The sequence below is a fragment of the Dermacentor andersoni genome, chromosome 8, assembly GCF_023375885.2.
Source record: "Dermacentor andersoni chromosome 8, qqDerAnde1_hic_scaffold, whole genome shotgun sequence".
Lineage (NCBI taxonomy): Eukaryota > Metazoa > Arthropoda > Arachnida > Ixodida > Ixodidae > Dermacentor > Dermacentor andersoni.
The window spans coordinates 84,548,654-84,692,832 of NC_092821.1; the positions used below are offsets into that span (position 1 = coordinate 84,548,654).

A 144,179-nucleotide genomic window follows, 5' to 3' on the forward strand; every position below is an offset into this window, starting at 1 on the left:
ATTATTCCACTGCAACAGCAGTTACGCACTAGAAATCTGGTTTCCCTTGTCCGTCCGTCCCGTGCTTCCACCCATGCCGTTACGCGGACGAGGACCGTTTTCGTTATCGGCGACACGCAAAGTTGATTTTTGCCTTCGTCATGCTACCTCGTTATCCCTAGCTTTGAGACTGCCACAGGGTGACGACCGCCTCACTGGGTCATTGAATTGATTCCGTGTCAGTAAATCAATGTCACCGACCGTGCTAACCATTAAGCTATCAATCAACTTATTTGTCTTGCATGCTATTTTATTAAGGCACATGTGACTTTTCTGAATACGTAAAAAGATAAACAAGCTAATAAGTCACTTCCAGTTGCACGGTGACGAAGACCCATACGTAAAGCACCACTCAGTATTTATTCATTCTTGAAAGAAAAGAGTCCACCAACGCTGTTCGTTAGTTGCTGGATGAATCAGCGCGTTTATTTTTGGTTTCTATGACAGCAAAGATGGCCGCTTGTTTGACCTTTTTGAGGTTACCGATTATTCATATTTGATGAAATAGAGAGAGCAGGTACATGTATGGACACTACACCAATAAACAAAGATAACGTGTGTTTTATTAGCACGCTAACCAAATGTTCTTGACAAAAATATTTCAGAACGCAATTCTTTCTCAACGATAATGAACCTATTTAAACGACTTAAAACAACCTGTACAAAAAAAATTATTGAGAAGGCATTGAATTATTATTGGTCAATGTTGAGTTTTTCATTGAGGAATTGTGGAAATTTTGTTGGAGAATTGTTGGGCTAACTGTTGAGTGGTCTTGAATATTGGCCACTGAAATTTAATTGAAACACCAATGGGTACCTCAATGTTGAATAACGTTAAGTTACCATTGAAAGTCCTTTGTGCTTAAACGGCCCGTTGTGTTCGTTTTGTTAAATGGTTGTTGAGTTACCATTGATTCTGCGTTGAACTAACGTTGTGTTAGTTCTGTTGACCTGTTGTTGAGGTATTATTGCCACAGCATTGAAAAGCACATTATGGCACAGTTGAGATAGCATTGAGGTTTCAGAAGTCACCATTGAAATATGATTGGCGTTTTGTTGGGCTAGTGGATTTTTATTCATATATTGAAATTTCTTTGCTGTTCACACTTGCATCAAAGGTGAGACATCAAATCAAAGGAGAGACTGGTCCAACTTGAAGTACCTTTATTTACACTAAAGATGCGTGCACGTGAAACATTATTATAGTACATAAGACACCACTACATCGAACCTGGAGACATAGGCTCGTACCTACATCACTCTAGCAGTGTAAATACATCTGAAAAGACCTATACATATGAATTGAATCGAAACGATCATTGTGGTCTTTACTTCGACTTAAGTTTATGACTAGAAGGCAAAGCGACTCAAAAGGCGGGGCTTCAGCATACCCTTGTAACAACCAACTTTGAACACATGAACACTTGAAGCTGATTGCGTGTGGATACACACAAGACATCTGAATACGTTATATTAACATGTTTCGCACACTAACCCATCACAGGAATGTTACGGCTGACTGTGAGAAGGCAAAATAAGACTTGAAACAAATGACTTCACGTAAATATATACAAGCTTTATCACACGTCTTTCACCGCGATTAAAATTTAATGAAGTACCAAAGTAGACTTTTCTGAGCTTTTTGTCTTCGAGATGTATATATTTCCAGGTTGCCCAATTATTTTATAAAATAACATCACTCAACTTAGCTATTAATTGATGAGACATCATTCAGAAAGTTGTCGAGCATGGTGAACACCTGAATCATGTTTCTGACTAGCCAGGTTTGCAAGAACAGTACACCATTTGTATATGTTAAATTGAGGTACAGAGGAGTTTGTTGGTAGTATTTCCTCAATTTAGTGAGCTCATTTTCAGTTAATCTTTCTGGACTCGCACAAAGCTAATTAGAGCACTTTTTGGGGCCTTTTTCACCATACCCAGCAACTAAGTGGTACCTCAGTCAATAAAGAGATAAGGCAAGGCTTATACCTTGAACAATAAGAGAAAAAATAATTATTTAGCACAGAAAATTGGTAGTAACGCACGGCTAACACAATTCCAAAGAGCCAAATAGATGGTCACGTGCACTTGCAGTATCAAGTACCCCAGAAATAGTCATAAAGGATGGGAAAAGGTTTCAATGACTGGACAGCCAGAGTGGTGAGACAGTGAAAAAGGGAAATAAATGCGTATACGAAAAACCAATGACCTCAATTACGGAGGTAAAATATTATTAAAATGCTACCAGAATTTTATTGCATAAAATACATGAAAGTTGCATAAAATTGGGACAAAGCAGTAAGAAAGACGGAGGGAGATAGAGCACCCTGCATATTTAAGCTCAAGACAATTGTTTCTCCAATATATACAAAAAGAACCCATGCACTGACGGCATAAAAGAAGGTTCCTGCGCCTGGAGAATGCAGCACAGTACAAAGCAGCGTCATGAGAACCGAAAACTAGAACTTAGTATGTTTAAAAAGTACGAATACTTGCATACCTACAGGCATGTGACATGTCATGCCTTGAATGGATGAAATTCATAAATCTTGCACAAATGAAGTTACCATCACTCTTATTGGCTTCCTCAGGGGACTCCTTGAAGTTGAACTAGAAAAATGTACATCAGTGTTAAAAACAGAGAAGACCCTATAGCGTTCTCCCTGAAATAAACAGCGCAAATATTTCATGTATAAATTCTATGGACACTTCGCCAATTCGGTGTACATTTATATTTGACAACCACACAAACGGAAACGAGAAGGATGAATTAAGGTAGGAACACACACGAACGCTGACTCAACTAGAAGTTTATTCGTGAAGACAAAGATTTTAAACAAATTGGCCAGCTTCACAAAGAAAAAGCCATGGATGTGCAGCAGAAACAGCCCGGCACAACAAAAAAGGACCGAAAGACATGTCCTGTAGAACAAACATATGCGTCAAAAAAAAAAAAAAACACATGAAAACTGAAAGGTTTGTCCTGTAAGTGATATTAACGAGAAATAATGCAGCAACTCTTTCCCACTTAGAGTCACAGAAATCTTGCTAATGAGTTTTTCTTCGTGATCAATAAATAATTCTTCCATAAGTCCTCTTGTGTTCTGGTCTTTGTGATGAAACAACCGTTCTTTCTGCTCTATACCTCAACACCAGAGGAGTTCCAGCAGCAATATTTATTGATCACAAACGAAACAAATCCATAAGCAAGTTATCTGTTGCCCTTAGTGGGAAAGACTTGCAGTTCTCAAATGTATTCCTCGTTGGGTAGTATCACTCATCGAACAAATATTTCACTTTTTCGAAAGATTTGTCCGATAGTTCTCGCTTTTCACGCACGTTTATTCTACATGACATGGCTTTTTCATATGTTTTTCTTGTCGCTCGTGGCTGTTTCTGCCACGCATGTACGGCTCTTTACCTTTGTCAAGTTGACCAGCGTCTGTCTTTATACCTCTGTCTACAAATACCTCTGTCTTCAAAAATAAACTTCGTTGAACTTGCGCTCGTGTGTGCTCCTACCTATTTCGTCGTCCGTCTCTGTTCGCGCTGCTGTTTCCAGTACGCACGTATCACTTGGTTAGGCTGGTAAACATTCTCGCAAGCAAAAGGAAATACATCCCCTCAAAAGGTAGCCCATCGTTTACTACTACAAGCCAGAGCAAATCAAAAGCCTTCACAGCGTCCATGCGCGGCAGCTAGTACACCACAGAGAAGCAGAAAAAATAGTTAAAAATCCCACTTGATGGAGAGTGGCAACAGAGACGCGAGCTTGCTAGTGAATCAGCCACATATCAACGGGTGTCTCTTGCATGACGCCAAGCTGCTCTTGACGTAGAACACTTTAGCATCTGGGCATTTGCTGCATGCGTAACCTGCGAGAAGGAAATGCGGGCAGAAAATGAGATTGCTCGGATTCAGAATCTGCCACACACTGCACATAACTACGCACAAAATAGAAGTACACACTATACTGGCAAGTAAAAATTTGCGACTCTTTACGAGTGCTGTCTAGAAAAGGAAGAAATATGTTGCTACGGTAAATGTTAGCTAAGACACGCACAGCGATGTTTCACAGCGGGGAGAAATATTCCCGGCTCTCTCGCAGAACCAAAGACCACGCGACGGCGCAAAGCCGATACCAAGCAGATATCGAATCTTTGGGTAGAAGTCCAGCAGCAGGAATGACCTAAAGATACGCCGAGAGCGATGCGAGCGTGAGCGTGCCTGTACGAGTGAGAACATGCACCGTTTCTTTGACGCTAGCCGCTCCGGCGTGTCTCCGATCATTCCACGCGATTTGTGTGCGGAACGTCGCTACACGCCCTTGCGCGTTTTGCGCGGTAGCGTCTGCGCAGTGAGCTAGCTTTATGCACGCGTCATTCTTCACCGCGAAAACGGTGCTCGAGGCGACAACGCGCCGAGTGGCGCTCCTTTCGCTTCTGCAAGCAAAGCACATTCGGATCGGCCCAGCTCAAAGACGCAGCAGAGAACGGTGGCATGTTTCGGTTATCGCCAATTGAAATTGTACAGTACGCCTTCAACAGAAACGCGCCGCGCTAGATGAAGATGCTTACTGCGGTAGTTTTGGCGGTGATAGGCGATAAGGCGACCCCGTCGGCGGCTGTGTTCTTTGCCGAAGTCGTCACCACACCTCTGTTCATTTGCGCTGTGTATCCGTGTACAGTCACCGCGCGGAAGCTGTGACTAATCGGTTGGCCGTTCTCCGCATATCCCAAAGAGGCGAAATATATTTTGCGGTGCGCCGCATCATTAGGCGCAACCTAAATCGAGGCGCGCTTAACCGCTACGGCACAAAAGGTGATCACACTAACCGTATGGTATACGATGAGCCACTACGGATTAAAAAAATAATTATGATTTCTTACGTGCGAAACCAACGATCTGATTATGAGGCAGGTTGTAGTTGGGGACTCCGTATTAATTTTGACTTCCTGGAAATTTTTACGTGCATACAGTGCACAATGCCCGAGCGTTTTTGCATTCCGCTTCTTTGGCATGCGGCCGCCACAGGGATCGTATCCACGACCTCAAGCCCCAAATTGCCGCGGCGGCCGCCATAGTTACGAAATGCGTATCGCGCGCTTTCGCTCCGGGGCATACGGTTTGCTTGAAGAAAGTGAACGGTGTGCTTAACGTCTCACGCTTGTCAATGTCAAAATAGGAAAAAAAGCTACGTGCCCAAGTAAACGAGATTACTTACGTATCTGCAGAACTTCGGCTGCGACTGTTTCGGGGTGCCTTCTCTCCAACAGGCATCATGACCTCTGCCGCGCAACTCAGCAAAACAGCCAGGCTCGCACATCAGTCGCAGACTAGTAGCTGAGTCAGCCAACGACTTCAACGGATAAACGTCCCACTTATCTTCGTTAAAGCATTTCACTAAAATGTGCGTCATGATGACCGAAAAGAAAAAAATACTTACATCAAAAAGCACGAGGCGTGAACCACCACGCAACGGCAACCAATTAACGGAGTCCGAAAGCCGTTCACAGCTTCACTATCGTATTCAGATATAAAAATCTTTCAAACACAAAATAACGGCACTTAAAAACAGCTAATTAATTAGCAATAATTTTTCATCAACTAACCTTCATAAATTTTTAAGAACAACCTAAGCGTAAACAATAAATACTACGACCAAAAAATGCGACTACGAAACTAGCGGTAACGATGCGTACTGTTGAAAATCTGTGCTCAAAACGAAGCTACAACGGTTGCAACCGCGTGCGCACACACACACACCCGAACGCTACCTTGACGTTGGTAGCGCCACCTAGAAGTAAAAATTACTACTAATTTTATCATCTTTACAAAAGTAGCGCTAGTGAATAGTTTATTGCACCTTTGCAGATGACGAGGTGACAAGTAAGGTACGATAAGAGTCCGCTACCTGTATTTCTTTCATTTCCCTTTGGTGTTCTTCTATTTAACCGAACATACGGGACCTGTCCTGCGGACGACACTTCGGCGAGGCTCAAATAAATCGCATGCTTGTTGCAAGGCGAGAGTCGGGAGCAGCCGCAGATACAGCGATTAGCTGCGATACTCTTGCGGCTGTTTCTGAATCAGAAGCTCTTTGAAGTCAATGTTTATAGCGGCTGCGCGCTGCGATCTCAAAGCGTGTTCGTTGTTTGATCTCTAGTACCACATTTACTTTCTGGACGGAGAGTGCGTCGCAGGAAATTCGAAGATATCTCGCGTGTCTGTTTGCAGCATGTGCGCCGCTTGGATCCTACGGTTCCCACAGCGCGTCGGATGCTCGAAGGTACTAGCGTCGTCGCGTGTCTTTATCGCCGGCCGCGCTGCCGCCGTGTCTACTTTTGGGGAACTCCACATGCGCGTAGTCGCCGTGTTTGCGAGTGAACTTCGCATTCTTCTGCTCCCCGAAACGTGCTCATTTTGGATCGTACCAATTGCTATGTCATCTAGTGTATGTTAAAACGATGATGGCATTTGTGCACAGGCGAAGAAATAAATCGTTATGAATTCGGGCGGTCATGCAGCTAGTCTAACGCTGCAGTTTTTACAGAGAGAAAGCGGCTACGAAAGTTGGGAAGTCCCGGAGATAGGCGCTTGAAAGCGCCAGCTTTAGTGACAGCACGAGGAAGTGGTACGCTGCGCACGCCCCAAGCCTTTCAGAACTTACTGGCTTTCGAACGAGAGGAGCATGCGCGCGTTCATGGCCTAATGGTTAGAGCACCGGGCTTGACGGCCGACGTTCAATGCCACCCCATCGATCACACATTAGTTTCTTTTTATGAAAACGAGGCCAAAGAAGAACCTACCTGCCGCAAAGTGACAGCAATGAGGTTGGAACGCTTCGCATTTAATTTTTGGTATGTCTTCATATGCGAGTCCTAATTATTGATACTGGACTCAACTGCTGCACAACAAAAAAAAAACTACAAAAAGCAACACAAATTACCCAATAAATTGTTTATTGAGAACAGTCAACGGTAATATTGTTGTGCAAGTGTTGAGCGAACTCAATTGCTTTTGAAAATTTGTTGAAGTCCGTTGTTTCAACAATTCCCCAATAATATATCAATGGTTAATCAACAGTCATTTTTGTACGGGAACTATTTCTCCCGTTCCAGAGCTCAATACAAACGAGACTGAATAAGGTATCGTTTCTGCACCTTGGTTCAAATCGCACACGTCAGGCCAAGAAACGGCATGGCGCTAGAAAGAAAAGGAGAATTTATTAGGAGCGGTCGATTTATGAGCTCAATCTCGACATTTATTACTAATACATTAGAAACATACATGTTCCTTTTTCTACAATATAAGCAATAGGTAGTGATATTTATTTATTTTGTACGTGCCAGACAGCCTGGCGCACCTCCTACTGCAATGCAAGAAAACCCGAGAAACCATCAGAGCGGCACAACTATTAGCAGCAGACGCGGATCCAAACCTCCTCGCTGAAACGTGGGAGGCTGCGAGCTCCAAGCCGGACCTGGTCGATTAGCGCGAACGCGTCGCCCGGGCCCGGAGGGCGATCCAAACCAGAGTGTTCTTGGAATAAGAGACCCTCCCACCTCGACTGACAAGTCACTGCTTCAAATAAAGGTTTCATTCTCTCTCTCTCTCTATACAATACCGCGGACAAAGGGCCACAACATAAATGACTTGGTACTCTTAGAACATGATATCAAATAAGTAGAATGGCAGCGTATTAACGAGAATGTTTGTAAACAAAAAAAAAATAGAAGAATGCAAAGAGCTAACGGTGTTAGAGACAGCGGGCTATTATGGCACTAAATATATTTCTAGCTCACCATTGCGTACTAAGATGAAGTGCGTCGCACAAATCGCTGAACAAACTGGTTTTGGCCGTATATTTGCAGTTGCTCGCACGTATACTTCCAGAAGACAATTTGTCAGAATATACATTTCAGTTAGTGGATATTTTGCGGTCTTCCACAATGCAACAGCGTGGGGGAGAGGGAGAGAGAGAAGGGAGGAAGTAAAGGCAGGGAGGTTAACAAGGCTGTCCAATTTGCTATAGCACTTATAACCTATAACTATAACGGCTATAAGCTCACCCTCGTAGAACAAGTCAATCTGCAGGCCCGGGCGACAGACAGACGTCGCATTTTGCTTCTGTTTCTTCTCTTTTAACCTTTGTTTTTGCAATAGCAATTACACGAACGGTCGACGTGTCAAAATGCCATCGACATTCCCGCCGCCACCATTTTAGTAAGTTCCTTCTTGACAGCGCATGGGGAGCCCGCGTGCGCATGCTTAGCGGGCCTCCATAGACCCACAGTTCGGTGTCGTCTCGTGTTTTAAGGAGGTAGGACACTTGCTACGCCTTTAGCAGTGTTTCTCATCACGTCAGTGTTATGATCGCGGCCGGGGTCCGGGGTGATTGCGTTCCTTCTGCACAATAACCGAGATAGTGGAATCCCTCCCAGTATCTTCTTGCGAAGCACTCCATTGTGTCCACAGGCCTGTTGGCCTACCCGTTTTTGGTAATCGCAAGGATGTGTTGGCTGGCAGCCAGGCAGGCAGGTTGCTGTCTCACCTTGTTTTGTGCCTTTTCAATATGCGTGTCTGATGACGGGATTCGAACGTGGGTCCTCCAGCACACAGCGCTTTTATTCGCCTCGCTCGATAGGGTGGGCTGTATGTACTTCTTCATGCGAATAACATTCTTTGCCTATTTCAACCGTTTTCAGCCTGGTAGCCTGCCTGCGTGCCTATCTATCTATCTATCTATCTATCTATCTATCTATCTATCTATCTATCTATCTATCTATCTATCTATCTATCTATCTATCTATCTATCTATCTATCTATCTATCTATCTATCTATCTATCTGTCTGTCTATCTATCTATCTATCTATCTATCTATCTGTCTGTCTGTCTGTCTGTCTGTCTGTCTGTCTGTCTGTCTGTCTGTCTGTCTGTCTGTCTGTCTGTCTGTCAGTCTATCTATCTATCTATCTATCTATCTATCTATCTATCTATCTATCTATCTATCTATCTATCTATCTATCTTAATATGCTGTCCCGGTGGCCCAAGTTGTGCACTTGCTTGAGTCACTAAGCATACGCCTAGTGGCCCGACGGTCATGATGCTGTTGTATTCGTTCCATTGTCATCATTCCAGCTGCGTGATCTTACTCTCGTCATGGAGTCGCCGTCACGCCTTCTACCCTGGACCAGTGACCCAAGTTTTCTAATAACTTGGGCCACTAGTTGTGGGCTCGTGGCCGTGGTGCCGTCGGAGTCATTGCCATCGTCATGGTTCAGCTTCGACATCTGATTCTTGTCATGCTGTTTTCGTCAGACCACTGTTGCCATACAGTCGTCCTGCATTCCTTGTCCCACCGTTGGCGTGACGCCGTCAGGGTCTTACAATCGTCTTCACTCCTGCTTCGTGATCTGACTCTCGTCATGCTGTGGTTGTCACGCCATCTATGCCGACCCAGTGAACCGAGCTTTCTCATACCTTGGCCAATAGGCATGAGGTTGGGACGGTCGCTGCACTATAAGCATTACAGCTTTCTCATGCGACTCTCCTGATGTCGTCGTCGTCATGTTGCCGTAGTCATACAATCATTTTGCATTCGGTATCGCACTGCTTTGTGATGCTGCTGTGGTCATTCCATTGTTGTCACTTTAGCTTCTTTATTCGCCTCTCGTCATGCCGTCGGCACACAGGCTTGTGAAACAGTCGTTAACGCACCACTGTAACCACACATTCGTTTTCATGTCTTCGTGCTCATGCCGTTGTCACGCAACGCCTTCATTGTGTCATCATACACTAGTCGCCATACATTCGTTTTCATGCCATGGTCGTGATGCCGTCGCGGACATTGCATTTTCATCATTGCAACTTTGATATCATTGTCCTCATGCCATCACCGTGAGCGATCGTCCACACAAAGTCGTCGTCAAACTGGTGAAATCATGCAATGGCTGTCAAGCTGTCGTTTCACCGTCGTTATCACTTCAGTAACATCATCCCGTAGTCATCAAGTCGTCGTCATAGCACATCGCCGATCCATCGACGTCATTCCTTGTTTGTAATTCTGTTGTAATTCTAATAATATATGGTACGTGGGTGCTGAAAACAAACGAATGATGACAGCTACGGCAGTGCACCGTTTGGTGGGGAATAGAAAACCTTTTTGTGAGCGACGGCAGTGGTGCCTCGTGGGGCGTGCGTGGCCCGTGGTGCGTGCAGTGCGCGAGATTCGGCGTTAGAAGGCAGAGCTTCCTCGCTGGGCGTCCGGTCAATTGGAGCAATCGCCGCCCGCCCCACTACGCCTGCACACAAACCGACGCTCTCAGCAGCTGAGAGACCACCTCGGCTTGTTCTCCCTCTGAACAGTTAGTCCAGGAGGGCTAGCCTTCATTAGCTTTGCTGAGTGAGGGTTCGGGAGAGGGGAGTCAGCAATACCTCGTCGGCCGTGTACTTGACAAGGTGGGCTGCTGCTGTGTACTTCCGAGTACAACCCCGCACTCAGAACTTATCACCTAGAGGCTCCGATTCGTAAACAGTGGCGCAAAGGCACCTGAGCTCTACGCGGCCAGAGGATAACGCCTGCAGTACGACACTGCTTTCAGACACCAATTCTGCGACGTCTCCGACACCGCGACGTCTTCTTCTACGTAAAGTGTAGGCTACATGCTTCCCTTTGACTAATTCGCGTATATTCACGTGGCCTCTGGAATGTACTTTGGAATCCGTCGCGTATGTGTACATTTTCTATGTGCTAAGTATTAAGTGTGTCTAATTGAAACCTAACGTGTGTTTGTACTTCTGCGTGCTGCTCAACCAGTCAATTGTGATTACGCCGCGATTTCTCTGTCATTGTCGTCATTGCTTCATCGTGAGACAGACGCTATCATGCATATGTTTTCCTAGCCTCGTCATCATGCCGCCGTGGTCATGCCGTTGTCGTCATTACATCTTCTTCCTCCGGTTGCCGTCACATCATTGTAGTCCTGCCATCCTTGCCATACAGCCATAGTCATTTCATTGTCCTCACATCGTCTTCGTCCTACTGTTTTCGTTTCACAATCGCATAATTTCAAAATCGACATATTATTTCGTCATGCTGCCGTCGTCATTATAACGTCTTCGTCACTCTATCGATATCATTCCTTCTTCGTCATTCGATCGTCACTGCATCGGCGTCATAGTGTAGTCATGCCACCTGGGCGACCTTGGCAAGCGCTGCCATAGCAAAGTAAGAGGACATCGGAATATGTGCCATATAGTCGAAGCAACCATTACCACTTCTGATGTTAAATAAGCGTGACTTCAGGAAGAGGATCTGTCGCTATACTTTTCGAATGCCATTTGCGTTGCCATAGATAGTAATCGTGAAAGGAGTTCTCCCATAATTTTTTTTTTCAGTTCACAGAGGGATGCATTTACTGCTCTCGCGTTACCACCAAACACAAATATCGCGTGCATCACGTGTTTACCACGTGATTATCAAAGCAACACGTTGGTTTTCAAAGTGACAGCGACGGCGTGCTATTCTTCCCTTACCTCTCTAGTAGGAGCTAGCACCGCCTTTGAGGACGCCGGCTTTCGACAGTTCATGACCTGAAGAAACTACTGCTTTGAGAGGCAATGTGATAGTACACCGCCTTCGGGATTGGTGTACGCACTTACTAAACATGTTGTAACTTTCTGCGCTTGAATACGTTAAATAGTTTATCTTTTCATCACCATCGTTCTACCTTCCTCACTGTCGTCATTATCTTGTTAATATCATCCCTTACGCAATTGCTGGCTCACATAAACATGTTGGTCAATATCGTAGAGCTTTGAATGTCCTCAAATGATGATGGAGATGCATCTACGGGAAAATGAGCTCCGTAACACTCATTCTCACTGCGCGACGGACTTGCATAATTATTAGTGCTTAAGCATGCAAACAATAGAAAATAAATGTTTGCGCAATAATGTTCACATTAAATCCTAACAAACGCTTTGTTGCGATGGCACATTTACAGCTATCTCCTCCGGAAACAGTTCAGGCAACTTAATGGGCGCATTTCTGCTATTGCAGAGAGCATTTATTTATTAAATGTCTGAAGAATTCAAAAAGCATTCTGTACGCACCAATGTCTAGATGGCTGTAACTGTGAAATTACTCAGCCGCCGCGGTTGCTTAGTGGCTATGGTGTTGGGCTGCTAAGCACGAGGTCGCGGGGTCGAACCCCTGCCTCGGCAGCCGCATTTCATTGAGGGAGGAAGGCGAAAAGACCCGTGTACTGAGACCTACGTGCATGGTAAAGAGCCCCAGGTGGTCCAAATTCCCGGTGTCCACCACCATGAATGCCTCATAATCAGATCCTGGTATTGGCACGTAAAACCCCGTAGTTTAATTTTATTGTGAAATTACTTATTATGAATGCCATGTGTTTTTCTTTCTTTTTGCATTGTTTGGAATATCTTTTGTTTAACCTTAGCTTAGATACTGTTTGTCTAATCTTTCTCGTCGCATGTGAAACGCGGCCGTGGACAACGTTAAGCCTTATTAGGATTTCCCATGGTCCACAAAATCACTGGTGTCCAAATAAAGTGAATTGATTTGAACAAGCGCACTACCATCATTAATCCAGTACAATATCAGCGGCCATGCCCAAAATCATTTCTTTGTGTTACAATTGTTTCAATACAAATCTATATAACATCAAAGATTCTTCCCGGTTTAGTGAAAGCACCATTTTAGAAGTATAATGTACGCAAAAACTGCCTGGTGAAGAGAGTAATACATTTATATAGTGTTGGGTGACACACATAATAACGGACAACTTAAAGGAAAGGCTATTCGTTAGAAATGTGTCTATCATTCGGTGAACACAGCACTGATGGCAGCCCACTCCTTATAGGCTGCGCATAAAAAAGTTGGACTTACCAAAGACTATGAAGGCATTCTCTACGGAGTGATCATTTGTAAGATTTATGGAATTTTCAAAAATCGGCTATTGCAGACACCATAAGTCTAACCGTTAAGACAAATTGTTTTTAGAGGAGGACATCAACAGTACGATATATCTAAACGCGCGTTCAGCCAATTGTCAAGATCGCACTCACTAGGTTCCTAATTATTTCCTTTGCGGCACATATAGCAATTTACAAATTGTAGGCAATGAGATTGCCGGGCGTATTCGTTTGGAATGGTTTTCCAGAATACTACCAGCTTGAAGAGGAATGCCTTCAAACTCGCTGTAAAAAATGCACTCTGCTTTTTTAAGAAAATTCTGCGTTATGTATTGTAGCGAAAAAGTAACTGGAACGCCCGTGCTTTTCGTCTCACACTTTGGAAAATAATGTCTCGAAACTGGTGTATTATCGGTAATTCATTTCGTCGATGCATCTTGCAAACTCACGGGCTACAATTTGCCAATTTCAATCTGCCGTAAAGTAAGAAATTAGGAATTATTTAGTCGATTGATGCAAATTAGTTGAATACGTGTTTCGATTTTGCCTGCTAGTAACGTCTGCCTCTTCGAATAATCCAGATGAAGAAGACGAGTTACGCCATCTGCTACAGGCGATTTTTAAAGATTACGTAAAACTTTCAAAAAGTGGTCGCCCTTTATAGAGAGCCCTAGAGACACAGCGGGAAAATGGAAACGTAAACCGCAGCTGTAGCTCGATCCTTTGGAAGCGCGCAAAATAAACTCTGGACGGTTAGTCCTTATAAAAAGGTTCAGTAAAATATTAAATGAAAATTCTCGGAACATTCAAATCCCGCAAACGAGTTCGAGCCCATTTTCCTTCACCACGCCGAAACAACGAAATATAATGAAATTAACGGCCTGTTCGTGGTCTCTAATTCACAACTGCACGGACTTCTCCATAAGACTAGCATGAAATTATTTCTGCTTCACCTGGCTTTCTTCTTCTTCGTGGCAAGCTCACCAAATATCAGCGAAAGTAACATTGACGGAAGGTACTACAAGCAACAGCCGCGCAAGTATATTATCTAATTACCTAATTGCAAGAAGACCCTCTACCTAATTTATTTTAACTATTTTGACATTGGCTCGGACCTAGCCGTGAGTATCAGGAATGAACGCCATCCGATCTCGTTTTTACTCCGTGCTGTTACGTACGGGGACATCCCTTACTGAACGTTTTTCGGCGAGTGAAATCCTTACAAATGCCTCAGACCACTCGCAAAGCGCATGCATAACGGACACAAAATGTCTCTTTTGCTTGCATAACATCGAAGACAGAATTAGCTGTTTAATAGAGTGCTGTGCACTCTGCAGCATACTTAACAGAGATGATAAAAGTTGTCGCAGTGTCATAGACTGTAAATTTAATCACTCTAATTCACTAGGGGCAGCCGCAGTGGGAGTCACCCGGACTGCGCTACATGTGAATGTGCCAACGGAGAACGCAGATGCGCAAATCCCTATGACAAATGCGAATGTATTCACGGATTTCTCTACTACAAAGACACCGATGGGTGCCCCCGACGTGCCAGCGAATGCAACACGCCTGACTGGTGAGTGTTTTCGGCGCAGCAGAATTCAATGAATTATTTCACTCTGCTAGAGCTGGCTTCATTCTTCTTTGTTCAGCAACCATACCGAGAAATGTTATGCTGCAGCACCACACATAGTGACCTTATCATTTTACATGGAGTGAAGTTCACTATAGAGTTCTGGTTTCCAAGCCCGAGTTTAATGAAACATTTCCCCCCACAGGCTGCCCACTTGTGTCCTGAAATTCCTGCTCATCTTACTGTCCCCAAGTTTGGTCTGGGCGATGGCAAGCTGTAATAACCACACCCAATGGCATACGTGCGCCTATCGTACATAACGAACTAAATACTGTTCTAGAGAAATTTAATCTGCTCTAACTATATGAGCAAGAAATTCGCACGAAACGCGCAGTTTTGTCAACCTCAGCGATTGCTTACTAAAATTCATGTCATTAGCACATCAGCTCGTTACTTCTCGATTGCGATATATAGAGTTGCATATCATTTTGTGTGATCAGAGGAACAATTACCACAACGTGTTGCAAATACACTCTTTGGATCAGACAATGTTTATACCTGGCTTCAAGCACACCAATAATGTGTATGCAGTTTCGTAATGTTTTATTTATCACGAACATTTCCTATTAACACCACTTGACGTGAATAATGACCTCAGCAGTAAACTTCATCAGTTGTTTATGTGAGTTGCATGTCATATTTGTTGCGTCCATCATGAACGTACGGATTTGGATGGGAGTCTACAACTGGCGATAAAATTTTGAACACTTGGTCCACACAGACACTTCCTTGAGGAGCTAATCTTGTACACAGATTACTCTACAAGTACAAAGGGGGGCCTTAGAAACAAGCTGGGATATCACTACTTCTTTCTCTAGCATTGTTCGCAGTCGCTATGTTGTAAAAGGGTGCATCAAAATGCGATGTAACTGTCCTGTCAGTTTTCTGTCTCGTTGTTTCTTCACGTCATTTTGCTTGTTTTGATATCAGAACTGCAGTGGTTTGTTAATTTAGTAAATATCAATACTAAATCTTACATAAGCGCTAAGCAGAACAGTATGCCACATGACAATATGTTTCTGGCGTACTGTGTAGACAGGAATACAAGAACGTTTTACATAAACGCAGACGAACCCATGTAGTTATCGCCTCTAGCTATTTGAGCGGAGGCCATGGCAATGAAATGCGTGTAATTTGTAGTAAAAAAGTCAAATCCGGAAAACTGGAAAACTGTGGAAGTGGTCCTAGGGATCTGGCCAGGACGACTACAAAGAAAAAAAAATTTGTGCCCAGTTCAAAGCAACGATATTTTAATAGTGGGCGTTTGTGGGCGTTTGCAAACTTCTCGAGGAGTATTTATCAAGGTATCGAACCGAACCAGGGCCGAAAACCGTATCCGAACCAGAATTCTAGCCGTCACTGAAACCAAGCGTGAACTGATAATTTTGGAGCGTGCAGGAACCCAAATCCAACCTGAACCGAAAAAAATAATCACACCGGTTCGGCTCAACACGTTCAAACAAAGGAAATGCAAAAGGCTATTATATGCATACTCGATTGTTTAAAGAAATTCGTTTTCAGTCGAAAACATTATTACAGCTCACAAGTTGCGTTATGAGCGATAATCAAGATAGATGATAGGTATGTGCGCATAGCTGTACGGCCACCTCGGCAGAGACGCTTGCAAATCTTACTTAAGCCATGACAGTTGTGCTCTGCAGCCACAGCTTCGTTTCAGTGACGAGGCAGAACTAACGCTTCTGTTGAAACTAACGCTTTGGTCATTAGGCCAGCTCGCTACTTATATATAGATGACCAGTGAAACACACACGCCAGGTCACACAGAGACTGAAGAAAATGGTGCCTTCGAGAATGGAAAATATGAAACCTCATTATTACACCAGCTCGGCCTCTTTTAAGAATAAGGCTGCGGACGCTAGCGGATGCTGTCATCTCAGTATGCGGTGACAACAGCTGTAAACAACACAGGAAATTTGCTTTCTTTGCGTTTCATGGCTCAAAGCACGTTTGGGGTCTCCAAAAATACAACGCTGTTCCATTTCTAAACCTAAATCCCAGCACACGATGTACGTGAGACAGAAATTTTTGTCAGCCCAAGACACTCGGCCACTCGCGATTCTGCAAAGAAGATTGCCGCGTCGTTTAGCAACTGCTTTGTTTATCGTTCCGAAGCATCAATGTCCTCACCTGCTTTTATTTATAAAAAACTGCCACAAATGTAACTTGATGACTTATTTCTTTGCTGCGGACATGAACTGTCGAGTTGTACATTATGTAATACAGTTCAAATCAACCCAGAGTCACATGTTACAGTTTACTCACCACCAGTCCACTTTTAAATACCAGAAGCACCAAAACTTTTACTCACTGTGGTGCAGTCAAGGCGTGGAAATAAAGTCCACGCTAGGCAGAGAGCTATGTTCACTAATTAGGTCTGCCTTTTATCAGTCAATGAAAATGTATTCTTATCTCTGCACTCTATTTGTAAACTGCAAGTTTTAAAAAAGCAAAACGTCGTTTCTCATTTTTATCAAAACGACCTGGCTGCTTTCCGATATTTCGTTTTCAGAAAAGTCACTGATGAACGCGCGGCAATGGCGACAACACGATGGCTTTATTTAAGCGGTGCGCATCATACTTCGACGGGTGTACAAAAAAAAAGGATCCAGCGCGCAACCACGCAGCCAATGCCCGCATTGACGGCATCTCAATGCCAGCATTTAGGCTGCACCCTCGTATTCTATTCGAGTAAAAAAGTTTTCTTTCTGAAGATCCCTATAAATTTATACTGTTTTCGCCGAAGCCAGTAATGATGACAACAAAAGGAAACGCCAAAAAGAACGACGACGAGTTCAGACAGTGCATACAGCACAATATTGCAGCGACACTGCCTAAGATAACGGCCTGTATTACTTCATTGTATGTATGTATGTATGTATGTATGTATGTATGTATGTATGTATGTATGTATGTATGTATGTATGCATGTATGTATGTATGTATGTATGTATGTATGTATGTATGTATGCATGCATGCATGCATGTATGTATGTATGTATGTATGTATGTATGTATGTATGTATGTATGTATGTATGAAGTTTACTGACATGCCCGTAAAGAAAAAATATCGACATTTTTGGCTCGCATGTGCCAAGAACCCCATTTCTTCCACCTCAAGACAAAGCCTACGAGTGCGCCATGAGCACAAGTCGATAGCACTATGCCGCAAGTCACCAAAAAAGCTTTATTGCACCAAACCGGTTCGAGTGCCGGTTCGCCATTGTGAACCGGTTCACAAACGGTCCTGACATTTTATTTCTGTGAACCGTAATAGAACCGGAACCAAATCGGACAGCACCAACTTGGGCACGAACCAAACGGTTGCCTTGTTTCGGCCGGACACCCTGTCTTTTGTTACAGTGTACGCCTACCTGTGATGATGTCTTTGAACTGGCCGGTGTTTCTAAACAAACGATCCTCCTCTTTTTGCGAACCGGCCGTGGGTGCGTTTTGTGATAATCAAAATTGTCACAAGTTAGTGTAATGTGCTACGGCGCTATGCCAATCAGGTACCATGACATTTTATTTGTTATTCGCAGGCACAAGCACTTTGCAAACAACAGCGGATGCCTTCTCTGCGAGTGCAGCCAATCCAGTTGCGCTGTTGGTACAAAGTGCCACTGCAGAGATGGTGTCGTGTACCCCGAAGACGACCCTGTCAATTGCGTAGGGTCGCGACAGGACTGTTTTAGAAGGCCACGAAAGAAGCACAATTTTTGGTATGACTTTCCACTTCTCTACCTTCATGCCTCTAATCATGCGGGACCAGATTCATTAATCTACCTCAAAATGAAAGTATTAACTATGTTCCTTAAATTTCGGAATTCGTGCGCATGCTGGCGTTTCTTACTGTACAGTTCACTTTTGCATGTTGTAAATACATGCTTCATGTATTCTGAGAATATAATCAACCCTTTTTGACATTCCCGCAGCTCCGCTTTTATTTCTATTTGATTCAATACGCGAGCCGAATCCCTCGTACCGTTCATAACCTGCCTATTATTTCACGCACTGAGAATCCGATAGGAACTCACAATGCAAGTTCATTCAGGGAACATACAACGTACACTGCTTCTTTTTGTTTTCAGTCAAGTACAATGTCAAGTATAGAAAGCTTATGCTAAAACTGTTTTTCGAAGGCCCAGGTTTTATCTTTCTCTCGTTATAACCATAAAAAGTGTTTCTTTATACAAGCCCTCTGTACGTGAAATATATTGATGTGCATATTCTAATAATATTAGTTGTTTTGGTAGCGTCTACATCACTTTTCCAAATATACGGTCTATACGCTCATACCTAAACGGTGCCCGCCGTGGCAATACTCAAAGCTCCACAGCATTACATGCACACGATAAGGCAATCGGCCCTGGCTGTGACGACCCCCTAAACCAAGTTAAGCCACCTTGAAAACCTCTCTGGTCCGCTTCAAGAGTTGACTCGGCACACCCCAAAAATTAGGGTCACCCGTACCCAAAAAATTCTATTTGCCCTATTCGAAAATTGAGATGACCCACGTTGAAAAGCGACCTGGTCCACTCGCGAAATTGATTTGACCAAACCCGCAAAATTGGCATTGCCCAATTCGAAAATTGAGTTCACCCACGTCCCAAACGACTTGACCAACTCCCAAAATTGATGCAATTCAGCCCTGAAATTTAGGTGACCCACCCCCAAAATTTTGGTTGCCCACCCTCAAAATTTTCTTTTCCAAATTAGAGCAGATGCCCAAGTGAAAACTAGCGCACGGAGGAGCCATACTGCTTTCGCATTCACTGCACGTAAGAAAACTTAAGTGCCTCTGTAACCATTATGAAGAAGCCACCCCAAGAAATAAGTTGCGCCAACTCCTGTGAGGTGGCTCGCACGAACGGCACCTGCTCTACGCATGTCTCAATTAAGGCTACTAGAACAATTGCTCAGCGTACCAACGCAGATTTCTGCCATCGCGAAGTGCCTCTAAGGCCGACCGGCGTATGCAAATAGCCAAACACGATCGAATTTCGCGGCCAATTCTAGAGCTTCTTGTGCAAGCTATCCGCTCCACATGTATCACAACGCGAAACGAACGTGCGCCCGGCATTGCAAACAATGGTGCATTCTCTGCAGCGGGCGCACCTGCTCTCATGCGTTGTTCTTTCACGCTTACCGTTCTAGAGCACACCGTGTTTGTTAGATAGCGCGAGGGAAACGATGTATGGCCGCTCTTCAGATGCGCGCACGACACGGTCGTCAGAGCTCCGCTCCCGCAGCGCTTTGTTTCCATACAGGGCGCCATGTCGTAGCCATCATCGCCACACGCCACATCTTGCGTGGCAGTACGCTTTTCTTACTAGATAACGTTCTAGCGTTAAACTTTGCCAGGTTCATAGTCCAATGGCGGCCTGTCCTGAGCCAGGGATTCTTAGCACCCTCTGCAGCGTCGCAGGTCTGACCGCCGCCGTGGTCAGTTGCTTCGCAGCTGCTGGGGACTGAGGGCCGGGGTTTGATTGTTGCGTTCATATAGGAGGTTGTGGCCAAGTACTGCACCAGGGTGGCCAATCCTGCTCTGGTGAGGGAGTGTGTTGCCGGTTCTGGTCACCGGGATCAGGCCACACTCCAGACCTGTTTATGCAATTTTATCAACACGCGGATTTTTTTTTTAATCCGGTGGAAAATTGCGCGGCACCGGGATTCGAACCACGGACCTCTTGCACGCGAGGCGGGTGTTCTACCTCTACGCCACCGCTGCACCCATAGGATGCAGCGGTGCGGTGCACCCATAGGTGCAGTGACCATAGGATGGTAAGAACTCGAATTAGCCTAGACCTGAGGAGGCAACGGAAGAAACTGGTGCATAAGATGCCGATCAATGAGTTAGCGGTAAGAGGGAAAATAGAGGAATTCCAGATCAAGCTACAGAACAGGTATTGGGCTTTAACTCAGGAAGAGGACCTTAGTGTTGAAGCAATGAACGACAATCTTGTGGGCATCATTAAGGAGTGTGCAATAGAAGTGGGTGGTAACTCCGTTAGACAGAATACCAGTAAGCTATCGCAGGAGACGAAAGATCTGATCAAGAAACGCCAATGTATGAAAGCCTCTAACCCTACAGCTAGAATAGAACTGGCAGAACTTTCGAAGTTAATCAACAAGCGCAAGACAGCTGACATAAGGAAGTATAATATGGATAGAATTGAACATGCTCTCAGGAACGGAGGAAGCCTAAAAGCAGTGAAGAAGAAATTAGGAATTGGCAAGAATCAGATGTATGCGTTAAGAGACAAAGCCGGCAATATCATTACTAATATGGATGAGATAGTTCAAGTGGCTGAGGAGTTCTATAGAGATTTACACAGTACCAGTGGCACCCAGGACGATAATGGAAAAGAGAATAGTCTAGAGGAATTCGAAATCCCACAGGTAACGCCGGAAGAAGTAAAGAAAGCCTTGGGAGCTATGCAAAGGGGGAAGGCAGCTGGGGAGGATCAGGTAACAGCAGATTTGTTGAAGGATGGTGGGCAGATGGTTCTAGAGAAACTGGCCACCCTGTATACGCAATGCCTCAGGACTTCGAGTGTACCGGAATCTTGGAAAAACGCGAACATAATCCTAATCCATAAGAAAGGGGACGCCAAAGACTTGAAAAATTATAGACCGATCAGTTTATTGTTCGTTGCCTACAAAGTATTTACTAAGGTAATTGCAAATAGAATCAGGAATACCTTAGACTTCCGTCAACCAAAGGACCAGGCAGGATTCCGTAAAGGCTACTCAACAATAGACCATATTCACACTATCAATCAGGTGATAGAAAAATGTGCGGAATATAACCAACCTTTATATATAGCTTTCATTGATTACGAGAAAGCGTTTGATTCAGTCGAAACCTCAGCAGTCATGGAGGCATTGCGGAATCAGGGTGTAGACGAGCCGTATGTAAAAATACTGAAAGATATCTATAGCGGCTCCACAGCCACCATAGTCCTCCATAAAGAAAGCAACAAAATCCCAATAAAGAAAGGCGTCCGATGCTATTCACAGCGTGTTTACAGGATGTATTCAGAGACCTGGATTGGGAAGAATTGGGGATAAGAGTTAATGGAGAATACCTTAGTAACTTGCGATTCGCTGATGATATTGCCTTGCTTAGTAACTCAGGGGACCAACTGCAATGCATGCTCACTGACCTGGAGAGGCAAAGCCGAAGGGTGGGTCTAAAAATTAATCTGCAGAAAACTAAAGTAATGTTTAACAGTCTCGGAAGGGAACAACAGTTTACAATAGGTAGTGAGGCACTGGAAGGGGTAAGGGAATACATCGACTTAGGACAGGTGGTGACTGCGGATCCGGATCATGAGACGGAAATATTCAGAAGAATAAGAATGGACTGGGGTGCGTTTGGCAGGCATTCTCAGATCATGAACAGCAGGTTGCCATTATCCCTCAAGAGAAAAGTTTATAACAGCTGTGTCTTACCAGTACTCACGTACGGGGCAGAAACCTGGAGGCTTACGAAAAGAGTTCTACTCAAATTGAGGACGACGCAACGAGCTATGGAAAGAAGAATGATAGGTGTAACGTTAAGGGATAAGAAAAGAGCAAATTGGGTGAGGGAACAAACGCGAGTTAATGATATCTTAATTGAAACCAAGAAAAAAAAATGGGCATGGGCACGACACGTAATGAGGAGGGAAGATAACCGATGGTGATTAAGAGTTACGGAATGGATTCCAAGGGAAGGAAAGCGTAGCAGAGGGCTGCAGAAAGTAAGGTGGGCGGATGAGATTAAGAAGTTTGCAGGGGCAACATGGCCGCAATTAGTACATGACCGGGGTTGTTGGAGAAGTATGGGCGTAACCAGGCTGATGATGACGATGATGATGACGCTTCTCTTCTCACGCTTTCGCCATACCATCCTCCTCCACTTTGCGCCCGACGCTGCAGCTGCATCCTTTTCCTTGGTTTTCCTCCTCGCGCTCTCTTCTCTACCGCCGTCTGTTATCTCCCGCTGCGCTTAGTATTCTCCTTCATCACTCGCTGTGACCGTTCGCCCAGTTACAAGGTACTACGCCAACGCTCGCCGGAGGAACGGGCGCCTAGCAGCTGTGCTCTAGGGGCCGGAGGAGGAAATAAAGACACAAGGCCGGAATGTTAACCAGAAATGCGTCTGGTTGGCTACCCTACTCAGGGGGATGGGAAAGAGGAAGTAAAACATGCGCTCTAAAAATAATTGATGTCATAATGATAGCAATAATTATGGTATTGATAAGACCGCATTAACAAATATGCTTCGGTCAAGATATTTTATTTCCGATAGCACTGATATAGACACTCCATGTGCATTCTCGCGTCATTGTCATGATGTGCTGTATAAATCCAAGTGCGATAACACCGTCGCCGCCCGCCGTATGCTGTATACGGGAGTTAAAGCGGACGATCTGCGGACGATGTGCCCGCGCCGCCCGGAGTAGAACGCCCTCCAACTCCTCCTTACCCACGGCCGACGTTGTCTCCGTCGCAGATTGCTTTCAATATACAGCGGCGCAGGCAGGCGCGCACGGACCAAAGTAGAACGGGCCCCCTTCCCTACCCTCCCCCCGTAGCCTTGTAGGCGACGGAAGACGGCATGCTTCCTTCCTGGTTTTCTCCCTTTCGTACACGAGATTTAGCAGTGATTGCCGGCTCGAGCTCACACGCCTTCACTCGCACATCTAGCATACGAGGCGCGGCGACAATTTTATCGCCCTTGGAATATATATTGTTAAGGAGCAGTGAGGCATAGTGTGATTATGAACAAAGATGATGATTTGGCGATGTGGGCATCCGGCTGTTTCGGGTAGCCATTTTTGTAGCGTGAGCTAAACTGGCCATGTTGAGCAGTGCTGCGCATGCGCGAGGAGCAGTGACGTCACACGGCGCACAGCTAGCGCCGGTCTGCGCATTCCGGAGGAGTGACGTCATAGCCGCGGCAAACGCACTGGCGCCGGCGCGTACCTAGCTGTGCATCTCTGTTGCGCAGTTGCCAAGTCTGACGCTGCGCCAGGGCCACTTGATAGCGCCTCTCATTTTCGCAGAGGTATCATTGGGAGTATACATATAGCGAGGCGTTTGCCAGTGTGGTATAGCCATGGAGAAGGAGCTAAATTGCTGCTCAGCGGCGCAAAAGAGCGGAGAAGCTTAACTCATCGGATCCCGATGTAGTTGCCTGCCAATTAGCGGTTGAGCGTAGGAAAACAGAACAGAAGAAGGCTAAACGTGCTGCGGAGACACCGGAGCAAAGGGAGGAACGTTTAGCAAAGCGGCGTCGCCAGGAGGCTGAGCGGCATGCCCGACCATAAACGTTAGCTCACGCTACGTATATCCTGGCATAGCCAAGCTAAGCCACTGCTAATTTTTTTGCATCCCGCGTTACTGCAATGTGTAAATACCTGTAAATACACCTTTGTTTGTCCATTTTTGCCCCATGGCAATATCGAACCTCACGGCGACGCCGATGCCGACTGCAGAAATGCGCTTAGACGGTTCATATAATTGCTATCGCAATGAAACACCCTATACATCGTGTGTTTCAGCGAACACTGTTTAAACTTTTTAAATGGTTACTCGTAGTATACTGCACCAATCTAATTCATGAGCTGGTCTTCTCAAAGAGGTGGATATGACTTGCGGAATACAATGAATTGCATAATCGAATAATTAGCAAACATTCGCTAATTACGTTTTCCCTAGTTCCCTTATCGCCCATATTTAAATTTACAAATTCTAACCGGAGAGTTCGGAAGGCGGATCCTTCTGGAATGAAATCCCAGGATGACACCAGTTTCGAGATACTAATTCCCGAACTTTGCGGAGCAATGCAGTGGCGTTCCAATTACTTTGTTAACAAAACGTCGTTTTATGCATTCAAGCGCAAAAGCAACTTACGGAAACCTGCTCTGGACCACGGTCAGTTGTACTTCGCTCCTTGAAGTTACAGGACATTTGTCAAGTCAGCTGCGGGACAACACTTCGCGATGTGGTGAAGGCAGTTTAAAATATAGAAGTGGGGCCTCCACCAGGCGCGATGAAATGCTTACGCATTTCTGCTCCGTTCACCACTAAATCTGCAATGAGTTTTTTTTTTCTGCACGTAAGAAATTTCCTGTCTAAGTGTTATTACTCGGCAACCAGTGCACCTTCAAGTTAAATTAAGGTTTACTGTGGTCTATGATCAAGCATCTGGGTCTTATGGCTTTAAATTCTTTAAGCATCAATAACTTTTCTTGGAGGCTTCGGATCCAAGGGCCGCTGTAAGCACGTATCTTTACTGGTATAGACCGCTCTACTCGAGCTCTTCAAGCACTCCGGCTGTCTCGAAGTTCATGGCAAAACCATCAAGCTGGTACGACCAGCCCACCACATCCCAATGTAAAAGAATTGTGTTCACAAATCGATTGCAATTGGCAGAGCACGCAAATTTCTACCATTCTTGCCTCGTGGCAGCTAGCCCTTTGAAACGCTGTGTCAAAATGAACCCTCTTCCGGATTTGCCCATATTCGCCAGTCCTTTCCTTGTAGCAGCTAGTGCCACGAAAACTCTACACGACAATGCGCCGCACTCAGTATCGGCTCAGATATTATTGGAATAGGTCGTAACTGTTTCTTTGGTGGAGTAAAACAAAAACCGTCGTCATGCCATCGTCATGTCACCGTCGTCTTGCTTCTGTCATAACGCACAAGCTCGCGTCAAACACACATCATCACTTGATTTACATAAACACGTAGGTATCTGTTAACTCTTAGAAGAACCCCAAACGATGATGGATAGAAATGTAGTTGTAACATGCTTCGCATAACCTTGGTTCCTGCAGGGCAGGGGATATGCACAACATTAATCGTTCATGGCTTTCTTTTAATGGCGGCAAAAGGAATCATGAATGAAACGTCCCGCCACAAAGAAGTAAAATTATGTTTTCGAACGTGTTCTACAACGTAATGTTGGCACAGCGGCTACAAGTATCACCATTTACAATTTATTAATTAGTTATTACCCACCAATTCGTCGGTGACGGCAGACATAATGCTCTACGCTTTTTCAGTTTGTGAAAAAAGGTACACACAGAAAAATAAAAGGACTTGAGCACTAAGCTCACCTTTCAACGAACGATGAAGCACATCTGCTCAAGAATTTGTGATGCCCCCTTCTCTCTTAAATACGGGTAAGCGGACGCGGAAAGGCGCAAGCTGATAAGAGAACTACTAAACGCTCTTCATATTTGGAAGCCTGGGGCTGCTAATTACACGCATTAGCACTCCATTGGTATGTGCCTCGAGGGAAAGGAATTTTCGCACTTGAAGCAGGGTTACATATGTTTTCTTTAGGTTCACTATTTCCTTTTAAGTTATTGCAATACTTCAAGAAATAAAGCTCGGTAAGCGTACCTAAAAGTAGTCGACGGACATGGGACCTAGACTGAAGATTGATTATTATGTACACTGTACCAACAAACTTGATCGTTTTACTATTCAAACTAATAAGAATCTTAGAACGGCAGAAAGCTGAGCTAGTTGGTAAGGATTCATTATGCAAAAAAGAGGTGAGGCGTGTCGACAGGACAGAAGACGCTGGATCGGTGGATCACCTTCTAATCTTTGCCTACATTGCCAAGATTGTAACTGCACGCCAGAGTTAGATGAATGCGCGATATTGTACAGGCATAAGAATGAAGATACGCGTCTAATGGTAAAGGCATGGCATATCTATAATGCTGGAAGTGCGTGCGTGAGTCAGCCTTCGATTACTTTACATAAAGAAGAGATTAAGTGCCTTAACAGTTATCTCTCACGTAGACCGGCACACGTACGCGACTGAAACGTGGTGATACCATTCCTCAGCTTGCGCAGGTGAGTTTTGTGTCTTCTTTCTTTTTTCGCTTCAGTGCTCCCTTCAATTGATAGTCGGCGTTCGCGATGTGCACTTCTCTACTCTTGTGTCCTGTCTGCACGCCTCACCTCTTTTTTGCATAATAATAAAAATCACACACTTTCGGCTGCTAAGCACGAGGTCGCAGGATTGAACCACGGCCACGACGGCCGCATTTCGGTGGGGGCAAAATGCAAAAACACCAATGTGCTTAGATTTAGAGAGAGGGAGGGAGAGAGAGAGAGATGCAAATGAGAGAAAGGCAGGAAGGTTAACCATAGTTAAAACCCTTAGGAACATGTTCAATGACCAACTCGCCCAGCTTGCCGTCTTAATTAAAACCTCCGGTTTGATCCCCTGCACTAGGGGTATGTATAGGGGAAGTTAAGACAGAAACAAGAGCGGTGACAAAAATAAAAGCGTGAAAAAAAAAACGAAGAGGGACGGAATGGGATCATTATAGTATATTTAGTAGGCCACTGCCACGTAGAAAAGTCAACTAAGCGCTGACTGACTTTCGGGGCGACGACAGTTCATGTCGGCATTCCAACACTGACTGTTCTGAAAGTGAGCTGTCGTCATGGTGTGCCAATACGGTCGCTAGTGATAGCCGGTGCGCACTGTATCCAGGACCGTGGCAAAGTACATGTTCTATACCATACAATGTCCATAACGACTCGGAAGGCTAAAGTTCATGTGTAAGCGACACGAAGCCACAGTCGGCAAAGTACTGCTGTCTCGAGTCTAGAGTCCAGATGGGGGTCGAAGTCAAAGGGACGGGTACAGTCGGTGTAGACGTGGGTGCTTCAAGCTTGGTATGTTCCATAAAGTTCTGATGGCTTCGTTTGCAAGCACATGAATTTTCATTGCGGCGTGTGTTCTTGAGAATGAAATAGAGTCTTGCAAGCATGCTCATTGCACATTATGCCACACTTGCTTGGAATCCACTGTAACGTGATGTCGTGTCCTTGCTCGACGAGGTGGGGAAGCAGCAGTCTGATTTTTAGAACTAGTCGTTCGTGGGTCCGCGGCGTAAGGCAGCAACCAAACAATGAAGACCAGCCTTGGAGTCACTGAACACGCTCGATTTCTTGGGTAGTTAATCAGAAATTACACGAAGTGCACAACGAATAGCAGTGAGCTCCGCGGCAGTCGATGTAGCCCGATGATATAGTCGAATCTTTATGGTGGAGGATCTTGCAGGAAAGATCACCGATCCTGCAGACCCGTACTCTCCCGTGCTCTCAGTCCCGTACTACAGACCCGTACTATGCAGTCCGTACTCTCTCGGGGGAACGCACGAATAGGTATTAGAGACACCTGGGAGACCCTGCTGTGCAGCTCGGACACTGAGCTCCAGCGCCAGCTAGTCCAACTGGCTGAAGAGCCTGCTGGGATCCAAGACCTCCCAGCCTGCATCTGACGCGGCGGCCCTCGCCGCCTGACCTGCGTGTCGGGAGGTGGGTAGATCACCTTATCCGTTGGAAAATAAAGTTTATTCTATCTTCAGCTCTTCCATGACTATATGGGTCTTGGCTGCGAAATCGTGTGCAATTGTAATTGTTTCAGCTGTTGACGAGCACCGCGGCCATCTAAGGCACAGTCTATGCGCCTGGACCTGGATGCTTTCGTGTGTACGGATATTAGTTCTGCAGGCGTTGGTCAGTACAGGCAAGCTGTATCGCAAATACCCAAGAAAGAGCTCAGTGCATATTTGCATCATTGCTTGTACTGGCGTACCCCACGCTTTTCCTCCAACTTGAACACGTTAGAAATATCCGTCCGGCGCTTCTTTAGGTAGGCCACATGAGGACTCCAGCAGAGGTCACGATCAATGATTATGCCTAAGAATGGGTGCGTCCTGACATAAGCTTTTCCTTTGACCGTTAAAAGAGACATCGTATGATTTCATTGGCTTTTGGCTAAACGCGACCAATGCACATTTTTCTGGCGAAATCTTGATGCCTTCTTCATTTAGGTACGTTGACGTTGACGTCGCAGCTTTTTAAGCCTTGCGCGTACCTGCGGGTGTGTCGCACCAGACGCCACGACGCAGATGTCGTCGGCATACATTGATATTTTAACTGTGTTCGGAAGCCATTCCACGAAACCAATGAGTACAAGGTTGAAAAGTGTGAGACTCAAGACACCGCTTTGTGGAACTCCATGGTGCGTATAATATTGCGAGGTTGGGCCAGCTTCAGTGTTAATAGATAGAGTCCGCCTATGTAAATAACTGCGTGTCCAACAATATAATTGACCACCTAGGCCCATTGATGTGGCGGACGACTTCTATGCTATGATTGCGGGCCAGTCAACTTGCACAGGTTCGCTTACATTGAACCGTATTCCAGACTCACGAGATTCACGCATGGATCTGCCTCGATCCATGCGTGAAACGCGGCGCCCGGCCTATGTAATCGGTTGTCGTCGCCTGGTCCGGATGACATATATTACCGTATGCTATGTCACCTTAGTGAACGAGCACGAAGTGCGCTCCCTGATAAATATAACGAGTCCTGGCAGGACGGCAAAGTTCCTCAAGATTGGAAGATCAGCTGCCTGGTACCGCGTCTTAAGCCTGGCAAGTCTCCCTCAGATATTACTTCATACCGACAAATTGCACTGGCAAGTTGCGTTGGGAAGGCAATGGAGCGAATGATCCTCGCCAGACTTGAGCGGTACCTTGAACATCAGGATATCTATCCAGACGCCATTGCTGGCTTTAGACGCTACCGATGTTCTGTCGACAACGGTATCGATCAGGTAGCCTACGTACAACACCAAAACACATGTAAGAGGTTATCTGTCTCAATGTTCTTAGATATAAAGGGAGCCCATCACAACGTTCTTCATGACGCCATACTTGAAGCATTGGAATCAGTGGCCCTAACTTAGATTTATGCGTACGTTAAAGAACCCCAGGTGGTCGAAATTCCTGGAGCCCGCACTACGGCGTGCCTCATAACCATAGGCACGTAAAACCGGATTATTTATTTTCTAATTTGGCACACTCTCACATGTAACGAGGCGTAGTTGCGTCCAACGACATTGTTGAAGCAATATTTCTTCATAGAATACTCAGAGCCGACTTTCCTAAATACCTGCCTTCGATTCGATTCAGTCGGACGAGGTAACTGAACCGAGTCACGTTTTTGATGGGGCGACGTTAACGGGGTCAGTGGCGAACTGCAGAATTTCAACGTATCGGGAGCGCCTTTATTGTTTGAGCAAGCCAGATGGGCTAGTAGCGAAGTGTTTACGTGTCTTTCTAGAAGTGCTAGACGATTGCTCGTTACAGCCAGCTTGAATTGCATTCTTCTGCATTCAATTAATACAGGAAAATGAAGGACGTCAATCAACGATGTGCTAGCTGTGAATGCCCCAACGGCAAGCAGGAGTGCACAGGTTACCACGCGAAATGTTACTGCTCTGAAGGAACTCTTTACTATAAAAACAGCAGCTGGTGCGCTCAGTACGAAGAAGAGTGCGATCTACCTGACTGGTGAGTCGTACAGATGACAAACGTTCATTACAGATTTTAACTGCGCCGTGTCAAAATAGAAAACGTAACTTGATGATATATTACGACTTCGAATAACATACCTAGCGTTCTCTTTTGCCTTTCTTTTGTGAATTTGCTTTGGACAACTAAATATGTGGACGGAATCCAGAAAACTGTAATGTAGAGGTACCTGTGGTATACAAGAAAAGCAACATCGCAAATATTTCAATTTCGCTGCTCTGCTATTACCTAGGTACCCGTAGAAATTTAGAGGCGCGAACGTTCCCGAGAAAACGCTACGATTGATTATGTCTCGCGATGGAAAGACATCTAATTTCGAGCGTAAAAAATTGTAAAATAAATTAGTACATCTGCCGCGCCGCCTGCAACAATAACACTGCGGCCGCTAATGCACGATGCTGTCTTTTCAGCGCGCAGGGACAAACAGTGGCTGTAATCCTCGAGGATCGAAGCCGCAGGAGTAACCTTGTTCTGTTCGGCATTCCAGAAGAACCAAACGAATCTGAAGCTGTATTGCGCAACAAAGTCATTTAAAATGTCTTCGAGCAAAAATTGGAAGTAAAATGCGTATCAATCGCTAGAATCCATAGACTAGGAAAACCTTCCGAAAAGCGGCCTATAGTTCTTTACTTTCAAGACTATAAAGAAAAGGAGGCAGTCTTGAGCAACGCTAAAAAATTTAAAGGAACTAGTATAAGCGTTCAAAATGACTACTGCGCAGAAACGCTGCGAAAAAGGAAATTGCTCTGGGATGGTGCGAAGCAAGGTAAGGATATGGCCAGGAAGGTATCGCTCGTACAGGATAAGATCGGCATTGACAAACAACTGTATTATTGGGACGACACTTCCAAATCGCGCAAGGCCGTGCAGAAGACGAACACCCTTATCTCAACAAGCTAGCGACTAAAGGAACGTGAGTTTCATCTGCTTGTATTTAACGCGCAGAGCATTGTCAATAAAATAGAAAAATTGGAAACGCTTCTTTTGTCACATAATCCTCAAATATGTGTTATAACTGAAACTTGGCTTCATGATCAAATTAGTGATGACGAAGTTGCGCCGCCGGACTACAGGCTGTACAGACGTGATAGGGGTTGCCGTGGGGGCGGCGTTGCGGTGATAACAATATATCACCGCAACGATAATATTGAAGTTACTATTGCTGACCAAGTCTGTGATCACGAAAGTCTACTTCTAAGGGTGTCACTACTAGGTGACACTTTTTTTGTCTGGGCTGTTTACCGACCTCCCAATGCTGATGACTTGTTTTTGAGCACTCTATATGATCGCCTGCTAAAATTCCGGGACAAAAACCTAATTATAGCTGGAGATTTTAACCTGCCATCCATTGATTGGAATAACATGCTGCATGGATATTCTGTAGCGGCTGACGCGCTAGTTGATCTAATGCTTACTTTTATTCTTGATCAGATTGTGAGAGCTTACACCAGTGGAAATGCAATTCTATATCTCCTATTTAATTCTGAAAAATTTAGCTCGGGAACAGTACAGGTTAAACCTGGAATTTCCGACCATAACCTGATATATTTCTGCTGGACTAGATATACGGAGATGCAAAAGGAAAAAAATTCCTCCAGCCAAAGTAAAAGACTATAATAGAGCCAATGACATAGCAGTAATCGATTATTTGGAAGAGCATCTCGTCATTAGCACCAACAACGTTGAAAGCTTCTGGCAACAGTTTTGTTCTGCAGTTACGTTCTGCATTCAAAATTTCATACCATCAGAAAGACTGCAAATACACCATAAAAACTCCTGGATTACTCGGGAACAATACAAACCAAAAGAAAGATTAAGCGCCAGAGAAAGAAGCACAAAACATTCACTCCACAATTTATATAGCTAAAGCATGATCTGCAACGTAAAGTAAAACAAGCAAGAAGAAACTTTTTAGCGACAGTTTTCCATGAAGTTCTAGCGCTACATCAGTCAAAGTAAAAAGGAGATTCAGAAACTCAAAGTTGATGATAAAATTCTGGATGACCCAACTTCTATTGCCCAGACGTTCAATCAGTACATTCAATGTGTTTTTTCAACACGTGACGAATATAACCTGCCGAATGTTTCTCCTGTATTAGAAAATGATTTATATATAGATAGTCAAGGGGTTCTTGCCATGCTATTGGAGCTAGATAATGAGAAATCCACTGGCCCTGACGGACTGTCAAATGCATTTTTGAGGTGTTACGATCAACAAATGTCAAATGTTTTTACCACAATGTTTCACTTTTCAATCCCTTCTGGTGTCGTACCAGCTGACTGGCGTATAGCCCGTGTGGCGGCTGTCCATAAAGCCGGTGACCGGCTGCTTCCTAAAAATTACTCTCCGGTTTCTATTACTAGTAATTGTTGCAAGCTTTTGGAACACATAGTCGTGAGTTTCATTCAGGAACTTCTTACTAAAAGAATATTTTGTCTCCCTATCAGCCCGGTTTTCGGAAGGGTCTAGCTGCAACCACACAGCTAATTTCGACGGTACACGAGATATCGAGTGTACTTTACCAGTCTGGTCAAAGTGGCATACTGTTTTTAGACTTATCGAAAGCCTTCGATAGAGTGCCTCAAGGAAAATTATTGTATAAATTAGAGTGTATAGGGTTACCTTTGTACATTACTCAGTGGATTGCCTCGTACCAAGTTGATAGAAAGCAGTTTGTGGAAATTGATCATTGTCCGCCTAGTGCGCTGTCTCTTACTTCGGGTGTTCCAAAGGGGAGTGTCTTAGGTCCGCTACTGTTTCTTCTTTGTGTTAATGATTTGGTGGACGTAGTGCCTCATGATGCATCCATAAGAATGTTTGCTGATGATTATACTGTTTTTAAGAAAATATCATCCACAAATAATCATTTCTTGTTACAAAAAACTCTTTTGGCAATCGATGATTGGTGTATTCGTTGGGCTATGGCGCTGGTTAGGAGAGAACTGTACTTTTACGTGTAACAAAGAAACAAATGTCCTAGTTCTTCTTTTTTATCAGCTCCGTGACGAGCCTCTATTAGAAGTTTCCCAATATAAGTACTTAGGCGTGACTCTAACTAATAAGCTTGCTTGGTCGGAGCATATATTGGACATTTCTTCATCAGTTCTGCGGAAGCTGTGATTCCTTAAGAGAAAACTTAACACGCTCCAGTTAGTACCAAGATGTTAGCTTACAATGCATGCATTCAGTCAAAACTAGAGTATGCTGCTGAAGTTAGGGATCCCCATTACAAGAAGGATGTTATGCAACTCGAAAGAGTCCAAAGAAAGGCAATAAGATTTATTTTTCATAGATACAAAAGGCACGATTCGCCGTCCTTATTGATGCAGATGTACAATGCGCCAACTCTCGAGGTTTGCCGAATTATTGGTCGTCTTAGCTTTCTTCACAACTGTTTTGCCGGGAAAACTAAATTATTACTTCCCAATTGCATAAAACAGTTATCGACAAGGACAACTAGACAAAGCCATGAATCCTCTTTATCGCTAATTTTCGCTAGAACCAACGCACACAAGTAACCTTTTTTCCGCCGAACAGTGTCCGAATGGAATTCCTTGCCCCGACAGATTTTCGAATCCGCCCACTTCTTGAATGTGCTCGAGTCTCATATTGTAAACTTCGATGGTTGAACATTGCTACAGTCTTCGTTTTCTGTTGATTTTTGTTGTTGTTGATCTTCCTTTCATTATTGTATGTATACTTTGTAGCCAATCCTGCTAGGCCCAAATTACTGGCCTGCAGTATTGTTTAAATAAATAAATAAATAAATAAATATATATATAAATAATGCATCCCATAGCTGAACGCAAGTTTTGCGATTCAAAGGACAGTACAATGCGCTCTTCGAGTTCCAAAAATCAATCCCAGTATACAACGTGCGTGAGTTGGGCAATCTTATCTGCGTTTAGTCAGTGCAAAACTCTGGGCCGCATGCAACTTCGTAAAGAAGATCGCCGCAGCAGTTAGCGCAAACTGTTCTTGCTCATGTTTCCGAAGCATCAATGTGCCCGCCTGCTTTTCTTTTAAAAAATTCGATTATCAACTGAGGAAATTATCGCTTGCTGGCATTTTTCTTTCCTATCAACTAGGAGTGCTGAGTTGTAATTTGTCTAATAAAATGCGAATCCTGCCTGTCCCACACACCACAGTATATTCACTACCAGTCCTCTAGTAATTACTGGAAGCAAAAGCAAATGAAGTGTTTAGGTTGCTTTCAAGGAGTGAAAACTAAGCGCACGCTATGCAGTCACAGGCATTATCACTAAAAAAATGCGCCTTTTATATTGTCATGTGACCTTAGTGATCCATGTTAACAGGTAAGAAGCGATCACGGGAAAAGGTAAACAAGTGCACGTGTCAATATGTATGAAAATGACTCTACATCCGCGCAATCGATTCGTAAACTGCACGTTGCGGAGGAAAACGTCGTACCTCATTCTTATCAGGGTAACTCAGCTGCTTTCCGTTCGCTAATTTTCGAAAATCCTTCGGTCACATCGCAGCGATGGCGGCAACGCCGCAGATTTATCCAACTGGTAACGCATAGTGCTTCGAAGGCGAGTAGCAGGAACAAATAAATACGGCAGCGCCCATTACACGATGACCGTCGACGGTAATTCGATTTGCATTAAAGCAATGTAGTCTCACATCCTCACGTTTGCTTAGAACATATAACTACCATTCTGATAGTTGCGCTTTTGGCGTTACACTCATACACTGTCTCCGATATCGACCCACTTTGCTGTAGATATATATATGACACTTGCCTGCTAAGATCAACCGTGAGGATGGCGACATGGCGATGACTGTATAACGACAACAAAGTGACGAGAATGGAATGACGAAGGAACGGCGGTGATGGAAGGACAAAGGCGTTATGATGACGACGCATGATAGCACTGAGATCACGATTGTGAAATGAAAATGATAAAACGACTACCGCGCGACGATAACGGCGTGTGTACGAAGTGTATGAGTGTATGGCTTCGACGACGCAACGATGATAATGGCTTGGAACTTCTGAAAAATAATGATTTCATGACGACCGTATGATTACGTTAACATAACGAAGATGCAGTGAAGACGAAAGAACGAAGACGGCCTAATGAAGACCATGGGATGAGGTTTCGGTGAAATGGCAGCGCGGCGCCAACGGCATGAACACAACGGTGTGACGTCGACTGTATGACGATTGCGCAACGAGGAATGTAGGAGAAGAGTTGGGGAACGAAGTTAAGATGAAGTCGATGCAACGACCGATGAAAGAAATACGCCGGCGTAGCGACGACGGTACGGCAAGGAATGTGTTCACACGGCTGTAGGACGATGGTAGTAACAATAGGGCGACGACAATTGCATGGCAACGCCTATATCACGAAGTTGTTATGACGATGAGGGTGTGACGACGACGGCAACAGGATAATCAGATGTCAAAGCTGGAAGGACGATGATGCCACCGCCACGTCGGCTGGTGAAGCTGCAATGACGGCAATGGAAGGATCGCGTCGGATGAATGATAACGATTCAACAACCATGACGCCATAAAGGACACAAGCACATAGATTATACACCAAGCTTCTAGAGAACTTGGCTCACTGGGTTGGTGTTGAAGGTGGGGTGATAACGGCATAGCGAGAGCCAGATCTCTACAGATCCCGTGGAAGATGTACACTGAACAGCAACATGACATCCGTGATCTGGCGGAGCTGTTGACTATGTTGCCTTGAGATCAGCGAAGAAATTATTGAATCTTGTAGCCACGCTGGTATGACCCAATAATTTATATGGAAAGGAAAATGTAGCGTGGTTAATTTCCGTGAAAAATTGAAGAAAACTAAGTTGGTAGAGAATGGCTCATTGAAGACCGAGTGGCACATGCGCAGAGCTTCAAGTCAGCGTGAAAGAGATTACTTGAACAGTGCGGTACATATCTATTCGACATACCCAGTCTCGCTACCCCAGTGACCCTTGTTGACGTCAGGGATTCTTTGCAGAGCGACACACATAGACATGCAGTCAGCGACCCAAGTTCTCCCAACGACTGGTTTTGAACCCTATTCCCTTAGCACAGCAGCCCGACCCGCTAACCCTTCGACCATGGACTACCCTAGATGCCCAAGTTCGCGGTAAAATAGATAGATAGATAGATAGATAGATAGATAGATAGATAGATAGATAGATAGATAGATAGATAGATAGATAGACAGACAGTTGACAGATAGATAGATAGATAGATAGATAGATAGATAGATAGATAGATAGAATGATAGATAGATAGATAGATAGATAGATAGATAGATAGATAGATAGATAGATAGATAGATAGATAGATAGATAGATAGATAGATGAAAAGTGTGTGCAACACCCAATTATTGCTAGCTCCTCGCATGTGCCAGGAATCCCAGTTTTCTACCTTGTGAGAAAACCTGAGCGCTCCACATCAGTACAGGGGAATAGCAATGTGTAGCCTTTCCGCATAAGGCAGAATAAGTTTATGGTACCGAACAAGATCGTGTACTGGTTCAGCGCTGTGAATCGTATCGCGGATCGTTTTCAATTTTTATGTCTCGGAACGGCAACTGAATCGGAAGTAAATCGGATATTACACCAAACGAACCGAACCGAGCCGGTATTTCTTTAGGTTCGACACCCTTATACTCAGCGCGTCTTTCGTTGCAAGCAACAAACTCACGTGATGAAGTCCTTGGAGTAGGAAGTATTCCTAAACTACCATTCTTCTTCTTTAGCGAATAGTGTACTACTATGAAGAATTGCCAGCAGTCTCTTGTTATCTATGCATGAAAGTGTTTGTGAGCGTTGAAAGTTAATGTAGTCTGATGCTGCGCTAGGCCAATCAGGCACCACGGCATTTTATTCTCTATTTGCAGGCACAAGCACTTTGCAAACAACAGCGAATGCCTTCTTTGCGAATGTGGCCAAACCAGCTGCGCTGTTGGTAGAACGTGCCACTGCAGAGATGGTGTCGTGTACCAAACGAACAACCCTATCAATTGCGAAAAGTCGCGACTGGAATGTTTCAGAAGGCCACGAAGGAAACACCATTTTCGGTATGAATTTACACTTTTCTTCCTTCATGTCTCTAATCTTGCTAAAACAGATGCTATAATGTACCTCAACATAGAAATTTTAACTCGGTTCTTTATATTTCGGCATTTGAGCGCATGCTGGCGTTTCTTACTGTGCGATTAAATTTTGCATGCTGTTCATATATGGTTCGCATATTTTCAGAATGTAACAACACTTTTTACATTGCTGCGGCTCCTCTCTTATTTATACTTGATGTCATACCGGAGTCAAATCCCTCGTATCGTTCGTAGCTGGCCTATCATTTCACGCACTGGTAATTTCGCGGCAACTCACAATTCAAACTAATTGCACCGAAAATACAACCTACTCAGTTTGTTTTTGTTTTCAGTCAAGCACAATATTTGCATATAGAAAGCTCAGGTTAAAAATTGTATTTGGAAACCCCTGTTTTATTTTTCACTCGCCTTTGCAATAAAGAAAGACGCTTGGTATCAGAACCCTTGTGTACGTGAAATATATTGATGTGCATATTTGAATAATAAAAGTTTCATTGGTAGCATCATCATGATCAGCCTATTTTATATCCACTATAGGACCAAGGCATCTCCCTGTGGTCTCCAATTACCCCTATCCTGCGCCAACGGATTCCAACTAGCGCCCGCGAATTTCCTAATTTCACCGCCCCACCAAGTCTTCTGCCGTCCTCGACAGCGCTCCTTTTTTCTTGGTACCCATTCTTTAACCCTACTCGTCCACCGGTTGTCTCGCCTGCGCATTACATGACCCAGCCAGCTCAATTTTTCTCTCTTAAGGTAAACTAGAATATCGGCTACACCCGTTTGCTTACTTATGCAAACCGCTCTCTTTGTCTCTTAACGTTATCCCTAGTGTCCTTCGTTCCATCGCTCTTTGCGCGGTCCTTAACTTGTTCTCAAACTTTGTCAGTCTGCAAGTTTTTGCCCCATATGTCAGCACCGGTAAAATACACTGATGTTCACCTTCCTTTTCAGTGATAATGGTAAGCTTCCAGTCCGGAATTGACAATGTCTGCCGCATGTGCTCCAACCCATTTTTATTTTTCTGTAAACTTCCTTCTCATGGTGAGGATTCCCTGCGATTATGTGACCTACGTAAACGTACTCCTTCACAGACTCTAGAGACTGACTGGCAATCCCGCACTCTTGTTCCCTAGCCCGGCTGTTCCCCATTATCTTTGTCTTCTACATTTTAATCTTCAACACCACCCTTATACTGTCTCTGTTAATGTCCTCAATCATTTGTTGTAACTGCTGAACAAAAAATTTCATCTGCAAACCGAAGGTTGCTGAGATATTCGCCGTCGATCCTTACCCCTAAGCCTTCCCAGTTTAGTTACTTGCATACTTCTTCCAAGCCCGTAGTGAATAGCGTTGGGGATATTGTGTCTCCTTCTGTGACCCCTTTCTTTATAGGTATCTTCCTACTTTTTCTGTGTAAAATTAAAGCAGCTGTCGGATCTCTGTAGACATTTTCCACAATATTTACGTAAGTACCCTGTACTCCTTGATTACGCAATGCCTCTATGACTGTTGGATTCTGTACTGAATCAAATGCCTTTTCGTAATCTATGAAAGCCATATAGATATGATGATCGTACTCTGCAGATTTCTCGATTACCTGAATGAAGACATGGATCTGATCCATTGTAGTGTATTCCTTCCTGAAACCTGCCTGTTCCCATGGTTGACTAAAGTCCAATGTGCCCCTTATTCTATTGTACATGATCTTTGTCATTATTTTGTATAATACGGGAAGTAATGTAATGGTCCTATAATTTTTCACTTCTTTAATGTCTCCCTTTTTTGTGGATTAGTATAATGTTTCCATTCTTCCAGTTTTCTGGAACCCTTGAAGTCGATACACACTTCGAATAGAGAGCCGCAAGTTTTTCAATTATGGTTCCTCTATCTTTGATAAAATTGACTGTTATTCTATCTTGTCCTTCCGCTTTTCCCCGTTTCATGCCCACTGGCCTCATCGCTAGTTATAGGAGGAGTCTCTGCAACTTGATCCATACTGCTTCTAATGGGACAGACAGACAGACAGACAGACAGACAGACAGACAGACAGACAGACAGACAGACAGACAGACAGACAGACAGACAGACAGACAGACAGACAGACAGACAGACAGACAGACAGACAGACAGACAGACAGACAGACAGACAGACAGACAGATAGATAGATAGATAGATAGATAGATAGATAGATAGATAGATAGATAGATAGATAGATAGATAGATAGATAGATAGATAGATAGATAGATAGATAGATAGATAGATAGATAGATAGATAGACAGACAGACAGACAGACAGACAGACAGACAGACAGACAGACAGACAGACAGACAGACAGACAGACAGACAGACAGACAGACAGACAGACAGACAGACAGACAGACAGACAGACAGACAGACAGACAGACAGACAGACAGATAGATAGATAGATAGATAGATAGATAGATAGATAGATAGATAGATAGATAGATAGATAGATAGATAGATGGATGGATGGATGGATGGATGGATGGATGGATGGATGGATGGATGGATGGATGGATGGATGGATGGATGGATGGATGGATGGATGGATAGATAGATAGATAGATAGATAGATAGATAGATAGATAGATAGATAGATAGATAGATAGATAGATAGACAGACAGACAGACAGACAGACAGACAGACAGACAGACAGACAGACAGACAGACAGACGGACAGACAGACAGACAGACAGACAGACAGACAGACAGACAGACAGACAGACAGACCGACAGACAGACAGACAGACAGACCGACAGACAGACAGAGACAGAGACAGACAGACAGACAGGCAGTTGACAGATAGATAGATAGATAGATCGATAGATAGATAGATAGATAGATAGATAGATAGATAGATAGATAGATAGATAGATAGATAGATAGATAGATAGATAGATAGATAGATAGATAGATAGACTGACAGACAGACAGACAGGCAGTTGACAGATAGATAGATAGATAGATAGATAGATAGATAGATAGATAGATAGATAGATAGATAGATAGATAGATAGATAGATAGATAGATAGATAGATGAAAAGTGTGTGCAACACCCAATTATTGCTAGCTCCTCGCATGTGCCAGGAATCCCAGTTTTCTACCTTGTGAGAAAACCTGAGCGCTCCACATCAGTACAGGGGAATAGCAATGTGTAGCCTTTCCGCATAGTGCAGAATAAGTTTATGGTACCCATTAAAATCGTGTACTGGTTCAGCGCTGTGAATCGTATCGCGGATCGTTTTCAATTTTTATGTCTCGGAACGGCAACTGAATCGGAAGTAAATCGGATATTACACCAAACGAACCGAACCGAGCCGGTATTTTTTAGGTTTGACACCCTTATACTCAGCGCGTCTTTCGTTGCAAGCAACACACTCACGTGATGAAGTCCTTGGAGCAGGAAGTATTCCTAAACTACCATTCTTCTTCTTTAGCGAATAGTGTACTACTATGAAGAATTGCCAGCAGTCTGTTGTTATCTATGCATGAAAGTGTTTGTGATCGTTCAAAGTTATTGTAGTCTGATGCTGCGCTAGGCCAATCAGGCGCCACGACATTTTATTCTCTATTTGCAGGCACAAGCACTTTGCAAACAACAGCGAATGCCTTCTTTGCGAATGTGGCCAAACCAGCTGCGCTGTTGGTAGAACGTGCCACTGCAGAGATGGTGTCGTGTACCAAACGAACAACCCTATCAATTGCGTAAGGTCGCGACTGGAATGTTTCAGAAGGCCACGAAGGAAACACCATTTTCGGTATGAATTTACACTTTTCTTTTTTCATGTCTCTAATCTTGCTAAAACAGATAAATTAATGTACCTCAAAATAGAAATGTTAACTCGGTTCTTTAAATTTCGGAATTTGAGCGCATGCTGGCGTTTTTTACTGTGCGATTAAATTTTGCATGTTGTTCATATATGGTTCGCATATTTTCATAATGTAATAACACTTTTTACATTGCTGCGGCTCCTCTTTTATTTACACTTGATGTCAATACCGGAGTTAAATCCCTCGTATCGTTCATAGCTGGCCTATCATTTCACGCATTCGGAATTTCATTGGGATCTCACAATTCCAGCTAATTGCAGGGAAAATACAACCTACTCTGTTTGTTTTCGTTTTCAGTCAAGCACAATATTTGCATATAGAAAGCTTAGGTTAAAAATTGTATTTGGAAACCCCTGTTTTATTTTTCTCTCGACTTTGCAATAACGAAAGACGCTTGGTATTAGAAGCCTTGTGTACGTGAAATATATGGATGTGCATATTTGAATAATAAAAGTTGCATTGGTAGCATCATCATGATCAGCCTATTTTATATCCACTATAGGACCAAGGCATCTCCCTGTGGTCTCCAATTACCCCTGTCCTGCGCCAACGGATTCCAACTAGCGCCCGCGAATTTCCTAATTTCATCGCCCCACCTAGTCTTCTGCCGTCCTCGACAGCGCTTCTTTTTTCTTGGTACCCATTCTGTAACCCTACTCGTCCACCGGTTGTCTAGCCTGCTCATTACATGACCCAGCCAGCTCAATTTTTCTCTCTTAAGGTAAACTAGAATATCGGCTACACCCGTTTGCTTACTTATGCAAACCGCTCTCTTTGTCTCTTAACGTTATCCCTAGTGTCCTTCGTTCCATCGCTCTTTGCGCGGTCCTTAACTTGTTCTCAAACTTTGTCAGTCTGCAAGTTTTTGCCCCATATGTCAGCACCGGTAAAATACACTAATGTTCACCTTCCTTTTCAGTGATAATGGTAAGCTTCCAGTCCGTAGTTGACAATGTCTGCCGTATCTGCTCCAACCCATTTTTATTCTTCTGTAAACTTCCTTCTCATGGTCAGGATTCCCTGTGATTATGTGACCTACGTAAACGTACTCCTTCACAGACTCTAGAGACTGACTGGCAATCCCGCACTCTTGTTCCCTAGCCCGGCTGTTCCCCATTATCTTTGTCTTCTGCATTTTAATCTTCAACACCACCCTTATACTGTCTCTGCTAATGTCCTCAATCATTTGTTGTAACTGCTGAACAAAAAATTTCATCTGCAAACCAAAGGTTGCTGACATATTCGCCGTCGATCCTTCCTCCTAAGCCTTCCCAGTTTAATTAATTGCATACTTCTTCCAAGCACGTAGTGAATAGCGTTGGGGATATTGTGTCTCCTTCTGTGACCCCTTTCTTTATACGTATCTTCCTACTTTTTCTGTGTAAAATTAAAGCAGCTGTCGGATCTCTGTAGACATTTTCCACAATATTTACGTAAATGCCCTGTACTCCTTGATTACGCAATGCCTCTATGACTGTTCGTATCTGTACTGAATCAAATGGCTTTTCGTAATCTATGAAAGGCATATCGATATGTTGATCGTACTCTGCAGATTTCTCGATTACCTGAATGAAGACATGGATCTGATCCATTGTAGTGTATTCCTTCCTGAAACCTGCCTGTTCCCTTGGTTGACTAAAGTCCAATGTTTCCCTTATTCTATTGTACATGATCTTTGTCATTGTTTTGTATAATACGGGAAGTAATCTAATGGTCCTATAATTTTTCACTTCTTTAATGTCTCCCTTTTTTGTGGATTACTATAATGTTTCCATTCTTCCAGTTTTCTGCAACCCTTGAAGTCGATAGACACTTCGAATAGAGAGCCGCCAGTTTTTCAATTATGGTTCCTCCATCTTTGATAAAATCGACTGTTATTCCATCTTGTCTTGCCGCTTTTCACCGTTTCATGCCCACTGGCCTCATCGCTAGTTATAGGAGGAGTATCTGCAGCTTGATCCATACTGCTTCTAATGGGACTATCATGGCTCCTTTGAGTCACTTTTTTTTTCAAATATACGCTCTATACGCGCATACCGAAGCCGTGCGAGCAGTGGCAATCATCAAAGCTCCAGGGCATTACCTGCACGCGATAAAGCAATCGGCCCTGGTTGTGCCCGCCCCTAAGAGCACCGCATGCATAGCTTCAAAAAATTTCCTACGAAATATTGCAACCCTTGAAGTAGGTTGCAGGGCGTTAGATGCAAATCTCAGTTGCACATGTCAGTTGCCCGGCGATTCTAGACCGATGATGAGGCCGCAAGTTTTTGTGAGATGGCCGCCGTATTGAACTCATAACTTCGAGGCCTAGTTGACCATGCGGCTAATTATGTGCCCCAAAAAGAGAACGGCCGCCGTAAACGATATGTTGCGCGAACCCGCATTCAGTGCTTTGCACGGGCAGTATGTGCCCGTGGTTTGTTCAGCAGTCGCTCAGCGTACAGACTCACATGTTGCCTTCGTAAGTGCCTCTACGGCAGATCGACCTCTACGAGGCGCCAAACAGGATACGAATTTTGCGTCGAATCGTAGAGCACCTACTGCAGGCTATCGGCTCTACAGGCATCAAAAACTCGAAACGCGTCCATCAGACATCAGAAAGAATGCCGCTCCTTCTGCAGCGTGCGCTTCTGCAAGCGTTGTTCTGTCATGCGTGCCCTTCTCCAGCACACCTTGTTTGTTCCAAAGTGAGGGGTAGAATGCAAGCCCCCCCCCCCCCCCCTCCTTTCAGCTGGGCGCACGGCAAGTTCGCCACCTAGATTTAAGCATCTTGAAAGGTGACGAAATGATGTCATGATGTCATGCGTATATTGCCATACAACGGTAACACTCACAAATACGCTTCGGCGAAAATATTTCTCTGTTTTGCTTAATTCAACATAAGGAATACAGCGGGCAAAAGGAGTCTGAATAGTAAGCCGGCGTTGCAAGTAGAATGATGATTGAGGTATTACGTACGTTTCCCCAACAGACTGTCACTTCCCCATTTTTGCTAAGAAACTCGCACAGTTTCACAAGTGACGAAAAGCAGTATTCTTCAAGGACGCTCTTCATAGAATGATTGTTCTTACGAAGCTCAGAGCCGACTTTTTAATACGAAGCGGCTGCTTCTCTGGATGACACATTGCTTTAGAGTCGGTGCCATCGAATAGAATGGCCGAGCCAAGATACCTTTCTGATGGCGCGGCGGTGACCGCGTTCACAGAGGACAACACCATTTCTAAGTATTCGAGAGCCGTTAATCGAGTGCGTACGCCAGCTGTATGTGCAGCGTAATATTTCACCGTCTTTGTAGAAGTGCTACAACATTGTGCACTACAGCACGCTTTTAATGGCTAGAATTTTACTCTTGTCAATACAATTGATACAGGAAAAACAAGGCCTCCAGTGGTGGGTGTGCTAAGTGCGAATGTCCCAATGGTGAGCAGGAGTGCAAAGGTTACAAAGCGAAATGTGACTGCTTTGACGGAATTCTTTACTATAAGGGCAGCAGCTGGTGCGCTAAGAACGAAGAAGACTGCGATCGACCGGACTGGTGAGTCGTGCAAGTGTCAAATATTCATGACTGTTAGCAATCGCTCTTGTGTCACAATAAGAAACTTATATCGGTGCTAAATTATGATGTTGGATAACATACCTACCGTTCTCTAACTTGTATTCTTTCCTTATATGTAATCTCATTTGTACCATAAGTTTTTTGAAGCAATCCACAAAATATTCATGAAGAGGCATATGTGACATACAACAAAACCGACGTACCAAGTATTTCAATTTCGGTGCGACATTTACGCAGGTGCCTGTAGAAAGTCACAGACGCAAACTTTCGTCAGAAGCCACTACGCTTAGTGCGGTCAGTTTATCAAACTGTACAAAAAAAGGGCTTATGGATTCAGCAGTTCTTGTCAGCTAGAATAGAGGGCTCTCATAAAGTTTGCATATGAGTTTCTGCTCAATGTACGACGCAACCACCCCCTACAGGCCGTGAAACAGCTGTGCGATCCACTGTGTATACTGAACAATACCAATAGCGTTTCTTGTTCGCAGAAAAGGAATATGCTAAGGCGTATAATTTTTTTTTCTCATATGAAATACACGGGATATGCAAAGACCCATAGCCAATAAACAACGTGGCATGCTATGTGCATCACTCACCGTCATTATGGCGCATTTCTGCCGATATTTACTCGTATGTTGCGCAACTATATTTCCAGAAATATTATCCGCATGTCGTAACTAAGAGCGAACCCTCCCCCTCTCCCACGTATACTTTTTTTTTGTTCCCACGCGTACGCTGTCACCACGTAGAGTGACCCCGCGTAGGTTCAGTAAGCGCCGACGCCTTCTTCCAGCCACATTAAAACTACTGACGTTGTCTTGGTGCACATCATAATGAAGCCACCATACGAACTGCTAACGAATGCTAAATATCCAGTACACGCTAACGGCACCCTCGAGTACTCAATAAACTCGACCTTTACAGATTTCTGAAAACTCACAACATTAATTTCGCGAAAGAAAGCTGCTGCATAGCCCCTCTTGTGATGACTGTCGACACGAAGGCTTTAGCAATGGATCAACATTGCGACGCAGCCTCCGTCGAAACGAGTTACGTGTAAAGTGCGTACTGCAGCGGGATCCCTGTTCGCGTTTCCCAAAGGACACTGGGCGCCATCTAGCGCTGCCGCCACGAATCCCGCGGGTGGCCTCCGAAGTTAATGGCGGTCAGTGCGCGCGAACGTTCAGAAACACTTCATGCGGCGACCGCGCACCTTCGTCACACTTCCGACGCGACAGCGCTGGCCTACCCGAGTCGCAGAAGATCCGGCGTCGGCGTCCCACGTCGCCTGTGGTTCATGCAGAGCGTTGGCCGTATTCTCAAACGTTCGCCTTCCGCAAAAGTTTCGCGGCCGCGATAGTCACGTTCAATAAATCAAGTGACTGCCTACCCATGACGTCAGCGTGCACTACCAATGCTCGCTGTTGAACGCTTCACATCGCATGAGAGAGCGCACCGTGCGAGTGCAGAGCCGCCCGGGTGTGTCGTTTTCGAGTGTTAGAGGCCACAGTACGGGTTCTGCGCACTGACATCGGTTTGTTACGGCTGCTTTAGGTAAAATAAATTCAATACAGGAGTGTGACTTATCTTATTTTACATGAATTAACAAATTTCGCCGTGATACAATGCGTGTAAGGCGCCACCCATGAGGCTACTATAAACAACCACCTACCTTTTCTCTACTACACTCCACCACCAACCGAACGCCACAAGACGCCAAGAGACGTGTTCGTTGGTTCAATATATGTCGAGAGCACCCATCGACACCATGACGTTAAAATGGCATAGGCCGCAACTACTAGACGGCTCTGTTTACTTTCCGGTTTTGCTAATGGCATCTTCGACTGGTCGCCTTCATCCCCCGAAGCAGAGTCGGGCAGATCCGGCGTTCCCCGAGCTCATAGGTAGAGGCCAAGCGCACAAGCCAAACATGCGACTGGCTCTAGGAGGAGGAAACGGCAGATGCGAAACCACGTGACTACTGCCAACGTCCGAGTCTCGCCCGTGGTTTCGCCTATTCGAAGCTCCCGGCGCTGCCGGGAAAACAGGCGGACACGCCGGCGGGACGAGCGCTCGCCGAGACGCCAGCATGCAGTGGCCTGCGTTACGGTGGGCCGTCGCCCACAGCAGCGACGCGGCGCTGCGATGACGGTTCAAGTGCGACGACTGCTCTGACGACTGGGCTCGTAGGGCCTCAGGGCGATTGAAGATCGACACAAATCCAAACTAACCAGCCGAAGACTACGCCACTCCAAAAACGCTCAGAAAAAATCAGCGCACGCCGTTCGCGCAGGAGGATAGTTTTAAGCACGGCGAACATGTCCGAGCAAGGAACAAATCGTCAAACCACGCTAACCTAACCAAGCAGGCCCTGCATGTAGCGCAAGAATGTTACTGAAGAAATTGAATTATTCTAGGTGAAAGATGCCGCAAAAATCGTAAAGTACAACTTGCACACAGCCTACAGACATGATAGCATCGGACTGTAATTTGAATATGCGAGAAAACATAATTATGCTGTGCGGAAACTTAGAACACAACCCCCTTTCACCAATGTCAAAGGCCATAAAGCAGCGCATCCGGTTCATTGCAAGAGCTCCAGATGGCGCTCGCCTCCACCACAGCACGGCCCACGCAAGAGACCGCACTTCTACCAGAAAGATCGGCTTCGTGCATAGCGTTCGTTGCCAGCGTTTGCCGGTGAACATTACCGTTACATAAGCTACACTTGCCTGGAAGCGTGAGAAGCGGTCAGAAATCTTTGAATGTTCCCGCGTTCCCCTCTTTAAGGCGAAACTTAAGCGTCCTCCAAACTTCTTTAATCATCCTTGGGCAGTTCACGGAATTTCGGGGGGATATCTACGTGTGCATGTTTGTAGTAGTATATTTATTTATTTATTTATTTATTTATTTATTTATTTATACAATACTGCAGGCCCGAATGGGGGCCCAAGCAGGAAGTCAGAATACATTAATATTTACATATGCAGGTATAATATATACATACACATATGAAAAAGAAATACAAAAGCAATGCTACGTATGTAAATATCAGAAAAAGATGTAAGCGAGTACTAAGTAAGATTAAGAGCAGGTAGACTCAAGGAAGACAACTTGACAAACATTAGATCAGTATCACACGCATATATGAGCACTTGCAACCACTATCGCGAGAGGAGGGGGGGGGGGGGGGAGTACCAGAAGTTGAACGAGGAAAGTGTGGAAAGTATCAAACAAAATTCACGTTTAGAAGAAGAAAAGGAAAACAGTAACAAGGCTTACCGCAATGGCAATGCCTTTAATAAGAAATACACATGCGTTCAATAGAATCGGTGTTTATAAATTGAGATAATTGCAGGCTGTTCCAATCTGTTACAGTGCGCGGGTAGAAGGAAAACTTAGGTTAGTTCGGGTGTTATAAGGTGGTAAAGAATCAGCGTGACGATGCCGTGTTCGACGCGCTGTAAGTGGTTTAACATAAGCCTGTGGTTGGAGGGACAAACAGTTGTTTTTAAGCAAGAAAATAATTTTAGTTGTTGTATTTTCCTGCATAGCTGTAGCGTTTGAATATTATGTTGATTCATTAGGCTAATAGGAGAGTCACTCAGTCTATATTTAGAAAAAATAAACCTGACAGCTTTACGTTGGACCATCTCTAAAGTGTTAAGCTTAATTTTCTTGTAGAGATCCCACACAATGCATGCATATTCTAGTTTCGGTCGGATGAGGGAAGTGTAAGCCAGTGATCTAGTACCAGAGGGAGCGTGCTTTAGTTTGAGCCTGAGGAGACAAAGCTTCCTGAAAGACGAGTTACCTACGTTAGGAATGTGGCTATACCAGCTGAGGTCACTGGTTACTGTGATTCCAGGATATTTATATTGGCTGACTTTGGTTAGCGGTTCAGAGTCGAGGTTATAGACAAACGACATTTTGTTTTTATTTTTATTTTGTTATGGACATGTAAACAGTTTTTTCTCTGTTCAATTCCATACCCCACCGACTGCACCAGGAAATAATTTTTTGAAGGTCAGAGTTGAGTATTACTTGATCTTCGTGGCAAGTAACCTCGTTAAACAACACACAATCGTCAGCAAATAGTCTAACTTGAACAGGATGAGAAATTGTGCCTCAAGAAAATGTGCCTCAAGGGAAAGGAATTTTCGCACTTGAAGCAGGGTTACATACGTTTTCTTGAGGTTCACTATTTCCTTTTAAGTTATTGCAATACAAAAAATAAAGCTCGGTAAGCGTACCTACAAGCAGTCGACGGACATGGGACCTTGACTGATGATTGATTGTTATGTACGCTGTACCACCAAACTTGATCGCTTTACTATTCAAACTAATAAAAATCTTAGAACGACAGAAAGCTGAGCTAGTTGGTAAGGATTCATTATGCAAAAAAGAGGTGAGGCGTGCAGACCGGACACAAGACACTGGATCGGTGGATCGCCTTCTAATGTCTCCCTACATATCCAAGATTGTAACTGCACGCTAGAGTTAAATGAATGCGCGATATTGTGCAGGCATAAGAATGAAGATACGCGTCTCATGGTAAACGCATGGCATATCTATAATGGCGCAAGTGCGTGCGTGAGTCAGCCTTCGATTACTTTACATATAGAAGAGATTAAGTGCCTTAACGGTTATCTCTCACGTAGACCGGCACATGTACGGGACTGACACGTGGTGATACCATTCCTAAATTGTGGGGTTTTACGTGCCAAAACCACTTTCTGATTATGAGGCACGCCGTAGTGGAGGACTCCGGAAATTTCGACCACCTGGGGTTCTTTAACGTGCACCTAAATCTAAGCACACGGGTGTTTTCGCATTTCGCCCCCATCGAAATGCGGCCGCCGTGGCCGGGATTCGATCCCGCGACCTCGTGCTCAGCAGCCCAACACCATAGCCACTGAGCAACCACGGCGGGTGTGATACCATTCCTGAGCTTGCGCAGATGAGTTTTCTGTCTTCTTTCTTTTTTTCGCCTCAGCGCTCCCTTCAGTTGATAGTCGGCGTTCGCGTTGTGCACTTCTCTACTCTTGTGTCCTGTCTGCACGCCTCACCTCTTTTTTACATATTAATAAAAATCACACACTTTCGGCTGCTAAGCACGAGGTCGCAGGATTGAACCGCGGCCTCGGCGGCCACATTTCGATGGGGGCAAAATGCGAAAACACCAGTGTGCTTATATTTAGAGGGGAGAGAGAGAGAGATGCAAATGAGAGAAAGGCAGGGAGGTTAACCAGAGTTAAAACCCTTAGGAACATGTTCAATCGCCAACTCGCCCAACTTGCCGTCTTAATTAAAACCTCCGGATTGCTCCCCTGCACTAGGGTAATGTATAGAGGAAGTAACGACGGAAACAAGAGCGGTGACAAAAATAAAATCTTGAAAAAAACGAAAAGGGACGGAATTGGATCATTATAGTCTTTCTAGTAGGCCACTGCCACGTTGAAAGGGCAACAAAACCTTGACCGACTTTCGGTGCGACGGCAATTCAAGTCGGCATTCCAAGACTGACTGTTCTGAAAGTGACCTGTCGTCATGGTGTGCCAATGCGGTCGCTAGTGATAGCCGGTGCGCACTGTATCGAGGACAGTGGCAAAGTACATGTTCTATACCATACAATGTCCATACCGACTAAGAAGGCGAAAGATCTTGTAAGCGACACCAAGCCACAGTCGGCAAAGCACTGCTGTCTCGAGTCTAGAGTCAAGATGGGGGTCGAAGTCGAAGGGACGGGTCCAGTCGGTGCAGACGTGGGTGCTTCAAGCTTGGTATGTTCCATAAAGTTCTGATGGCTTCATTTTCAAGCACATGAATTTTCATTGCGGCGTCTGTTCTTGAGAATGGAATAGAGTCTTGCAAGCCCTCCTGCAATGAACATGCGTCGGCATGTTCATTGCACATTATGCCACACTGGCTTGGAATCCACTGTAACATGATGTCGTATCCTTGCTCGACGAGGTGGTGAAGCAGCAGTCTGATTTTTAGAACTTGTCGTTCGCGGGGTCCGCGGCGTAAGGCAGAAACCAAACAATGAAGAGCAGCCTTGGAGTCACTGAACACGCTCGATTTCTTCGGTAGTTACTCAGAAATTACACGAAGTGCACAACGAGTAGCAGTGAGCTCCACGGCAGTCGATGTAGCCTGATGAGATAGTCGAATCTTTATGGTGGAGGATTTTGCAGGAAAGATCACCGATCCTGCAGACCCGTACTCTCCCGAACTCTCAGTCCCGTACTGCAGACCCGTATCCTGCTGTCCGTACTCTCCCGGGAGAACGAACAAATAGGTAGTAGAGACACCTGGGAGACCCCGCTGTGCAGCTCGGACACTGAGCTCCAGCTCCAGCTCGTCCAACTGGCTGAAGAGGCTGCTGGGACCCAAGACCTCCCAGCCAGCATCTGAGGCGGCGGCACTCGCCCCCTGACCTGCGTGACGACAGATGGGTAGATAATCTTATCCGTTGGAAAATAAAGTTTATTCTATCTTCAGCGCCTCCGTGACTATATGGGTCTTGGATGCGAAATCGTGTGCAATTGTAATAGTTTCAGCTGTTGACGAGCGCCGCGGCAATCTAAGACACAATCTATGTGCCTGGACCTGGACGCTTTCGTGTGTACGGATATTAGTTCTGCAGGTGTTGGTCAGTACACGCAAGCTGAATCGCAAATAACCAAGAAAGAGCGTAGTGCATATTTGCATCATTGCTTGTACTGGCGTACCCCACGCTTTTCCTCCAACTTGAACACAGTAGAAATATCCGTCCGGCGCTTCTTTAGGTAGGCCACATGAAGACTCCAGCAAAGGTCATTATCAATGATTATGCCTAAGAATCGCTGCGTCCTGACATAAGGTTTCCTTTGACCGTTAAAAGAGACATCGTATGATTTCATTGGCTTTTGGCTAAACGCGACCAATGCGCATATTTCTGGTGAGATTTTGATGCCTTGTTCGTTTAGGTACGTCGATATTGACTTCGCAGCTTTTTAAGCATTGCGCGTGCCTGCGGGTGCGTCGCACCAGATGCCAAGACGCAGATGTCGTCGCATACATTGATATTTTAACTGTGTTCGGCAGTCATTCCACGAAACCAACGAGTACAAGGTTGAAAAGTGCGGGACTCAAGACACCGCCTTGTGGAACTCCATGGTGCGTATTATATTGCGAGGTTGGGCCAGCTTCAGTGTTAACAGATAGAGCCCGCCTATATAAATAACTGCGTGTCCAACGATATAATTGACCGCCTAGGCCCATTGATGTGGCGGACGACTTCTGTGCTGTGACCAGCCTACTTGCACAGGTTCGCTTACATTGAACCGTATTCCAGATTCACGAGATTCACGCATGGATATGCATTGATCCATGCGTGAAATGCGGCGCTCGGCCTACGTAATCGGTTGTCGTCGCCTGGTCCGGATGACATATCTTGCCGTATGCTATGTCACTTTAGTGAACGGGCACGAAGTGCGCTCCCTGATAAATATAACGAGTCCTGGCAGGACGACAAAGTTCCTCAAGATTGGAAAATCAGCCGCCTGGTACCGCTTCTTAAGCCTGGCAAGTCTCCCTTAGATATTACTTCATACCGACTAATCGCGCTGGCAAGTTGCGTTGAGAAGGTAATGGAGCGAATGATCCTCGCCAGACTTGAGTGGTGCCTTGAACATTAGGATATTTACCCAGACGCCATTACTGGCTTTAGACGTTACCGATGATCTGTCTACAACGGTATCGATCTGGAACCCTAAGTTCAACACCAAAAGACGCGTAAGAGGTTATCTGTCTCACTGTTCTTAGATATAAAGGGAGCCTATGACAACGTTCTTCATGACGCCATACTTGAAGCATTGGAATCAGTGGCCCTAACTTAGATTTATGCGCACGTTAAAGAACCCCAGGTGGTTGAAATTTCCGGAGCCCCCACTACGGCGTGCCTCATAATCATAGGCACGTAAAATCGGATTATTTAGTTTCTAGTTTGGCACACTTTCACATGTAACTAGGCATAGTTGTGTCCAACGACATTGCTGAAACATTATTTCTTCATAGAATACTCAGAGCCGAATTTCCTAAATACCTGCCTTCGATTCGATTCAGTCGGACGAGGCAACTGAACCGAGTCACATTTCTGATGGGGCGACGTTAACGGGGTCATTGGCGAACTGCAGAATTTCAACGTATCGGGAACGCCTTTATTGGCTGAGCATGCCAGCTGGGCAAGTAGTGCAATATTTACGTGTCTTTCTAGAAGTGCTAGACGATTGTTCATTACAGCAAGCTTGAATTGCATTCTTTTGCATTCAATTAATACAGGAAAATGAAGGACGCCAATCAACGATGTGCTAGCTGTGAATGCCCCAACGGCAAGCAGGAGTGCACTGGTTACCATGCAAAATGTGACTGCTTTGGAGGAACGCTTTACTATAAAAACAGTAACTGGTGCGCTCAGTACGAAGAAAAGTGCGATCAACCTGACTGGTGAGTTGTACAGATGACAAATGTTCATGACAGAATGTTTGACAAGTGAACCTGGCAATGAACTACCAGATTTACCATTTTTCGATTTTACACCAATGGAAGGTATTAATTTTAGGCCGGAAGGCATTGTTAAGGTAATAGGTGGCCTGAAGTGCTCATCATCCTGTGGGACCGGCGGCATTATTGCCAAAGTGTTAAAACACACGAAGTATGTCTGTAGTTCGATCCTCTGTATCATCTTTCAGCAATCACTTGACACAGGCATTGTTGCAATAGACTGGAAAACAGGGAAGGTCATTACCAGTCTTCAAGAAAGGTTACCGGTCTTCCCCAGGTAACTACCACCCCATTTCACTCACCAGCGTATGCTCCAAATCATGGAACAAGTCATTTACTCTCATGTTGCTAACTTCCTAACTTCAGTGAGGTTCTTTCACCCTAATCAACATGGCTTCAGGAAAGATCACTCATGCGAAACGCAGTTAGCTTTATTTATTCATGATATTCATTTAAACCTCGACTCTAACATTCCAACTGACGCCCTGTTTTTAGATTTGAAAAGGCTTTCGATAAGGTTCCACATTCTCGCCATTTACTAAAATTATCACGCCTAAACATCCACTCACTTGTTCTTAGCTGTATCCAGTGTTTTTTAACTAACCGAAAACAGTTTGTATATGCTAACAACCTTACATCTTCCGTTTCCTCCATTCTATCTGGTGTACCTCAGGGCACTGTTCTTCGGCCACTCCTATTTTTAATCTACATTATTGACCTGCCATTCAGTGTAACCTCTGCAATACGTCTTTTCGCTGATGATTGTGTCCTATACCGCCCTATCAATACCGTCGCAGATGTCTCTACTCTTCAGGAGGACCTCTTTCATATTCAAGACTGCTGTGCTATATGCCTCATGTCCCTAAACGTTAGTAAGACGGCGCATATTTCATTACATCGTCGGCCTAACTCCATCCCCCCATCCTACAAGATTAACAACTGCACTATATCTACTACCGACTCTTTCAAGTACTTAGGAATTCACCTATCCAAAGATTTGTCTTGGACAAATCATGTCAGCCACATAATTAATTCAGCTAACAAAATTCTGGGTTATCTTCGCCGTAATCTCTTCATGGCACAACCACCCGTGAAATCAGTTGCCTATAAAACGCTTGTGCGACCAAAACTTGAATATGCATGTGCTATCTTTGACCCGTACCAAAATAATCTCACTAAAGCCCTTGAAAGCGTTCAAAACCGTGCTGCTAGATTTATTCTTTCATGTTACTCATATCACACTAGCGTTTCATCCCTAAAATCTAAACTGGACCTATCGCCTCTTGCCTCTCGTCGTCGCATCTCTCGCGTATGCCTCTATCACAGGTTTTTTTATTCCATACCTTGTGAAAGCCAGCTCGTCCAGCTGGCTCATCGTGTTCGTCGAACAGGCCATCCTAACTCGGTAATCCCACCACAAGCCCGCACCACTGCGTTCCTGCAGTCATTCTTTGTCCGAACTGCCCGAGACTGGAATGGCCTTCCCAGACAAACTGCAATCATCCGCGATACAGCACGCTTTAGATCTGCTATTGATTGTTCCGACTCATCTATCTAACTTCCACATCATCAATCCCGCCCTTTACATGCCCACCCCTCATGTAATCTCGTATTTTGGGCCCTTGAGGTATTAATAAATAATAAATAATAACATTAACTGCGCCGTGTCAAAATACAAAACGGAAATAGATTATATATCACGACTTCCAATAACATACCTAGCGCTGTCTTTCGCCTTTCTTTTGTGAATTTGCTTTGCACCACTAAATATGTGGACGGAATCTACACAACTGTAATGTAGAGGTACCTGTGGAATACAAGAAAAGCAACATCGCCAGTATTTCAATTTCGCTGCTTTGCTATTACCTAGGTACCCGTAGAAATTTAGAGGCGCAAACGTTCCCCAGAAACCGCTACGATTGATTATGTCCCAGGATGGAAAGAAATCTGATTTCGGGCGTAAAAAAAAATGTAAAATTAATTGTTACATCAACCGGGCCGCTTGTAACAATAACACTGCGGCCGCAAATGCACGATGCTGTCTTTTCAGCGCGCAGGGACAAACAATGGCTGCGATTCTCGAGGATCGAAGCCGCAGGAGTAACCTTGTTGTGTTCGGCATTCCAGAAGAACCAAACGAATCTGAAGCTGTATTGCGCAACAAAGTCATTAAAAATGTCTTCGAGCAAAAATTGGAAGTAAAATGCGTATCAGTCGCTAGAATCCATAGACTAGGCAAACCTTCCGAAAAGCGGCCTATAGTTGTTTACTTTCAAGACTATAAAGAAAAGGAGGCAGTCTTGAGCAACGCTAAGAAATTGAAAGGAACTAGTATAAGCCTTCAAAATGACTACTGCGCCGAAACGCTGCGAAAAAAAAAATTGCTCTGGGATGGTGGGAAGCAAGGTAAGGATATGGCCAGGAAGGTATCGCTCGCACAGGATAAGATCGGCATTGACAAACAACTGTATTATTGGGACGACACTTCCAAATCGCGCAAGGCAGTGCAGAAGACGAACACCCGTATCTCAACAAGCTAGCGAATAAAGGAACGTGAGTTTCGTCTGCTTGTATTTTACGCTCGGAGCATTGCCAATAAAATAGAAAAATTGGAAACGCTTCTTTTGTCACATAATCCTCAAATATGTGTTATAACTGAAACTTGGCTTCATGATCAAATTAGTGATGACGAAGTTGCGCCGCCGGACTACAGGCTGTACAGACGTGATAGGGGTTCCCGTGGGGGCGGCGTTGCGGTGATAACAATATATCACCGCAACGATAATATTGAAGTTACGGTTGTTGACGAAGTCTGTGATCATGAAAGTCTACTTCTAAGGGTGTCACTACTAGGTGACACGTTTTTTGTCTGTGCTGTTTACCGACCTCCGAATGCTGATGACTTGTTTTTGAGCACTCTATATGATCGCCTGCTCAAATTCTGGGACAACAACCTAATTATAGCTGGAAATTTTAACCTGCCATCCATTGATTGGAATAACATGCAGCATGGATATTCTTTAGCGGCTGACGCTCTAGTTGATCTAGTGCTTACTTTTAATCTTGATCAGATTGTGAGAGCTTACACCCGTGTAAATGCAATTCTGGATCTATTTATTTCTGAAAAATTTAGCTCGGGAACAGTACAGCTTGAACCTGCAATTTCCGACCATAACCTGATATATTTCTGCTGGACTACATATACGGAGATGCAAAAGGCAAAAATTACTCCAGCCAAAGTAAAAGACAATAATAGAGCCAATGACATAGCAGTAATCGATTATTTGGAAGAGCATCTCGTCATTAGCACCAACAACGTTGAAAGTTTGTGGCAAGTTTTATTCTGCAGTTACGTTCTGCATTCAAAATTCCATACCATCAGAAAGACTGCAAATACACCATAAAAACCCCTGGATTACTCGGGAGACAATACAAACCAAAAGAAATATTAAGCGCCAGAGAAAGAAGCACAAAACATTCACTCCACAATTTATATAGCTAAAGCATGATCTGCAGCGTAAAGTAAAACAAGCAAGAAGAACCTTTTCAGCAACACTATTGCCGACTTCATTAAAAGTGATCCCATGAAGTTCTGGCGCTACCTCAGTCAAAGTAAAAAGGAGATTCAGAAACTCAAAGTTAATGATAAAATTCTGGATGACCCAGCTTCTATTGCCGAGACGTTCAATCCGTACTTTGAATGTGTTTTTTCAACACGTGACGAATATAACCTGCCGAATGTTTCTCCTGTAGTAGAAAATGATTTAAATATAGCTAGTCAGGGGGCTCTTGCCATGCTAATGAAACTAGATAATGAGAAATCCACTGGCCCTGACGGACTGTCAAATGCATTTTTGAGGCGTTACGATCAACAAATGTCAAATTTTTTTACCACAGTGTTTCACCTTTCAATAACTTCTGGTGTCGTACCAGCTGACTGGCGTATAGCCCGTGTGGCGCCTGTCCATAAAGCCGGTGACCGACTGCTTCCTAAAAATTATCGTCCTGTTTGTATTACTAGTAGTTGTTGCAAGCGTTTGGAACACATAGTCGTGAGTTTTATTCAGGAATTTGGTACTAAAAGAATATTTTATCTCCCCATCAGCCCGGTTTTCGGAAGGGTCTAGCTACAACCACACAGCTAATTTCGACGGTACACGAGAATCGAGTGTACTTTAACAGTCTGGTCAAAGTGACATTCTGTTTTTACACTTATCGAAAGCCTTCGATAGAGTGCCTCAAGGAAAATTATTGTATAAATTAGAGTGTATAGGGTTACCTTTGTACATTACTCAGTGGATTGCCTCGTACCTAGTTGATAGAAAGCAGTTTGTGGAAATTGATCATTGTCCGTCTAGTGCGCTGTCTGTTACTTCGGGTGTTCCAAAGGGGAGTGTCTTAGGTCCGCTACTGTTTCTTCTTTGTGTTAATAATTTGGTGCCTCATGCCTCATGATGTATCCATAAGAATGTTTGCTGATGATTATACTGTTTTTAAGAAAATGTCATCCACAAATAATCATTTCTTGTTACAAAAAACTCTTTTGGCAATCGATGATTGGAGTATGCGTTGGGCTATGGCGCTGAATTCGGAGAGAACTCTACTTTTACGTGTCACAAAGAAAAAATGTCCTAGTTCTGTTTTTTATCAGCTCTGTGACGAGCCTGTATTAGAAGTTTCCCAACCTAAGTACTTAGGCGTGACTCTAATAAGCTTGCTTGGTCGGAGCATATATTGGACATTTCTTCATCAGTTCTGCGGAAGCTGTGGCTCTCTAAGAGAAAAATTCAACAAGCTCCAGTTAATACCAAGATGTTAGCTTACAATACATGCATTCAGTCAAAACTAGAGTTTGCTGCTGAAGTTCGGGATCCCCATTATAAAAAGGATGTTATGCAACTCGAAAGAGTCCAAAGAAAGGCAATAAGATTTATTTTTCATAGATACAAAAGGCACGATTCGCCGTCCTTATTGATGCAGAAGTACAATGTACCGACTCTCGAGGTTCGCCGAAATATTGGTCGTCTTAGCTTTCTTCACAACTGTCTTGCATGGAAAACTAAATTAATACTTCCCAATTGCATAAAACAGTTATCGACAAGGACAACCAGACACAGCCTCTTTATCGCCAATTTTCGCTAGAACCAACGCACACAAGTTGACTTTTTTCCCCCGAACAATGTCCGAATGGAATTCCTTGCCCCGACAGATTTTCGAGTCCGCCGACTTCTTGAAGGTGCTCGAGTCTCATATTGTAAACTTCGATGGTTGAACATTGCTACGGTGTTCGTTTTCTGTTGATTTTTGTTGTTGTTGATCTTCCTTTCATTGTATGTATGTTTTGTAGCCCCTCCTCCTAGCGCCGAATTACTGGCCTGCAGTATTGTTTAAATAAATAAATAAATTAATAATGCATCCCATAGCTGAACGCAAGTTTTGCGATTCCAAGGACAGTACAAAGAGCTCTTCAAGTTCTAAAAATCAATCCCAGTATACAATGTGCGTGAGTTGGGCAATTTTATCTGCGTTTAGTCAGGGCAAAACCCTGGGCCGCGTGCAAGTTCGTAAAGAAGATTGCCGCAGCAGTTAGCGCAAACTGTTGTTGCTCATGTTTCCGAAGCATCAATGTGCCCGCCTGCTTTTCTTTTAAAAAATTCGATTATCAACTGAGGAAATTATCACTTGCTGGCATTTTTCTTTCGTATCAACTAGGAGTGCTGAGTTGTAATTTGTCTAATAAAATGCGAATTCTGCCTGTCCCACACAACACAGTACATTCACTACGAGTCCTCTAGTAATTACTGGAAGCAAAAGCAAATGAAGTGGTTATGCTGCTTTCAAGGAGTGAAAACTAAGCCCACGCTATGCAGTCACAGCTATTATCATTAATAAAATGCGTCTTTTATATTGTCATGTGATCTTAGTGATCCATGTTAGCCGGTGAAAAGCGATCACGGGAAAATGTAAACAAGTGCACGTGTCAATATGTATGAAAATGACTACATCCGCGCACTCCTTTCGTAAACTGCACGTTGCGGAGAAAAACCGTGAGGATGACGGCATGGCGATGACTGTATAACGACAACAAAGTGACGAGAATGGAATGACGAAGGAACGGCAGTGATGGAAGGACAAAGGTGTTATGATGACGACGCGTGACAGCACTGAGATAACTATTGTGAAATGATAATGCAAAAACGACTACCGCGGGACGATAACGGCGTGTGTACGAAATGTATGAGTGTATGGCTTCAACGACGACGACGCAACGATGATAATGGCTCGAAAGTTCTGAAAAATAATGATTTCATGACGACAGTATGATTACGATAACATAACGAAGATGCAGTGAAGACGAAAGAACGAAGACGGCCAAATGGGACGGGATCAGGTTTCGGTCGTCATGGCTTCGGTGAAATGACAGCGCGGCACCAACAGCATGAACACAACAGTGTGACGTCGACTGTATGACGATTGCGCAACGAGGAATGTAGGAGAAGAGTTGGGGAACGAAGTTAGAATGAAGTCGATGCAACGACCGATGAAAGAAATACGCCGGCGTAGCGACGACGGTACGGCACTGAATGTATTCACACGGCTGTAGGACGATGATAGTAAAAATAGGGCGACGACAATTGCATGGCAAAGCCTATATCACGAAGTTTTTATGACGATGGTGGTATGACGACGACGGCAACAGGATAATCAGATGTCAAAGCTGGTAGGACGACGATGCCACCGCCACGTCGGCTGGCGAAGCTGCAATGACGGCAATGGAAGGATCGCGACAGTATCACGACAATGGCAAGACAAGGAGCGCCTAGCAACTGTACGACTACGACAGCACAACGATAGTCGGATGACAAAGCCTGAATGATAACGATGCAACAATCATGACGCAATAAAGAACACAAGCACATAGATGATACACCAAGCTTCTAGAGAACTTGGCTCACTGGGTTGGTGTTGAAGGTGGGGTGATAACGGCATAGCGAGGGCCAGATCTCTACAGATCCCGTGGAAGATGTACACTGAATAGCAACTTGACATCCGTGATCTGGCGGAGCTGTTGACTATGTTGCCTTGAGATCAGCGAAGAAATTGTTCAATCTTGTAGCCACGCTGGTATGACTGATTTATATGGAAAAAAAGTGTAGCTTGAAGAAAACATGTAGAAAATCAAGTTGGTACAGAATGGCTCATTGAAGACCGAGTGGCACATGCGCAGAGCTTCAAGTCAGTGTGAAAGAGATTCTTTGAAGACTGCGGTACATATCTATTCGACATACCCAGTCCCGCTACCCCAGTGACCCTTGTTGACGTCAGGGATTCGTTGCAGAGCGACACACATAGGCTTGCAGTCAGCGACCCAAATTCTGCCAACGATTGGTTTCGAAACCTATTCCCTTAGCACAGCAGCCCGACCCGCTAACCCTTCGACCATGGACTACCCCAGATGCCCAAGTTCGCGGTAAAATAGATAGATAGATAGATAGATAGATAGATAGATAGATAGATAGATAGATAGATAGATAGATAGATAGATAGATAGATAGATAGATAGATAGATAGATAGATAGATAGATAGATAGATAGATAGATAGATAGATAGATAGATAGATAGATAGATAGATAGATGAAAAGTGTGTGCAGCACCCAATTGCTAGCGCCTCGCATGTGCCAGGAATCCGAGTTTTCTACCTTGCGAGAAAACCCGAGCGCTCCACATCAGTACAGGGGAATAGCAATCTGCAGCCTTTCGGCATAGTGCAGAATAAGTTTATGGTACCGAACAAAATCGCGTACTGGTTCAGCGCTGTGAATCGTATCGCGGATCGTTTTGAATTTTGTTGTCTCGGAAAGGCAACTGAACCGGAACTAAATCAGATATTACACCAAACTCGAACCGAACCGAGCCGGTATTTTTTAGGTTCGACACCCTTATATTCAGCGTGTCTTTCGTTGCAAGCAACACACTCACGTGATGAAGTCCTTGGAATAGGAAGTATTCCTAAACTACTATTCTTCTTCTTTAGCGAATAGTGTACTACTATGAAGAATTGCCAGCAGTAAGTTGTTATCTATGCATGAAAGTGTTTGTGATCATTCAAAGTTAATGTAGTCTGATGCTGCGCTAGGCCAATCAGGTAACACGACATTTTATTCGCTATTCGCAGGCACAAGCACTTTGCAAACTACAGCGAATGCCTTCTTTGCGAATGCGGCCGAACCAGCTGCGCTGTTGGTACAACGTGCCACTGCAAAGATGGTGTCGTGTACCAAACAAACAACCCTATCAATTGCGTGAGGTCGCGCTTGGAATGTTTCAGAAGCCAACGATGGGGACACTTTTTCCGGTATGAATTTACACTTTTCTTCCTTCATGTCTCTAATCTTGCTAAAACAGATGCATTAATGTGCCTCAATATAGAAGTGTTAACTCGATTCTTTAAATTTCGGAATTTGAGGGCATGCTGGCGTTTCTTACTGTGCGATTAAATTTTGCATGTTGTTCATACATGGTTTGCATATTTTCAGAATCTAATAACACTTTTTACATTGCTGCTGCTCCTCGTTTATTTACACTTGATGTCAATGCCGGAGTCAAATCCCTCGTATCGTTCATAGCTGGCCTATCATTTCACGCATCGGGAATTTCGCGACAAGTCACAATTCAAGCTAATTGCAGGGAAAATACAACCTACTCGGTTTGTTTTCGTTTTCAGTAAAGCACAATATTTGCATATAGAAAGCTTAGGTTAAAAATTGTATTTGGAAACCCCTGTTTTATTTTTCTCTCGGTTTTGCAATAAAGAAAGACGCTTGGTATTAGAAGCCTTGTGTACGTGAAATATATTGATGTGCATATTTGAATAATAAAAGTTGCATTGGTAGCATCATCATGATCAGCCTATTTTATATCCGCTACAGTACCAAGGCATCTCCCTGTGATCTCCAATTACCCCTGTCCTGCGCCAACCGATTCCAACAAGCGCCCGCGAATTTCCTAATTTCATCGCCCCACCAAGTCTTCTGCCGCCCTCGACAGCGCTGCATTTCTCTTTGTACCCATTCTGTAACCCTACTCATCCACCGGTTGTCTAGCCTGCGTTACCAACCCAGCTCAATTTTTCTCTCTTAAGGTCAACTACAATATCGGCTATACCCGCTTGCTAACCGCTCTCTTTTTCTCTTAACGTTATGCCTACTGTTCTTCGTTCCATCGCTCTTTGCGCGGTCCTTAAGTTGTTCTCAAACTTAGTCAGTCTCCAAATTTCTGCCCAATGTGTCAGCACCGGTAAAATGCACAGATGTTCACCTTCCTTTTCAGTGATAATTGTAAGCTTCCATACAGCAGTTGACAATGTCTGCAGTATGTACTCCATCCCATTTTTATTTTTCTGTAAACTTCCTTCTCATGGTCAGGATTCCCTGCGATTATGTCACCTACGTAAACGTACTTCTTCACAGACTCTAGAGGCTGACTGGCGATCCTGCACTCTTGTTCCCTAGCCCGGCTGCTCCTGATTATCTTTGTATTCTGCATCTTAATCTTCAACTCCACCCTTATACTGTCTCTGTTAATGTCCTCAATCATTTGTTGTAAATGCTGAACAAAAAAATTTCATCTGCAAACCGAAGGTTGCTGAGATATTCGCCGTCGATCCTTACTCCTAAGCCTTCCCAGTTTAATTACTTGAATACTTCTTCCAAGCACGTAGTGAATAGCATTGTAGATATTGTGTCTCCTTCTCTGACCCCTTTCTTTATAGGTATCTTCCTACTTTTTCTGTATAAAATTAAAGTTGCTGTCGGATCTCTGTAGACATTTTCTAAAATATTTACGTAAGTGCCCTGTACTCCTTGGTTACGCAATGCCTCAATGAGAGTTGGTATCTCTACTGAATCGATTGCCTTTTCGTAATCTATGAAAACCATATAGATACGTTGATTGTACTCTGCGGATTTCTCGATTACGTGAATGAAGACATAGATCTGATTCATTTTAGTGTATTCCTTCCTGAAACGTGCCTGTTCCCTTGGTTGACTAAAGTCCAGTGTTTCCCTTATACTATTGTACATTATCTTGGTGAATATTCTATATAATACGGGAAGTAATCTAATGGTCCTATAATTTTTTTCAATTCTTTAATGTCTCCCTTTTTTGTGGATTAGTATAATGCTTGCATTCTTCCACTTTTCTGGAACCCTTCAATTCGATAGACACTTCGTATAGAGAGCCGCCAGTTTTTCAATTATAGTTCCTCCATCTTTGATAAAATCGACTGTTATTCCATCTTGTCTTGCCGCTTTTCCCTGTTTCTTGTCTTGAAAGGCCCCACTGGCCTCATCGCTACTTATAGGACGAGTCTCTGCAACTTGTTCCATACTGCTTCGAATGGGGCTATCATGGCTCCTCTGAGTCACTTTTTTTTTTCAATTATACACTCTATACGCGCACACCTAAGCCGTGCGAACAGTGGCAATCATCAAAGCTCCACGACATTACGTGCACGCGATAAAGCAAGCGGCCCTGGTTGTGCCCGCCCCTAAGAGCACCGCATGCATAGCTTCAAAAAATTCCTACTAAATATTGCAACCCTCGAAGTAGGTTGCAGGGCGTTAGTTGCAAATTTTAGTTGCACATGTCAGTTGCCGGGCGATCCTAGACCGATCATGAGGCCGCAAGTTTTTGTGAGATGGCCGCCGTATTGAACTCGCAACTTCCAGGCCTAGTTGACCAGGCTGCTAATTATGTGCCCCAAAAAGAGAACGGCCGCCGTAAACGATATGTTGCGCGAACCAGCATTCAGTGCTTTGCACGGGCAGCATGTGCCCTGTGCATGGCTCCCTCATGGTTTGTTCAGCAGTCGCTCAGCTTACGGACGCACATGTTGCCTTCGTAAAGTGCCTCTACGGCGGATAGGCGTCTGCGAGGCGCCAAACAGGATACAAATTTTGCGTCGAATTGTGGAGCATCTACAGCAGGCTATCGCCTCTACAGGGATCAAAAACTCAAAACGCGTCCATCAGACATCAGAAAGAATGCCGCTCTTTCTGCAGCGTGCGCTTCTGCAAGCGTTGTTCTGTCATGCGTGCCCTTCTCCAGCACACCTTGTTTGTTCCAAAGTGAGGGGTATAATGCAAGCCCCCCCCCCCCCCCCCTCCTTTCAGCTGGGCGCACGGCAAGTTCGCCACCTAGATTTAAGCATCTTGAAAGGTGAAGAAATGATGCCATGATGTCATGCGTATATTGCCATGCAACGGTAGCACTCACAAATACGCTTCGGCGAAAATATTTCTCTGTTGTGCTTAATTCAACACAAGGAATATAGCGGGCAAAAGGAGTCTGAATAGTAAGCCGGCGTTGCAAGTAGAATGATGATTGAGGTATTACGTACGTTTCCCCAACAGACTGTCACTTCCCCATTTTTGCTAACAAACTCGCACAGTTTCACAAGTGACGAAAAGCAGTTTTCTTCAAGGACGCTTTTCATATAATGATTGTTCTTAGAAAGCTCAGAGCCGACTTTTTAATACAAAGTGGCTGCTTCTCTGGATGACACATTGCTTTAGAGTCGGTGCCATCGAATAGAATGGCCGAGTCAAGATACCTTTCTGATGGGGTGGCGGTGACGGCGTTCACAGAGGACAACACCATTTCTAAGTATTCGAGAACCGTTAATCGAGTGCGTACGCCAGCTGTACGTGCAGCGTAATATTTCACCGTTTTTGTAGAAGTGCTACAACATTGTGCACTACAGCACGCTTTTAATGGCTAGAATCGTACTCTTGTCAATACAATTGATACAGGAAAAACAAGGCCTCCAGTGGTGGGTGTGCTAACTGCGAATGTCCCAATGGTGAGCAGGAGTGCAAAGGTTACAAAGCGAAATGTGACTGCGTTGACGGAATTCTTTACTATAAGGGCAGCAGCTGGTGCGCTAAGAACGAAGAAGACTGCGATCGACCGGACTGGTGAGTCGTGCACGTGTCAAATATTCATGACTGTTAGCAATCGCTCTTCTGTAATAATAATAAACTTATATCGGTGCTAAATTATGATGCTGAATAACATACGTAACGTTCTCTTACTCTTATTCTTTCCTTATGTGTGCTCTCATTTGTACCATCAGTTTCTTTTTTTAAGCAATCCACAAAATATTTATGTAGAGGTATATATGGCATACAACAAAACCGACGTACCAAGCATTTCAATTTCGGTGCGACAATTACGCAGGTGCCTGTAGAATGTCATACACTCAAACGTCCGTCAGAAGCCACTACGCTTAGTGCGGTCAGATTATCCAACTGTACAGAAAATGGGCTTATGGATCCAGCAGTTCTTGTCAGCTAGAATAGAGGGTTTTTATAAAGTTTGCATATGAGTTTCTGCTCAATGTATGACGCAACAACCCCTTACAGGCCGTGAAACAGCTGTGCGATCCAATGGCTGCATTGAACAATACAAATAACGTTTCTTATTTGTAGAAAAAGAAATGGCCTAAGGCGCATATGATTTTCTTCTCATAAGAAATACACGGTATATACAAAGACCCAGAGCCAAAAAACATTGCTAAATATCCAGTAGACGCTAACGGCACCGTCAAGTACTTGAGAACTCGAGCTTTACAGATTTCTGAAAACTCGCAACATTAATTTCGCGAAAGAAATCTGCTGCATAACCTCTCTTGTGATGAATGTCGACGGCAAGGCGATTGGCAATGGATCATGATTGCGACGCAGCCTATTGCCACCGTCGAAACGAGTTAAGTGTAAGGTGCGTACTGCAGCGGGATCCCTGTTGGCGTTTCCCAAAGAACACTGGGCGCGACAGCGCTGGGGGACCCGCGTCGCAGAAGATCCGGCGTCGGTGTCCCACGTCCCCCATCTTTCATGCAGAGCGTGGGCGTCTTGCGCTGGAGATGGAGGTATAGCAGCGGCGCCTGGTGGTGGGGCACGAAACGTTATCTGGGTAGTACCGGCTTGGGTAGTATTGAGCCCTGTTTGTGGCAAAGCATGTTTTGGCCCGAGTTTTGAGTAGATTCGCACTTTTTTCTGCCCTGGCGAGTGCGAAAAGGCTCGTCACTTCTCACAGACCACGCCGACCACGCTGCGAGCTAGCCGCAGCCTATAGTTTAACGAAAACAGACTCTCCGTGAGACATAATGCTGGAAACAGAAGGAATCGGCGACGCCGATCCGGAGAGACCTAGCTCAGCCTCGAAAAAGCATCACCGTCATTACTTCGGCCTCATCGGCTGCCATGAACAAGGCCTGAATCCCAACATCAGAGTCTACCGTGTTACTTCAAGGTCTCACGAAGCGGAGCGTCGGGCGCTCTGTATAGCTGCAGTTCATCGCGCTGGATAAGCGAAACAATGCGCCATGCTGACTGCTTCGCCTGTATTGAACCTTACGTGATTATCTGCGTTCTAAAGTTCGGTCTTTTGCGCCTACAGACCCGACGGCAGACCGACATAGCAGCAGGCATGGCTGGTGACTCACGATTCGAGACCCGGCCACAGCGCCAATTAACAATTCGACTGGTGCGATGTGGTGAAGTGACCAGGTGGGCGCAAATGACCGTGCACAAATGGTCGGGCTGATTCAGTGACAATTCACTACCCCACTACGAGCAGCACAGGTTAGAGAGTCAAGTGTCCTCATCCTTGACCTCAAGCCAGCATGTTGAGGCAGCGCAGCAAGGTAGTATTGATTGCAACACACCGATGTTCGATCGGTGTCATTAAAAGCTACATCAAGCGAGCACCGCACGAGCTCGCGCTGCAGCGCGATTCCCACGTACGTTACTGCGAGCTCATATGCATTGCATCAGTTATTTATCATTTGCCAAAGGGACAGTTGGCCGCTACTACAGTGCAGGCATAACTACTTGTCTAGCGGCATGCAGTCAACAAAGATTGCAGGAGGCCCGCCGTTTCGCGGCATGTCGAAAGCCCGCTGCCGTCGCGGCGCGTACGATCGTGCGCTCGAGCAGTTCCGTACACATGATGTCTGGTTATCGCTGCTGTGAATTCATTTATAGCAAGCATTTCCTCGCGTTTGTGCGCCTGAATCTAGCAGTGTGCAAACCTTACCTGAAGTTCAGATTTTACGCGACTGGTTTCACTTGCCATTGACACGGCGCTAAAACCTCGCCGCTTTTTCTTGAATGGCGCACACGTATTCGGCGTTGCATAATTGATTGCCTTTACGCAGTGTGCCACCCCTGAAAAAAACCTTCGGCGCCCGATATTCGCTCCAAACCGTGGTACAACAAAACCGAAAGTAGCGGGTCCATATTGTAAACGTGCTTTCCGAAGCAGACGACCGAGCTTGGTACTTCCCAGTTCAGGACAGAGGTCGCTTTTTAGCACCATTTTCGCAACGTCCCCTGGGCAATGCAAGAGCCCCATAGGCCGTGTTTTCAAAGGTTCACCGTCGGCGATAGTTTCGCCGCGGCGATAGTCACGCTCAATAAATCAAGTGACTGCTTACCCGTGACCCCCGCGTGCACTAGCAATACGCGCTGTCGAACGCTTCACATCGCATGAGAGAGCGCACCGTGCGAGGGCAAAGCGGATCGGGTGTGCTGTTTTCGAGTGTAGCAGCCACAGTACGGGTTCTGGGCATTGACTACGGTTGGTTACGGCTGCCTTAGGCAAAATAAATTCAATAAAGAAGTGTGAAATGTTTTATTTTGATTTCAACAAATATCGCCGCGATACAATGCGTGTAGGGCACCACCAATGAGGCTACTATAAACTACCACCTACCTTTTCTCTACTACACTCCACCACCAACCGAACGCCACAAGACGCCAAAAGACGTGTTCATTAGTTCAATATATGTCGAGAGCACCCATCGACACCATGACGTTAAAATGGCATAGGCCGCAACTACTAGACGGCTCTGTTTACTTTGCGGTTTTGCTAATGGTATCTTCGACTGGTCGCCTCCATCCCCCGAAGCAGAGTCGGGCAGATCCGGCGTTCCCCGAGCTCAGCTGTAGAGGCCAAGCGCACAAGCCAAACATGCGACTGGCTCTAGGAGGAGGAAATGGAAGGTGCGAAACCACGTGACTACTGCCAACGCCCGATGTCTCGCCCGTGGTTTCGCCTATTCAAAGCTCCCGGCGCTGCCGAGAAAACAGGAGGACGCGCCGGCGGGACGAGCGCTCGTCGAGACGCCAGCATGCAGTGGCCTAGGTTACGGTGGCCCGTCGCCCACAGCAGCGACGCGGCACTGCGATGACGTTTCAAGCTCGACGACTGCTCCGACGACAGGGTTCGTAGGGCCTCAGAGCGCTTGAATATGGGCGGAGAGCAATTGAAAATAACCAGCAGAACGCAGGGCGCGCACCCTCTTTAATGAGCCGAAGGCAACGCCACTCGCGCTTAAAGGATCAGCCGAATATGGCATACAACTGACAACCAGCGCAAGCCGTTCGCGCAGGCGCGGCCACGACGACCGTTCACGAAAGTCTCAAGGCGAACGTTCCAGACCACGCACACTACGCAAACCCAACCACGCAGGCACTCCATATAGCGCAAGGAGGTTACTGAAATAATTGAATTTCTACTAATTCAATATGCCAGAAATATCGCAAAGTACAACTTGCACACAGCCTACAGACATGATGACGTCGGACTGTTATTTTGATATGCGAGAAAACATAATTATGTTATGCGGAAACTCAGAACACAACCCCCTTTCAGAAATGTCGAAGGCCATAAAGCGGCGCGTCCAGTTTATTGCAAGAGCTCCAGATGGCGCTCTCCTCTGCCACAGCGCGGCCCACGCAAGAAACCGCACCTGGCCGCACTTCTACCGGATAGCTCGCCTTCGTGCATAGCGTTCGTTGCCAGCGTTTGCCGGTGAACAATACCGTTACATAAGCTGCACTTGCCTGGAAGCGTGAGAAGCGGTCAAGAATCTTTGAATGCTCTCGCGTTCCCCTCCTTAAGGCGAAACTTAAGCGTCCTCCAAACTTTTTTAATCATCCTTGGGCAGTTCACGAAATTTCGGGGGCATATCTACGTGTGCATGTTTGTAGTTGTATATTTATTTATTGATTTATTCATTTATTTATACAATACTGCAGGCCTAAATAGGGGCCCAAGCAGGAGGGGCAGAATCCATACATATATACATATGCACGTATAATATGTACATGCACATATGAAAAAGAAATACAAAAGCAATGCTACGTATGTAAATATCATTAAAAGAATGGCTGTGGCTTAGCTAAGGTTAAGCCCAGGATGCGAAGCATACTAGCCTTTATTTTAGTTGTTGAACCACTGTTTAGCCTGGTGAACTGCTGTTGCTTGGCTATATTTGGTTCGGCTAGACGAAGAAACAACTCATGCGTTACTCTGCTTCGCCTTCAAGAGTGGAACGCGAGAGCGTTCCCGTCGACCCGCCAAGGGGTGTAAGACAATGGGCTACGGTGCAGCGACTACGCGCCCCGCATTGGACGCGGTGAGCGTCGAGCAACGCAGCGTTCGGCGCGGCAACGAAATGTGCGCCTGAGCAAGCGACGCACGCCTGAGCCTTAGAAACAGCTCGTTTCTAAGGCAACACCGCATACACTAGAGGCGCTTTTGTACCGCTTTGAAGCATCGTACTCGTGGCTCAGTGGTAGCGTCTCCGTCTCACCCTCCGGAGACCCTGGTTCGATTCCCACCCAGCCCATCTTGCAAGAGTTGAGCCAAAGCCACCTAGAAACAAGCGCAGCTGCTTATATGCCGCGACGCCGCGAGCGACGGCGCGAGTTGGAGCCCCGTTTCTCCTCTGTTGTGATGTCACGGTGTCACGTGGTATGGCATGGGGTCACTAAAGGTCATTGAAGGCGACACCGCCGCGCCTGAGGAGCTGGGTTGAGCTCAGTAATATGCTTCGCATAAAAATGAAAGCGACGACTAACTAAGATCAAGGAAGACAACTTGACAAACATTAGATCAGTATAACACGCATATATGAGCACTTGCAACCACTATCGCGAGAGGAGGGGGGTGGAAGTACCAGAAGTAGAACGAGCGAGCATTGCAAAATACTGAATATATTAGACTAAGGAAAGTGTGGAAAGTATCAAACAAAATTCACGTGTAGAAAAAGAAAACAGTAAGAAGGCTTACCGCAATGGCAATACCTTTAATATTAAAGACACATGCGTTCAATAGAATCGGTGTTTATGAAATGTGATATGGCAGGCTGTTCCAATCTGTTACAGTTACAATCTACTACGAAGGAAAACTTAGAGGTTAGTTCGGGTGTTATAAGGTGTGAAAGCATCAGCGTGACGATGCCGTGTTCGACGCGCTGTAAGTGGTTTAACCTAAGCTTGTGGTCGGAGGGACAAACAGTTGTTTTAAGCAAGACAATAAATTTTAGTCGTTGTATTTTCCTGCGTAGCTGTAGCGTTTGAATAATATGTTGTTTCATTAGGCTACTAGGAGAGTCACTCAGTCTATATTTAGAAAAAATAAACCTGACAGGTTTACGTTGGACCATCTCTAAAGCGACAAGGTTAATTTTCTTATACAGATCCCACACAATGCATGCATATTCTAGTTTCGGACGGATGAGGGAAGTAAGCCAGCAATCTAGTACCACAGGGAGCGCGCTTTAGTTTGTGCCTGAGGAGACACAGCTTCCTGAAAGACGAGTTACATACGTTACAAATGTGGCTATTCCATCTGACGTCACTGGTTACTGTGATTCCAGGATATCTATATTGGCTGACTTTGGTTAGCGGTTCAGAGTCGAGGTTATAGACACGCGACATTTTATTTTTATTTTTATTTTGTTATGGACATGTAAACAGTTTTTCTCTGTTCAATTCCATACCTCACCGACTGCACCAGGAAATAACGTTTTGAAGGTCAGAGTTAAGGATTCCTTGATCTTCGTCGCAAGTAACGTCGTTAAACAACACACAATCGTCAGCAAATAGTCTTCCTTGAACAGGATGAGAAATTTCGTTAGTGATGTCGTTTATGTATCTTAGAAATAGTAAAGGTCCTAGCACGCTACCTTGAGGTACTCCAGAGGTTACTGAAAGTTCGTTAGAAGTGTAATTATCAACTGAAATAAACTGCTTGCGATTAGACAGATAAGCCGCCACCCAGTTGCGCCCATAGTCGGGAAGGTCTATCGACTGTAGTTTTCCTATAAGTTTATTGTGAGAAACAAGGTCAAACGCTTTCTTAAAGTCTAAAATTATTGCGTCAATTTGGCTTGACTTGTCAAGAGCACTTGCAAAGTTGTGAATAATTGTGGTTAATTGTGTTACAGTAGAGAAACCCTTCCGGAAGCCATGCTGATGAGGAGACAGCACGTTGTTGTCACTTAGGAATTTGGTTATTTCATTAGGTATAATATGTTCGATTAACTTACAACATGATGAAGTTAATGATATCGAATGATAACTAGTTACTAGGGTTTTGACACCTTGTTTCGGTATCGGAACGACACGTGCAGTTAGCCAGTGTGTAGGAATATTAACTGAAGATGACGAGGAACGGAAGATAACAAGAAAAAGGGCTAACGCTTCAACATACCTGCGCAAAAAAGCGTTAGGTATGTTGTCTGGTCCTGGAGATGATATAGCTTTGAGGTTTAGCAACATCGACACTACACCCGGTTGCGAAACAATATCAGAGGTCGACTTACATGACATGCGGTTAAGGTTTATACCATCATCGAAATTTGGAAAAGCACTATGAAAATAATTATTGAACTGCTCCGCGATACGTTGTTTTTCGACGACGACATGGCCCTCGTGAACAACTTGGTCAATTGACTTGGTTGTTGTGCTTAGAAAAGCCCAAAATTTTTGGGGTGCCGTTTAAATGAAATTTGGTAATGTATGGTGAAAATACCAGCGCTTAGCTTGCCGTACTTCTTGGTTGATTTTATTTTGGATATTGTGAATTGAAGCACGTGAGGCACATCGTAATCTTAAGCGCTTAACTTTTCTTTTAAGGTGCAAGATCTCTGTCGTTATCCAGGGAGTAGTCTTGGAAGTTTTCTTAGCTTTATTGGGAATAAAGTTGTTAAGGCAGCGAGTGAGAATTTCTTTAAATTTATTCCAAAGCACAGTAGTATTGTTATCGTGAAAGTTATCAAAGCATTGCTGAAGATAATCCTGTGTGTAGTAATGTTTGTATCAAACCGTTTTCCCTCCTATACCTGGATCATTGGGCAGTCGGTGGTCGGATAGGTAGTGCATCGGGCTGCTGGGGTGAAGCAACGGGGTTCCAAACTAACTGTCTGAACGATTTGGGTCGCTGAGTATCTGGCGATGTGTTGATATGTGCAGCTCTCCAAGGACCCCTTTCAGGCCGACATGGGTCAATGTAGACTCGGTACGTAGTAGGTACTGCTGCTCGAAGAAACTGTGTGACGCTGACTTGGAGTACTTGGAGTGCCACTCGGTCTGCGCTGGTCTCCAATGAACCTATGTGATGCACACTTGGGTCATTGGGCATGAGCTAGTAAATGTGTACCGCTTTTCTATTAACGTCCTTTACGCTAATTTGGACAACTAATTGTTTGTAACTAGGAATGTGCCCCTCTACGGCCCCAAAAAAGATCCCTCAAATTCCTCCGATGCTGAGTGAAAATGAGTCCACGTCAAAAAAGTTCCTCAAGGAGAGCAACCTAACGCGTTTCATGGCTGCTTTACAAATGCACTGAGTAGGTGGCGCTTGCTGTTCTATGAACGAATTTCAAACCAATGCTTCAGCGAGTTGCGCCAAGAATGAACATGGCTTGTCCTGCTTTTCAGTGAACCTCTCGCCAACTTGGGTCTTTGCGTAAGGGCCACTCAGTCTGCAGCCAAGCGATGGAACGATTCGTCGCGCTCAAAAGTGCCAAAGCGCTACGCTTATCTTCACGGGAGCCATGCGGGGACTTCTCGTCAGTGCCGCTAGATCACGCAGCGGCGTGCCCAGAGGGAAGCGCCAGAGAGGAACACGGTTGCCACATGACGCGTTTCTCAGCGTTCGCACACACCAGAGAGCCATGCATTTCTGTCGTAGCGCTTAGCCTTTACGATGGCTGCGCCAGATGGTGCCGAGTCTTCTTACGCAAGCACGGAAGCCCGCTGCAGTACAAGCTTCATACATATCTTGTTTTCACGTTGGCAATATGTTGTCTCGCTCTAATGATACAGTGCTAACATATTACCCTCCGCAGTCATTGTGAGAAAGAGTCTACCGCAATTATTGCGCACACTGAACCATCTAATGGCGCTAACGAGAACTCCGCGCGTTGCCTCCGAGACGAGAAGCGTGGCGCGCCGGTGCTGGCGAACACTGAGAATTATTCACTCGCTTGCCGCACATTCAACGGCACATAGTCAGGGACCCAAGTTCACGAGATGTTCCTTGAATAGCGGCACACACCCACTGCATTCATAGCGCAGCTCGCTAAAGCGTTCGCGTGAAAAGCGCTTATTCAAAAACGGCCCATGCTCAGTGCATTTGTTGCGCAGCCTGTTGCATAGGGTGGTTGCTGTCGCTGGAAGACGCCCGAGACGTGGCTTTTTCTGTAGTCGTTGTCGAGCAGCACATTCGCAGTGGCACATATCTTGTTGCCCAATTTGGCATCAGATATGTTCATTGAAGACAAGCTCAGTCCCAGTGACACATCTCCAGTACTCCAAGTCGGCGTGAAATAGTTTCTATAAACAGTGGTATCTACCAAGTTCCGCGCCTACAGGGACCCATGCGGCTGGAAAGTTTCGTTGAAGAACTGCACGTACGTACAAATTGGCACGTACTCAGTGAAGTAAGTGTGTCTGGTGGTCAGTGTCGAAGCCTGTTGCCTCAGCACAGCAAGAGGAAGCGCTACTGATTCGAGCGCGCACTAAATTGTGACCACGTTATGAGGGAAAACGGTTAGATACAAACACATACAGATAAAAACAAACCATGTTGGCTCCGGGAAAATGCTTGAAGTACCCTAGGAATGCTACCGCTTTAAAATGACCTCAGCAAAAAGCATTTCCTCATATATGTAAACTTAAGAATAGTGCTTGCCTGAGCTGGTTGGTTGTACCAGCGTGTGTCGTCATGTCTTCCTGTCCGTGTCAAAAACGTTCTGCTGGAAACGAGTTGTACTATTTGTAAACTGCTCACAAGCGAATCATTGCCTTGTATGCGAAATTATTTTCTTGAGCATCTAGGCCATCGTAACCAATTAAAACAATTAGTATTATATTTTTATACAACTCCTTTTTTAGGCCCAAGCAAGCTTCCAACAATAGCGACTGCCTCTTATGTGAATGCGATAAGCCCAGCTGCAATGTTGGCGCTTTGTGCCACTGCAAGGATGGCGTTCTGTATCTGAAGGAGAGTGGCATGGAATGCGTTCGTATTCGGAGAGATTGTTTCCTAAAGCATCAAAAGAAGAGCCGGTTTTGGTAAGGCTTCATACTGCCACGCCACGTCGTGCTAAAAAAATTAGTATTATGCTTTTTATCAACACTTTTATTAGGTATAAGCACTTTTCCTACAATAGCGGATGCCTCCGATGTGTCTGCGATAAGTCCAGCTGGAATGTTAGAGGTTTGTGCCATTGCAAAGATGGCCTTGTGTATCTGAAGGAGAGTGGCATGGAATGTGTTCGTTATCGAGAAGGATGTTACCTATACCACGAAAGGAAGAACCATTTCGGTAAGGTTTCGTACTGCCATGCCACGTCATACTGTACGTAACACTATAAAGCATAATATACGTAGCGTTTCATCTTCTTTCGATAGGTTGATAGTACAATTTGGTTTTAATATTCTCATCTAACTTGGTCCAAAGCAATAAGGATTGTTATATTCACTGCATTTTGGAAAGTTTCCCGATTAAATGTTTTTCCACAAAAGCTTTTTGGAGCCTAATGAAAATTGTTTTTTTGTTTGGCCATGGTAGGATTCTTCGAATATTCAGTGTGACATCGGTGTCTAACTTCTACCACTTTGATTCGAACGTCTTGAGAATATAAAATCTTAGCAGCAAGCTCACACAGCTCTGCAATATGCCATATTTATTTACGCCGTTGAACTAGAAATAAAATTTAGACTTCCAGGATGGAGGCCACAAAAAAGCGATGGCGAGAGCAGCTTTCTGTCCTAAAAAGGGATATTGAATGAATAGGTTAAAGTGTTGTGCACAAAATACATCTCCAAAGAAAAGAATTTTTGCTGCATACCACTTCACAGTTCTCTGCACACCAAGAAGAAATGTTTCACATGTAAAACCAAGTCTGGATATTATGCACTCAGGAAAAAAGGATTTCTTCCTGCTTGGATTGTGTTCACCTCCTGTTTCCCCTTGCGACGCCGTGGGATAGAACCAGGCTAAGTGACCTAATTACTTGTTCCCGCTATTAGCTCTGCGAGCAAATTTAGAAATAAGGGCCTATTATTAGAGTCTATGCGGGATCCTATGAAACGAAGACCTCTACAGTTCTCGCATTTTGTCTTCTTGCTGAGTTTTTCTAGTAATAAATTTTTGCTGTATTTGTAGAAGGCACGGTGCGTGCCAAGCCCAGGCTTCGAATTGTCGTCTTAACAAACGCAAAAGCCATCAAAGGTGTGCCACTTTCCAGTGTGTTAACAGAAAGAGGACGTGTACAGGCTACATCAAAAGTTGTGACTGCGTCAGCGGAGGGTTCCTGTTTACAAGTACTCCTGTCAGTGCTTTCCAGAAGCAAAAGAATACCAGGCTAGGCTTAGGTTTTCACAGTTATATATACTTTATATGCATAACCAGCAACCCAAATTTGTTGGACCTGTTTATCGATGTTCAGCGATGGTTGACAAAAAGTGCAGGCCTATGTATACGACAATGCTAAGCTGCTTGCTATTCTTCGTTTAACCGCTGATGAAAGGGATGACGTGAGCCCTAAACCGCGGCTTAGGTAAGACATAATATTGGGTTTGAGACATACCCGACGTTCACAAACTAACACAACCATACAGAAAATGTCGTAAAAATGCTTAGTTCGTACCTATTTAGAATTTTGCAGCCACCGTTCCTCTGCGCCATAAATGTATCGGAAAAGTACAGTAGATATTCGGTCTCAGGAAACTGCATAACGAGTATATTATGACAAATATGCTTTTCGAGAACCGTTGCTCGCGAATTGTTATAAGCCTAAAAATTCAATACAGTGTAACTGATAAATAACATGTTTGGTAAATGCTTATCAAACGGTCAAACATGCACAATTATGGTGGGCTGTTGATTTTAAAACTTACTTTTGATTCCTACGTGTCAGTGCATTATAAAATCACATCACCGTAGTCAACCTTAGTTGTAATAATATTAGAAAATTTCCTACTAAGGAATGTTTAAGGTTTCGTAAGTTTAGCTTAGTGGCATTACTCAGAGTACCCCACATAGTGCAGAAAAATCTCCTGAGGGGAAGACAGTTTATTGTTGACTTCGACATTTGGAAAACTAATTTGGCATAAAAGAATGCGTCGGGAAGCTAATGTAGCGTCATGAGATGATTTCAAAAATATTGATGCGGTACACTCCGATCAGTGTTTTACCAACAATTTAGGCTCTGAGGAAAATGAGCGAAGCTAAGCTCGCTGCCCAAGCACAGTAATGTTCTGTAGTGCTTACACTGCAGTTTCTGAAGTGACGGTTTGGCCGTGACTGACACCCGCAGTATACTCGAGACAGGAAGTGCTAAAAGATGTTCAGACACAGCGGTATTATTCGTTGCAGTTTAAATAGGTTTGCAAGAGCTTTTAAGCTTATATTCATATTGCATCACTGCTTCATGCACTGGTGTCCACGAATACAGCAGTACTTAGCGCAGTGAAGAGACAGTTTTTAAAATTACTTATTTAGGCCTTTTATCTTACAGAATGTATTTAGGTCTTTCAGGGCATGGCGCTCGTATAACATGTCTGCATTGAAGCTTTACAGATATGCCTTAAGCACTCGCATAAGTACATGCAAAATGAAGCGCTCCACGCCTTTCCAATGTCAACCGCAATGTTTCCCTCCAAATCAGCAGGTTTTTGACAGCATGCTTCTATTGACCATCCGTCAACAACACACGCCTGGCTGAACACACCAGATGACACGGACAGACCAAAACCGTCAGCATGCTTAATAAATATACCACGGTGATTTTACTCGCCAATAGTTGTGGCAGTAAAGCAGTAATGGTATTTGTTTCTATTGTTTGAAAGGAGTAAATTTTCCAAGTTTGTTCGTGCTCGGGATAGTACATGAGATGCTCATCCTAATATGAAGCTTTAGCTCGCGGGTTTCTGACTACATTGAAACAAGCAAATCGTTTTTCTCGGCAACCACTACAACAAAATTGATGACCTTTGCCAAATTAAAAGAAAAGTAAAATAGTGACTGTAACCAGCAGATCTTGATTGACGCCACCCATTCGTACAAAAAACCTGTGAAAATAGGAATTGAAAAAACTATTCAACTTACAACTGTGCAAGTAAGCAATTTTTATCATCCCCCGATTGTGTCACTACACCTCACAATAAATTTATATCGGTGCAAATAGAAGTGTTACACACCACAATGAACAATACCACTTATTTGTGAGTAGGACCCTTCGTAAACGTTATAAGAAAAGCACATAAGCTGAAAATGTCTAAATCAGACTTGCCCACCTTATAATCTCTAACATAGGCTGTTTACTGTAATGTGACATGTGTTCTTGCTGCCGAGTTACGGATTTGTAACCTACGTGCATAAGCTTCTTGAAAAATTATAAATTTTTGGCAGTTGTAATAAATTTTGGTCTACAAATTAAAATCCAGCTTGCTACACTCTGTATAGTTTATATTTCTCTCCCCACACCGGAAATTTTGTTCAAATAGGTCAAGCGTTTCTTCGTTAAAGCCTTCCTGCGTACTAGATATATTTCAATATGTGGCGTCGAATATCGCCCCCAGCTAAACCTATCTTTTACCGCCACTTCCAGCTGCCCCATGACACTAAGCAAATGTGTTTAAGGGCCGAGAATAATTGCAATGTGTTTTTAGTACTGCATACACGAATCTATTTGCGAGATGGATCGTCTTGCGCACATTATCCATTATAGTTTAACATTCTGGTTGTACTTCAAATACTGTCTTATTAAAATGTGGTTGTACTTGCGCTGAAATGGTCGTCCTTCTTATTTTGTACGCAGATTGGATAAAGTTGTTTGAAGACAGCACACAGTGTGCGATTGCCAGCTGTGAACAAGGCACAGGTAAAAATATGATTGCTAGCCCCCGCTGTAGATTTAACAGCGTCCGAAGCTTCCTCAGCAAGAAAACGTACTGCAATGCCCACAGAAGTGCGGCCATTTATTTTTATGTATTGAGAATACTGCTGCCGATGGGATTTCTTGTGTTTAATTTCTTTTAGTTCTGAAACCGCTCTTGTACAATCGATGTCTTCATTGCCGTGCACTGGAAATAAATAAAATATCTTGCACTTGTACATGAACTAAGGACTCCCCTTTTTTCCGCAAGTAATACAACATATGTTACTGTTATTGTTCACGTGTAATAGTCCGTCTATACATTTGACTACACCTCAGTGCGATACTGGTTGCTATAAATGAGTAGATGCCATCTATGTTTTCCCGGCCGATATGATAGTTACTACAACAAGCTACAGCGGACCTTGTACATTACATGGTATGCATTAGTGGTCCAACGTGAGAAGACGCCATGGACTGCACAAGATTCCCAATGCACATGCGCCTCCGGCTATGGATATGCCTAGTAAGGGCTACTCGGACAATTTCTTGAGAAGGCAGTACACGTAACGATAACAGTTATGCGAGTAAATTGATGCTAAGTTGCATAAATGATTCGTGCCACTTTTGTACTAGGTGGCTTCTAGCATTTTACTGCAGATAACTCAGCTAGGTGACGTCGCTAGCTTACTTCATTGCTGGAGGTATTGTTCTAGTATACATTACCGCGGAAAAGACGTTCTTGAGCAACCCTTGTTGATAAAGTGTAGCGTAAAACATACCCTACGTAAATGAGTACCCAGTCAAATTTCTTTCGCTTAACTTCTCATGTGAGAATAAAGTCATTTCTGCTGTGTTCGCCCTTGAGTTTCAACGAGACTTCTGTCGTCCACTTCAAGCACTGAAGAAAAAACTTTGCTGGTCGAGAATGTGAAAGGTCTCAAATTTCGAACCAGCATGCTTTCCTACATTAGTGACGCAACTATGGTCTGCCAGGCCGATTCAAAAATTTTAAAGCTGTACCTGAGCTGGATCCAAGAGAAAGCAAAGACCGCCAATGTACGACAAAATAGGCAAGTCTTTATTAGGAGGTTGGCCTCTATAAACTTTTACGATGAGAAGGTACGCCACACTTGGCATCGTATTTTCATCAGCAGGTACACAGCAAACTATGCAAACGTTTTAAAAATGGGTGAACAGCTCTTCAATCTGATGCTTTCCGTTTCGGTGAAATACAATAACTTGAATAGTATTTCAGTCATTGGCCCCGCTATCATTTTTTAAGAAATCTGACAAATTAAATACTTCCACATCTTTTATAGGCGTTATATATATTCAGGCGAACTTTTTTCCCGTAGCAGAACCTAGCGTGATTTCGTATGTTACAGCACTATAAAAACAGTGCAACACAGGTTTTCTGCGTGAAGTAACTCTGTATTCTACTTCTGACATGTCTCACCAGGTACTACAGATTTTATTCTTTCGGAACTTTTAAGGTCAATTGTTAATTAAGTGCTGTTATAAAAATTTCTTGTGGTTGTGTCCTTGTGTGTTTTGTGTTGATATCGAGCGTAGAAATGAAGTGCCCGTTAACGTTCAACAAACAAAAGATCGCGAATGCCGGGCAATGAGCTTTCAAATTATTGTGAAGCGTTTGCCTGGCAGAACGCATCCCGATAAAGGTTTATTGAATATTTATTACGTGCATAAAAAGCAAATTTATACCTGTGTGAGAAATGGCAAAACGGGAAGATTTCATGTAATGTCAGTACGTAAAGTACTACGCGCTTTCTGCAAATAAACGCACTTTCTGAACGCATTAACATGCTTGTGCTATGAGTTTTCTGCATGTCTGTTTATATTAGTACTTGTAAGAAGTGTTGCCAAATCTCATAACTTTTCGAAGCAGCGATAGAAGGCCGTACTTCTCGATTTACTTGCTGTCTTGTTGACGCTCCTGCTTGGTTCTCCCAGCTCTGCGACGATGTTCCGTATCCGTAAGACGATCTTGGCACAATTCAATCTTCTGTTTTTAGAAGCTTGCTTGGGCGCCATTAGAGCAATATTACATGTCACACCCTTCCTAAGTGGCCGATTGAAGATCAATTTTAGGTGCCCCAATTTTCATACCTATCCTAGAACGAATGCCTACAGAAATGAAAATAAAGTGATCTGTGTCACATCGTCTCGCAACTGTTATTTTTTTTGTCGTAGAATAACGCATGAATAAACATGCGGTGATTCAAGCTCCCATTCTGCGTATTCTCCTTGACGTTCCATTCCATTACTTTAACCTGTCTATTCGTTCTATGCGTTCTATTATTTACATATAGGCTGAGCCGATAGTTATGAGGCATCGTACTATGTCACTTCTTCATGCCGCGAATTATTTCTTTATACGCAGAACATAGGTGTGCTGATTAGCCCTAAATTGTAGGTCAGATATCTTATAATACTTAGCCTGCCGCACAATGTCGCAATGAAGCTTCACGTGAATATCCGCGCTCGGTCACCTTCCTGCCCATTCCTTTCGATGACCCATTTATCAGCATGTCAATGTTTGCATACATCGCGTAGTGACAAAAGTGGGAGCAAATGAGTACATGTGCGTAGCTAGACATAGACAGTAGAAGTAAAAAAAATTGATAGGCGGTGTAAGGGATGTTGGCAAACGGCATGGGGGCTGAGAAGTAATGTCGCCCCAGAATGTTGGGAGATGGCCGTTTTCGGGCTTCGCCGAGAGCAAAACCAGCGGGGCGCTTGGTTAGTGAATCAGGAGGCGCTCTTTGGCCGCAGAGAGCCCGCGTCGCCTCCTTGGGGCATCGTAACCTGCCGCACGGGCGGTCTAGAAATGTGGGAAAGGGTGCGACGTTGGGGTCCCCTTGGCCCGGAAGCGCGGATGGAGGCGGACCACGGACAAAGCGTCGTTAGGGCGTCAATGGGAATGCCTAGGGGACAAAGGGCCAACTTCAAAGCCAGAGAGATCGGTGACCCGATGCGCGGTCTCTTGAAAGACAGGCTGGCAGCGTAGACACAGTCTATCGCTGCACTTATAGTTTTATGGGCCCGCCGGAAAAGACAAACCAGGCAGAAGACGACATGGTGAATCGGTGGGTGCGCTTCGGCAGGGGTGCCCGTTGCGGCACGAAGTACGCGATGGTTTTAATTAAGGTGCGATGATGGGGCGACGCAGATGTTCCTTCCCCGTAAGTGTTCTTCAAAATGTCGGGAGACTTTCCCGTACGTGTCGCAGATCAGGATGGTTGGGATGTTGTTTGTTTATTTGTTCTTTTGCGGTTTATTTATCTCCTTCTATCTCTCTGAATGTTCCGAGGAACGCAGGGAGAAGGTGAGAGAGAGAGCCGGTTCAGTTAGTGACAGCCCAGTTGACCCAATCAGGTCGCTGGGGTGTTGTGATTTGCCGTGAGAGGATTCGGGAGAAGCAACTGAAGGGATAAAACCTGGCTCCCGACCTCTCAAGCGGGTTCCAGGCACCGGAAAAGTGCTCTGAACTTTTGGCTCTGCCTAGTTAAGGCGCTGGTCCCAGCGTAACCGTACGAACTGTGTTCGAACGAACTGTGTTACGCACTATCGAGTATGGCGAGTTGATACGGCAGACTAAGTGCAAACAGCTGTTGCTGTAAATATTGTGTACATAAAGTGTTTTCTCTAAATGCAAACGTCTATGGCATCCCATCTCTGAGGGAAGAGGAGAGGCGACGAAGATGGTAGCTAAAGAGAAGTTTCTCTACCAAATAAGCTGGTTACGCCAGCTTGGAGCACTCTTTGCTACGTGTGTAGGAGAGTAGAAAATTCATTGGCTGCATCTTGAAGACAGCGGCAGTGGGGTAGTTAAATTATATTGCGCGCGCGCTGCTGGGATTCGATGAACATTAGGGTACACAAACAACGTGAACAAATAAGCAAGTGACAATTATTCTCGCATCACAATGTTTACATCTTTAACTTATGATACAGCTAGGCGGGGTTCCTTGCTCTAATATTGCAGTCGTTCTCTCATAGTGGGTTTGCCATGGTCAAAGGTGGTGGTTGCGAATTGATATGCTTCTGTTTTGCTGCTAAAGGCTCCTCGCGTGATTTCTGGACTTTATGGGCCAAATGCAGGGAGCCATAGCTGGCCGGCCGTAAAACTTCTTGAACAAATCGGGCACTCATAATCCTTATAAGTCATAGTAAGCACAGATCTGAATTTGATGAAGTATACCTGCTATGACAAGAGCCAGCTCTTTGAGACATTATTACTCCCCGCTCCGATCAACAAACGTACCTTAGAGCTATGCCACAATGAACGCGGAGCGAGGGGCAAAATTAAACTCTGATAGCTCTATACGTCGTACAGCAGCGCCATCTGTGCACTAGACATATGCTTATCTAATAAATAGTTTCTTTCCGTTACACAAAGTCATCAAAGTAAGGTTCGTGGGAAGTACGATGACAAAGATATAAGGGACAATATCATTGAATGCTTTCGTTACATATGATTTTAGCAAGTGACATGACATCCTATTTGGATAGAACTGAAAGACGTTTCACGTGAAAACAGAGAGAGAGAAAATAGGCAGTACATGTCCCGTTTCTTTCATCCAGTTGTTTGTGTTTTCCGTTACACTACTCAAGTTCAACTGTAACAGTACATTAATCAGTTATAGAATAATGTCACTGTAGGGACAATGAAAAGTTCCTCGTGGCACGAAGCCGTATTGCAAAACAAAAACTTTATTCGGCGAGACTGTGCCGGCCATAACAAGTTACATGCGGGTAGAACAAAAGTGGTGAACACATGCGTCCATTGTTAATAATCTGATCTGTGGATCTGGTGCTTCCAGTATTTGTACATGGATCAACGAACCTTCAAACGTAATCGCAGATGCTCGCCTACAATGTAAACCACTATGCGCGCCGCGTGAGCAATCTATACGCAAGGCTCGGCGACAACATAAACAACAGATATACGCAATGGAACCAATGGAAATGCTTTATAAACTTCCGGTAAAGAAAGGCACGTCTTGCGCTGAGGGAGAACGATTAATACTCCTTTTATTGCTTGGTGAATGATTGTCACCGGAAAGATAAATAAGTAATCCTGGCTATACCCTCCTCGTTAAAAATTATGGCACAACTCATCTAGCAGTGAAAGTCAACGGTGTTGCGATTAGCATTCCAACAGTTCAAGGGCACACCGTATTCCGGAAGTCATGTTTATCAAACATCTGTAGTGGTCACTCTGAGACTTCCGTTGCCTGGGTACATGCGCGCACTCCGGTAGCGCCACACTTTCGCATGGCAACCACTTCTGATGGTCGGCCATGAGGATGGTGCCATGACGACGACTGTATCACACCGACGCAATGTCGCGATGGAACGACCATGAAAATGCGATGTCGGCGGAGAAGCGACGCCGGCATCACCACATTGGGAGCTCGTGACGATGCTATCACGACAACCACGTCACGTCGGCGACATATAACCAATTGAGAGTGACAAGTTTTTGACGACTACAGCGTGACGACTACCAGATTATGAAGTTGGGATGAAGTCGATGGTGCGACCACGGCGCATGAATACGACGGTGTGACATTGGATACACGATAGTACAAAATGTATGACAACAACGCCATAACGACGATGCGGTGACAATGGCAATATAATCAACAGTGAATGACGCCGGCATGATTACGATATAGTGACGAACCAGGAATGACGTCTCTTGATCGACGACGCCGGAATGACGGTGACGACATGGCAACAGTAAGATGTTACTGAAGTGATCAGGATAGTAAAACGACAGCGGGATCGCAAAGGCATGGTCACACTGGTGTGGGCACGACTGCGTGATGACAAGTGCTGATGACGACGGCATGACGACCGTCAGATGTTGAAGTTAGAATGACCACGATGGAACAATCGCAACATCTTCCCGACGAAGGTGTGACAACGAGTGCCTGACGACGGCTGAATACCTACGACACAAGCAAGATGATAGCATGACAACGGTATGATGATAATAGGATGACGACGGGTTTATGAGGACAATGGCGAGATGCTGATTGTACCTTGAAGCCTGTACGACTATGATGGCGTGAGGACGACTGGATGAGAATAATTGGAGGACGACAGTGGAATAACGACATTGGCATCACTACCATGCATCGACGACGACGCCATGATCAGCTGCCACAGTCACGAATGAACGATGACAATATGATTACAACAGAATGAAGAAGAATTAATTTGGATGGAATGACGAAGGCGGTATGACGACAATGGCATGAAGGTAGTGCGATGACGGTATTGAAGTACTGATGATAAAATGACAACGTGAGGACAGCTCTATGACGACGATGGCTTGACGACCAAACCACAACGAGAGTCGGATAACTAAATTAGAACTAGGACAATGAAAATGCCATAATGGCATCACGACGACGATATGGCAACGTATGCTGGACAACTGTACGATGACAACAGAATGACGATAATGGCGTGACAATGGCATAAGTACAATGGGATAAAATGAATGCATTATGCCAATGGCGTAGTGACGACTTATGTCATAGCGTGTATGATGACGGTGGCGCGACGGCATCGCCATGACGAGAGTCGGACACCCAAGCTGGCGTGACGATGATGGAACGACCACGATAGCTTCACGACAGCGGTGTGAGAACGAATGCATTACGACTGTATGACGACGATGGCGTGACATGATGGAATGATAAGAGTCAATGGCAAAGCTGCAAGAAAGACGATGCACCAACCTCGATGCCATCACGACCCCGACCAAATCCAGAGCCGGCCTAGCTATTGCACAACTTGGGCCACATCATTTCAGTAGGAGTGACGACGACGGCATGACTATAGTAAGATCACGAAGCTGTAATGACTGTTGAATGACCTTGACGGCATCAGGATGGTGGTGGGACAATAAATTTATCGCGGCTGTGTGACGAAGATGGGATGACGATGACCGCGTGACAAGAATCGGAGGGCAAAGCTGGAGTGACGACTATGCAACGACCACGAGCGCATCATGACTACGAGCACATAAATAGTGAGTTAAGCTAATCGACAACGTGGACAACCTGTGTAGACCAAAAGAAAACTATACTACTACTACTACTACTCGAGCAGGAAGGTAGCGATTTTCATCGGTGGATCAAACGCGTCTGCTGTATTTGCACCGCTCAATGAAGCTACCGTGAACTTTTGGTGCTCGCTTGGGGTAAGAGCATCACTAAACCTGCATCACTGTTCCCGTCACACACACAGTCTCATTACACAAGGCTCGGCGACCCCCACATAGGCAACAAACAACACTCTAGAGCCGCCGTGGTTGCTCAGTGGCTATGGTGTTACGCTTCTGAGCACGAAGTCGCGGGATCGAATCCCGGCCACGGCAGCCGCATTTCGATGGGGGCGAAATGCGAAAACACTCGTTTACATAGATTTAGGTGCACGTTAAGAAACCCGAGGTGGTCGAAATTTCCGGAGTCCTCCACTACGGCGTGCCTCATAATCAGAAAGAGGTTTTGGCCCGTAAAACGCCATAATTAAATTTCTTTACCACTCAAGAAACTACCCATCGAAATATGCGCGTGTTGCGCTGAATCATGACGTCTACAGTTTGTTAGCCGGTGAAAGACGGTGACCGGGAAAGATAATAAAACATGGCAATATTTCTCCAACAGATTCACTTGCGACGTTTTTTCACGTAACAGACATGGACGCCTGCGCACATAACTTCACAGCTTACCAAGTTAAAAGAGGCCTTATTTATTACTGTACGCTCCTATTTCTTTGATTTCCTTGGGAACCAGATGGCGGAGGGGGGGAAGGGGAAGGGCGTGAAATAAAAGGATATTCACGAAATTGCTCTTTTCGCCAAGTTTTCACAACTTCTCCTCTTTGAACTGAAAGAAATAAAACATAACATATCGCAGCAATCACTGCATTATTAAACTGCGCGATTTCACAATGCCCGAAAAACCTTTTTGTTGGAAGTTCAGCCTTGGGAAGAAGTGAACAGCTATGAGCCTTCTTCAGCTATCTACTTCAATTTTGATAATAATTGATGCCCTCAAGGTCACCCATGCATTTAATAACAATTCTGCAGGTGAGTAGTTCATGCAACAGCTTTCTACCACTAACCATTTGGTCTGTCCAAGGCGATTCTTAAAATATATGGAGACACTAAAATATCGACTTTAAAACTTGTGCATATAATCATACGTAGAAACTTCTTCTTTCATATTTTTTTCGGTGGTGTTCACTCATTTCCCACAAAAGCCAGTATTTTATTTCAACTGTCTAGTGTAATTCCCCTACTGTTCAATCTAAACTTCTGATCTTCATGTTAACCAAATATTGTACAATTTCGCACACATGACAGATTATATTTTAGCTTCATGAAGTTAAACAGTCAACTAAAATATTATTGAATGAAAAACTATACAAAACGTGGTAGCAGACTTGGTGGCAATAAACGAACTCGCAAAGCATCAACAAAAACAGATGAACTTTAACCAACTTCAAGCCTGGGATACATGGATAAAGAATATTTGTCTTTGGCAGGCGGGTACTTGTGTTACGCACAAATGAGCGTGATTGTTTGTCGATATCCTACAAATCAATAATTTCCCTGTACTTTTTTCGTGACGCCTGCAGGTTATCAAGCTATTGATACACAAATTGACAAATTCTCGGCTATGCACAGCTGAATGTGGCATTGTATTTGTTACCGCATTTTCTTCATAGCCATGGTGCTCCCGTAGCTTCTCTGTTTTTGCTGACTCCTTGCGTGTTTGTTTACCGCCAATAAGTGTGGTAGAGTCTATATAACGTGAAATGTCAACAAGAGTATTTTCGTTTACAGCTAGCGCCGTCTTGTGCTTGCGTCGTACACCTCAGTATTTGCAGGCTTTTCACTACACCAACACGCCATACGTTCATTGCTTTGGTGCAGTGTGTCTAGTGTGTGATCCATTTAGTAGCACGACGTCTAACATGAGCCACACTTTTATAAGCCTTCTGAAAACGTACTTTTTTCAATGGTGCAGATACATTCACATTTGCATTAATGGAAAATACGTTGAACATAGCACAGAGATAAAAAAAAATGCTTGTTAAGATTATTTTTGACAAGAAATTGCGTAATCGTGTTTTTATTGAGAAATATGTATTTTCTTTCTCGATACAAGCAAATCAATGCGTCGGTCTGTTAGGCTCAAGACTTATCGCATATCCGCTTGAGCGTTCAACCTGTTGCTGGTCCCTGATTTACTTACTAGAAAAAACCTCTGTCTATCAGCTAAGCTGAAGAAAAAGGAAGGAGAGCTATCAAGGAAAATTTACTGCTCTCGAGAAAAGCGGAAAGAATTCTAGCTCAGTAATTTTAGTGGAAGCAACTAGAGCTGCCTAACTGTTCGTCTTTGTAGTCCTCTTTGACTCCACTGTTGTTCATGAAGTCTATGAATTCCTCTTTTATGTCGACACGCGCAAGCATCCGAGGGGAGGGTAGGGCGGGGGCACGCGTACTACTCCGGGTGGTCCCGATGGCGGCGCGCGCCCGCCCGTAGCCGCTGTATCGTGAAACCATCTGCAACGCGGCAATGTGCGACGCGCGCTGTGTTTTCGCTGCTGAGTTCGCGTTGATGCCAGACGCAGCACGAAGGTTAATCATAGATGGGTTAATTCTCTCACTGCTGCTCTCGCGCATGCTCACCCTAGCGTTTCGACAGTGAGTTTGTGATAGTGAGTGTGAGTTTCGACAGTGAGTGAGCGTGACACTATGCTGTTAATTTAGTTAGTATACCGATGTTTACAAGGTTATGTGGTCGATAAAACTACTACCCTTCCTTCGTATAGCTAGCTGTCCCCTAATTTGCTATCGCAATCGATACTTCGCCTTTCGGGCGAAACTGCGACATTTATGTTGATGACGTCGATAGTCGAGACGTTGCCGAAAACAAGCAACTTGAAAGCGTCGTCCGCGATTCCGTTTAGTGTATTAGCGACATTGTGTCGTCAGCTTTGCGGCAATGAGCCAAGACGTCTTGGATGTATGAAACGTACGTCTCTGTAGATGTCTGAACACGAGTCGCAAGAGCCTTTCTCGCGACAACATTATGAACGAGTAGCCGAACAGTTCGCGTAGCTTTTCTTTGAAAGTGTTCTAGCTGGCTATCTCGTCTTCGTGCGTTTGGAGCAACACGCGTGGCGTGCCATGTAGCTAAAAGATGACATTGGCAAGCATAATTGTTGGGTGACACCTGTCATTAGCACTGACGCTTTCATGGAGGTTGATCCATTCGTCAACGTCACGTCCCTCCAGGACACAGAACACACCAGGTGGCCAGCAGTGACGACTTGAGCAGTCTCTTCACCGGGAGGCTTAGTGACAAGCTTGTTGTACAGACCGATGTGAAGCATCGTGGCGAGGACGGCGATCGAAAACCTCCACCAAAACGTTACGTGTGGACAAACACAAAAATGCTGTTTACACTATTTACACTGCCGCCATACCGCAAGATACCCGCTCGCGCAAAAAGCCCAGACACTTTCTCGTCTTTCCCGCAAATGCTCGTCTCTTTACCACCTGTCGATGGTATCGTAATAATACTATGGTTTCGGGTGATTTCTGTATCCGCGTGACAATAAATATTCTACAAAGTATATTCGATAGTAAAGCTGAGACTATATATAGCACAGCTTACACTATATAATAAATACCGCGAAATAAATTGAAAGTAATTGGCGCAGGCTCCAAGAAAAATACTGAAAGTGTTTGGGAGTACATCGTAATGCGGCAATAAATAATTTCTCGGTAGACCACTTCCTGGATCTTATCTTTCAAGGTTTCAAGAACGAAAGCCGTGGAGGCGTCGAGCTGTCACCGATAGACTTGCCATATTTCATGAGGGATCAGCAAGAGAAAGTGTGTCAAGAGTTTGGAACAAACATTTCACTCCCTGTTACACAATACATGAGTATTCGTAGGTTCACCTACTTCTAGTTCTGCGATTCATACTTGCCCGGATAAGTGCATGTAACTGCCCGCCTCCTGGCACATTCCCCAGTTTGCGCATCTGCTTACTATCAAGATCAATATCAGCCAAAGTCCTAAACCCTGCATATATATATATATATATATATATATATATATATATATATATGCACATACAAACACAACAAACTGAAATTAGTGTTATTTCTTGCATATAGAGTGCCCTCAAGAAATAAAATTGAAGCTGCATCTCTCTTTTAGAGAAATTACCGAGTTTAACGTGATTGCAATATACTTTTTGGTTTGTACGTAGTTGCTGAATGTATGGCTTACATAATTATTATTAGGGAAGGCGGCTCGTACGCTGTGACCAATATTTGCGTCAGAGGGATTCATTGAAGAGCGCCACATACCCAGTGTGGCACTCTTACCCTTGCTCTTTGCAAATGTCATTTTTGTATGGTTATTTTAACCCGGTTTCCACAGCATTACAGTCCGATGCTCTATCCATTTGGACAGGGACTATCCAGTGACCTTTATTGGCGGGAAAAACTTTAGACAGAGACACAGATAGATAGATAGATAGATAGATAGATAGATAGATAGATAGATAGATAGATAGATAGATAGATAGATAGATAGATAGATAGATAGATAGATAGATAGATAGATAGATAGACAGACAGACAGACAGACAGACAGACAGACAGACAGACAGACAGACAGACAGACAGAGACAGACAGACAGACAGACAGACAGACAGACAGACAGACAGACAGACAGACAGATAGACAGACAGACAGATAGATAGATAGATAGATAGATAGATAGATAGATAGATAGATAGATAGATAGATAGATAGATAGATAGATAGATAGATAGATAGATAGATAGATAGATAGATAGATAGATAGATAGATAGATAGATAGATAGATAGATAGATAGATAGATAGATAGATAGAAAGATAGATAGATAGATAGATGCATGGAGACATACCGCAAACTGGGTGAAGCTTCCAAGGAAGGTTGACAGCATTAATAACTCCAACCAGTTTATTTTTTTACGTATAAGCGTCTTCGGTGTCTTAAACTTATTATTTATAGGCAGTAACTGAAATGCTTCCAGACCCATAGTCACTGCTGAATTGTTAAATAGACACGATCAGGAAAAACTCATTTTGGCCAAATCTCGATCTCTAGCCATTACCTTCTCCACATAATTTCTCTTGAAACATGCCTGCCAATTCAAAAAATGAAATTGTTTGGATGGTCAATTTGTGTCAATTTTGACTCAACACGGTGACCACACACTACTCACCTATGTGAAAAATCCACCACACCTTTGATACAAATTCCATAATATAGATAGAAATGTGAATAGTATTTTTACTGGTATTATTTTGCCACCACACAATTTCCGCTGTCTATCTGACAATTTGCCATTCTGCCTATCCGTCGGTCTGTTTATGTATCTGGCCGTTTTCGCGCTTACTTGTGCTAATGCGTAACCCAAAACCTATGGATGGAGAATAAGGCTGCTGTGCTCAGGGAACCCGGTTCGAAGCCAACCATCCAGTCAACTTGGGTCACCCTGTGTGTGACACCGAATATGCATCACTATTCATTGAACCTCCTTCACTCCAACTTGGGTAACTCTGTATAAACCACTGGGTACGTTCCTCTCCTCATTAAGCCCTATTGGCGACAACTTCGATCCCTGGGATTGTGCCGCCGGTAATGTGGTGCTCCTGAATGAACCTTTTTGATTGCAAACCTCGGTTACTGGGTATGAGCCGTTCTTCGAAGAACCTCTTTGATGCCCCTTTTGCTTCAGTGGGCTGGTGCCACTGGTTATGTAATGCTCGCCAATGAGAAAAATTGTTTTGAATTTATCCAGTGATACGTTGAATCGAAGCAACGTCATATATGTTCAAAGAATGTTGTCGGAATAAATATTCACACACATGGGAGGCGCCGACTTCGCGGCAGTGGCGCAGCGTGTTCAGGGGAAAGTGGGAGACAGGATTTCGGCTGCATGTACAGATATTAAATGACGCGTCCCTGGTGTGACAATATGGTGTGTCTATACATTGCTTCCATGCTAATCGCATTAGCATCAATATTCATCGTAAAATAGATTTTGGCGCAGCGTTTTTCTTCGCACCTTATGTAACAGCACAAAACTTAACGAATGGATGGTGAATGAGACCGATAGAGACCCTTCCTTATGTTCAGCGCCGTTACATAAGTTGCGATGAACCAACTGGCCCAGCCAGCAACCATTCTGTTTTTAATCGCTGTAGTAAGAATAACTAACAAATGTATTTATTTTTCAATTCGACTATATTTGGGAGCTCAGGAACAATCAGGCTATTGTAGGATACAGTAAGTAGTAGTTAACCTTGCAGTGAGCGTGAAGAATATGTGAAATCAAAGCGTTAACTTGTTACTAACAGTAATACGAAGTGACAGATGAAGGAATCTGCTGTTAGAATGGTGTTCCATGTCCGCCACTTCTGCCACAGTGTACGGTACTGGCTAATACCCCCCCCCCCCCCTCCCAAGAACTAATCTTGTAAAAATACTCAAGTATATGGCTGGTGAAATAGCAGGGCAGTCGCTTGACTGAAGCAGCGCATGCGCATTGCGGAGATGTAACTTCCGTACCAACCTGTCTCAAGTTATGATTTCATTCACTACCATTTTGCTTTCCGTCGTTATTGCTCCATTTCACTAAAACAGAAAAATAAGCTTCCCTTGTGATTTCTCAGTTATAACTACCCTTCGCTTCGTATCATCGCAAGTAACCTTGGAATGACAGATGAAGGATTCTGCCGTTAGAATGGTGTTCCATGTCCGCCACTTTCCGGCTTTCCGGCTTGGAATGAAGGAATTTTTTTTTTTCTATTTCAGAAGAAATCGGCTGTGCGAATTGCACATGCCCCGATAAAAGTGCTACGCATTGCTTTATTCCTGAATGTTCTTCCTATTGTAAGAATGGCACTCTCTATAACAAGCTGACGAATGAATGCATCCGGAACACTTCAGTCGTATGTCGAATAAAACCAAGAAACAGGAGGCAAGTGTGCAAATTTGTTTTTTTTTCCTATAGTGATTTAAACGACTTTGATGAAGCTTTGCGTCTATAGCCTACAATTACCCGGCTATTTTCGGGTACCTAGTGCTCCTCAAGAAATACATGAACAATGTAAAGTGGTCAACGGCGAGAACAAAGAAGCGGTCGGTTGAGAGTAAACGTTTCTACAAGGCGACTGGTAATCGTCATGGCAGCAGTTCTATTAAAACAAGGCAAATGTTCAGAAACTATGCACTTGACCGATGGTTCGCCTCTTTACTGACTCTTGGTTACTTGTGTCCGTTTTCTTGTGAACTGTTTTTTTTTTGCGTGATTTCTTTATTTCCTTTGTTTGTTCGTTATTACACTTCACCCGAGGGCCCTACAGTAGGCGGTTTACAACATTCTAAATCTGCCTGCAATTGTTGCAGCAAGCTGTTTTTAGAAACTAAGGTTTACTGCGTATGTATGCGGTAAAAAAACTCAAGGGCAACTTCTTTGCAGGCCACGACACGCTGTTGACCTTCCGTGCATAAAGTGCCAATGTGGAGAGCGTGACACCTCCTGCAAGTTCGGTCCCCTATGCGACTGCAACAATGGTCTTTTCTATCCTAAGAACAACAAGGAAAACTGTGCTTCGAACCTCACACAATGCGGAATTTTTCTTGACGCGTAAGCAAAGCACGCTATTTTAATTTATGATGCTACTACTATAATATGTGACCTTCTACAACCTGCAGCAAGCACGCATAGAATGAAATTATGGTTTAAGGATTGCTAACAGAATCAAAAATTTCCTTTTGGCATTCACCTTCTTGATCTTAGAGCTAAACTATACGTTGAAGAGAATGTTCTTTGGTCTGGATACAAAAAAGCATATACTAAAAATGCATACCATTGTCTGGCAGAGGAGTGTACGTGTGATCCCTCTTATTGTGTCTCTTTTCCTCGTGGTGCATTGCTTCGAACAAGAATAAGCCAGGCCGCTTGTCAGTTCCCGTTTTCTTCGCATAACTGGTGTGACGGTGCTAATCTCTGAGCAATAGTTATTCTCTGCAGGCCTTGGACTAGCATGTCAGCTGTGACATAGACACATCATCGTCTCAAAAGCATTCTCCTCTTCGTCTCTTGTGTGCGTTGCACCCAACAAGGCATGCCTATAAATACAAATGTTGAGGTTACCTTTGCGAAGAAGGCACCTTTCATAAGTGACGACGGTAATCTTTCATTACCAGCTAACTCCTACAGCCAACGTGCAGTTGAGCAGTCGAACAAATCGTCTTTGATCATCCTATGGTGGACAAACTGCTTGATTCTCAAGTATACAGCAAATTATTTGGCTAGTTGTTTAGTAGCGATCTAATACGCAGTATTTTCGAGAAAAACAAACGTAATAGTGTGGTGTAGCTGTTTGTTGTACGACATTCTTTAGGACCTGTACAAGTAATAGCGATATTTTAATAAAATACTACTAACACTACGCAAACAAATTTACCTATTGCAGGTCACCTATGTCTAAAGGGTGCCTCACTTGCAAATGTGACCAAGGCCATAGTTTCTGCAAATATCAGAACACTACTTGCAACTGTATGCGAGGTACTGTCTACAGATATGAAAAGTACAAAGAATGCGCACTTCAGCCAGAAGAATGCATCAAGGTGCACGATCAAAGGTAAGGCACTTTAATTATGATATCCTCACAACAGTTGAAGGACCCAAAATATTCGTGAGTCATTAAGCCTTACAACGGTAAAAATCACACGCTCTCACTTTGTGCACAGAATAATGAAGGTTATATCGCATTATACTGCTTTCTGGCAATCACAGAAACATCCCACGTGTAATCGTAATAGCTACCAAAGTCTATCAGCTGAGGACGTGATGCATGATGTGCATAAACATTCCCATCATGAATGTCGACATTATTGCGATCAGCAATGAAGCCATGTAGTTACACACCCAGTGCCAAATACCCAGTGAACCTAGTTGGTCCGACAGTCGGTTGAGAATTTTGTTCCATAAGCACATACCATAAGCTAGACCATAAACTACCCATTTTCCGTTAACCAATTTGGTGGAAAAATGGCTAGAGACATAGCCGATAATCGGCCGGAAAGTGCCTGAAGTACCCTAATTATGCATTTCATTGGCTGAACAGGAACGGAGGCAAAGAGCAGAGAGGAGCATAGCAGTAGCGCAGCAAGTGTTCCACTGCTGCTTCCCTCATTGACACGTTTCATGTCCCCTGAGAGCAAGTGCGAGAGTGAACGTGTATTCGCGAGTTGATTATCACGAGAGCTTCGCTTTTCAGCCACCATTGCTGCCACACAGTGAGCTAAACCGACGGAAACACTATCAATTAAAGCCACTGGCGAAAGAAATGCGCCAACATTACGATGCACTTCCATGAGCTCCCAGATCTACGACTTAAACTGCCTTCATCGCATTGCGAAATGTGCTGGAGCTCACTGAACCCACGTCCTGCCTCTTCCATGAGCGAAGTGCAACTGACGCTGGTGAGGAGAATACCACCCCGTCAGTGGCGCAGTGTATATATATATATATATATATATATATATATATATATATATATATATATATATATATATATATATATATATATATATAAAGAACTCGAGCGATACTGCAAGGTAAACAGAATAGATGTTTATATTTCGACGATTTTGACCACTGCACCGGTCGAAACCATTCGAAAAATATACTTTTTGTGTTACACTTGAAACATTACTCAAGTTCATTCCGTTTGAAAAGTAGCCTGGCGTATTTCTCTTTATTTACTTATATATAAACCCCTACCACGTAACCGGTTTCCCACACTTCACATATACACTTCTCCATTTTGACGCTCCCAATTCTGACACATTAAAAATGATATGACGCGTTTGCATCGCCTGACTTCCTTTTCACTCCGCTCGTCACGCAAAAGCAGCTCCAACTCTTCTCAACGTCGCCAAACTACTCTTGTTATTTAATTCAATGGCAATGCTCCTGCTCGCCCATTCGAGCTCAGCTGCTCTGAGGACAGCACAAAATAACTCTCTCAAGGCACTTTTAAGTGTTCCTGTTGATCCACTGGAACACGCCCTTAGAATGCTAATCACATTAAAGATGCTAGGTGGTTGGTTTCGAATGCCTGCTCACTAAGAGCATAGCTCGGTGCTCTAACCGCTACTCAAACAGTTTTATAAATGCGCAAGCAAACAACCACGGAGAGAGCGCACGAGGACAGGCGAGGGTCATAGCCCAACTAATATGCACCAACTCGCCCAACAAGACGTTCTTCTAAGCTATATATGTTTTACTGCGGGCTATGGTCTGCGCCTGTCCTCTCTCTGTGTTCCTTTGCTTGCGCATTTATAAAATTGATTGCTAATATACACCAACTCACCCAACAAGAAGTTTTTATAACCATTACTCCACGGACGTAAGCCTGAAAAGCTACAAGCACTCGTGCAAGCCATCTATTTCGACCCTTGGCGCCCTAACGATTAACTCACCATTTAGGCCGTGGTGCGGTATCTCTACGAGGTTACGCATATCGCGCCTGGTGATTGAACACATTTTAAGGCTGAATAAAACTGTCGTTATTTCGGCAAGCGCCACCATGGTGGCTGAGGGCTGAGTTCGTCACAGAAATATTCACCATGTCTGTTGTCATGCTGCGGTAGCTATCGCTAACAAATATGCCAACCAAGCTTGGCTGGGCGGACTTTCTTGGCATTCGGTGGTCTACGCAGTTACCATGATTATTTATAAAAGTGTGGCGAAGAATAAAGTAAGTCTGGATAGGCAATATGAGTAGCTGCGACTATATACTACATAATGGCACCTCTGTAGATATGATGTAGAGCATGCAGTTAGGAAGGCAAGGCATCGAGCGTACACGCCTGGCTGTTCTGCAGTGTCTGAAGTACGGGTGAACTGCTGTTATTTGTGGGCAGCGTAGTCGACGCATTGGAAGCTCCTGCACGACTACGGCAGCATTGCTCAGTCCGTGTTGGATAAGGCCTCATTAGTAGGGAAATTATGGAGCGTCTCTCGTGTGTCCCTCTCCCGAGTGGTAGAGACTGACTGCGGCGTGTTGGTCAAATCGCATGTACATACTTGTATGAACGGGATCCGGTAAGGCAGAGTCGCAGTGATGTCAAATGCCTTGGCTGCTGGTTTTTATGCCGCTCTTTAGGCGACACAGGAAAAGACCACGTAAATGCGCGGGCACTGGCGACGCGCAGCGCTCAAGGGCATGTAGTATCGTGACCATTAGAAAACACCGACGCACTGGACAAGCGCTATTCCCAACTAATTTTTATTGTATATATTACCAGTAGTACCAGCAATGAGTGACTAGCATGAACCAACTAGCCCAGCAACAAATTTTGTTAGTGTAACGACAGACCACTAAAGCGGTGGAAGCGTCAGCACAGCCCATAGCGCTGACATAGATGCGACGCTAGTAGGCACCGTACGGGACACATCCATGCCAGCAGAAGACAAGCGAAGCGGGGTGTTCGTGTGCCACACCTCCCGGTGTGGTTTATTGGCTACTGTGTCGGGGGGGGGGGGGGGGGGGGGAGGGGGGCGCTGCAATGCACGAGCTCGCGGTGTCAAATCCCGGCAGCGGCAGCCACATTACGATGGAGGCGAAATGACAAAAACGCCCTTTTCCCGAGCATTGGGGGCACGTTAAAGATCCCCTGGTGGTCTAAATTAGTCCACAGTCCCTCACTACGGCGTGCCTCATGATGAAATCGAGGTTTTGGCAGGTAAAAAAAAAACAGCATTCAATTCACATCAACTTCGATTCTTCGTGCATCATTTGCCGTCGCACCGGTTGGGCAAGCCTTAGGTCGAGATGTACCGTCGGCCTGGTGACGTAATTGCTGTCTTCCAAAATTTGGGACACAGAAAAACGATGAATGTCGTGAAGCTGAGGCAGTGCGGGCGTGCGATTGTGGGCCCTGCCATACCTACGGCTTCCGAGATGCCAGTGCTTGCAGGGTTACTAGTGACATCCAGCACGAGAAATTTCGTGTTCGATTGACGATCAGGACACCAATATGGGGACGCGAGGTTCGTTAGGTCGTCTCCAATTATTCAGGTGTTGCGGGGCAGTATATGGCCTTCAAATAAAAATGAATGACATAATGACTGGGTAGTGGCCGCGCTGTTCCGGAGATCACTTGGTTCTTTGGCGTGTGCCTTGCGTTGTCGTCGAGCTGATGGAAATGATGCTGCTGCAAAAATAATAGGCAAAGGTAAACTTGCGCACGAAAGGTTCCTTCTTGTAAGAACACTTCCTTCCTGTACAGCATACTTCTAGATGAGTCAAGACCATCGTGATGGTACTATTCATGCCCATTATTCTGCCCTGCTTGAGGTGATGACTTTCTGTGCATTCTAACTTCTTGATGTCACACTGTTATGCTTAATCATCTAGCGGTCCCAACTGCCCATTTCTTGTGTCGCAATTCATTCTGTCACAAAGTAAAGTTTGGGTTGCAAACCACCTGTGGTTTGGCATAGGTAGTCTGTTTCTTATAGCATATCTGGGGTGCACGAATGTTATCCTTGAAGAGGTAACCGAACATAAATCGAACAGCAAAGATGTAAGTCGAATCGAATTGAATACTCAATATTTCTTTAATTATTACTCTGGAATAACACTAGGGCTTTTTCACAATAATAAAAAGCAATGTTCTCATCCTAGCATACAGAATATTTCTAAGAATCTGTGATTACGATGCCCATTATCAAACATTCTTTATTGAAAAAGCAGGGCATTATGAAAAGAAATATAACAATTTTATTCGCTCACTCAGTCTGCTACAGAATTCAGGCTCACTCAGGCTTCTAACGATGCGAGATCGCCTCTACATTTATCTGTTTGTGTGCCCATAATGATTCATTATTGAAAGTTGTAATGGTAACGTCGCTAGGAAGTACAATAGGAATCATAACTACCTTACCCGTAGTCATAACTACCAGTGAGGCAGTTAATGGAGTGGTTGTTAAGAGAGGGTAGTGAGGTAATATTCACCATTACTACCTCATCATAGCATATAAAGGTGTGATCAAATATATACTCAGTATAATAAAAATAGCTAATGATATTAACGTCCACAATTATATTGAAATAACCGATGCACCGCAATTCCTTTTTCTTGGGGGAGGGGGGGGGGGGCGCATTGGGCCGGGCTCAATATGGTATAGGTATTGAAGCGACCTTGTCGTGACTAATTCAGCACTAAGTGTGATTAAAGGAGAGAGCATAATAATACATATGGTAGATTAAGAATAATTTACGGGCATGACCAGCTGATTGAAATTGGGTTTTGTCGTGCTCTGGTCGTCATACTATTCACAATCGTCGTTATGGTGTATGCTGTTATGCGTCGTCATGCTGTCGTTATGCTGCAGTCGTCATATGGCGTGGATGTTACATCGCCGTCATTCTATTGCAATGAGGCTGTCATTATCTACTCATGATCATCGTCATTTGTTCATGAACTCCGCCAAGCAAAACTTCGACTCAACTCTGATGTCGATCGTTGCATGAATAAACGATGACGGCCGTGTATTGTTTTCGGCTTCATCAATAGCTGTCAAATTCGTCATAGACAGCTATTCCCCCACGTGTGCTTACGTGGGGGAATGCGAAAGCATTATAGTCGCTTTGGGGAACTGTTTTCGATCGATGTTTTCGACATGTGTGGAGCTCTATACGCTTGAAACGTTCGACAACGTAGTAGGGCGCAAATAGCGAAATTATGTTTTTTTTTCCTTGGACACAAAGCATATTATCACCCTCACGATGGGGTCGAAGAAGAGAGCGCACGTGTTGGGATCGCCGCTGACGAGTTGCATGCGTTCGTACAGCGTGAATCTCTCCACCGGCGTCGATGCGCGCACTAGGCCCACCTTTAATCAGCAAGAATGGATATTACCATCCTCACGATATGTTCGAAGCAGATGGCACACGTGAAGGGATACTCGCTGACGAGTTTGCGGCGTTCGTACACAGTCGCCCCCTCCACGAGTATTAATACAAGCATTTGGCACACCTAGAGTCAGCCATAACCGTGGTGCCGCCGTGTTGTAGAGAGGCGTACTCGTCTCGCAACCCGGAGGCCCAGGTTCGCTTCCCACCTAGACCGGAACGTACAGAATGTAGTTTTCGAAGCCTTTCGTTTACATTGCTTTCAATGACCTCCCTGAGAAATTTGACGTAAATGTGAGCACCATCTTACGTGTTTTTATTATTTGCGCAGTCGACCATTCCTCTTGAACCCGTATTTTGGTCTTCTCGACTACGACGACTTTTTGCGTGATGATGCATGTAATCCTTTAGCATTATCATCATCTTTATACAGGGTGTCCCAGCTGACTTTAGCGGGGGCTTAAAGTATGCGAATGTCACGTAGCTGGACAGACCCAAGGTAATGTTGTTTGCCGTCACTCGGAGGTACTCAAATTATTATTTTTTTTACATTCCGCCTAATTAGACAATTAGAATTAAATAAATATTGAAATTCTCAAATATTATAATAAGAAGAAACGTTTCAATGAGAAAACTGTAGGGCGACATGAAAAACTTCCGATACAACTTTCTTTTGCTCAATACGTGATACCTAAAAATGTTTTCCGAGAGTGAAATAAGCCCGCAAATGCACGGAAAATTACCGCGCGACTGGCCGCTAGAGGCACTTTACCTGCATTTATTGATGTTCCAATGAAGCGTAAAGCACACGTGGTGAGAGTAGAAATTGCACTCCTTCATCACCCTCCGCATAGTGCTTACGGAGCTTTCCGAATCTTGTACTTGCCTCACACTTGCTTGAGGGTTGGCTGCCTCATAAACAAGGGCGCCCACGTTGAAATCGAGAATTACTACCGTTCTTTTAGAACGCATTCGCTTGTAGACGGGTCAGATTCATGAAACAGCTTGAAAAATAATAAAGCCGTAACGCGACCTACAGCAGGACGCCCCGCGTAGCAAGAACGAGTACAACCACTATTTAAATCTAGTGTCGCCTTGAGCTCTTTCCGTCACTGAGTACCTTGCTGTCCCTATGGAAGCCATTGCAACACTGTCTAAATGACCTACACAAGAAGAAAAGAAGCAGTTTTAATTAATTGCACTGGGTTACAATTCCAGAAATTCTAGTACTGCGCAACACATGGAAACTTTCTATACGCTTTTAAGGTTGGTGTTTAAATATGATTGCTGCCACCTTCGCCATAAAACTATTTCTATGAACGTGGTAGTTTAGGAAATTAGTGACTTTGGTTAATTATATAGTTCATTTCGGTTTTCTTCGCTGTGTTTGATGCAGCCCTCATAATGAAGTGTGTGAAAACACCAGCTGCGCTGCTAGTTCTTAAAAAAACACCGTCATTCTTAAAAAAGAAGTCCGAGGACACCTAACCACTTCGTATGAGTTGTGAATGCGAAGGCACTCTACCCAATTGCGCTGCTGAGTGGTCTTTCGGGTTATGAACTCCCCGCGGGCAGGTGAGCGAGTTCAGATGCTTGGCCAACGCCTCTCTTGGCACAAGGCCGATGCACTTCGATCCGTGACGTCATGCTGCCTCGCCCGACTGCCACGTTGTCTAATGGGGACGCTCCAAGTTAGCCACCATGATTTTTACTTCATCGCCTTCGTCACGCCGGCCTTGGCAATGCAAATTTCTGGCCAAGTAGCAGGATGCCATAAAGCAGAGTGAACAGGCCCGTTCTAAAGGAAGATTTTGTTTAGCCCAAGGAATAATAAAGTCGGCTTCGGAGCGTGAAGTCGTGCATTCGAAACTCGCTACCGCCGAAGTTTTTCCTTTCGGATTAATACTGTTTTTCTACACAAATTTCTTTGTAGCGATTACCAAGGCAAAGCTAGAGCGCAGGCGAGAGCTTGGCCGAACAGGGATTGAGTGGATAACACGGGCTTCCGCAAAGCCTGTAATATGCCATATGATCACATCACTTTTCAAACAATCAGAAGAAAAAAATGCGGGCGTCAGACACTTGAACAATTGCTCGCTTAACTGTATTTGGGAAAGCCTGTGACTTGACATGCTCACTACAGACCAGCATGCACTTGTGAAGTCGGTGTTTCAATATAGTGAAATGCACAACAATGAAAACAGTTTATCGCCAATACAGGTCTCCTTGCGACAGTTCTCGTGAGGTCCAAATAAAATTTGAGCTGGTTGCTGATACGCGCTGCGCCATTCATGTCAAAGTGGAAATCAATGTTTGGTTGATTCACTTTACAAGACCTCGTGACAACATACTTCATGAGCAAATAATTATAGTAATTGCTGCCCTCAATATCAAGCGCAATGTCATGATTGTTCTCCTAAATTATTATTTCAGCAAACACACTTAGCTTCAGAATCTAGTGTGGCGAAAGGCACAGTATATGAAGCAGTATTATTTTCAATATAGGTTAAGGGCATCAGTAGCAACGCGCCTTGAGCAATTTAGAAAATTACTAGCACTCATCACACCGAAGCATTGCAATGACAGGTTTACAAAATGAGTCATTGGTCTGGACAAGAACATCTGAAAACAAACATTGTAAAAGCTAGGCTCGAGGGTTCAACAGCTCGAGGGTTCACTAACCGAGCGACGGCGTCCTCTTCTAACCCCAACCACCCGCACTATCCCTCACAAAATTCCATCAATTTAAATGCCAAAGACATTATTGCTCATCAGCGCGGAGTCCGCAGAAAATCCCGGCCGCCTCACCCACAACTTAACGGGGAAGAGGCCGTCGATTGGCGTAAAATACAGACCGGGGTGTTCCCCCGTTTAAAATTGCTAAACGCCATGTATCCCATTCGTTATAGGGCCAACTGTCCTTGGTGCGGTGATATACCTACCCTAATACATATAACCTGCGAGTGCACTAAGCACCCTTATAGGCCAAATACCAGTAACACAATGGAGCCGTGGGAGGCACAGCTCGCCCACTCCGACCTGGCAGGACAAAAGTCCTTAATTAGCCAGGATAGGCAGGCGGCAGAGGGCAGTGGGGCCCTGGACAGAGAGGCTCCGACCACCCTTCCTTGAAATCTTTTCTATTGCAATAAAGTTTCTATCTATCTATCTATCTATCTATGTATCTATCTATCAATCTATCTATCTATCTATCTATCTATCTATCTATCTATCTATCTATCTATCTATCTATCTATCTATCTATCTATCTATCTATCTATCTATCTATCTATCTATCTATCTATCTATCTATCTATCTATCTATCTATCTATCTATCTATCTATCTATCTATCCACAGATGTATCTAACTGTGGTGTTTCTGCAAGGTCAAGCACGCCGTGTCTTCCCATACAAGACATCTAAATGCTGAATAAATATTCCGCTTTCTCTGCAAGGTCCACGAAGGTGGCGGGGGGACGCGCTATTCGCTCAAATTTGTTGCGCATTCCTTGTAATACGCGACCCATCGTTTAAAATGATGTCAGACCACGGTCTGCTATGCCGGAAATTCCAAATATAAATAAAGCGCTATTTCGACATAACGTTTTTGGTCCCTATTGGTAACCTGCATTTCCACATTGCAGTTTTAGCCATTATTTATTTCTGTTTGAAAATGTTAGTTTAAAACGCTCGAAGAAAGCTCAAAATATGTTACTAATTCCTATTTATAATATCGTTGCACACTTATGTTCCAATTTTATGCTGGTTCATATACAGGCTCAGCCAGAGTAGGGATAAAGGCTTTTCAAGGTAAGCCTCATTAGCACTAGTTGACGCGTTTGGCTGCATGCACGTTGGACATTCATATATTGTAATGTTACCAATTTTATTGCGCTAGCATAGGAAAAATTTCCGACGAATACTTTAATTCCTAATGCCAAATTTGAGCGCAGCTCTTCAGCTATTTCGGCTTTTCGATATATTGGTGCAAAGGATTCGAGCAGGACACGTATCTACACTTTCCTTCTCTATGGAACACTCGACTCCCAGTTCTTGATTGTTATGAAGGAAGCTTTGTGGTCGGAGAAATAAATGGCACAGCTCTACTTGCTGCACTAATGCCTGGTTCGGCGTAAGGCATCTCTGTCTTCGGGCAGCGACTGTGTTGGGCCTCTGCTCGGGCCGCTCGTTTAGCAGCAGCAGCGGACGATGGACTTCCACCGGTTCCCTCGCTCATAGCTCAGAATAAACTATTTATATAGGCAGCCGGCTTATACTTTAATATAAACTGTCTGTGCGCCTCCGACAATCAGACTCGTGCGGCACATTTCGCACCAGCCGCCGTAAACGAAGGGTAGCTTGGCGCAAGTGCCTCGCTTATCAGGAAGTCGCGGGATGCAGCGCGTAGGTTTATGGGAACATTGTGCGGCGAAGAGATTGCAGCGACTAACTGACTCTGCTAGCGAGTCAACTGAAGGTGGCTCTGCGCTTCGCATAAGGAAGCGCGCCCCGTGACCTGCTGAGCCGGTGCTTCGGCAACAGGAGAACACCACGGGCTGCCACGTGGTCGCCTCCACTGAAAGGTGGGGCGGAAGGTGTACACGCGGTGGAGAATGGCAGTGGCTATGCGTTTCGGCTTGGGCAGCAGCACATCGTCCGGACCTGCCGCTACCGAGCCGGTGCTTTGATCGCCCCCGCTTAGAGGTGCCCACGAAGGAGGAGCGAAGAGACCAAGGCTCGCGCCTTGTAAGAGAGATTGCGCCAGGAGCGCGTGTAGCTATAGAGCAACGCGCTGGCCCCGGCTACGGAGCTGGTTAGGGTGAGGAAGGACGGCGACGCGAAACGCTGCAACGGACACCAGAGAGCTGCGCTCTAACATTATGCGTGGTTCAGGTATCGCAAACAGTGGAGCAGGCGGAAGATAAGTCTTCAGAAAAATCAATGCCGTTTTCCTCTGTGGATGGATTCGGTTGGGACGGTGAGCCATTGGAGACGCCCGCCGCAACAGAAGCGATTTGTTGAGACGCCATATGCGTCGGTGTCCTGTGACGGACGCTGCACTGTCGGGCCTTAGTTCTAAAGCATGCTAGCTCCGATGCCGGGTACCTGGTAGCTTCTTCAAATCCGTTGAATCGAGCGCGCAGGTGTTTATCGGAGAGCAATGACATCACACCACTTGTGTCGCCACCACGCAGCTCCTTCTATCATTAATCAACAAGGCTAGCGCGAATAACAGGGACACAGACTGGTATCTTCTTCTCTGTCTTCTGGAACGTCTTCTCTGTCTGTGTCCCTGTTATTCGCGCTAGCCTTTCTGATTAATGATGACACTAGCCCAGCTTTCTGCCTTCATAGCTCCTTCTATCCCGCGAGGCTTCACCCACCTTCGCCACGTCCCTATACAGCGCGTGCTCGGCGGCGAATCTGCGAACGTCAAGACAAACCCAGCAAGGGTCTAACAGCTTTAATGTAATATGCGAAGTCCTTGACTCGAGGTTTTCACTCAACTCCGCTAAGTGGGGTCACTCCTCGACTGATGAAACCCCTATACGTCTCGAAGAATTGACCACTTCTGTCGAGGTGTGGCTCTGCTATCTGCTTTCTTGAGGCAATAAATAATTAATGATATGCGAAAGATAAACGTTTATGCCATACATATATGGAAAAACTGAAAAAAAAAACAATGACAGCGAAGGGGAGGAGAATTGCGACGATAATGAAAAAGCGAGCCCTATGCGGATACAATAGGTACGAGGTGCTACGGCAAATCTGAAAGGTCTAATGGTTTGGAGACCTGCAATTGGAAATGCGGTTGTTTGTTTGAAGTCAAGAGTGCAATCCGAAGACGATGGCATCCAGAGGTCAATGGGACACCTCGCATTACGCGGTTCTTTGAAGACTACAGATGAAGTGGGGCACAATGAAATGAGCTGGAAACGTTTTCAAGTAAGGGAACCTCAGATAAAATTGATTTCCAAGAAAGACTCACAAATATGAAAGTAAATGGGTTGCGGGAGTGTTCAAGTATCTGTACGGGAAAACTATTGACACACAGGGAGGAAAAGAACTACGAAGCTTATCAGCAAGTATCCGACCCGTATGGTGAGAAAAATGGCGACAAAGGACAGCAAGCAGAAAGTCAGAAATGCATCGATATTCTCATGTGTTGCGGCAATGGCAAAGGAACTTCCTATGAGTATATATCTACTCATCAGAAAAAAAACGAAATCAGGAATGGAACATTGTATGATAACTCAAAGGGAAACTCCTAATATTTTGAAGCGATATCAGGCCGCCTTTGAATACGCACTTTTAAATTGAAATACAAGGGAAACGGAGCAGCCGCTTGCTTCGGTAAAGCTGGGGAAATGATTGATAAATTTTTGTTGCAACGTGCAGATATCTGCCCAGCGGTCCATTTAGCCACGTGTGGCCTCCTTTAAGCCCTTGGGCTCAGCGATGACACTGAAAAGGAAACAGTTCCCCAATAATGTTAGTAAGGGGCGGTTGGCAGATTGGCGGAAGAAAACTCGGTAAACGACAACTAACGGAAGAGCACACAAATAAAGTTACGAATACGTGTTAAGAAAGTTAGGTAATGAGAATTTTTCGTGGTATTAATTTTTTTAAGCTGAGGTGGGACATTAGGCAATATAGTAACAATAGCGTGGTGGTGCAACCCATCACGTTGCTTGAAAAGGGATGCTAATAGCATCCATTTATCCATTGAGTGGAGTGGCATGTTCAGGGAGGTGTCTTCTAGAGTAAGGGGGTGACATGCGTCATGAGCAAGTTCACTTATACCTAGGCGCGCATATAATTTCTCTCGGCAATTAAGCGAAAGCTATGGAAGTGCAGGTTGTGCACATGATTTGCACGTATAGTCCGCGCGAGTTTGGCATACGTTGTTTCTTTGGCCATGCACAGCTCATATGCTTTGTTGAAGGCAGACACAGTTAAGTGAGCGCGAATGTCCTAAGAATATTATTTATAGAAATCGCCTTTTACCAGTGTACTAGTTTATCTTTAGATGTTGACCGCGTTTCACCGTCAAGCAAATGTTAGCATCGATGGCGTATCCGCTGCCTGCTGTCACCGAATTTTGCGCAATCTGATTGCATGTATGCGCGGCGCAATTTGTGTAGTACTTTCTGGAACACATGCGGGCACCAGCGATTTATCTGGAGTCTTCCATGACTCATGTATGAAAGCCGATACGCTTGACCTGCTGATAAAGTTTTGACGACCACCCAATGTGTTCACCACTATGTTTGCGTTTTGAGTGCAGCATGTTTTTCTGGGCACACGCACGCACAATAAAGAGTTTCACCATTCACAATTCTGTCGCTTTATTCACGACCATGCCTATCACGTGACAATATATGTGATGGATTTCTGAACAGCCGGCAACGCACTCAGTTTCGGAGCCCCGCACGGCCTCGGAGTTGTTAAGAACACGCTGCTGACAACGGCGTTGGTAGACTGCCTAGCATAAATAAGCTCGCTCCTTCCTTTGTATACGCCGACGATTCTTGATATCCGGATAGGTTCCCCTCGGTCCCCCCACAGACATCGCGCGAACTTGTTTTGTAAATCTCTACAATAATTTTCGCTGAAGTTGATCGCCAATTTTTCAGCTGACCTGACAGGTGGAACCGAAGGCCGCAAACATTCACCAAAAGACGCGGGCGCCATTCTTCTTTTCAGGACAGCGTGAAAGAGGCGACTGTCTCGGATGTGCAAAACTGGACTGCCGAAACACAAATACACCAGAGATATCATTGGCTGACTGGTAAACCCTAAGCATTATTTCAAATTCCATGCTGCAATTAAAATAATTTAACGATTATGTTATCTATTTTCCCTGTAAGACAACGTGAAGAAATTACAGGTCAATACTTCCTGTAGCGTTGTCACAAGCACGCTTCCGTTGCGCAGTCTTCTCATCATAGGCAATAAAAATTCATCAGCAAGAAAAGCATGTCTAGTATTATCTGTATAAGCAGGTCTAGCATGTCTAGTAAATCGTCGCAATATGCCTACCCTATGCAATTTTTATTCTACAGAGAGAGAGAGAGAGACAAAAACGGATGCACAGAAAGGCAGGGAGGTTAACCAGAGCCAGTACCGGTTGGCTACTCGGCATGAGGGGAAGGGTGAATGGGGATAAAAGAGAAAGGTATCGGAAGGGGCTGATAGAGAGAAACAGAGACGAGCACAAGCAAACCGCGTGTTCTACAGAGCAGTAGGGAGCGGCATTCTTACAGTCTATGGTGAAGCCCCGCAGACCGCAGGTACGTAAATAATGAGAGTAAGGCCTTCAGCGTGGATGTTGTGTTAGTATTGACCTAAAGCTTTGAGTTCTGATAGTAGACGATTGCCCACCTGGTCCAGTACTCTACACAGCACTTGTCTCGGCGCACTATATCGCGGGCAGACACAGATGATATGTGCGAGCGTCTCATCGATGTTGCATGTGGCGCACGGGGGGTGTTGGCTATTCCAATACGGAAGGCGTATTAGTATACGGTACAGAATGGTCTGTTCACGTCGTCGTAACCCACGAGGTAGGTGCAACCGTATGTGCGGAGACAATGAACGCAAATGACACATGGTGAAAGCGTTCGAGTCCCACAGAGGCAAAGTACATTCACGGGACATCATCGCAGCCCAGCCGCAGAGTCTATTCGCGAAAGCGGAATCAAGACACGTTGGCCACTTTCATGTGCAGATCGGGCGGCTTCGTCAGCGTGGTCATTCGCGCAGATGCTGCAATGTCCTGGAAGCCATTGAAAGATTATGTTGTGTCCCTTGTCATGGCTGCGATGATACATGCGTCGAATTTCTAAGGCCATTTGTACATTGGGTCCGTGGAGCATTGGGCTTTGTATTCATTGAACGACTGCCTTGGAGTCACTAAAGACTGTCCATTATTGTAGTGGTTCATGAATAATGAAAGCAAATGCAGCATGGATTGCCGAAAGTTCAGCACCCGTCGATGTGGTCCCGCATGAAGTTTGTAATTTGATTTCTTCTGATTTTCCCGGGATGGGCGGGGGGGGGGGGGGGGGGAGGGGGTGACTGCAGCCGCTGAGCTGTTGAATTTTACCGAATCATCTGTGCACACATGTTGCCGGAATCTGTGTACGTTGTGAATGTGTTCCAATGTTGCTTGTTTTCAGGCTTCCAATGGTGCTCCAGCTTTCATTCTGATTCCTTGAATTGGCCATTGCACTTGCGGCAGGTGCAGACACCACAATGGGTCGAATAATCATGTAGCAGGCGTAAATTCTTATGGCAAGTAGGACTGATGCCTTACAACACTTTTGCCAAAAGTTGGATGTGACCTCTTTGCTGGCAAGCAACCAAGATGGCAATGGTATGAGGGAATGCGAGTCAGGTGTCCAATGTGGACTCTCAGCACATATGTATCTATATATACTGTCAAAGGAGTGTGTCTACCAATGGTCACTGTCGCAATAGATGACGAAGTTTTGGGGAGACCGAGACAAATTCTGAGTGCTTGTGCTTGCACACTCTGAAGTTTGCATATATTTCTCGTGTAAGTATTTGCTTCTTAAATCATTGAAGCCTTCTGAAGTCGTGCACGGACTTGTACGCGTGTCACTTCTTAAGCCCATATGCAAATGTCGTCTGCATATGCGGTGAGCTGACCGGTTTGCGGTAATGAATCGGCGAGACCAACGAGCACCAGGTTGGACAGGGTTGGGCTGAGTACTCCGCCTTGTGGTACACTTCGATTGGTATAGCTAGACGTCGGTCGTCCGTCTTGAGTCAAAATAAAGAAATATCTTCCATTCAAACAGCTGGGCATCCAGCGAAAGATGTGTCTACCAATCGCTACAGCTTCTAAGGCGTCCAGAATCGCATGATGATGGACATTGTCGAACCCACCTTTAACACCAAGGAATAAGGCCGCAGTGAGTCGATTCAGATGTTTCTGGTGCTTTACATATGTTACAAAGTCAATAACGCTATCTACTGACGAGTGCCCGCGTCGAAAGCCAGCCATTACCTCTGGATAGACGTTGTGAAATTCTGAATACCATTCCAACCGTTGAAGGATCATTCTCTCCATTACCTTGCCGAAACAGCTCGCCAGCGCTATTGGAGGGTAAGATGACAATTCTAGCGGAGATTTTCCAGGCCTGAGGAGTGGCACAAGGCGACAGGATTTCCACGTGGTAGGGACCAGGCCGTCACGCCATGATGCGTTGTATAGGCCAAGTAATGCATTTATGGCCTTTTGACCAAGGTTTGCAAGCGCAGAGTATGTGATGCCATCGGGTACTGATGACGAAGCTCGTCTGACCCAGCAAGTGCGGCCTCCAGTTATTCGATGAAGGAAGGAGCGTCCATATGAGGATCTCGGGAGCAAGGGGGGACAATAATAGGTAGAGGTGCACTAGGCGAATAGGTGAACGCAGGGCCCGCGATGCTTGCGTAGTAATCTTCGGCTACATCGACTTATCGGTTGCCTTGATGGAGGGCTAGAGATTTAAATGGCCGGCGCTGTTGACGAGCTGTTCGAAGTCCGCGGACTCTACTCCAGACAACTGACGGGGGTTTAGCGGATCGAGAGACTCGCAAAAGTATTTCAAGCGCTGATTTTCCAGCACAGCAAGAGCATGTTGAATTTTCTTTTGAATCCATGTGGCCTCTCTAACGTGAAAAACCGATTTAGTCCCTCTATACCGTCGCTCCGCTCGCCGGCGGATGGCACGGAGGCTCTTATTTCTGCATCGAAATCTGTATATTTCTCGAATGGCCGAAATGAACGTATAGCATCCTGCATAGCCTTGGCGATCTGAACTTCTTGTGTGAACGATAAGCCTTCGTGGCATGCTTGTTCCATAAGTGATTTAAACACGGGCGGATCTATCATTTGTTTAAAATTGGATGGGGCGGATTTGGTTAGGCATTTAATCTTCAGGTAGGCAGGAATGTGGTCGCTTCCGTGGGTTTCTACATCTACGAACCAAAGGACGCGGCGAGTGAGGCATCGCGAGACAAAAGCCGAGTCTGAACAACTACTGTACGTTCGGCCGCGCAGAAACGTGGGACTGCCATCATTTAGACAGCAAAGTTCATGGTCACAAGAAAATGAAAAGAGGTTTCTTCCTTTGGGATTTACCTTGACGCTTCCCCAAAGTGAATGATGTGCCTTAGTATACCCATGAACCAGGAGTCGCATCTATAATGATACTCAGTATCTGTCTGTCGAAATGACGTGATGGAGAAAGGTAAGCGCCCACTAGAGTAAACGAAAATTTGCGCTTTTTCACGGTCAAACAGACATACTGATTACTGTCATATGGCAGCACTGGATGAACGATATAAGTCAATTCACATTGTATGTAGATGATCACCTTGCTAATTTCATTAGAAGTCGATGACACATAAGTTTCATAGCCTGAGGCCCGCACGTGTTTCTGTAGCTTCGGTTCACATACGGCAATAATGGCAAATCGATTGGTGAAAACGTAAGGGTGAGGATCAGCAATACGAGATTTCTGCCCAAGGGCGTTCCATCGCGTAATAGACGCTTCCTTGACTTTTCTGAAGAAGGCTGATACAGTAGAGCCATTGTGCTTGCTATTCGAGGCTCTCAAGAACCGGATCCCCATCGTCCAACACTTGCAGTGCACCCCGAGCATATGGCGTCTGCATGCTATTTATCAACACGCGAATGACTTTCATTAGAGACTTGATTATAGTGATTACGTGCTTGTCTTGTACTCGCACGCCATCTGTGCCGTCATCGGTGTGTTGGTAGTCCACTGTTGATCTTTGTTCTGCTGGAGGACTTAATGTCGGAAGTGCAGGCCAGGCGTTTGCAGAAGCTGTATTCAATGCGTCACCAGACGCAGTGTTGCTAGTGTGGGTGAGCGTCTTGGGAGCACAAGCTGTTGGAAGTACCGTCTTTCTTACGACGGTCTCAGCATTTAGGTACACGAAGGTCTACTGCGGCGGGTAGGATACGTCGCACTTTGGCGGCGGCCTCTTTGTGTGTTCAGGTGCCTCTCACCATTTCTTTTAGGAATTTCAGCTCTGTCGTGGGTCTCGGGCAGTCTTTCGACGATAATTAGTGAGGACCAGAGCAGATCCCACACATGAAATCAGTCACACGCCAAGCATCAGCGCTGTGCTGCTCCGAGCATTTTGGGCACACAGTCGAATTCTCGCATCTGCCGCTGACATGTCCTATCTAAGAACAGTCGCACTGCATGACGAAAAAATCCAACGTTCACGCGTGACGGCGAGCTTCCTCCCTTGAAGGTTATCTTCACACAACGCGATTCTCCGAGGCAACAGATTTCAATAATAGTGACATCTGCTGTGGCGGGTTCAACCAATATAGGTAGATCGTTGTCATTGATTGACTCACGGACGTCATAAATCTCACCTGATGAAGTATCACTGTCCTGTTGTATTATGGCGCGAACATTAATATTTCCCAGCACTTTGACTGTTCTCAAGATATCCAGCACCACTCTGTCCCAGACATCGACCGCGAGAATGTTCATACGGGTGTTAATTCTCACTTCTGTAATCTTATGTGGAACAGGAGCCTCCAGTGTGACAAATATGGCTTGACTAATTAGCCGATTCAGGTGTTCGGTCGGCGTCTCAGACAACAGAAGGATGGTATGAGCCCTGTCATTTTTCTTTTCCATCGCCGTCTTCATAGTTGAAGACGACGAAGCAGTGACGATTCTCATCTTTCCTTTTTGCCTCTCAACTGTCAAGTAGTCACCGTCTTCGTCTGAAGCAGAGTAGTACAGCATGGTGTCGTCGCTGCCTGTGTCGCTCATGAGGTGGTCGCACCCTCTAGGAGCACTTGACGCTGTGACGTGTGTCTCCTCCGGACATCTAGCAGACTCTGCTTCTATCGCCGAAGGTCTCGGGAGCGCCGCCTCCCGAAAGCACGCAAAACTACTCGTAAAATGAGAGCAGTAGAAAACGGAATTCCGCACAAGAGCCCTTACACTCCACGAATAAAATTACTTTCAAATCAACGCATCGCACATATAGTCCTCATCTTCAACTTCATTTTCTTCAAATATTACTTCTCTTTGTGTAACACATTCACCACAAACCGAACAAAAATGATCGCCATCGTCATAGCCTAATCAAATAAGTACAGTTCGTTCTCGACTTCGAAAATTGCCTTTTGCGCTGTAGCTTACATTACGGATGGAATGGTATCGTATAACTCAATTCGCTTAAAATCGACAACATTTTCTTCAGCATAGACTGGTACGCACCGTAAACCATATTAACTGTTCGCTTAATCACCATTTCACCTAAAATAGAAATTTTCAGTGACAGTGACGGGTGCACCAGCCAGCCATATAGACTATTCTAAACGGTGCACAAAAATATTTGTTCTATTGCTCCAAACGTATACCAGGAGTCTTTCCTACGACCACGGTTGAAAACAAGTTGAACTACACTCCCCGCCCCACTTCGAGAACACGTCGCTGCGACTACCCCACTGCGGTGAGCGTGCTGCAAGCGGCCTTTACGAAGCACCGTATGTGACTCATCGCTTTAGACGTTCAATGTTCATCATTGCACGCCCTTCGTGATGAGCAATGAAAGTAACTGCATAACAGCTTGTAAATGGGAAGCTACTACAGCTCTCTCCTTGGTTCTAATATATCAATTTAACCTTATAAATGTTCACACAGTGTTTTAACGCTTCTTTAGCAGTTTATGTGAGCTCCATCGTGCGAAGTAATATACGCTAGCGATTGCGCAACAAGGAACACATTTGGTTTTGTGACCAAGCGTTAGCCTTTTGTCTATTTCTGATCGCAAACTCCGGACTTTTCTTCCCTAGCATCCCAAGGCCGCAAGATGAAGATCACTGCGCGCCATGCCAGTGCGACGACAAGCAACCGGTGTGTGCTGTTGTCGACAGTATGTGCCACTGCGTTAATGGGAGCCTTCGGTTCTGGGAGACGGGAAAATGCGCCATGAATAGGGGCGACTGCGGCACACTGCTCATTCCTCCGCTGTAAGAACCGCATTCTTTGGCCTAAGTAAAGGGAGTAGTTGTTACAACATATTTTAAAGCCAACTCGATATCTAAGTGGCATTAGATGTGGCAATATGCAACAAGTGGCTATATGCAATGAAAGTAGAAGTGAGCATTGGATGGGGCGGCGATATTATAGGGCTCAATTTCCCTCAAAGGCGCATAGTAAAACTGTTTCATTTTCTGACGAGTGAACAGAGGTCGCTCAGAGGTTAAACAGAGGTGAAAACGTAACTCTTGTTAACCAGACGCTGAATATGGGTAATATCGGTAAACGCTTCAAGGCTGTACAATACCTGCAAGCTTGAATATGCGTGCCAGTTCCTTTTTCGTCCTTTGTTTAAATGTATGGCGCTGTAAACGACACCATCTCATACCACCTGGCCTCACTTGAAGCTTCATTGGACATCTTTTTTAAACGACAGAAGTTCTTTAAAAATTCACTCTAACCTAGAAAGGTCGTCAGGTTGCTCGTGCTCCGAAGTCTGGCACCAACGCTAGAAAGTAAACGTTATTGTGAATCAAAATGTTTCGGAAGATGTATGATCATTCTCTCCTGATATCTTATCACAACGGTACTACTGAGACTCGGAAATATGGCAACTATTTCTAAACAAAGCATTTATAACGGATGCTGTAGCCTTCGCAGAAATAACGTAGCTCACGAGCCCGATGCTTGAAACATTGAGACAATTGTGTAATGACATGCGTCTCTGCGCGCATTGTTCTTTGCAGAATAGGTACTCCTTTTACCGATTAAATTCGTTTAATGTTCCTGCAGCTTATTCGAGCCTCCAAAGACTCCAGTTAATTCTGCCATTTAACGCTGTCAAAAAATAGACAACGGTATTGCAAGCCAGAGTTCTCCATCGACCACCATTTGTATAAGGCTATAAATTTCACCGAAAACTATGGAAAAAAAATGTAGAAATGACGCGTGTTTAACAAATGAAGAATCAGTTTTTGTGTATCAGTGAGGTAGTGAACGTTTTGAAAGACAGTCGAAAAATGATTCTGTTTGAGTAACGAGGTTTTGGCAAGTACGATGACTAACAGCAACAGCCACATAGGATAATGAAATTCAGCTCCCAGTGCAGTGGCTTCAGTTCACGAGAAAACAACTGCTGCGTGCGCAGCAGTTGGCAGACTATTATTATTTATCACAGCTCAAGCAATCTAGACAGGTGGTTTTTGAGCAGCACATAGTTGCACTTACAACGAGCACCATCATGCTAACCCATTGCACGCCTGCACCTGCTTGTGAGGGCCGGCGATGGGTTGTCTCCAGAAAGTACTCAAGAAAAAAAACAACACGTTACGCTACGCTACCTGTAATTTGAGCGCTCTGATGCAGGGTCGTATTTCACTTAAGCTTATAGTTTGCCGTAAACGCTTGTCGTTGATGTTTTACGCGTGCGACCTAAGAATTTCCCTATTATACTCAACCATTCTGATACGACTATCAAGAGTCGAGACCATTGTTGCGCATGCTGCAAGCTGCTACTCTGAAAACACTACCTGCGCTACTTTAAAAGCAACATTTCGAAAATTGTCGTACCAATCAGAAAACATTCTGCACACAGTGAAGAAGAGATGTGCATAAAAAGCATCGTTCCGGTATATATATATATGTAAGTATGTATGTATGTATGTATGTATGTATATATATATATATATATATATATATATATATATATATATATATATATATATATATATATATATATATATATATATATATATATCATGGACCTATTATATGTCCACTAGAGCACGAAGGCCTCTTCCTACGATCGCCAATTACCTCTGTCCTGCGCCAACCGATTCCGTCAGGCGCCTGCGAATTTCGTTATTTCAACGCCCCACCTAGTCGTCTACCCTCCTCGACTACGCTTCCCTTCTGTTGGCATCCATTCCGTAACCCTAATGGTACACCGGTTACCAATCATACGCATTACATGACCAGCTTAGCTCCATTTTTTTTCTCTTGATGTTCACTAAAATATCCGCTATCACTTTTTGCTCTCTCAGCCACACCGCTCTCTTCCTTTCCCCTAACGTTACGCCTAACATTCTTCGTTCCGTCGCACTATGCGCGGTCTCTAACTCGTTCTCGAACTTCTTTGTCAGTCTCCAAGTTTCGGTTCCATATGTTAGCACCGTGAAATGCTCTGATTTTACACCTTTCTTTTAAATGATAATTGTAAGCTTCCAGTCACGAAATGACAATGTCTGCCGTAGGTGCTCCAAATCATTTTTTCTTGGATCCTCTGTGAGTAAATGAGCTAGGGAAACGTAATCCTACACCGATTCTAGAGGCTACTGGCGATCCTGAACGCTTGGTTTCTGGTCAGGCTATTGATATTGTATTTGTCTTCGGCATATTATTCTTCCACCCCTCTCTTAAACTTTTTCTGTTAAGGTCATCAATCATTTGTTGTAACTCATCCCCAGTGTTGCTCGATTGAGCACGTCATCTGGAAATCGAAGATTGCTGAGATATTCGCCGCCAACCCTTAGTCCTAAGCCTTCCCAGTTTTATAGTTTGAATATTTCTCCCATGCACGCAGTGAATAGCGTTGGAGAGATTGTTTCTTTTTATCTGACCCCTTTCTCTATAGGTATCTTTCTCCTTTTTTTCAGTTGATTTAAAGTAGCTGTGCAATCTCCGTAGGTATTTTCCACGATTATTATGAAATGTAAGCCTCCTATACTCCTTGATTTCTTAACGCTTCTATGAGTCTTGGTATATCTACTGAATAAAATGCGTTTTCATAATCTATAAAAGCCATAAAGAGAGGCTGATTGTAGTCTCCAGATCTCTCTATTGCCTGATTGATGGAATGTATGTGATCCATTCTAGAGTTTCACTTCCAGAAGCCAGCCTGATCTCTTGGTTGGCTGCAGTTTAGTGTTGCGCTTATTCTATTGGAAATCATCTTGGTGATTATTTTAAATAATATTGGAGGCAAGTTATTGGGCCTGTAATTTTTCAATTCTCTATCGTCTCCCTTTTTGTGGATTAGTATAATGTTGGCATTCTTCCAGTCGTCTGGAGCCCTTAAACTCGATAGACAATTTGTATAATGGACTTCCAGCTTTTCAAGCATGATGTCTTCGCTATAGTTGATTAAACTGACTGTTATTCGGTATTATCCTGCCGCTTTCCCAGTTTCATATCTTGCAAAGCCCTTCTAACTTCATCGCTACTTATGGAAGCAACATCTGTAACCTGTTCGTTACAGCTTTGAATTAAGGTATCTTCGAAGCAGTAGATCTCCGAAGCCTTTTTTAAACTTTCAATCCAACCATCCCAAAGTAGTAAAAAAATCGAATTGCCATGTCGTGCCTTAAGTCTTCTCTCACCAAATCGTCCATGCACTAAATGAGCGCCAGTTTTAATGCACAGGTCCATCGCCTATTAGAAGCACGTTATCCTGGCGTGGCAGTGGCCATTGTGGCTCAACGCCTAAAGAGGTCGATTTCGAGGGGAACGGACGTGATTACAGAAAGCAGTAATAGCAAGAAAAGAGTAGTGGCTATTCTCTACATTCATTCAGTATCGCGCAGGCTCACGAAAGTTGCAAGTAGCTATTGTGTTACTGTTGTTTTCATTGTTTTCAATGGGCTAGGTAATATATGCACTGCCATGCAGAGGAAAAAGAAGCGGGCGAAAGGGAAAACAGAACCGATATTTGTACAGTAAAGCAGATCAAGATCCACAATTTGACTGACTGTTGTATGGGTCTGGTATGTAAAATTCCATTGAGCTGTGGCCCTTTCTACGTAGGGAAAATGGGGTGGTGTGTCGATCAGAGGCTAATGGAACATAAAAGGTCGTTAACGGATGGATTGCCTTCAAATCTTTCCTTACATTGGCAAGGATGCCAAGATTGTAACGGCACGCCTGAGTTAGATGAATGCGCGATATTGTACAGGCATAGGAATAGGCATGGAAGCGAGGCACGCCTACTTATTCGTTTCAATTAAGAAAATCTGAAAGCAACTGTAAAAAAAAAAATCACGATAGATGCCAAGCTGCGTTCGAACTATGAGAAGCACGTGACCGCATGCGTTTCCTCGTAAGGATTAGCGTTGCATAAGCTCCATTTCCCGAGAAGCAGGAAATGTAGCATAGGGAACAGGAAGTGGCGTCACTACATTTTCATATTTACAAGAAGATTACGCTTAGCAAATGATTTCTGTTGTGTTGTGATAGGGCTACGGGAAGGGAACTCGTAGTGAGGAGCCCTGAAGAGCAGCGTGAACACGATCAGCTGTAACGGATACAGCAACATCAATATGCACAACGGCGTCGTACTCAGGCGAGGCAGAACGCAGCGCTTACTGTCCAAAGCTAGCCACGCACGGGGTTGAGTACATTCAATTTTTGATGCATGTTGCTGTTAGATGGACGGCGAACTGTTTTAGACCGCATCGCAGTTGAAAGATGTTGTTGAGGCAGAGAAAGTGCCAGAAACTTCTACAAGGCTAGGTCCGCTTGCAACATGCAAAAAGAATTCGTTCTAATCTTTCTCTTACTGCTGGACTTCGTTTCGTATTGTGGTGATTATGCAAGGTCAAGCACGTCTTGTCGTTCCATACAACGCGTTTCAATGCTGAGTGAATCTTCCGCTTTATCTGCAAGGTCCATCGAGGTGGCTGGGGGGACGCACTAGTCGCTTAAATTTGTTGCGCGTTCCTTGCAATGGGCGACCCATCGTTTACAATGGTGTCAGACCACGGTATGCTCTGCGGGAAATTCCAAATAAAAATTATGCGCCATTTGGACACCACATTTTTGGTATCTATGTCTAGCCAGCATTTCCACATCCCAGTTTTAGCCATCATTTATTTCTTTTTCAACATGCTAGTTTAAAGGATCCGAAGAAAGCTTAAAATGTGTTGTTGCTACATATTTATACCATCGTTAAACCATTATGTACTATTGCATGAAGGTGTACATAAATATTTAGCCAGAGTAAGGACAAAGGCTTTTCAGGGTAAGATTCATTAGCAGCAGTTCACTTATTCGGTTGCATACCCGTTTCTTGAGCCGTCGTGTGCTACATGCTGCCCATTATATTTTATTGCGGTAGCATAAGAAAAATTGCCTACGATTACGATAATTCCTAATGAAAAATTTGAGCGCAGCTGTTTCAGCTTTTCGATATACTGAGGCCAAGAATTCGAGCAAAACATGTCTGTACAGTTTAGAGACAACTTTTCATCATCATTTTTTATCACTCCTTCTTCAAGAAACACTCCACGGCCACTTCTTGATTGTTAAGAAGGAAGCTTTGTGGTCTGCGAAATAGATGGAACAGCTCGACTTGCGTAGGGCACTTCTGTCTTCGGGAAGAGACGGCGCTGGGCGTCTACTCAGGCCGCTCGTTTGGCAGCAGCGGCAGACGAAGGACTTCCACCGGTTACCACACTCATGACTTAGAAAGAACTGGCTGACAATAAACTATTTCTATAGGCAGACGCATTATATTGTAATATAAACTGCCTGTGAGCCTCGGACCATCATACTCGTGCGGAACATATCGCAGCAACCGCCGTAAACGGAGCGTAGGTTGGTGCAACTGCCTCACTTATCGGGAGGTCGCAGAAGGCAGCGCGTAGGCGCATAGGAACGCTATGCGGCGAAGAGATGGCAACGAATGACTGACTCAGCTAGCGAGTGAACTGAAGGTGGCTCTGCGCTTCGGCTTGGGAAGCGCGAGCCGTGACCCACTGATACCGAGCCGGTGCTTCGGCAATTGGTGAACACCGCGTTCTCTCGCGCGGTCGTCGCCATGGACGAGTGTACATTAAGCTGCGCACGCTCCTGGTGCCATCTCTCACGCATGGCGTGAGCCTTGCTTTCTTCGCTCCTCCTCCAATGGCACGCCTGTGCGGCGTCAATCGCAGCGACGGCTCAGTGGCGGCTGATGTCCATGATGTGCTGCTGCCCAAGCCTAAGCGCATAGTCACGGCCGTTCGCCACTGCGTGTACACCTTACCCTCGCTCGTCTAAAGTCCCTTCACAATTTCAAAGTACCGCCACTCTTTTAACTCTCATGCCACCGCGCGACTTCCTTGCCTCTTCCTCGCCATTTGCCCTCCCGCGGGAAGCTGTCCTGCGCCTGATCCTCTGCACGAGGATTGGTCTCCCTGCCGTTGCTCTTGGAAACGCGTGGTGCTTGCGTTTTCCTTGTGTTTTTCTTTTTCGTCCACGCCATTTATCTCTTCAGCTCGGCTGCCTCGGAGCTTTAACTAGGCGTAGCGAGCGTTGTACGCTGTTTTTCCTGCTCTCTGTGCTAGCGCTATGCCGTACTGTTGCGCATATAACTGCAGCAAGAAGCCTGAAGATGGTTATGCAATATTTGTGATACCACAAGGGTAGCGTGACGGCTTGCGCAGGAAGCAGTGTCTGCATAACATTGGCCGACAGAATCTGGTTCCGACAGAGAACAATGTTGTTTGAGAGGTGAGGAGTCTTATTGTTCGTATCAAAGCATCCCCTAATGCTGTATTCTTCTTTTTCAATTCTTCCGGCCTGCTCATCAGCATTTTTGCTGCGGCAATTTGTACGTTGCATAAAAAGTGGGCTGTCCTCAGTATGCTTAATATTCTGGCTGGACTCCATCACCTCGCAAGTCGCCAACTGTTGTTATTCAGTGGGAAAAGAAGGACTATAGCTTGTTTTCCGCTGTGAAGAATTCTGAGCGATGATACAGCCTTCTGTCGCACATAGCGACATGCAGAGGAGCTATTATTTTCTCCTTACGTCGATGTGTGCGTCAGTCATACAATTAATGCAGGCCCCGAAAAAATTTGCGGTAAGTATATCTGTGGTATTGCAGGTGAGGAGCGCTAGCTAGTCCACATTGCGTTTTTTTTTTTAGTTTTAAGGCGAAAGCCTTAGGTCTCTGTTTGAAGGTCGCGTTGTGAACAGAGAATATCACGCGACCCAGGTAGACCAGTAACGACCCAAAGCCTGTCTAGCCGTGTATAAGAGATTAATGATTAGCTAAGAAAATTAATGATTCATTAGTGATTGAATTAAGGTGGATTTGAGGAGGATTATCTACTTAGGGCAGGTAGTGACCGCGGATCCGGATCATGAGACTGAAATAACCAGAAGAATAAGAATGGGCTGGGGTGCGTTTGGCAGGCATTCTCAAATCATGAACAGCAGGTTGCCACTATCCCTCAAGAGGAAAGTGTATAACAGCTGTGTCTTACCAGTACTCACCTACGGGGCAGAAACCTGGAGGCTTACGAAAAGGGTTCTGCTGAAATTGAGGACGACGCAACGAGCCATGGAAAGAAGAATGATAGGTGTAATGTTAAGGGATAAGAAAAGAGCAGATTGGGTGAGGGAACAAACGCGGGTAAATGACATCTTAGTTGAAATCAAGAAAAAGAAATGGGCATGGGCCGGACATGTAATGAGGAGGGAAGATAACCGATGGTCATTGAGGGTTACGGACTGGATTCCAAGGGAAGGAAAGCGTAGTAGGGGGCGGCAGAAAGTTAGGTGCGCGGATGACATTAAGACCTTTGCAGGGACAACATGGCCACAATTAGTACATGACCGGGGTAGTTGGAGAAGTATGGGAGAGGCCTTTGCCCTGCAGTGGGCGTAACTAGGCTGATGATGATGATGAATATTGATTAGGGTGAATTAAGGTGGGTTAACGCGCATGAACAAGAATTAAGGTGTACTAAGGATGATTAAGATGGATGAAGGAAGATTAAGATGGATTAGGGTGAATAAACGACGATTACGGTGCATGAGCAACGATTAAGGCGTAATAAAGAGAATTAGGGTCGATTAAAGTGGATGAAGGAGGATTAAGGTGGATTAGGGTGGATAATTCTAATTAGGGTTGACGAAGAAGGAATGCGACCAATAAGAGGATTAAGGTGGAATAGGGTGGACGAAAGTTGATGGAGGGAGATTAAGGTAAATTACAGTAGGCTTTACAAGGCTTTCACATTCGCGTCTCTTAGGCGATACCTAAGTTCACCTTGCATTTTTAGAATTTGCTTTGAACTGCACTTGCACGCACGCATGAGTGGGCGACGATTATTATTCGGTTTTCTTACGGATACCGGCAATGTGCAGCGGGCGTTCACATAATCGTGCACGCTTGCTGTTCATATCTACATCTAGGCGGAGGCCGGGAATCTTCGCTTTAATAGCGAATGTTTTAAAACCACCTTTCTCCGGTTTTGTACTACGCGGAAACTTTTTCTATTGGTTTAACACGAGCCGATATCCTGCATCAATGGGCTTTGATTGCGAAGATTGAACAATCAATCATTATTCTGGTCATGATCCAGTTGTGCAAGAAATATTCTGCAGGCAATTATATTTAGCACTGAAACATATTTCATCCAAATCCACCTTCATCCTCCCTCATCGACTTTAATAATCCTTAATCCACTATTATCCTCCTTTAACCACCGTTATCCATCTTAATTCTCCTTAACACACCTTATTCCTCCTTATTACACCTTAATTAATCTTAATAGAATCCCTTATCAATAATTGAATAACTGATAAACCGTAACCATCTCTTATACATGGGTGAACATGCTTTGGTTTGCTTTCCGGCCTTCCTTGGGTCACGTGATAATTTCTGTACCTCACAACACGACCTTGAAACATAGATCTAAGGCTTTCGCTTAATAAGCCTCAGGCAGAGGGAGGTGACACAAGCAGTACTAGTTCAGACGCAGAAAGTAAGGCCTCTTATCATGTGGAAGGAAAATTGTCTGCTGTATCGAACTCCCCTTAAAGCTCCTTTTACACCAGTTTACCCCGTTCATTCGGCTTTAGGAAACAGCAACCTCTACATAAATGTTGCCTTAAGCATGATCAATGCGCTTATCACTACTTCCCAAAATTTTCAACACCACTAGGCGTGCAACTGGCCAAAATACCGTGCCTCCATAGAATGCCGCAGCCCGTCCGCGGGAGGCAAGGAGAAAAGGAGAGAAGAATTGAGGAGGAAAGCACCCCGGAGAGGAGGCTGTCGCTACTTTCAAATTATCAAGGGGTTTTAGTGCAGCTAGAGCAGCGCGTTGGCCCCGGCTACGGAGCCTGTTACGACGACGCACGACGGCGACACGAAACGCAGGATCGGGCGCCAGCGAGCTGCACTCTTAAATTATGCGTCACTCTGCTATAACAAACACTTGTGACCTGCGGAGCAGGCGGAAGTTCTACCGAAAAATCAATGCCGTTTTCCTTTGTGCGAGGCTTCGGTTGGGACGTCGAGCCATTTGAGACGCCCACCGCAACAAAACCGATTTGCTGAGACGCCGTATGCGTCGGTGTCGTGTGGCAGACGCTGCACGGACGCTACACGGCGGCAACCGCCACGCCTTAGTTCTATGTTGCTAACTCAATGCATGCTAGCTCCGACGCCGTCTACCCGGCAGCTCCTGGAAACTGCCAAATCGAGCGTGCGGGTGTTTATCGGAGAGCAATGACATCACATCACCTGTGTCCCAGCCGCGCCGCTCCTTGTTTCCCGCGAAGCTCTACCCACCCTCACCGTGCTCGGCGAAGCTGCGAACGTAAAGACAAAGCCAGCGAGGTTCGACTGCAAGTTTTCTCTCAACTCCGCGGAGTGGCGTCACTCCTCGACTGATGAAGCTGCTACACATCTCAAAGAATTGAACACTTCTGTCAAGGTGTGGCTCTGCTATGTGCTTTCTTGAGGCAAGATAGATAAACATATGCAAAACGATAATGACTAGGCCATACATTACAGCAAAGGGGAGGAGAAATGCAGCCGTAATGAAAAAACGAGCACTATATATGCGGATACAATACGTATCAGGTGCTCCGGCTAATCAAAAGGTCTAATGGTTCCAAGACCCCCATTTGGAAATGCGGTTCTTTGTTTGAAGTCAGGAGTACAATCAGAACACGACGGAGACCAGAGGTCAATGGGACACCTCGCTTTCGATGGTCCTTTAAAGACTAGAAATGAAGCTGGGCAGAGTGAAATCGGCTGGAGAAGTAAGGGATGCTCAGATAAAGCTAATTTCGAAGAAATCCTTATGAATATGAAATTAAACATGTTGCGAGAGTGTTCATGAAAAGTATTGACTCACAGTAGAGGAAAAGAACTTGGAAGCTTACCAGCAAGTACACGACCCGTATGATGTGCAAAATGGCAACAAAGACCACCAAGCGGAATTCAGAAATTCATAGATAATCTCATGGTTTGCCGCACTGGAAAAGAAACCTGCTATGAGTAACTACTTATGAGGAAAAAGTGAAATCCTAAAAGCAACTATTTATGAAAACTCAAAGGGAAGCACTTTATATTTCGAAGCGATATCATTATACCTTGGAATACACGCTTATTGAGGGAGATACATCAATGCAAAAGAAGCTGGTGCTTGCTGCGATAAGGCTAACGAAAGGATGCAGCAATTTTTATTAGAATGTGAAGATATCTGTCGAGCGGTCGATTTTACTACGTGTGGCCTCCTTGAAGCGCTTGAGTTTAACGAGCACACAGGAAACAGGGAACAGTTCCCCCAAAAACATTATTAAGGGGTGATTGGAAGTTTATAGTAAGAAAGCCAGGGAAACGACAAATAGCGGAAGCGCACATAACAAAGCTGCTTGTACGGGATAAGAAAGTTTGGCTATGAGAGTTCTTAGTGCTATTCATTTTTTTTTTTTAACACAGGTAGGGCATGTTCAGGGTGGAATGTTCTAGATCACGGGGATAACATGCGTCATGCGCACGCTCACTTAGGCCAAAGCGCGCATATAATTTCTCTTGGATATGAAGGAAAAGCTATGTAAGAGCAGGTTGTATACATGAATTTGCACGCATAGACCAGGTGTGTTTGGCATAGGTTGTTTCTTTGACCATGCATAGCTCAGATGCTTTACTGAATGCAGACAGAGTTAAGTCGGGGCGAATTTCTTAAGCTTGTTTTTTATAGAAATCGCTTATTACCATGTGTACTTGTTTATCTTTATGGGTTGACCGTGTTTCACCGTCCAACGAATGTTATCCCTCGACGCAGGACGCGCTTGTATGTATCGGAAATTTCTCGAATGTTATCCATGGTGTATCCGCTGTCTGTTGTCACAGAACTTTGTGTAATCTGATTGCGTGCATGGCCCACGCGAATTGTGTAGTACTTTCTGGAAGACATGCGGGCGACAGCGATTTATCTGGAACCTTCGATAACTCATGGATAAAAACCTGCGCATTTGGGCCGCTGATAAATTTTAATCGATCAACCATTGTGTTCACCACTATCGTTATGCTTTGAGTGCAGCCTGTTTTTCGGGGCACACGTGTGCACAATATCGAATTAATTCCACGATTGCCAGTTTTGCTGCTATGTTCTTGACCGTCACTACCACGTGACATCGGTTCGAGTTGGATTCCAGAACAGTTGATTGTGCGGCTAGTTGGTTTCGTATAAATGAAGAAGTAACGTTGCTCTTACATTTGTCCACCTTTCTTCTCTTTGAGGTTTTTTTCGCGCTAAGATACAGTTCACTTATGGTGGAGGTGCGTTGCGTTCAGCTACCGTATACCCGCGAGAAGGCGTATTCCAAACCCTGACCGCGAAGACAACACCAACAGATTACACCACCTGCCCCCGGAATATGGACTTCTACCTGAGACAACCAAAAAGATCATGGCTAAGTCGAGATCGTGGCGTCACTTCGTTGGTACTGCACCGAGATAGATCTTGAAGCGTCGTCGTCGCGGCGGCGGATCTTCATCATTTCGATGGACAGAAACCGCACCTCCATTGGTTCCTACTTTTAGTTTTCTAGATATTGGGCGAACGCATGATCATTGCATGAACGCATGAGCGCATTGGGCGAACGCATGATTCTAGAACTGGGCGAACGCATGATCGGCACTGCAGGGACAGGTAGCAGCCTTGTGGCCGCGAGGTCTCCACTAAATGGCGGCAAAGTAGTCGGTGATATCATGTCGCCGTTACCCTTGCTGTGGGTGCGACGCGTTCGCGGTGGTCCCTTGTAGTAGTCTCTAGTCGCATTACGTACAGCGGCAGTAGACATGTGCGGCTTCCCAGCAGTGATAGCAGAGCGGGCTGTTAAAAGGTAAAATATGAGGTTTTGCGTGCCGAAACCACTTTCTGATTATGAGGCACGCCGTAGTGGAGGACTCCGAAAATTTCAACCAGCTGGGGTTCATTAACGTGCACCTAAATCTAAGTACACGCGTGTTTTCGCATTTCGCCCCCATCAAAATGCGGCCGCCGTGGCCGGGATTCGATCCCGCGACCTCGTGCTCCGCTGCCCAACACCACAGCCACCGAGCAACCATGGCGGGTCAGAGCTGGCTGTAGCCGAGGGCGCGCCAGGTGTCCGTCTTCCTCAGCTAGCTGCGCTGGGCGACGGGTGGGCGTGCTGGCGGTGGCGGCCGTGGACGATGCAACTGCGGCGTTACGGGGCCCTGACGCGGTCGCTGAAACGGACCTTGACTGCGGGTGACGGTGGCGTAGATCATCGCTTCTGGCTGGGGTTGCCGGGGATGCCGGAACTTCTCGTACTTCCAGCGACCACTGAACCTCTTCTTTACCTATGTCAGCGATCGAGGCCAACTCAGGCTTCCACTTTGGGAACAGCTTCTGCAGCTCTTCCCGTACGACCACTCTGATCGTCTCGCGCTGGTTATCGGCGCCTGGAGCATGAGCGTGGGCGAAGTTTGTCGCTACCACACGGCGGTTCTATTGCCTGGCGCGCATTTAAAGCGTCTTCTCAATCGTTGTAGCCTCCGGAACAAATTCAACGACTGTTTTGGGCGGGTTGCGTATCAACCCGGCGAATAGTTTTTCTTTCTCACCCCACATCAAGAACTGGCTGAGGACAGACATCTGGCACTACAATCTTCGACGACGCTATGTGGAATACCAGGCCGGCGACAGTGCTTAAACCCCGATACGCCGACGAGAACTCAGTGAGAAATTATTGCGAGACCATTTCTGATCCCACACGATTATCCGACACACTGGAGCACTCAACTATGATGCCGTGCCAGACGGCACTTCGCAATCACAGTGGCGTTACTCGTTGCCTGAACTTGTCCACGTTGTGGGCCTTAAGCCGTTCTACCAGCGCTAACGAAATTCAGGGCTTTGTTTCTTCATTGCTTTGTTACTATTTTACAAACTTTGCTTTTGTTTTTCGCCCTCCTGCTGTTTCCAGCATGAAGATGATGCTTTAAAGTGGGGGTATTGACACGTGCACTTGTTTATCTTATGTGGTGGCCGCGTTTTACCATCCAACTAATTTTATCGCTCTGCGCAGGACACGCCTGTATGTATCGGATTTTTTTCGAATGTCATCGAAGGGTCTATCCGCTGTCTGTTGTCACCGAACTTTGTGTAATCTGACTGCATGTATGCTCGACGCCAATTGCGTAGTACTTTCTGGAAGACACGTGGGCACCAGTGATTTCTCTGCAAGCTTCAATGACTCATGTATGAAAGGCGACGTGCTTGACCCGCTCATTATTTTCGACGATCACTTACGGTAAACACCGCTATCGTTGTGGTCTTAGTGCATCCTCTTTCTCTGGGCAGATGGGCGCCCACTATAGAGTTTCGCCATTCACAGTGTTGCTGCTATGTTCTAGACCGCCACTACCACGTAATAATATGAGTAATTGTTTTGTGAACAGCCAGCAACGCACTCAGTTTTGGTGTCTCCCGCGGCCGCGTTGTCGTTAAGAACACGTTGTTAATGCAGTTGTTGGTAAGACGGCCTAGCATAGGTAAGCTCGCGGATTCTTTTGTGTACGCCGACGATTCTTGATATCCCGATCGGTTCCCCTCCTTTTCCCACACATATTGCGCTAACTTGTTTTGTAAATATCAACAATCATTTTCGCTGAAGGTGATCGCCAATCTTTCAGCTGACCTAGCAGGCAGGACCGAAGGTCACAAACACTCACCAAAAGGCGCGGGCAGCACTCTTCTTTTTAGGTCAGCGCGAAACAACCGAACGTCTCGGATGTGGAAAACTGGACTGCCGAAACTGTATATACAAAAAATATCAGTCGTTGGCTGGTAAATCCTAAGTATTATTTTAAATTCCATGCTGGAAGTAAAACAATTGAAATATGTTCTCTAATTTTCCTGTAATATAGCGTGAAGACATTGCTCTTGAATACTTCCTGCAGCGCTGTTACAGGCGCACTTCTGCTCCGTACTCTTGTCATCATAGCCAAGGAAAGCTTATGAGCAAGAATAGCTGAACTAGTGTTCTTAATAAATCACGGTAAACGAAATAAATCATCGCAATATGCCTATCCTATACATTTATAACTCTTCAGAATTTCAGAAACTACCCTTTCATTCCACAAAAAGAAACTTTTAAATCAACGCAACTCTCATATTGTCCTTATCTTCAACTACGTTTGCTTGAAATATTACATCTTCATTTGTCTGCTGTTTAACTTCTTTCACCACAAATTGAAAAAGAAAATGACGGCCCTTGTCATAGCCTAATCATCTCTGTGCAGAATGTGATTCACTTCGAAAATCGCGTTTTGCGCTGTAGCTTTCGTTACGGAGGAAACGGTACCATATAACACAATTCGCTTAAGATCTTCGACAATGTTTTCTTCAGGAAACACTGGTACGAACCGTAAACCCTTTTAATTGTTCGCTTAGTCACCATTTCATCTGAAATAGAAAATGTGAGTGACAGTGACGTTCCATGCACTAGCCATCCATACAGACTACTACAAACAGTGCACAAAAAATACTTGTTCTGTTCCTCCAAACATATACCCGGAATCTTTCCTACAACCACAGTTTGACCAACTTCAACTACCACCCCCTCCTCACTTGGAGATGACGCCGCTTCGACTACCCCGCCATGAAAGGCGTGCTGCTAGCGGCCTTTGCGACGCCCCGTATCTCACTCATCGCTTTAGACGTTCATTCTTCATCTTTGCACGCCCTTCGTGATAAGCGATGTAACTGCAAAGCTATCCCTGCAACAGCTTGTAAAGGGTAGGCTACTACAGCGCTATACTCGGTTCGTGTGTATAAATTTAACCCTATAAATGTTCACGCGAAGTTCTAACGCTTCTTTCGCAGATTATACGACGTCCATGGTGTGCCGTCATATGCGCTAGAGATTACGCAACAAGTAACATATTTGCTTTTGTGACCAAGCGCTAGCCTTTCATCTATTTGTGATTGCAAATTCCTGACTTTCTTTCCCTAGTATCCCAAGGCCGCAAGAAAAAGAGCACTGCGCGCCATGCCTGTGCAACGACAAGCAAGCGGTGTGCCCTGTTGTCAACACCATGTGCCACTGCGTCAATGGGAGCCTTCGGTTCTGGGAGACGGGAAAATGCGCCACGAACAGAGATGACTGCGGCACACTGCTCATTCTTCCGCTGTAAGAACGGCCTTCTTGTGCTACACTCAACATAGTAGCTGGTATACCACTTCCTAAAAGCAACGCCATATATAAGTGGCATTATATGTGGCAGTATGCAGCAAGTGTCTGTGTGCAATGCAAAATAGAAGTGAGTGCTAGACTAGGCGGCGATATAGTAGTGCTACATTTCTCGCAATGGCCGCTAGTAAAAGTGTTTCATTTTTTGACGAGTGAACAGAGGTCACTCAAAGGACAAACATAGGTCGAAACGTAACTCTTGTTAACCATACGCTGAATATGGGTAATATTGATAAACACTTCAAGCTTCTACAATACCAGCAAGCTTGAGTATGCATGTCAGTTTCTTCTTTGTCATTTGTTTAAATGTATGGCGCTGTAAACAGCACCATCTCATACCACCTGGCCTCACTCGAAGCCTTATTGAATATCTTCTTTAAAATCTAGACGTTCTTCTCGAAAAAATTAGTATAAGCTAGACAGGTCGCCATCTGACTCGTTCTCTAAAGTGGAGCACCAACGTTAGAAAGTAAACATTATTCTGAATCAAAATGTTTTGCCATATGCGTGCGCACTCTCCCCTGACATCTTTTCACAATAGTGCTACTGAGACTCGAAAATGTGGCAACCATTTTTAAATAAAGCATTTTTAACTGATGATGTAGCCTTCGCAGAAGTAACGTAGCTCATGAGCCCGGTGCTCGAAATCTTGAGAATATTGTGCACTGGCATCTGTCTCGCCCGATGTTGTTCTTTGCGTAACAGGCACTGCTTTTATGGCTTAAATGCGTTTCGTGTTCCTGCAGCTTATTTGAGTTTAGAAGAAGCCGGTGCAAAAACTGAACTAATACAGACCCTGCAAGTTTTTTCTGCCATTGTTTGTTGTGAAAAAATACACAACGGCATCTCAAAGCAGAGTAAGGCATCCGACCCCTATTTATATAGGGCTAGTAAATTCACCAAGAACTACGGAACGATGAAAAATGTGCAAATGATGCGTGTTTAACAAGTGAAGAAGCAATACTTCTACAACAATGAGGCAGTGAACATTTCCAAAGATGGTCGACAAAGTGATTCCCGATGAGAAACTTGACCTTTTGGCAAGTACGATGACAAATATCAACAGCCACGAAGAATAATAAAATTCAGCTTCAAGTGCAGCGGCTGCACCTCACGAAAAAACGACTGCTGCACGCACAGCAGTAGGCAGACTTTTCCTATTTCTTGAAGCTCAAGCAGTCTACACTGGTGGCTTTTGAGCCGCACATACTTGTACTTACGGAGAGCACCGTCAAGGTAACCCACTTCACGCCTACACCTGCTTGTGCAGGCCAGCGATGGGTTGTCTCCTGAGAGTACTCCAGAAAGGAAACAACACCTGACGCGGTGCTACCTGTAATGTGAGCGCACTGATGCAGGGTCGTGTTTCATTTAAGCTTATAGTTTGCTGTAAACGCTTTGCGTTGGTGGTTCACGCGTGCGGCCTAAGAATTGCCATATTATTTTCAACTATTCCTACACGACTATCAAGAGTTGGGACCATTGTTTCACGCGCTACAAGCTGCTACTCTGAAAAGGCTACTTGCGCTATTTTAAAAGCATAATTTTGAAAATTTTCTTGATGCATTCTGCACACAGTCAAGAAGACAGGTGCATAAAAAGCGTCCTTCCGGTATATATACAGTAAACTCTCAGTTGTACAAACGTCGGTTTATCGAATATTTCACAATAACGAACTTTTGAAAAATCCCCGGCAGTTTTTTTATAGAGTCTATGCAAAAATGTTTCACTTAAACGAATTTCGGAACAGTAAATATTTCAGTAACGAACTCGCTAGGAGGGCCGAAGCTTATTTTTACGATCAGAACCGATTCCCGCCCTCATCAAACCGCCGCTCCAGTGGCAATGTAACGTCGCTGGCGCTACAGTGCCCCTGGGGCAAAGCGGCAGCGCGGAAAACGCACGGCAACAAGGCATGGCCTCCGAGATAGCCCGCACAAAACAAGCAAGCATGTAATCTCAGAGGCCATGAACAAGTAACATCGCTGGCGCTTACAATGCAATCAGAGCAAAGCGGCGATCTGTCACACCACAAACCACGTGGTGTGTGTTTATTTTTTCCGACCGGCTAGTCGTGGCAGGGTCGTCGTCTCTTTCTTTTGAAGAAGAGGCGAAGAAGACGAAGAGGCGAAGAAGAGGCGAAGAGGCAACTGCCGAGCCACTTTCAAGCCCTATAACTCTAGCTGAGGTTGTAGGGTACATTGGAAAGTTGAGAGACTTTGTGTCTGAACAGCAAGCTGTGCCAGAATAAGTGTACAAAAACATTGACTCCTTGGACAGTTTTGTTACTTCCTGTGCTTTAAAAGTACAAGTGCAGAAGAAGATTACAGATTCTTTTCTAAGCGAGAAAGGCAGCATTATTACCGTTATGAACCTTGTACTTGTTGATATGTACAAATTACATTTCACACATTTCTAACACTATGGATGCCATGTAGTTTGCTCCATGAATTGCACTCTAAACTTTTGACTCTGTATGCCATGTCTTATGTTGGTATAGTGAATATTCAGTTTAGTGAACTTTCATTTAAGTGAACTATTTCCTTCGGTCCCTCGAAGTTCACTCAAGTGAGAGTTCACTGTATACATATCATGGATCACGGACCTATTTTATGTCCGCTGTAGGACGAAGGTCTCTTCCTGCGATTTCCAACTACCCCTGTCCTGCGCCAACCGATGCCGACTGGCGCCTGCGAATTTCCCAATTTCAACGCCCCACCTAGTCGTCTACTCTCCTCGACTACTTTGCGTTCCCGTTCTGTTGGCACCTATTGTGTAACCCTAATGGTGCACTGGTTACCAAGCATAAGCACTACATGACCAGCTTAGCTCCATTTTTCTCTGTTAAGGTCAATTAGAATATCGGCTACACCCGTTTGCTATCTGATCCAAACCACTCTATTTCTGTCTCTTAACGTTATGCCTAGTATTCTTCGTTCAATCGCTCTTTGCGCGCTCCTTAACTTGTTCTCAAGCTTCTTTGTCAGTCTCCAACTTCCTGCCCCATATGTTTGCACCGGTAAAAGCGCCGGTGTTAGCACCTTTCTTTTCAATGACAATGGTAAGCTTCCAGTTTGTAGTACGCGCTCCAAGTCATTTTTATTTTCCTATAAATTTCCATCACACAATCAGAATCCCGTGTCAGTAAATGAGCTAGGTACACGTACTCCTTCACCAACTCGAGAGCCTACTGGTGATCCTGAATGCTTGCTTTCTTCTCAGGTGATTGATCATTGTCTTTGTCTTCTCCATATTAATATTCAACCCCGCTCTTGAACTCTATCTCTTAAGGTCCTCAATCATTTGTTGTAACTCGTCCCCAGTGTTGCTCAACAGCACAATGCCATCTGCAAACCGAACATTCCTGAGATATTCGCCATCGATCCTTACTCCTAAGCCTTCCCTGTTTAATCGTTTGAATACTTCTCCCAAGCACGCTGTTAATAGCGTTGGAGAGATTGTTTCTCCTTGTCTGACCCCTTTCTTTATGGCTATGTTTCTCCTCTTTGTTTTTTCTGTAGAATAAAAGTAGCTGTGGAATCTCTGTAGATATTTCCAAGATATTTTTGTAAGGCTCCAGTACTCCTTGATTACTTAACGCATCTATGACTGCTGGTCTATGACTCCTGGTATCTTTACTGAATCAAATGCGTTTTTGTAATCTCTAAAGGCCATATAGAGAGGCTGATTGTAGTCAGCGGATTTCTCGATTGTCTTATTGATGACATATATGTGATAAATTGTGGAGTATCCCTTCCTGAAGCCAGCATGTTTTCCTTGTCTGCTGAAGTTTAGTGTTGCACCTATTCTATTGGAAATCATCTTGGTGAATATCTTATATAATATTGGAAGCAAGGCATTGCGCCTATAATTTTTCCATTCTCTAACGTCTCCCTTTTTGTGGATTAGTCTAATGTTGGCATTCTTCAAGTTGTTTCGGACCCTTGAAGTCGTGAGACAATTCGTATGAAGGACAGCCAGCTTTTCAAGCATGATGTCTTCGCGATAATTCATTACATTTACTGCTATTCCATCTTTCCCTGCCGCCTTTCGCCGTTTCATATCTTCCAATGCCCTCCTGACTTCATCCCTAGTTATGGAAGCAACCTCTGTAACCTGTTCGTTCCTGCTTCGCATTGAGGTATCGTACCTGCTCTGTGTACTGTACAGGCATTGATATTTTTGGTACCTATTAGTAGCCAGCATTTAAACAGAATAATATATTTATATAGGCAGACGGATTATGTTGTAATATAAACCCTCTGTGAGCCTCGGACAATGACACTCGTGCAGTACATTTTGCACCAGCCACCGTAAAAGGGGGGCGGCTTGGCGCAAATGCCTCGCTTATCAGGAGGTCTAAGGAGGCAGCTCGTAGGCGCATAGGAACATTGTGCGGCGAAGAGATGGCAGTGACTGACTGACGCCGCTGAAGCTGCTAGCGAGTAAACTGAAGGTGGCTATGCGCTTCGGTTTGCGAAGTGCGCACCGTGACACGCTGATACCGAGCCGGTCCTTCGGCAACCGGAGAACACCACAGGCTGTCGCGCGGTCGCCGCCACGGAGGAGTGCGGCAGAAAGTGTACACGCAGTGGAGAACGGAGGTAGCTATGCGCTTCGGCTAGGGACGCAGACCATCATCGAGATCAGCCGCGGCCAATCCGGCGTTCTCACTGCCGCCGCAGAGGGAGCGTACGTCTAAATGTCGCACAAAAATCCCTCACGTGACCTCATGCTAGGTGCAGAGGGACAGGATCATTTAGGGACCTATGAGAAGGCGCGATGGTGGCGCCAAACATTGCCGTGGCGCCATGTGGCGCGTTGAATCTCCGGCCAATGCACGAGCACATCATAACTGTATTTCTCCGCTCTTTCTGCGCATGCGCGAGCACCAGTGGTTGCGAAGGAGAAATGCGGGGACTTTTGGTGCTTAATGTTTCTCTTTGCATAGGTACTATGGGGGAGAAAGTTGTTAGCTCCGTTTGTCTCTAGCCGAGCTGGCCGCACAGAATCGACAGAATGCGTGGCCGGCAAGGCGAAGAAGCCGTGTCCGAGGTGTGCTTGTTGCTTTTTTGTTGCGACGATCGCATAATAAATATTTATAATCGCAGGGGGGGTACGTTTGGAAGTGAGGTGTCTTCTCGGATGACATTAGTGGCAAAGCTTTACACCGTGCCGATAGATTGTTCACTGGTGTGGTAGAGCAAGGTCAGCATAACGCACACTTCAGGAAATTCGCGGGAACGGAAACAGTTTATGAATTCGATTGCCGTGCCGATACGAGTTTGTTACTTCCTTTTTTTTTTTCTTGCGGCGGTAGCACATTATATTCTGATAGTCACAGAGGGATACGTTTGGACGTGAGGCGTTTTCTCGGATGACTTTAATGGCAAAGCATTACGTCGTGCCGATGCATTGTTCATTAGTGTCGTTGAGCATACCACACACTTCAGGGGAATCGCGGCAACGGAAACAGTTTATGAGTTCAACTGCCGTGCCGATGCATTAGTCCTTAAGGTAACTGAGCATACTACACACTTGGAGATTCGTGGGAATGGAACATTTTGTTCTCTGTATGCGAAAGTACTAAAACTTGCGTTGCCATGCAGTCTGAGCCGTAGTTCGTTGTGAGAGCTGTACAGCCACACTGGCAAAACACTACGCCCTGCGGATGAATACGGAACAAATGTATGCTAAAGAAAAAAGGTCGTCATGCAATTTCATAGCAGTGGGCCCTTGTGAAAGTTGTACAGCAACACTGATATTGGCTACGTGGCGCAGATTCGTAGCGATTCTGAGATGTGTGTGCGCAAGGGTTATTATTGAAGGAGCGCGTATTACTAATCCCGGCTGTTACGATGTCTAGCTCATATGCGGGATGCTCTAGTGGGCGAAACAAGGGCTCAGATCGCTACAACCGCGTGCGAAATAGCTCTGAAGGCCTGTCGGTACACTTGTTCGGCGTCTCCGTGCTTGTACTGCGACAGGAGATGTGACGGCAGGTGCGCACGTATATCACACTATATCCTTTGACAGTGGCCGCTTTCCACTCTTGGTATACTTCGCCCCAGCACCCTGCGCATGTTTGGTGTCGCGACACTGTTCCCTACGGCGAAGATGACGTTAGGCAAACGGTATTCTGCAACGCTCGAGCCATCTTGTCCGTCACTGCGGGTAGAAAATGCATACACGTTCAAGGTATTTGAGCTGCATCATTTCGTCGGTGTTTACCCCTCTTTACTAAATGAAGAATGATAACGTACGCCTGTGTGGATGATTTAAAATTGATAAAAGGCCTGGTAACCTATGTGCAGTCAGTCGCCTTGCCGGCCACGCATTCTGGCGATTCTGCTGCCAGCTCGGCTAGGGACGAACGGAGTTAACAACTTTCTTCCCTGTAGTACCGAGGCGAAGATAAATCTCAAGGACCGAAAGTCCCCACATTTCTCTCTACCAACCACTGATCCACGCGGATGCGCAGAAAGAGCGGAGAAATCCAATTATGATGTGCTCGTGACCAATGCCTCCTTTACTAGATGCCTGTCCCGTCGTTGGTTTTTCCGTTGGTGCGGAGGTTCCTGTAGTTCAGCATAGTCGCGGAGAGGCGGCGCTCGCTGCCGACCCTACTTCCTGTTGCGGAGGAAATGACGATTACTACGCTAGCACGCGTTCCACTAATAGCTTGACGAGAGACCGCGGGTCCTACCTCCGGGATCGCAACAGGCACCGCTAAAATCTCAGAGGCAGGAGAACGTGATTCATGTTTGGAGCAGCAGCCACAACCAGCGCTCGCAGCCGACCCCTGTTGGAGAGGAGGAAAGAGAGGGGCTGGAACCAGCTTCTCAGCTTACGCGGTAGGCATCTCCTAAAGGAGGCATTGCTCTGGCCCACGCTGACCACTGGTTGTATGATTTCTCCACAGTAGGTTTAGTATTTATTGGCGAAACGTCGTACAGTAGTAGTGGTGTGGTATGTCCGCTTTTAGTCTCGGTGAACTCTGGTAGTGTGAGACCCGTATTTCGGAAGAATTCAGTGGTGCTGACGATCGAAATCTTCAAGTGGCGTAACGGCTCGGCTCGTGTTCGCCCTTTTCGGGAGCGTCATCACACCACGCATGCACCTTTACTTGACGGGCGTCTTAGGAGGAGGTATTGTACTACTTCCTTACCGCGACTTACGTTACGCAAGTAATATAATGCTTCAGCTGGTATTTCATCACAATTGTTGAGGCGTCTTTGAAATGGGGCAGCGCATGTTCTCAATCGTGTTCAGCGCTAGCGTGCTATCCGTGACTTCATGTGATTTACTTTTATCGTAGGCTTTACGACAATTATCGCGTAGTTCTGGGAACCTAACGGACCTTTAGTTAACTCACATGGTCTGCCAGAATTCCACGAACTAATATGCAAAGTAGATGTTTAAGATTATTGGTACTAAGGGCGCGATAAACACGGTGAGATGGGGGCTTGATACCATGCCCTGTGATGTTCAGCTGCATTTCTGCCCGTTTTTTACGCTCTTAGCTTTAGCAGTGGAACGCAGGGTTCTGTGCAAAGTTGGGACGAATGAATGGGTATATCGGTCCGCAATAACTCCAGCGCAACACAATTGCGTAATGCGATATTGCGGTAACGGTTAGTGTGGCAGCCCAAGTTCGAGATTTGATATCCCCGTCACCCTGAAAATAAAGCGCCGTCCGCTTTACTGTCATGTCAGGTGCTCTCAAGCTTTTCCGGTATTTTTATTTTCACATGCTAAATGGTCTCACCGCAATATAAGTATGTAGCGAAGTGAAGCTCATCAAAGTTGCCAAATGCTTTGAGCGTGTCAGACCTAACCGTCTTAGAATGACATGGCCAATATAACAGTCCAGACCTTTACCAATTTTATTAGGAATTTCAAACTAATCTTAGAGCACAGAAAAACAACATAAACACGTCAAGAGTTCATTAGCAAGTTATACTGGAAAGCACAAGTCCAGTGGCCAATGGTGTGGTAAACTGCTTTGAACACTCAACCTACACATGTTAAGTGCTTAAAAATTGCCAGCATATTGATGCAGGTTGAACCGACTTACTGCGGCATTGGTTGCTTTACAATCAAAATAATTGTATTAGATAAGGGGGCGCAAGCGACTCGTGTGTTGCTTGGGACCGATGTGCAAACCACCTGGGTCCCAGAAATACCCAAACATGGTTCTTGTTTACGCATGCTGCTTGTATCCACTAATCGCAAGCTCTCCAATGTCAGCAGTGTAAAGAGAGGCTGTAAAAATAAGCCTTCGAACTTAACAATTCCAATTTTGTTTCTTCTATACTCGTACAACGTAAACACTACGCTGTCGTGACAGCGTCTGGCTAGCTCATCGCCACATTTTACGGCAGAAGCAGTGATCAGTCAGTTAGAATTGCCTGTCCTAATATTATTTAAAGAATTATTTCAACAGTAGATTTTTTAAGCACGAAGCATGTCATGCCTCTCAAGTAACCTGCTTTGCACAGCACCATATTATGCTCACCTAGAAAATCAACCAAGTAATAATGTACTAAAAGTAGCTAAAAAACATTAGTCTTCTGAAGTCGGCTTCATTTGCAGCTCCTAAAATTGGCTATTATTGAATTAGGGCAAGGAAGGAACAGCTTGAATAAACCTGTCTACATTGTCTGCAAACAGAATTTTCTTGTTAAAAAATGCATATAAGTGTGCGCAGCCTCACGAAAACAAGAGGCAAGGAATTGTGTTAAAGATATATAATCAGTTGCCCTACTCCATGCGCCATTTTTTTTAACGCACTATAAGTGGTATCACGATCAAACCTGCAGATCCAACACACTGGTGAAATCTAAATGCCACGAAGCTTGACCGAGTTGGTGAGGTTGCAGCAGCAAACCACACGAGCACAGCATCATTGCTTGTAGCTGTTAGCTCCCTGGGTCAAAGATGAAGGTGGTGTGGGAAGCTTGTCAACGGAAAAATGTTGCTGAGAGGATGAGAGAGCTTTTGTAGAAGATAGCAGCTCCATGCAGTGCTGCTGCGAAGCCTTCAATGTGGGGCAATGGCTAGTTGTTGGGGACGGTGGCATCAAACGCTGGCAGGTCTCGTTCAAGCGCCAGTCACCTTGAGAGCCATGTGCAATAGACATGCTCATGGGCTGGAAAATGGATGCGCGATTCCTAGTCCCAACCTGTGCTTAAACACATGACAGGCAATCTTGAGCTGGTCTGCAGCTAGGCAATGTGATAAAGCATGTGTAGAAGATCAAGTAGTGAGAGGTGTCTGCACAGATAAATACGTACCTAAATGCATTTAAGGTTTCACAACCTGTATGACACAGTGGCGCATCCTTGTTTGGGGATTAGCCAAGAAAGAGCACATACCCAGTTGCGCATACCCTGTGCCAAAGAGCCTACTACGCCATCAAATAATCAGCACAGGTTGTCTATTTTTGCACATACCCAGTGACTCAAGTTGTCACAAATACATATGACGAGAAAATGACAACTGCCAAGCCTTAGGAAAGCGGCAAAGAAAGTGTTTAAAAAACTGGAAACAATGAAAGATGGCGATGTGTAGGGAACTGATGGTGCAAGGTAATATACAACAAAAAATATAAAGAAATTAAAAACAGCAGAGTTGTGATAACTTTTGCATACCTTGACGACCCACCTTACTCATAATTTTTATACAAACACTGGGTTCTCTTCTACGGAAAACATTTAAGCTAAGAGTTATATCTAGCTATCCTGCCTTGCCTAAATTGATTCCATGCTATGCCTGCAGATTTTCTAATAGTACCATGCTACCGTGGCCTCCGCTGCCTTCGACCATGTTTCCCTCCCTATGGCAGACATTCTGTTAAGTTCAGTGCCGATTATGTGCTCTTACCATTGAGTGACCAATTTGCATTGGATATCAGTCCGACAGCATTTCAGTTATCTCAACCAATATATTGGCTACAGTCATTTGCTGTCTAATGAGTACTGTACGGTTCTCGTATCATAATGCTAAAACTACCATAGTCTAGTCCACTATGCATTGCACGGTTCTGATTACTTTCAAGTTTGTTTGCTTTCCCCCAACTTTCAGCTACTGCTTAGTACTGGTAGAATGCACTGATTGAGTAGTTCCCTCTTCTAGGATAGCAATAAACTGAACTAGGCACACCAAAACATTCTTATTTGATGTTATCCTCATGATCGAAGTCCCCTGCGACTACTTGGCCCAGGCAAACATACTTATCAAACAGGCTCAAGAGGCTGTTTACCAACCGAGGTGTCATGATAAAGAAAAAGGCAATGAGAGATTATGGCACCAAGCAGAGCAAAATCGACATTCGAAACAGCACATCGTTACCTGAGAGGTACAGGCAGATGGTATTCCAAACATAAGAACATCAGACGTGTCAGCACTGTATCCAGCAACATCGACAGACGCTTTGATCTCCTGATCTGGGTCCCACCTCCACAGTTGATGTCACCTGAGGACATTGATTGGCAAGGAGGCACCACTGCTGACAACCATGACTAGCACTAAGCTTCCCATCTTGCCCTGTCTATAGCTGACGGATAAGCAGCAGGAGTTCCCGAGGCATGTACGCGAGCATGGCACGTTAAACACCGCAGACTCCTCCGGGTGATTATGGTCAATTTGCTTCGAAAGTATTCATACTGTAACCATATCCACTACGGCATGCTCTGTTCCTGCTATCAGTTTTGAAGGTTCATATGACAGTGCTGCTCCTGTAAGCATTTATAACACAATGTAAAAATCATTACTCTTGCGTTTCCTCTGTATTCGTTTTACTCTCTCACGGCCGCTCGATGAAAGCATACATGAACATGCCTCCTGCGCCACGCAGTGTTCGGCAAGGGTTTGAAGCAGGTGACAGTTGCTTCCAACCAGTTTGGCGGGGATGTCACTGTTCCAGAATAAGTCTATGGGAAGGCGCTGACCGGCATTGTCGAATGGATTCTTTGAGCGTATTCGTTTAAGTTTGTGCCATGCTCGAACTTGGTTTTCATCATTATTCTTGTTTTGATGCAGTAAAAAAATTGTTGAGGCCTTCATAGGAATGCGTTATATGATGGTGCCATGATGGTGCTTTCCGCCGCTGTGTGGCGCAAGTGCAACAAAATGGTCATTTGTCTAGTACCACCACTTTCCAGCTCACTTAATTAAAAACGCACAGTGCAGCACAGTTCAAAAAGAATTTCTCAGCATGGTACATATAGCAAAGGGTCCAGATTAAAACTGTGTGAAAAGTCTTTCACACGTTATCCTCACTTTACGGATGACGATTACAAAAAGACAATGAAGCTGATGATGGTGCTTTCAGCTGCTCTTATTTTTTTACAACCTATCACTGTACTCGTGAAAGAAATAACAAACAAAAGTATGCAACGTAAGAAAGATAGTCTCATCTCTTCATGTTGTAATGATAAGTAAAGCAGATAAATGCAGAGGATTAGAGGAACCTCTGATAGTAAGGGCACCGCATTTGTGTGATGACGGTGAGCTGTAGGAAATTGTTGTATGCTCTGAAGACATTCAAAATAAAGCTCAACCTAGTGGAAGAGGTAAATAAGACAAAAAATGAGCACTGGCGTACGCAATGCCGGGATTGGTGTAAAGAATGAAGTCAAATCCATTTTTTCCTTCCCACTTGAGCTTTTCCAAGTCCACTAGTCCCCAAGACTGCTCTACATTTCGGATATGTCTTGCTGTATATCCGTTGTGCAGAATACTTATGCAGTGAGAAAACTGATTGTGCAGTGAGGTGTGCCTCTCAGAATGACTTTATTACCCAAAGATTTGGGCGAAACCGCATACGGAAAGCTACACTAGCTAACTTAGTCGACTGAGTCTGGAGTTCTTGGGTACAAAGCATATACGTATAGTGAAAGGACAATCCACGACCTTCACCCTCCTCGTCTGCCAATAATGTTGTCGTCCGTAAACGGCCGACCCGTCAGATGCCGTAAACACGTGAAAGTGATCGTTCGAGAATGTTGCTCATGCCTTCGCAGCTTATACCTACGTCCACCATCGAACGCGTTTTCTCGCACATTTCCCCGGCTGTTAGTTTAAGCGCTATCTTCTCTCAAACATACGTTCATCAAACCGTCAAGCGTGGCGGAGATTTTCCGGGCCGCCTGCTATCAGAGAGGCGCCTATTATATTTTGAGTAAAAGAATGCACGTGATCTGGCAAAGGTCCTACCACCTACAGACATGCCTACAATCGTGAACGTATGAAACACAAATTGCGACTGCTGTTTCTCCGCAGCACATATTATCTCGCTGCAAAACGTGCTACAGAGAGTGACTGAAAGCACACGAGTTGCTCGTGAATCTCGATGCCTCTTACCTTAATGCGGCCATGTCTCAGTCATTCTCGGTACAAAATTTACGTACAGTCGTCAGCCGATCAAAGACCATATGGCGAGCGCTGTTTATACGCGGCGAAACGTACGACGGCGAGTAAGTGAGAGCATACGAGTTCTACGGGAATCTGCGCCCCTCTTAACTTAACCACGCAGCTAGGTATGAGCGATTCTCGGTACACTAAGACTGAGCACGGAATACATTTAAGGGCTGAACGGTCGCGTTGTCGCATTTCATTCGTTGACGACTTCACACACGAACTCGCGTACGCGGCTCAGCAAGAATTACCAAGCCACGCACATGCAAGACGTCGTCTTCGAACCGGATGTTTACATCAAGTGGTTTGTAATCGAGCGCATACAGCGCCGCCTTCTGTCTCGTAATTTGATTGGCTGCGATGAATCGGGCGTTACTTTTTGCAGTGGCAGCAAGTGTATATCTGCATTTCATGCGTCGCTTGCTCCTTTATTTCTCGAGTGCGGTCACATGGCCCAAGTCCTGCAATGCAGAGAAGCCGCCACTAAGGCACTGATATAGAGGTTAGCACAGATGAACAAAAGTATGTTGATAACAACGGGCCGTGCACTGCATCGCCACAGCTTGGCAGCTTCTTTATGAGAACGAGTGCACACACAAGTGCTTCTGAATTTGCAACCATCTTTTGTGTGCGTTATTTGATTAAGGCTTTCTCTTTCTCATTCATGTGTGCTGACTGCCACATACATGTTTTGTTAGGTGCCCTTACTGTACTCTCTACAGCAAGGTCTTCAAAGAAACGCTACCACTGACGCATACAAAATTATTGTGTCCACTGTAAAGCAGCAATCTACCATTGTTCAGTTATTCAAATGTATGTATTTTGGAATTAGGTAATCCTCAAGTGTCCCAGGTAAAGTGTGTTGAACATGCACCTGTTGCTGATGTTGCATTGGATGGCTTGCAAGCGTGGGTCATGTTTTCATTCATAGTTGGGGTTCTAATACAATATTGAAGACCTCTATGTAAGTGCGCTCCTGCCAGGAGTGTAATAATACACTGATTATAATCTTAGACCAAGTGTGTGCAGTATCTTGTTTTCCATTTGCTTTGCGCACTTTTAATGCAGTGCGACAATGATGCCTAGAATTGAGTGGAAAATGATGGCTTGCTTGTGATCTAAGCACGGACTATTGCATGAATTTTGCAATAAATTATACTTCAGAGAGCACCATGTCAAGGCCAATGGAAGTCAACGACATACCCTCTGGTGCAAGAGGGGTGACAGTGGCGCATAATGTCTCCAATAACAGCAAAAAACACACCTGCAAATGAACCTCCTGAGTGTGAAGACAACATTGTTCGGCATGAAATTCAAGCTAGTGGGTCTACATGCAACCCAAGTGCATTAGACAAAGGCATATGGGTGGCGAAGAACGACAAAGGTTAGAAAAATGCGTTCTCTCTATATTGGGCCCAGAGCCAAGTAGGCCATGTCAAAGATATTTTCTGACAGTCGCTACAAGATGATTGCAGCTAAACCTGACGTACTTAAACTTCCAACACTGTTACTATAGCCATTTAAAACCAGCAACACACTATTTGCATCCGCCAACTCGCAGAACTGGACTGGACTCGGAAACGGCCACAATAGTAGCAGCCAAATAAGAAAGGCAGTGCCTTTGGTGCTTTGAAAGCCAAATGGTGCTGCTCACTTTACAGATGCCTAGGCGTCTTCGTGTTGTGATGTACTGCAGTTCGCTGACACTTTGTCACCGTACAAACCCAGAATGTGGCCGCGCTTTAGATGCCACGGGACTGGTGATAAAAAAGGCGTATGCATGCCCCCACCTGTTTGCACAAAGTGGGGCACAGAACAAAAACCTTAAATCTGGCCCGCTGTGGCTCCGCATACATTTTTGCATGGACACAAAATACCACGAACAGGCTTGTCACAAAAAAGAACTGAAGAAACACATGGAGCAACAGTCGCGTAGCTGTTCACTGCGCAGTTGTATTCCAACTCCCACAAATACGTATACACCGGACAAGAGTCAAGTGACTTGCAGCACGACACAGTCACAACAAGCCGCTCACACATGCAGAAGATTTCTTTGACAGTTGCATTAAGAATGAAGGGTTATACGCAAGCGGTGTCCGGATAATCTAAATCGAAACCTGGCCACAGCAGTACATTGAGCCATCATACCGAAATGACGACGGAATCTTTCAAAGAACTGAGAGGGACTTTAACAGATGCACTAGGTGAAATTGAGCAGTTGTAGAAGCAGCAAACTGCTCACTGCACGCCTCCTTGCACTTGAAGACCAGCAGCATGGGAAGAAGGGGACCTACGACGCTTTGTGACGCTGAATGGTGTGGCGTTATACTATGCAATCGCTGGATCTTGCCGGAGGCTCGCGGCGAGCTTCTGTTACCCATCGCCTGGATGCAAGGTGTTGATCAACGCCAACACGAATGAAGTCGGATGATTTCAAGTACAACCGGCGTGCGTTCAAGGAAGGTTACCATCAGTGTTGACCCGGGTAAAAGGACCCACAGGGTGACCAAGGACCATATTGAAATAACCGGGGTTTTTGGTATGCCCCTAGAACACAACTACTTGGAGGCCTCGGTATGGGACGGCATGCTTGTGAGAGTTCAATGGCCTCGCTGTTATTGCCGGGGTTCGGTTGCGCATCCCTGTAATCCAGCTTACTGGAGGACACAGCGAAGAAGCCGGTTCTTGTGAGTGGGTCATGGTGGATTCGGGCAACAATTCATGGTCCAGAGGTGCCTTAATAATGCGGACGGCTGCGTGTCCATGTGATTTAGCTTC

At 44.9% G+C, this 144,179-nt stretch overlaps 2 protein-coding genes and 1 long non-coding RNA gene across 12 annotated transcripts in view; all 3 read left to right on the top strand.

Moving 5' to 3' along the window:
* The first annotated feature begins 13,798 nt into the window (after positions 1-13,798).
* LOC126538680 (kielin/chordin-like protein) lies at positions 13,799-78,601 on the top strand. 9 transcript variants are annotated; one of them, XM_072289796.1, is made up of 12 exons: positions 13,802-14,025; positions 14,395-14,562; positions 18,181-18,360; positions 29,863-30,027; positions 36,938-37,117; positions 40,763-40,942; positions 44,386-44,550; positions 52,897-53,061; positions 61,296-61,475; positions 64,933-65,097; positions 74,374-74,553; positions 78,306-78,601. In XM_072289796.1, coding segments are annotated over exons 1-12 (1,836 nt in total). In that variant the 5' UTR covers positions 13,802-13,918; the 3' UTR covers positions 78,307-78,601. The 9 variants fall into 9 exon arrangements, with proteins under 9 accessions (XP_072145900.1, XP_072145902.1, XP_072145903.1 ...); XM_072289797.1 differs by having other exon boundaries at positions 13,802-14,001; XM_072289799.1 differs by lacking the exon at positions 64,933-65,097 and having other exon boundaries at positions 13,799-14,025.
* A 7,740-nt stretch (positions 78,602-86,341) lies between these two features.
* On the top strand, positions 86,342-94,136 carry LOC140212916 (uncharacterized). Its single transcript, XR_011889888.1, has 4 exons — positions 86,342-86,496; positions 92,302-92,467; positions 92,969-93,136; positions 93,969-94,136. It is a non-coding gene; the product is annotated as an uncharacterized lncRNA (long non-coding RNA).
* Positions 94,137-113,294: 19,158 nt separating this feature from the next.
* The window catches only part of LOC126538679 (uncharacterized), a 79,577-nt gene continuing 48,692 nt past the window's right edge, over positions 113,295-144,179 (top strand). Inside the window, exons 1-2 of one of the 2 annotated variants that reach the window (XM_072289805.1) lie at positions 113,295-113,467; positions 128,745-128,921. In XM_072289805.1, coding sequence (XP_072145906.1) covers positions 113,373-113,467; positions 128,745-128,921 — 272 coding nt within the window. In that variant the 5' untranslated portion in view covers positions 113,295-113,372. The remainder of the gene's footprint in view (positions 113,468-128,744; positions 128,922-144,179) is intronic. The other variant, XM_072289806.1, reaches the window with a different exon arrangement.

Bases quoted from the DNA above. Each gene is read 5' to 3' on its own strand.
- LOC126538680 (XM_072289796.1), top strand. From the start codon at position 13,919: ATGAAATTATTTCTGCTTCACCTGGCTTTCTTCTTCTTCGTGGCAAGC. The intron at 40,943-44,385 runs GTATGAATTTAC...CAATTGATACAG, and splicing joins CGAAGGAAACACCATTTTCG to GAAAAACAAGGCCTCCAGTG. The intron at 61,476-64,932 runs GTATGAATTTAC...CAATTGATACAG, and splicing joins CGATGGGGACACTTTTTCCG to GAAAAACAAGGCCTCCAGTG.